Source organism: Apus apus, chromosome 10 (genome assembly GCF_020740795.1).
Source record: "Apus apus isolate bApuApu2 chromosome 10, bApuApu2.pri.cur, whole genome shotgun sequence".
NCBI lineage: Eukaryota > Metazoa > Chordata > Aves > Apodiformes > Apodidae > Apus > Apus apus.
Genome location: NC_067291.1, coordinates 18,394,448 through 18,518,984, shown reverse-complemented (window position 1 = coordinate 18,518,984; position 124,537 = coordinate 18,394,448). Strand labels below are relative to the sequence as shown.

The 124,537-nt window shown below is 44.8% G+C and overlaps 2 protein-coding genes across 2 annotated transcripts; both read right to left on the bottom strand.

Annotated features, from left to right (window-relative positions):
• Positions 1-6,449: 6,449 nt before the first annotated feature.
• On the bottom strand, positions 6,450-85,134 carry LRRK1 (leucine rich repeat kinase 1). Its single transcript, XM_051628611.1, has 34 exons — positions 85,106-85,134; positions 81,482-81,695; positions 64,936-65,099; positions 63,887-64,058; positions 61,368-61,547; positions 60,601-60,749; positions 52,136-52,362; positions 51,480-51,607; positions 51,049-51,212; positions 50,250-50,387; positions 46,492-46,604; positions 45,302-45,378; positions 41,853-41,982; positions 41,210-41,322; positions 40,160-40,374; positions 37,956-38,120; positions 35,726-35,898; positions 33,720-33,840; positions 33,319-33,478; positions 32,390-32,666; positions 29,267-29,438; positions 27,691-27,854; positions 26,268-26,407; positions 24,954-25,203; positions 23,341-23,507; positions 22,083-22,280; positions 21,141-21,418; positions 20,789-20,983; positions 19,885-20,036; positions 18,195-18,312; positions 16,683-16,799; positions 10,400-11,235; positions 9,721-9,822; positions 6,450-7,912 (listed from the first exon to the last, which is right to left on the bottom strand). The coding sequence occupies exons 2-34, from the start codon at positions 81,546-81,548 to the stop codon at positions 7,735-7,737; spliced, it is 6,000 nt and encodes a 1,999-aa protein (XP_051484571.1). The 5' UTR covers positions 81,549-81,695; positions 85,106-85,134; the 3' UTR covers positions 6,450-7,734.
• Positions 85,135-87,347: 2,213 nt separating this feature from the next.
• ALDH1A3 (aldehyde dehydrogenase 1 family member A3) lies at positions 87,348-122,068 on the bottom strand. The gene is made up of 13 exons (XM_051628578.1): positions 121,956-122,068; positions 118,348-118,452; positions 112,417-112,557; positions 110,060-110,189; positions 108,333-108,394; positions 105,493-105,621; positions 102,998-103,111; positions 99,847-99,949; positions 98,622-98,806; positions 95,001-95,165; positions 92,616-92,773; positions 91,408-91,482; positions 87,348-90,090 (listed from the first exon to the last, which is right to left on the bottom strand). Exons 1-13 carry the CDS (start codon positions 122,052-122,054, stop codon positions 90,018-90,020), a joined length of 1,539 nt encoding a protein of 512 aa, XP_051484538.1. The 5' UTR covers positions 122,055-122,068; the 3' UTR covers positions 87,348-90,017.
• Positions 122,069-124,537: the final 2,469 nt, after the last annotated feature.

The window sequence follows — 124,537 nt, the reverse complement described above, 5'->3', positions numbered from 1 at the left end:
CATGAACCCTAAAAAGCTATAGCAAAAGAGAGGGGGATTTGTTAACATCTGTGTATTTATTAACATCTATGATTATGACTTTTTTTTTTAGCCTGGAACAGCTGGTAAAAGCAGAATGTCTGGAATGGAAAAAGCCATTTAATTAAAAGCCCCCATCTGGTATTGGGATGGTTTTGTTTTTTTTTTCCTCAGTTGCTGCAGTTCTGGTGCAGTGACCAAACCTGTCCAAGCTGAATTAAACATGAATTTTACACCAAGCTTGCAGGCAACTCTTGAGACCCCACATCTTAATTGACCATATATTTTTATGGACTTGCAGCTTAAAATTAATCCGTTTTAAAGTTAAATTTTTAATTATAACTGTAAATGATAAAGCCTACCCTTATAAAACCCATTTTATACTAAAGCCCTATTTGCTGCCCAAGTTGTTGAACAGGTGGAAGTCACTGGTTGGCAAGTGCTAACCCAGCCTCTGACAGAGTCCCATCTGGGGCTGCAATGTTTAATTTGCAGTTTGCTCTGGTTGATTGGTTCAGAGGGAAGTTTGCTTCATGCTGAGAAGCCATTTGGTGTTGGAGAACCCAGGAGGGTTTGCCTCCAGTCCAGTAAGAAAAATAATGTATGAGAAACTGAGATGGTGTCGTCCTGGCTTTGTAGAAGAGGATGATCCAGAGTCATTTGCTGAGGTTCACTATATATTGCATTGCTTCTCTTCTTCATTAAAACAATTAAAAATGTGAGACGTACCTTTTCCTGCTTCCAGTGGCTGTAACTCCTGTCAGATGCCATGCTTGTCACTGCAATAGAACTCTCACCCGAGCAGGTGGGAGCTGTGTCCCACAAACCTGGGCAGAGGATGAAGTCACAAGTTAAAGCTCAGAAACACTGCCATTCCCATCTTCTTGGGGCTCACGGTGACAATGACCAGCCACTGGCAGCTGCTCAGCTCTGGGGTGGGTTGTGGCCTGCAGAAGATGGAGGTGATGAACAGGAGGGGCTAAGATGAGCATCGGGGGACCTGCAAAGGAGCCTAAAGCAAACCTTGGTCCTTTCTTCATTGGAGAACCTGGTTGTCCCATGAGCTGTTGGGGTGAACAGCCACAATGTGCTCTGAGCCTTGAGCTGGGGCATCTTGAGGCTGCACTTGGCTCTTTGTTCACGAACGTTCATCAGTCGCTGGAGTTAAATTGCATGTGAAACTTCAGGGAGAGGCAGCAGGGGGAGGGAGGCCTGGATTTATTACCTCTGTTTTCTAAAAACCTCTTCCTTCCCAGCAGCTTGTTTTGTTGCTTAAGGATCAATGACTGTGAAAAGAGGCAAAGGAGACCGTGAAAGTGCTTGTCCAGCAAAGCCGTCGCGGTGCTTGTCGGTGACCGTCACGCTCAGGGCGACTGTGTCCAAGTTAAACATTTATGTGTGACTCTGCAGAGTCACAGTCCATGGAAGGATTTCAAGTTTGGGCCCTTGAGGCACAGTGGGGTTTTACTGCCCTGAAAAAAAAAAAAAAAAATCCGTGCACAGCTCCAGCCTCCACACAGCTCCCCTGGACTTGCCTCTGTGGTCGATTCCTTTCAGCAGAATCAGCAAGAATGTCCCGCTGAGCCCAAAGCTGCTTAGGCCGAGGTTTTGTTGAAGCTCTAACTTTACATTGCAAATTATGAGCCTAAGTCATTTCGCACGAATGCTTGCTAAAAATACTCCCCTCGCACAGGCAGCCTCACTCCAGAGCTTTTTTGGAAAGAAGCATCCTCCAGAAGCATTAAAGCTGGAGCACAGGTGAGCATCTTCCATGGGACAAATGCTCCCAGGTCCCACCTGGGTTCATCCTCTGCTTCACTTCAGGACTCGGTCATTTCTGGGCTGGTGGGACTGCCCACGTATGGACCTGTTGAATCTGATGCCTTTGTGCCCAGAGCTGCAGGGCTGAGTCTCTGCAGAGCAGCGTGCTGGCACCTTGGCTTAACTGCGCTGACTGGAGCAAATACCAGGTTTTTTGGTCCCAGTTTCCATCTCCTTCTAGGGCCATGGGCAGCCCTGGAGACTTTCTAGACTCCCTGACCAAGGCATGTTGAGCTGCAGTGCAGCCACATCCCATGAGGTTTCCTTCCCTGACTCTTTTACGGGAACTCACCTGGCTGCTGCTGCCAGAAGTGCTTTTATTCCTCACATCCAAACTGCTGCCCACACTTTCCTAGGTGCAAGAAACTCATTCACGTTCTTTTCCAAGTTCCAAAGCCCATCTCCCGGCTCTCCTCCAGCCCAGGGATCTCTACCACCTTTTAAATCACATTTATGAGCAGGGTGAAAAAAATGGAATTAACATTAAAAAAAAAAAATAACAGCCGGAATCCTGGGCTGGCTGTGTTTACTTTCACACTTTAATTCAATAAAAATATCGACTTTAATTGACCTGAATCAGCTCCAACATTTCCAGCACTTGGGCCTCAAGTGTCTTGGAAGTCAGGAGGTCCCTACCACAGGGGTGCTGGGAGGACTTTGCCCAGGTCCTGCTATGCCTCTCACCAACAGTTTCTTTAGAAAAGGAAGACACAAAGACACCACCACCTTGGTGCTTTACTGACCTTTCAAGGAGAGGGCTGACGAAAGGGCGCAGTGAAAGTCCTGCCATAAAACAAACTTCCCAGGCAGATGACGGCTCCTGGCTCTGCTGGCAGCATCCGGCCCTGGGGAACCCAAATCCCATCCTGGTGGGGCAGAGCCAAGCCCTGGCCTGCTGCCCACTCCCCAGAATCGCTCTTCTGTGACTCCTGCCCCCAGCAAGCTCAGCCCACTGCACCATCCTTGGCCCCATCTTCATCCTCATCATCACCTCCAACCCCATCCCTGGCCCCCTGAATTTTTTTAAAATTGGCACAATTTTAAAAGCCCTGCTCTCATGGGAACCTGCTCACTGCAGCCATGAGGGGTTGGCCATCAGCATGGTGGAAACCAGACAGAAACACCTCCAGAGGTCAGACCACCATGCCCCCAGAGGATGGTTTATTAGGACCAGAAGATCGTGCTAAAGTGTTTAATAGCATGGAAACTGGCCCAAATCACTGCTGGGGCTATACATGAGATCTCGGGGTGATGGCAAGTGGGGTTGGGACCCCCATCCTGCTCCTGGGGTGGGGTCTCAGCCCTGGAGCTGCAAGCCCAGAGCTGGGATCCATAGCTGGAGCCAGCAGTGCCTGCCAGGAGGAGGCTTCCCACCCAGCAAAACGCCTTCCTCAGACACAGATGTGCTGTGTAAAAGGCTCTATTGTCAAAAAAAAAAACAAAAAAAAACAAAAAAACAAACAAACAAACAAACAAAAAAAAAACAACAAAAAAATTACATACAACCAGGACTATATTGTACAGAGGAGCTTCCAATGTCTAATATTTTTCACAGGGAGCAGGGCCCCACAGCGGGACGTGGCACAGCTTGACCTCACTGCTCATTTCAACCAGCACGTCCTGTGAAGGCCCATGTAGGGCCCTGGGGTGAGCAGGGCTGGTAGGGCTGAGACCTGCAGGTTTTTTGGGGAAGGGCAGCAGTACCAGGTGTCCCTTACCTCGCCACAGAGGGGAAATTAGCAGGGCCTGACACCTCGAAGAGCCTGATGAGGAGCTGCTGAAGCATAAATGCACAAAAAGTGATGGGGCAAAAAATCAGGGAGCGGCTTGCTCAGCATGGGTGTGAAGAAGCATCTTCTAGCACTGGGATGGGAGGGAGAAGGACCAGGTTGTGTAAACCCAGCTGAGCTCTTTGGGAATGGGTCTTTCCCTGGGCTTTTGTGGTTTGTCACAAAGTCCTGACAACATAACAAAGTCCTGACAAGATTTAAAACAAAAGCAAAGAGTAGCTCCCCTGCCCTAGCAGAGCAGCAGGCTGCTCCTACCCATGGTAAAACAAAACTGGGGTCCCAGTGCTGGTTAAGCCACCAGAGCCTCATGCTGCTCCCCATCCCGCCACGCTGGCCCAGGGTGAGCTGAGGACAGGCTGGCAGCTCAAAATAGCCACAATATTTTCTGTCCTTTAAAGTTTCCTTAAAGAAAACTAATTTCCTCTGTCCTTTCAGTAGCAGAATACAAAGCAGCCCAAGCTGCTCCTTTCCCCACATCCCTTAAATTAAAAAAAATCACCTGATTTTGTCCTTATGCTGAAGCAGAGGCCTTGGTGCAGGGGTTGTGTGGATATGCCCACCTGCCCCCATGCTTGTTACTAGGACACAAGTGGTGGGCTTTGCTCTAATAAAAATTTTTTGGGGGGTGGGGTGTTTCTGCATGTTGAATGTAACAGAGAAGGGGAAAAAAAATTAAATTTGAGTCACCCACCTCTTGGAAGAATGAAGCTGAAAATCGCGTTTTTAAGCCTCAAAATCCAGAAGAGCCATCAGGGCTGTCAGGCAGGGTGGTCACGGGGTGTTTTGATGCTCGTGCTGGTCTTTGGTGGCAGCCAAAGAGCAAAGGGAAGCAGGAACCAGGCTGGGCAGCAGCTCCAGCACTTTCATCACTCTGGTGGCACAAGCCCTGTCCGCGCTTCCGGGCGCACCTGCCGGGGCGATGCTGCAGAAGGGCCGACCTGCTCAAGGGATGGGGGAAATGAAGTCCTGCTTCTCATTTCCAATCCTGCCGCAAGGTTATAAAATATGATTGGATTTGTTACCCTTCCTATCCTACCATCTGATGTCCAGCTGCTGCTCCTGATCCCTTGAGCATCCTGGCTCCTGCAGCAGGAGCCTCAGCCGGAGGGATGCGGTGGGGCTGGGACCGGTCAGTGCAACCAGGGCAGCACCTGTTTTCTGGAGAAACTGTTAGTATGGTTAAATTGCCCTTTCCATTGCTTTCTCCTCAGGCAACACCTGGTCTAGCCAGAGGGCTGTACCCAGTGACGATTGTTGTGCTAGGTCCCCAAGATGCCCTGAGAGAGAACCATAACACAGACCCTTGGTGATGGGCCCACATCCCACCTGCACCACCAGAAAAAAAAAGTTCAGTCTGTGCCCTGAGCCCCACTGGGCCCTGGGCACAACACTTGTTCACCATCCCAGGGCCTTACCCTGCATCCTGCGCACAGCCAAAACTGGCACTAGGCATCAGTGGCCAGATGGTAATTAGTTTAATTTCTTTTGAAGCAGGTAAAGAACCGCCGAGGGTCCCAGGGCAGGCTCCAAGGGCGCAGCGTGCGGCTCCCTGCCCGCAGGAGGAGCTGGGCCAGGGGTGGAGCCCGGGAGGTTTGGGCAGGGTGGCTGAGCAGGAGCTGACAGTTCCATTAACCCCGGCGGCGGGTAATTAACGGCCCCAGCACCCGCCACCCCCCGCTGCTGCTGCGGGGGGTTAATCTCATGGCAGAGCATCCGTTTCCCTCCCAGCGCCGAGTCCCTCCCGTGCGCTCCCGCTGCTCCCGGGCGGGCTGGGAGAACCTGGTGTTGGCAAAACACAACTAAGCTGCTTTCTGGTCAGCTGAAGGAATAACCCCACTCCTCCTCCCACTTCCAGGCCCCTGCTTGGGCTTATTTTTGGAAGCCGAAATCAAATAGCAAGGATCATGACACACGCAGCTCTCCAGGGCCAAGCACCAGTAAGGGGGACTTGAATCACCAGTGCCTGGGGCTCAGGCAGCCCCTTGCTCCTGGGCTTTTCTGCCTTTGGCCTTGACCCCCATCCCTTTCCCCAGGGAGGGATGACAGGTTTGGGAGAACCTCTGACTGATCCCCATAGACACTGAGGAGTCTGTGGGGGGCACAGCCCCACACCAACTCTGGACACAGCATGGTGCCCAAGATGCTCTGCTCGAGAGGGATGGTAAGGAACTGCTCTAGCTATTCCAGACAGTATTCTCAAAGAAAATCTGCAAGACTGAATGAAAATACAAGCTCTTTTATAGCCTCAGTTGGGGCTTCAAGGATCATTAAATTATGACATGTGTGTAAAAAGGGTCTGGCACCCAGAGAAGGTGACTGTGAGATGGTAAAGCCCCAGCTCAGATGATGGGGTGCACACAGCAGGCATGTGCCGCCTCAGGGCTATGCAGCAGGACCCAAGGTCGGCAACACAGTTTCAGAGCAAGGCTGTTAATCAGCCCTGACACAGACAGAACTATTTCACAGCTAAGCTTGAGTCAGGGTAAGCTCTTGGGGCAGCTGTGAAAATGCACCAAACCTCAGCAGCAGTGAAGGGCTGAGCCAGCTCTTCCCCATTGCTGAGACAACAGCCAGGAGAGCTTGTCCTGGCAAGGATGAGCGAGCCCAGGCACAGCACCTACACCTCAAGGAGCTGCTGGAGGAGCTGCAGGGGACAGAGACAGGTAAGGCCAGGTAAGGAGGCAGACTGGACTTTTAAATCCCATTCCAGCTAGGTTCATCAGGAGGACACGCACTTGAATCAGATGCTGCAAACCCCAAATGCCCTGCAGCTGATGCAGGCATGGGCTGCCTATAAAAAGTGCCACCAACACGGTGCTGTTGTGGGGAGAAATCCATTTATTATAGGATACACTCGTTTCTGAAGGATGTTTTAGCAGCCTGCAACAGAAACGTGAACCAGAGGGTTAACCTGCCCGTTCGGCCTTGGCCAGCCTTGCCGATGCTCACACAAGTTTCTTGGGATAGAAATTAAAAGGTCCAAAATTCAAACTGTACACCTTTTTACAGGGTGCTTTGCCAGGCTCACTTTGGGATAACCAAGTGGAATGCTATTCAGCGCCAATACATCATCCCAGGCCGCTAATGAAGATAAAATGAAAGCTGCGGTGAGCGGAAGCTGAACAGATACACAGGCAAATTAAGCTTATTGTGTTCCCAATACTCCAGAGTGCATTTACCAAGAGAAAGAGGAGTGGAGCACAGACAGTTTATAAACCATCCTAGTCCCAGGGCTCCATTCCCTTACACCAGGAAGAATCTGTCAAGCCGAGTGGCTTTGCTTTCTATCAGCTCTACTTACAATTGACTTTGCAACAGTGCAATTAAATAGCTTGCTCACTTACTGAGACTGTGCAGTATTATTGGCAGATTATTTCAGGCTCTCTCACAGTAACACTGCATCACAACAGCTTTCAGCAACCAGCAACGCTGTGGCCAGCCAAAGCTTATTGCTGGTTCTTAAACCTGGGTGTCTCCACACAGCAGTCGCAACAGGGGCTACACCTGGAGTAGCCTCTAACAAACCTGTGGGGAAGCAGGTAGCAGCCCCTGAGCGCAGGGCTTCCAGTGGATCCATTCCCCTGAGAAAAGGGTAAAAGAGCCCACAGGGAGCCACAGTGCTGACCAGCAGGCAGTGGGGACTGAAACGTGCTCAGGCCCCCAGGAAAGAGCCTGCTGAGGCTAACGGAGCTCTCCTGACTGACAAAGTACACTATAAAAGCAGCAGCAGCAGCAGCCAGGGCATGCTGAAGGTGAGGAAAGAATTGAAAACGGGGAAGAATAAACTGGAAACAGAGGCATGAGCACAACTGCAGCCACCTCCACGTCCTGCTCTCGACTCCAGCAGGGGAGTGTGTGACAGAGCAAGAGAGCGGAGACCGGCCTCGCTCCCGGCCCTGCCCGGCTCCCAAGGGCTTCTCCAGCCCCGCCGCCCCCAGGGGGCTCCAGCCACAGGAGCCCTGCAGTGCTCATTAGCAGCAAACCAGACGCTCGTCCCATGCACCCCTCATGCCCTGCCTCTCCAGTCTGTGTCTGGGAGTCTGGGAGCACCCGGAGCAGGACGCTGCCGTCTTCTGTCGAGCCTCAGTCCCCAGGACCACAAGCACTACCTTCTCTTTCGCATACAGGTTTCAAGCCTTCCCAGCTCTTCGTAGGCCTGGTAGAAAACGTCAAAGTCTCTGGCACTCCAGCCCCTCCAGACAGCCAGGCACCACTCCATGTTTTCGTTCTCAAAGCAGCACACAACTGTGTCCTTTGCTACGAGAGCAGCATCCACCAGCGTCCTGGGGAAGGAAGAAGAGAGCAGAGAAGGGCATGACAGCGGAGAGCAGCTCTGAGGCAGCACGCTGCCACTCATCTGGCTCACAAGCTTCCCTTTCCAGCTACCCAATCTCTTTTTATAAGCTGCAAATCCTTGAAAAAGGAGAATGTAACATAACAAAGAGAGGGATCAGAAACTCTGTCACAGCAAAAACAAGCGGCTCACTGACATGGGGAAAGATTTGTAAAGGGTTCAGGTGTCTGAACATGCAGGTGGGTGCTTAAGCCTGCATGACATTTTGAAGTGGTGGTTAATCTCCCCATTTGCTAAATCCACTCTCTTTTGCCTGCTGCCAGCTGAGCATTTTCAAAACAGTCTGCATCATGCCACAGCTCACAGGCTGCCCAGAGCCTCTGCAGCCTGACCTGTGGTGTGGGAGTGGGACGGGGCCCAGCTCTTCCAGCTCAGGGTTCCAGCCCCATGTCCAGACCAGCAGGATTGGCTGTAACAGCCCAGGAACCCACTAGGTTCCTGCAGAAGGAGTCCTGAGTGACAGCACTGTGTTGCATGTGCTTTCCTTCATGGTCTCTGGCCCTGCAGACAACCTAGAGGGAGGTGGCCAGACAGATGACACTTCTGTCCTTGCAGGGTTCATGGCAGCCTTGCTGGGCTCTTTCTACCACTCCAACAGCAGACAGAGGAAGACTGGCCCCAAGCTGTTTCCCCAGAAAAGCCCCTTGCTGGGGTGCACTGGCAACAAGGGCTGGTTTTTATCACAAAGTGCCCCTAAGAAGCCACCTCCCCACCCTGCTCTGCACTGGCAGGGGCTGGGAGGAGGCAGGCACTATGGCCTGGTCTTTATCCTGCTGGTAAAATAGGGCAAGTCAATGGCTAGCGTGCCTGAATCAGCCAGGCTGCAAGGCAGCAAAGCAGGACAAGTCTGTGACAGCCCTGTCACCTCTCCTTGACTCCAGACTTAACCTGGGTAAAGGAAAATCAACCTACAAGTGCCTGTGAACAATAAAGAGAACAGCCACTCCCTCCTGACTGATAAAGACACTCAGATAGCAAGCAGAAGTAAAGGCAGGAGCACTTTGATTTCGTGTTTGCCCAGTGGTAATGAATGATCATTTATAATCCTTAGCAGTGCTTAACCTCCATTTGTTTGGACATAAATAGTACAATCCCAGACCGGTATTTAAGTGATCAGCAGGAACACCCCCATCTCTCTAGCAGCTATTTATTTACTTGGACTCTCGTTTGCTGTATGAAACATTTTAAATTAATGTATATAACTGCTCTCCCCTGTGCTCCAGGAGCCTTCCCCCGTCCCGTCACTGCCGACAGCACAAAGCTGCTCATTTAGAGCCAGAACGTCAACCTGACCCACGTGAATGCAGCCACAGACAAGCACTGCACTCTGCATAAATACACCTCTTGTTCTGAAGGCAGGGCTGAGGCTGCCAAGCTCCAGCCATCCTCTGCCAGGTGCCCTCAGAGCACCGGGAGCCAGCACCAGGCAGGATCAGACCGACGTTTATCACATTGTGCGAGACGGTCCTGCCTGTCTCACTGCAGGGGTACTTGGGCTCTGTGGCTTTTGGAGACCAGACCAGATCGTGGTGCTATCCCCTCACCATCTGCCACGCTGTAAGAGCAGGCACACACCCCGGTGTGCAACCAGCAACCACACCTCCAGCTGGGAGCTTCTCAGATGCTGCTGGAAGCCAAGAGGAAGCTCCTGAGAGCCCTGGGACCCTGCAGAGCTGCCCTCTGCCACCCTTGTGTCCCTGGAGACTGGTGTGAGGGGCACTTTCCAGTCAGCCTTACCCATAGGGAGCCAGTTCCCCGGCCTTCAGCACAGCAATCACTCTGCCCCGCTGGGTGCCCGATTCCTTCTCCAGTCCAATGACGATGATATCGCCTCCTCTCCTAGAAAAGAAACAAAGGAGATGTCACTCGTACTCCACAGCGGAGGCTGGTGACAGCTGAGGAAAATCCATGCTGGATATTGCTGCAATCCCTCCTGTAGTTACACAAGCTTCTGCAAGGAAGGGGACACTGCCATGCCACTGAGGGACATCCTGAATCCACTACAGTTAAAGCTCCCATGACAGGTGAAATAGGATTCCCAGTGGCTTCCATCAGCTCAGCAGCAGACAACAGGATTTGCCAGGGTTGTGTCTGAGTGAGGAAGCTGCCTGCTGGTCTTAGTTTCCTCATTAGCTGGAGAAACAGAGCTTCAAGTCTTAGCACCCACACTTCTGTTGAAATCAGACCTGCAAGATCTTGGATGTGGTCATTATACTCAACACTAAATAACTTTAAAAAGGAGTAGAAAAATCCATGTACCATTGCATTGGGGAAGAAAATGTCTTGATTATTATTTTACTTTCTGGGCAGGTGAATCAAACTGGGAATGCAAGAGTTCCTGAATTAGCCTGAGCTTATCTCATGCTCAGTCCAGGTGGGATTTTTATGAAGTTGCTTTGCTAAGTGACCCACTTACCTGGGGATCCATATGAGGTCTTTTACTGGGAGAATCTTGACAGCTTGGAGATGCTGCGTGTTGTCACCCTCAGACATGGCATCATGATCCAGGGAAGGCTTCAGCTCATGAAATTTGTCAGACTCCTCAAAATCTGTAGAGAAAGGTGCACTGGAAGAGCTCATGGGTGAGCTGGGTAGGCTGGAGGGGCAGCGGGTTATCCTGTTAGGAGGTGAGGAGGAGTAGGAAGACACAGAGCAATAATCTGTGAGCGAGTCCTGGTGGTTTAGTATCTGGGTGCCAACCTCTGGGCTGTAGATAATGCTCATGTCCCCCAGTGGATTATTCTCCACGGCTTTGTGGCTGACAGGTGCTGTAGCTGGGATGGCTGCTGAGGGCTGCTGGATGGTGAACATGTCTCTGAGGGGGCTGCAGTCTCCGCAGAAGTAGCGTGCGCAGAGCTGGTAGGTGGTGACATGATACATCACCAGGAAGTTGCTTTTATTGTCCAGACACCACAACACCTCCTCCCCGTGACACTCGGAGTTGCAGGCGATGGATGTGATCACCGAGGGTGGGCTGAAGGGCTCCAGCCTCCTGCTGATCTCCATGGTGGTGCAGTCTATGATGAGGATGCCAGGGCCATTGCTGTACCAGACCTCCGACCCGCTGTTGGTGATCTCCATGGCCTTCACGGGGTATGGGTTCTGCCGGGGGTCGTCGTCAGAGATGTTGAATTTAGACCTGTTTGCTGTGTGGGAGCACAGGTAGGAGCAGTTGTCCCCTGGGATGCCCTGGGACTCTGAAAACACTGCTACAAGTCCATCCGACAAGCCAGCCAGCACCACATATGAATTCTGCAAGAAAGACAGCAGATTCACTGTCCAGATTCTTTACTTCTCTACAGCACAAGAGCTTTCAATCCTACAGGCTCTGGCTGCCTCTCACAGTCCTACCAGTACACTAGTAACTTACCCCAAATCACTCTGTGGTAACAGCAACATAAAAAACAGTCATTACATAGAGGCTGCTGCAGAGCTATACTCCTCTCACCCAGTATTACCTCTCTCTTTATTGGCAAGGGAGGACAGATGGACCTGGCAGTCTGCCCTGAAGGTTAACAAATTCAAGCTGGAGTATGTTCAGAGGCAGCCATCATGATCCTAGCAATCCAGCTGTAGAAGCCCGGATCATTTCCAAATGGAGTAAAGCTATTGCTATCAGTGTAGGAAGGAGAAGAATGGAAGAAAAGCAGTAGAAGCAGAAAGAGGGAGGTGATCCTACAGTGATCCCTCTGCATCTGAATTCTGCTGCTTTGACAGCACTGCTCCTCCCAGGGATGTGCTCTGGGCCTGGGATCCCTGGCAGCTCAGAGACATCCCAGTGAAGGGCACAGAAGCAGCAGCAGTTCAGCAAAGCTGCTGCCATGTGCCATGAACAATTCTGCAGGTAGTTAAAAACCTGCCTCTAAATGCACAGACGTGCTGGCTGCGGGAGCACGGCCGCGTCGAGCTCTGGTGCCGCGCTCCGGGCTCTGCTGCCATGGACACCGTCACGTCCTGTGGGCAGGAGCCCGTGAGAAGACCACGGTTCCCTGGGTCTCCAGCTCATCACAGTGGTGCAAAATGCTGTTAAACAGACTGGGAAATGGGTCTCTTGGGAAGAAAACTCCCCATGACCTTGAGTCTGCACCAGAAACTCCCCCATCTGTGAAGCAGATAAAACAATATCTACCTCAAAGGCCTTTCTATTTCCTCCCTGTGGAGCAATAAATTCTAAAAAAAGACCCTTTGCCCAGGGCTTTTTTTGCTGTTGTTACAATCTGGCCCAACTGAGCAAAGCACAATGAGTAGAACCAGGCAGGGCTGAACCAGCACAACCTCACCCCTTGGCACCCAGCTGTAGAGGAAAGCCTCATCTCCTGGTGTGCCAGGGACACCAGCAATGCTCCCTTGCCCCTGGGAGATGGGACAGGGACTCTGTGTCACCCCTTGCTGCTCATCAATTAAGAGAAAGCCTGTGCCTCTCCAGGGACCTTGGCTCTGCCAGCCCTGAAATAGAGCTCCCAGGCTGCTTCAGCTTGTAGAGGCCACAGTGAATTGCTCCCAGTTAACAAGGGGCAGATATGAGAGGGGTAAGTATGAGGTTAATTGATAGCACTGTTTGCAAGGCTCATTAAAAGTCTTGGACACAAAGACACGATCTGCACACCAAGTATGAGTAAAACCATGAGTGTGCTGAGCCCGTCTGACTAATCCAAATCACGGCAGAATTCTACTGTAATGGGAAAAACTAGGGAAGCAAGTGGAAAGTTGTGAAATGGGACCTGGACTTTAACTCAGTCCAGTCCCAATTCTCTAACCACTAATTGAAATAAAAAAAAACAACAACAAATGGCCTGCAATGTTTGGTGCCATGTCCCTGCTGCCATGTGGATCTGGTGCAGAGGCTCCTGGATATGGGTTTGCCAGGGAGTTGCATCAGTAAGTTATAACATGGCACAATGCTTTGCACCAGCTGGGTGCTGGGTTACTTTTTTTTTTTGGAAAGGAGTTAACTTCTTTAAAACAGAACAAAACAAAGCAGAACAACCCACATTTCTCTAGTGAAAATGGCCCAACTTACTTCAATCCAAACGACCCTGAACAATAGGTATTTCTTACAAAAAATGGAAAGTATTGAAATGGGAACATCTGAAATTAACCATAATGTGGGTATGTCAACCTGAACTGCTCCTAGCATGACAGAGGACACTATAACAGAGATCTCTGTAATTTTGTCTCACTTGATTTAAAAATGCTGACTTGTCCAAGCATCATCTTCATAAAAAATATTTTGATTTCTTTGATTAGCATCAGCTACTGCAAAACAGAATCCAGATTTCCCTTTGGATTCCACAGGCCAAATTTCCCCAGCACTTGGGCAATCAGCACTGTAACAGGACAGAGCTGCGCCAGCGATCCCAACCCAGCTTCACTGGGAATACTGACTCTGCCAAATCCCAGCCTGTCTGGAATACCACAATGGTGGAAGCAAGTCTGGAAGATATTTTGTGTCTTGGGGCACTTACTACTCAAGAGCCTTGGCTATCAGGACCTGTTTCTATCCAGTCACTGTTGCTCTCTCTCCGTTTAGGAAATGAGGAGTAGGAACGCAAATGCTGAGAAAAGGCCCCAACCTGCCATCCTCACCTGACCCAGACAAGGGACTGACCCATTTCTGAGAATCACTGAATGAATCACAGAATGCTTTGGGTTGGAAGGGACCTTAAGGATCATCTGGTCCCAACCCCCTGCATGGGAAGGGACACCTCCCACTAGACCAGGTTGCCCAAAGCCCCATCCAACCTGCCCTTCAACACTTCCAGGGATGGGGCAGCCACAGCTTCTCTGGACAACCTGGGCCAGGGTCTCACCACCCTCACAGCAAAGAATTTCTTTGAATATCTAACCTAATCCTACCCTTTTCCAGTTTAAAGCCATTCCCCCTCATCCTATCACTCCACATCCTTATAAAAAGTCCCTCCCCAGCTTTCCTGGAGCCCCTTCAGGCACTGGAAGGTGCTCTAAGGTCTCCCTGGAGCCTTCTCTTCTCCAGGCTGAACAACCTTAACTCCTTCAGCCTGTCTTCATAGGAGAGGTGCTCCAGCCCTCTGAAGAAGATTTTGGCAAAGGCCACCCCTAGGTGCCACCAACTCACCAGACTATTAGGTGCCAGTGCAGCAGGGCAGGGAGGCAAAACTCTCCAAATCTGGGTATTACAGCAGTGACCAGGCAGGGCAGCAGTCTCCAGAAACCTTAAGTAACTTTCTCAGAATTCATTTTCAACATTTGGGCTCCGCAAAGAGCCAACAAAAACACAGAGCAACAAAACTGCATTTGAAGTCTCCGTCCTGCCAGAAGCCCCACTGTGCCAGGGAGGAAGGGCTCCGCGCGGGGCCGTGACAGTGTGGGATGTGCAGGAGCTGAGCGGGCTCCAGACGTCCTGTCCCCGCGGCTCAGGACAGCGCAGGGCTCGGAGCCACCGGGATGGCTGCTCAGAGCAGGTACAAAAAAAAAAAGTACCCCTCGTTCACGTCCTCCTCTCTGGTGCTGGGCTGGCAGGGACCGGCCCCGCTGGCAGCGCGCGCCGCGGCAGGCTGCAGCCTTCAAATGCAGCTTTTGTTTTCATGCGTTCCAGGTTTTTGCAAGAGGCCAGAGGCTTGCACCCCTTCACATTTCTCTCTCCCTCAACACCTCTTTGCAAGAACGCTGCAAACCAATTCAGAAAGCATCCTGCTTTGCTCTCTTTAACCTGTTTGTTTGCTTGTTTGTCGGTTTTGTTGTTGTGTTTTGTTTTTTTTTTCTGAAAGGAAATTTACAGAAAATGTTATTGTTTGCCAATAACAATGATACTGGTGACACAAAGGATCCAGCAGAAAAGCATAAATTGTACAAGACTTCTCCTTGGCTGGCGAGTTTTGGATTCTGGGCCCCTCTCTGCTGCTTTTAAATTTCCATGATGCTTCCTTTGGATGAGAAACCAAGTTTTGGAAACTATTTCTTTTGGATCAGTCTTCCCAAGGCAGTCATAAAGAATTCCCCTTCCCAGCAACATCCCTCAGCAATTCTCTGACTGCTAGTTACCTCACATCTCATCAGCTAAGGGTTTTCTTCCCAGGGAAATGCAAGCAATTCCCTTCTCCACTGGACACTAGTGACTAATGTGATAACTCAGATACAGCTTGCTGGCCATGCAGAGAGTTTGACAAGTGTAAGCTTTCCACTTAGCTTTGTTGGAAGAACTGGCTGTTTCGAAAACGGTTTTGTTTCTTGCCAACCTGGTCTGCACATCCCTATGGCTGCTGCTCTGGCTATTTCACTGCCAAACTCATTCATAGAAAGGAGAGAGGAAAAAGTAAGTCCAATAAGCTAAGGAGTGTGCCGAAGGGATGTGGATTTCTGGAAGGTTGGGTAGGGTCGAGGGAGGAAGGGAGGTGTCTAGACTCAATATTACTATTGTAGGGCCTGGCATTATTTATGACATTTTCTAGGCAAGCCACAAACTGAAAATAGAAACCAGGAGACATAAAGCCACTCGTAACCCCTGAGGAATGGCTTTGCAAGCTGTAGGACAGTGGAAAAGCTGAAAGTGAAAGACTCGTTCGACTGTCCTGGACAAAACCTTAGGCAGCATGAAAAAGAAATTTGCCCTACCGATCAGAAATGAAACTCCGCAGCAGAGAAACGCTGCAGGTCTGGCAGCCAAAGAAAGCAGACAGATGCAGCCTTCCGGCGGGTGAAATTCATCCCTCTGCCAACTTTCTATCTATGCCCTACTTTAGTCTTCCTTACACCATGTTTGGAAGTGAAGCAGTACACCTTACACTAACCATCTGCCTCGGGCTCAGCTTGCAGCGATGCAGCAGCCCGAGCAAACGAGCCAGAAATGGACAATAACACAGAAGCAGCACGAGGTGTAAAACAGCTCCACTGTCACTCACAGAGCTGCTCCACATTGAGCTTTTAGACACATACCAGTCTGCTGGCATTTGCAAAACAAACCTACACAGCCACCAATAATGTTGGAACGTAATTATATGTTTTTACTTGAGGTGGCTGTAAGCAAACCGGAGGTAATTTAGCCCAAAACCAGTTTTTATACATCTCCCAAGACTTGCCCGCAGTAGGCAGTCATGTCAGATTTCTCTTGCCAGTAACTGGATGTGAGCAATTCCAGAAGTAGACAGGCAGTGTATATCTCCTGCTATTGCCCATAAGAGGCAGTTCTTGGACTGCCTGTGTTATCTATGGGTTTTCATTCAAAGCCAAAAAGAAGTGAGGCTGAGCCTAGATAATATTTAAAGATAATTGTGCACCCAAATGACAGTATGCACACGTGCCAGGAAAAGAGTGGGTACCAGAGCCAGGGATTTACCCCAGTCCTGCATTAGCAGCTAACAAATCTCTGTTCTAATTATTGTTTCTCTTATTTTGCTTGATCAGCCTAAACCCTGTCTTCCAGTGATGTGGAAACTCAGCTGGAAAACATCCTTGCAGAGGAATGTGATCTATTTTGACTATTTTCCCAGCAGGCTTGGAAGTGCCAGCTTGGGTCCCCTGATTCAGGTTCTTGCCCACACCTCTGTCTTCTGGCAGAGGCAAAGGACCTGGAAACCTACTCCTTGCACTGCCAAAATATTCCTGGGCATTGCAAAGTCCTTCAACACCAGCTAGTGACAAACTGGGCAAACTCTGGCAGCTTGGCCTGGCAGCACATGGCTTAGTCTCACTAATCCCCCTTTTTCCTTTAGGTTCCTCCTTACCTTTTTGACAACAGGCATTACTAGAAAGCAGCTCACAGTAGCAGGAGTGTCTAAACCCTTCTGTGGAGTCTTCAGAGGACACATGCCCTGCAACCCATACACAGAAATCTTCTGGTCCTGTGAAAGAGCACAAAAAATTCTATACATTACAATTACCTTCGATGCTTCTTGTTTTTTGATACCTGAACAAGATAAAATTGGTTCCAAACCCAGTTTTAACTTGTCTTTTTTGAAATCCAAAGCCTGGATTTCTGTTTTCCCTGAGTATTTGCTTTTGTTTGTGGGTAGAATGCAGGTACATCCCCAGAATGAGCAGAGGGCAGTATATGAACTATCCAAAAGCCACTAAAATCACCACTCTAGGTGTTTTATCTCCACATCTAAAAATAGCATTTGACAACCCTGACTCTGGGTTTTTTATTAAAATTTTAAAAATTCTTCCAAAGATAAACTCAAGGGACTAGATTCCCCCCCACCCCAATAAATTCTAAACATGTCAGGAGAACTGAAACATGTTATATGTTATTTTGCATTAATCTGCAATTCAAGATAAGCTAGTATTACATTGTGTGGAATTACACCTGCTCTACACCTCATACATCTACTAACCTGGCACAGAGCACCCAGTCTGGGGAATAGCAACATGCTTCAGTTTGATCAAAAAGAATGGATACAAAATGCTTTAAGTTTTCTGAATTGTAATTTTTCTATACTTCTTGTTATGAAAAAATATGAATATTTGAACTTTACCTCAATTTGGGAACAGAAAAAGACTAAATTATCTTGTTCTCCTACAGGTAAAAAAAGATCCATGCTCTCACTCAGTCCTAGCATCCATGCTAGGGAGGAGTGAATTAACCAAGGCAAATTATTTATTCAGCAAACGTGCCCTTTTTTCCTCTCTCTGAAACACTGAACTTCAGGAACATTTCAGTTTGTTTAAGCTATTTTTTGTTTGTCTTGTGTCAAACAATTGTGTCAGAAGTGGCTGAGACTTAACACATCCCTTGTTGATGGGTGGACAGGGGCTCTGAGTAATAAACCAGCCATGCTCTCTCACTCTTTATCTTTTTTAACAGTTTTTTTAGTCAGTTTTCCATGGTGAACACAAAACCTGGGTACCCATTTCCCACCAACTTTAAAATCCCTCAGGCCTCTTTCAAAACCCCACCCTTAAACTCATGGTTTCTTTCACTGCTTCCCTTTATCGCTCACAGATAAGGACATTTCCCAGATGAAGCCCTGGGTACTGATATGCACCAATCCTGAGAGTTTTGCCTCAGAAAGTCGAGGTTCCCACGATCACTTTGAACACAATTTTGATCTAGGTATCAGCTAAGTCACAGGCAGAAACAATGCACCCAGAGACAGTAAAGTCACACTGCTCATCTGAGACACCCATTGTCTCAAACACTCTGAGCTTTATTAATGTAATAGGTTCCTTCTCTTCATTTATGTCTCTTCTAACAAGGCCCCTCTCAAGCAAGGCACCGAAGTGCAGGCAACACTCACCTCTGTGGCAGCCCAGAGAGCATTCTGGAATTTTAGTTGGCAGCATAGCTTCATCCCTGGGCAGCTCATCCTTTCCACTTCTATGACTCCTTTCTCTGGATTCACCACTGTGTAGTTTCTGTGAAAGGAGCAAATAACAATTTATTGTCACCAACATTCAGCCTGCAACCAGTACCCAGCACTTTTGGCCAAGCTGTAACATGACTGTCCAGATGTGGACCACGCTGCCAGGATCTACACCTCCCCAAATAACCATCGCAAAGGAAGAGGGATACAGATGTGCCACAGCTCTTCCTGTGGAGACAGATATGCAATTGCTTCTGTGAAGATTTAAACTCAGCTATCTGACTGTGTGGAAATGATCAGGAGAACTAACATGGTCAGTTACTATAATTCAGCTGTGAGACAAATGGCTCCAGCTGAACAACAGTAATTGATAGCAAGGAGGTCATAGCCCATCTTGCCCATTAGGTTCTTAAGAGAACATGTACTTGTTCTCCAAGTTCAGTGCCTCAGTATCATCTGGCTTCCCTACTTATTCTAGTGGATAAGCAGAAGTGCATGATTCTTCCAAATGAGAGCAAAGATGTGTAAGCTGATAAAATAATTTACAAATAGGACTAATAAATATTTTTCTAACTAAAATGATTTTGTTTGTTTGGGATTTAGGAAAGTTTACTGGGTTTGGCTGTTTGAACAATACTGGATATTCACATCCACATCTGTGAGCCCCAGATGTTTTACCAACTGTGGCACAAGCAATTACACATCCTGAAATCTGTCCCATATAAGCAATTTGTTATTCAGCAGTCTCCAGCAAGTGGATTGTCCAGTCAGGAAGCAGATTCACTGAGATATATTGCTGTGAATATTTGGACAACATCCATGTATTCAAAATACATCTGTGAGTCCCATGTGTTTCACCAGTTTTAGCAGGAATAGTTACACTGTCTGCACTGAAGGACCTGACCAGGCAACCTGAATAGCAAAGCAAATAGTTTCCAAACAAATCACGTACCTCTCCCATTAGGTTAATGCTTACAAATAATGAACACGTTAACATAAATTTCAGATCAGTTTGTGAATGTTTTCCAATAAGACTGAGGCTATAAAAATCAGTAACATCCATAAAAAATAAACCTAACTAGCCAGGGTTCACATGTGGCTGAGCAAAAGAAGATAATCTCAGTCACAATGTAATAACATTTAAAGCACATGCCTATTCAGTATAGCACACATTTTATTGCAAGTGTACACTTGGATGCACACACAGCTTCAGGCATGTGGTTAACTCCTGATGACTTCAATAGGGTTTAAGCATGTACTTAATTGCTTTGCAGAACAGGAATGGAACTGCAGTCTCAATTAGGAAAGGTTTAGTGTTAAATGGCCTCATTAGGAAAGGCAGAACACGTCTGTTCTCATGTGCAAATGCTTCATCCTGCGTGTGTGAATCATTACACTGCCCTAATCTTCTCCTCATATTAACTGAAGCAGAGTTAAGCTCATTAAATATCCTTTATAAAGCAACTACTGTTCCCAATTAAAAGAGTTTGGGAAAACAGTGTACACCGTATCCTTGGCATTGACCCAAATTCACTTTCACCTTCTTTACCTCCCTCCCAGAGGCATAAACAAAGACACTGAAAGATTTTTACTTTAAAAGAATTACTAATATGAGCTGTCTCACCTGCTGTCTTCCTTCCCATCCCAGAACACCACAGTGTACTCCTGTCCCTGGGAGCAGAAAAAGGAAGACTGCTTCCCACAGGATAGCAGGTACATAAATGTTGCAAAGGTAGGATCTTTCATCTGTCCTACCACAGAAATGGCCAGTGGACGCTGTGGGGAAAGGAAAAGAGAAAGACATTTGTCACACAAGACAGTTAAGAGGTCCAGATCTACAAGAAGCAGGTAGGTCTTCTTGAAAAAACACTTCTGCTACATTCTCCAGTCTGCACCTAATTCTCCTTGTAAATCCCACCTCACTGGTTCTTATTATCCTTCATATCTGAGACACTGAAGCCAAAGCTCTTTTGTACTTCCATGGTTTGTTCTCTTACACATTTTAGATTAAATTCTTCAGGTTTACAAATTTTGGGAGCTGACCCCCTGCCATGCAGTGTCTAGCTGTTTGTGAATCCAGCTGACCTTTGTTTGAAGGACAGCAGCTCTGCAACACCAACTTGCAATTAATGAAAAAATGTAATGCAGCATAATCCTTTTCTTTGAACCCCTTTTTGCCTCATACTGGCTTCTATAATCTCAGGGGTTGTGAAGTCTCTGTAGTTACAGTCACAGAATGATACTGCACCTATTTCTAGAAATTATGGGTAATGTCTTGCCCTGGTGAAATCATAACTGCCATTGATGTCAAGGGACCTTCATGTCACCACAGATGCCTAAGGCCACCAATCTGCCATCCTTTCATTAATAAACTCTCCTTTAAGTCAAGAGAAGTTCTGGGCCAAATCAGCAGGAAGGGTAAATGGGCAATCAAGCTGTTCTGCTGTATCAAGAGCAAGCTCAGGTCTCCTCTGGGAAGAGGGCTGCCATATCCCTGTAGCTACAAAGTCAGAAGGGTTCTTTTGTACCTTTTCTGGCTTAGTGTCCCAACACTCCATCATGAGTGCCTGCATCCTATACAGCTGCACCTCTTCCGGCTGCCCAAGAACAGGACGGATCCCTTTGGACAGCTTCTTTGCAATCTGGAGCTGGTGTTGTCCTAGCACAGGCCGCTGACCCGACAGCAGCTCATACAGGACCATCCCATATGAGAACATGTCGACCTGGAGCCAGCAACAGAGGAAAAAAAGAAGGGGAAACCTCCCTTGGTGGGTGGAAAGGAGAGCAAGGAAGACCATGGTGGGAATTCAGCCCCACGCATGAAGCCACCCATCCACAGCTGTCACCCAGGGGATGTCCCCATGGATACATCTCAGTTACCTTCTCATCATAGACTATGCGAGGTCTGATCTCAGGAGCTTGATAGCCTGGAGTGCCTTCCACACCAAGTGCCCCTTCATGGAACGACTGCCGGGAGATTCCGTAGTCAGAGAGTTTGATATTGATGTGCTCTTTGACATCCAGGGACCACACCAAAATGTTGTCTGACTTCAGGTCACAGAAGATGATGTTCTTCTTATGCAGGTAGGCAAGGCCTGTTACAATCTGATAGGCTATTTTGTGTGTCAGCATGTGTCCCAGTGGCACAAAGGAAGACCCTGGTAGAAAGCAACAGCCTGTCTTCAGTTTTTGTCGTTGCAGTAACTACTTCTTTTTTCTCCCTTTCTCTTTCAAACTCCCAAGCAATAACTAACAACCTGTTAAAACATCACTCAGTGCCATGATTTGAAATGACACTGTTTGTGTTACTATACGTGTCTGACAGTTCTATTATATTATTTTTTTAAAACCCTTTCACTTCTAGACCCCTAAATCTTCTGGTGAAAATTAGTGTTTGACTGAAAACTGGCACAATGCCAAGGTGCCGAGAGGGTCAGATGGCCTCCACCTATCTTGGCATTAGTGTCTTTGACAGCAACAGAAATACAGATAATTATGAGAGAAGCTAGAGTGCCAGACACCCATCTGTGGGGGAAGAACACAGCATTACCCATGCAGCACTGAAGTGAGATGCACTTCTCATTAATTTGCAGATAAATTGAAAATCCAGGTCTCCAAAGTAGTTTTGAAAATCCTGAGCATCAATTTATACTAAGTTCCCAAAGGTACAGTTTAAGAGCAATTTGATCTCTTCCACTTCCCCTAGTCTGGAAAAAAAAAATCCTCTTCAGTAAATCAAGCAGTAAATTAAATGTTGTTGACCATTTGTCACTACCATGACTCAGAGAGTGAGCTCTCCCAGGAGGAAGACCCTGTTTTTACCTTTGGAGTTTTCAGACAATACGGTGGTGAGGCTGCCCAGGGGGGCCAGCTCCAGGGCAAAGCAGAGAGGATGGATGCTGATGCCAATGAGGGAGACGATGCAGGGGTGCTGCAGGGAGTGGAGCATGCTGGCCTCCTGCCGGAACTCGGAGAAGTTCTTCATGGCGTCCATGGCTCTCAGGTGTTTCAGCATGGTATCTGGCAAGACACACAACCCCCTTCTCACTCTCCAGCTGAGAAACCTAGTCAGAAACTCCTTGGAAGGTGCTAATCACTGAGTAATAACAGGGGTTACGCCAAGAGCAGGGCTTTAAGTTGCACCCTTGTGTTGGTGCATGAGCTAACAGACATCTTTGGCTATAATCAGGATATATTGGGCTGCCTCAAGAAGCAAGTGCTCCCGTGGTCCTTGGACACCAACCTGGAGCATGTCTGGCACACACTGTTCTCATCTTTCACCTGGATGACTTTGGAAAACTCATGTTCTGCTTTTTTAATGCAGGGACTCCTCTGGGGAAGGAGTCTTCCCTACTCTTTCCTGGCTGCCCTGCCAGAAGAGGGACCCTTCACAGTAATTGTTCTGCCAGTGGACACCACAGGCTGCTCAGGCAGGTCTGGTCTTTCCAAAGGTTGGTTGTCACTGAGACAGCAGCTGGTCTCCTCCACAGCTCAGAGGTTCATGGCATCCTTCCCTGACAAACATGAGAAAAGTAAGACACTTTCCTCTGTCCTTTGCCTATGGACTGAGGCTCTGCTGGAAACTGGTGCTCAACAGCCAGCATGGGCAGTACAAGAGCCCATCCCAGCCTGGAGGAGCTGACAGGCTAAGAGAAATTTCAGATTTGCTTTCTGTAGCTGCTGGCATGGAGAGTGTAGAAGACTTATGCAAAGGTGGAGATCCACAAGTCTTTAGTGCAAACCCATGCAACCCACACTTCTCATTGCTGAACAGCTTGAGAACAGGAGATTAAGTTTTGTCTCTCACCCCAATCAAGGGCTCTGCCCTATGGGTCCACCCACTGACCTGCATGACAGAAGCTTCCTGCAGTGCCAGTTACCTTCATCCCTGTAAGTGCTTTCATGAAGGACTTAAAGATGTGTCCTTCTCCTCCGTGGAAACACATCGATTTTGCTACACATTTCAAAGCTGTATTCAAACAGGTGCTGCCAGCATTTGGGAGAGCTGAGGCTCTTTGGTCTTAGCTTGGGATCACAGGCTGCAAGAGCTGATTCTCAAAACAGATTCCATGTATTGTACCTGCAGCTGAAGTGGGAGAACCTTTGCATTTTTTAATCTGAAATCTCTTCACAGCCACCGGTTTTCCTTGGTATCGTGCCCGATATATAATGGTCCCACTTCCACCCTGGCCAAGAACGTTGTTTTCATTTTCACTGCATTCCAGTTTGCTATTTTCCAGGAACAGTCTGCCAAAAAGAGATTGGGGCTTTTTAATTAACAAAAAAGTTTCAAGGACACTGTAAATCCATGTTTTTAAATGTGATTTCCATTTTCCCAAATCCCTAATAGCTTCTTATCTACTGAGAGGACTGGATCACCTCAACTACCTTGGTCATCTCACCCTGTGCTGGCACACGTACAACAGATTTCTTGCAGAAAGAAGTAACCTGGGCAAATAAGCAAAAAAAAGGGCTTTTTACTGAGGCAATTTATCCTGCAAGAATCAAATAGATCTGGGAAGCATGTAAGCTCCTTCCCTAAGTAGTTAACATAGGTTTTTATATTTGTACCATTTACCTGTATTAACAGGTTTTTTTGCTTCATTTAGCTCCTGTTCTTCTTTTCTCCACTGAGGCAGGACAGGATGTTTATGAACAGCCCCACACGCAGAAATCTGATTATTCAAATCAGCTTACTGTTTCCAGGCTGCAATTCATCATTTTCCCACTCTTCCAGAGACTACTTTTACAGCTGTCCACACTTCAAACATCTCCACTCACCTCGCACCATTCAAATAAATCTCCAGGAGATAGCACTGTGAGGAGGGGAGCTGTGATGGGCCGATGGGTTGTTTGCCCAGAAAACCCTGTAAAATGACCCCAAGAAAGGAACAGGGGCCAGTGGGAGCACAGAAAGCTCCAACAGCTGCCAACAGGACACAGTTTGGTCTAGAGTTCTCATGGCTCTGCATCGGGCAGAAGTCTGAGAGAGCATGAACTGAAAGAGACATTGGTCTCCTGCCCTGCCTGCTGTCAGGAGGTCTCTTGCTCTACACTCCAATAATAAGGGGTATGAGACTGAACCCATCTGGGAATGCAGTTAAGCAGCTTGAAGATTTGGCAGTGCTGCTGCTGTGGGTAGGGGAAGAGCTGTCTCAGCTGCTCAGGACTGCCACAATAGGACAACACAGCAAACAGCCCTCAGCCAGGAGCCCTGACTCAATGGAAATTCTCTAAGGGTGTCTGTAGAAAATCACTCACCTACAGCCTCTTCAAAACTAAAGGCAATTTCAGTGCCAATCTTGTGACACAGCAGAACTTCCTTTTGGTATTGCCAGATTACAGTCTCCTTCCTGGGATCCCAGAAAGATTGCAGCTACAGAAAGTTCTGCCCAGACTACTGGGCAATGCAAGACAGCTGTGGCTTTAAAAAGGGACTTTCACATTGCACCACAGTGACCTCAAAGGACCCCCTGAAGTGACGACTTGGGTCAGCACACAGCAATTGTCCAAGCAAGAGTGTTGACCACAAGGAGTGCAGTTTAGGACGAGCTGTCGGAGCAGGGATTGAGAGCAGATGAATTTGTTTCCTGTGGTCAGTATGTTCCTCTAGCTAGGATAACTTAGTGAAAAACTCCAACCAAATGACATTGGTACACTGAAACTTAACCAAGAGCAATCCAAGAACATTACCTGGCAGGAAAATCGGTCATGAAAAGCTCTGGGACCAGCTCTTGGAGAGAAACAGGGATGTCAGGGTGGTTGGGACAGGTGATGTAGTCCAGCTCGATGGCAGTCAGCACACAGTCCTCCATGTTGAAGTACTGCGCATCCTCCGCCTTCTCGCCACCCTCACTCTCCTCCGGCCGGGAAGCTGCACAGATGTGGCAGGGCACATACTGCTCCATCAGCAACGTGCCATCGCTCTCGGTGGCTGTGAGCGCTTCCAAGCAAGCAAGCAAAGAGGAAACATCACCCACACAAACTGAGAGGGAACAACAGATCCTCACCTATTCAAATGTCTACTGTCCCTACCTGGTCCACTGCCCCTACCTGGTCCACTGCCTGGAAATGGTCACACTCACGAAAGCAGCAGTTTATTTCAGCAGTGGGTTCTACCAAGACTAAACCTTTGGGAGGGTCACACCCCTCCCACTGACTACAGAGGGACTTTGTGGCGACAGGCCCCATCAAATGCCTACAATTAGGCAGGGTGAATAGAGACCATAGCCTTTGAAGTCATGACTCTTCTCAAGCTTCAGTGTATTAACATTATCATTATTTTAATCAAAGGGCAAATAAAATATTCTTTTATCTTCATAACATGCAGAACACGAATATGTGAGAGTGCACAACTGCTTTCTCCAGAAAGGCTCCAATTAAGAGATTTTTGGCACTGCTTTCTAGACCAGTGTGGGACAACAAAGAAAACTTCAGATTTTGTTTTGGTTTTAAACAAAGCGTATTGGGGTTGCAAACAGCCTGCTGGGTAACAGCAGGATCTGTGCTGGTCAGAGGAAAAACAACTGCTGGAGTCAAGGAAGTTACCTTGGCACAGAGTCCTTGGTATCATATTCACTCAGGCCTCGCACATCACAATTTTATAAATTATAGGGTGGGCAAATGCTGATCCCAGCTGATGCCAGAATGAGTTCTCTCATCAAGAGACAGTGCCAAGTTGTTTGGGCCAAACCCTGCCCCTGCTTTGAGCACTGGAAGAATCTCTTGAACTCCTACAGAAGCAGGTCCTGTTTGAACTGTCATGTTTCAGCCTTCTTGCTGTGACTGAGGGACTGAAAGACACCACGTCTAGACCAAGGCGCCCTGGCAAAGAATCTTGATCTGTCTGCAGGTTATCTGCTTTTCTTAAACTGTATTGGCTGGAGACTGTCAGAACCTGAGGGGTCTTCAATGAACACACAATATTGTGCACCTGGAGAGCTCTGTCAAAGAACCCTCTGTTAAAAAGACATAATATTGCACAGAAAATTACAGTAGTTCTCTTACCAGGAAACCACTGGTCTATCAAAGAGTTGACATGATCTGTGATGAATGCCATTGCTGAAAAGTCTCTCACTTCTGACTGGCAAATTATTTTTATTCCACCACTTTTTTTCTTTTTCCAGTTCACATCAGAAGACTCAACACTGTGTAAGAAAGACAACAAACAGACACATGAAGCTTTTGTGAAGTACCAGTGTCAACAAACTCCTTCTCACAGGAAACCTGAGTTACATAATAACACATTGTTCATAAGTAATCAAAATAAAAAGCAATCTAGTTTTGAGGATGATTTTCAATTCAGTCTGTCCTGCAAACGACTTTCAGAAGAGAATTCTTGCACAGAAATGCAGGTTGTTCACCATGGGTAAGTGCTACAGTAGGTCAAATCCAGAGAAAACCCCAGCCAAAGTAAACTGAGTATGATGGAGAGTTTTGACAGAAATGCCACATATAGAATGATGAAGGGTTAGGAGTGTTAAAAGTCAGTAATAAAACTCCAGTGGCATAATAATATTATTAATAATGTTATTAATAAAAATAATAGTATTAATAACATTAAGGATAATAAATATTAAACTTCCAGAAACTGTTTGGAAAAGCTCATGGACATAGGTTTTGTGTAATTCCCACAACAAAAAAAAGAAGCTTTAATACAAAGAGCTGAGTTCTGTAACTCCCTGAAATACATGGGGAGGTAAGAGTATGACCACCACCATGATCCATTATTATGGATTCCAGCCTATGATTTGCAATGTCTGGGTCCAAGTCTCTACCCAGCTGCAGGCTGTCTAGATGAACTCAGGAAAGTCTCTGTGTCCCTCTCTTCTTGTCTCCAACCAGGCAACAGCACCCATGGTTCCACAGACTGGAAGAGCAAATGCATCTGCAGATACTACAAAGATGAAAGTCTGAGTGGCTGCCTACTCTCTGCATTTGTGAAAGAACATGGACAGCAGGTTTTCTCCAGGCTTGTAGCCAGTGGCCACTCTGCCTTGGCCAGCTTAAACCAGTTGTCCACAGTCCCTGTTAACACAGAAGCACCTCCATTGATCTGGATTGCTGCCACACAGTGAAATTTTAGCATTCAGTGGAAAACTCACTGAAGTAAGGAAATCTCTGCATGTGACAATGCATGATTTTATGCTGGCAACAGTTCTGCGCTGAATACAGCTTTCTTGTTTTCAGGCCTCTTTAAAGTTGCACTTGCAATAACCCCTAAGGTTGACATATTCAGAACTGCCAAACGATCAGTAACTCATCATTTTTGTCACCAGTCATTACCAGATGAGTTACGTCTATTAGAAGAGCCTTCTACTGATGAGTGAGCATGTAGCTGAGTCAGGCCCATTCATCTCCATTCAGATGATGTGTTTCATACACTCTATTAGTCCCCTGTCATGCGTGCTGCATTACAAACACAAATTACCTAAGATAGCCTCCATCAAAGGTAACGAACAGACCTTCCTGCCAGTAAACAGTGTGAGTCCTTTTGACTCGGAACGTGCTGCAGCGGTTCCTTTGGGTGCCTGTGAAGCTGTAGATGGTCACCTTTTTGTTTCTTGTCTTGGTGTTCTTCTTGTTTTCAAAAAGCTGAAACAAGCAGAAAAAACATGACCATTAGTTAAGCTTCTCATAAAATGTTGTTTTAACCAAGGAATAAGGTGACTTTTTCTTTGGCCTTCACAGGTGCTATCGTACTAGTTCCACTGAAGAGCCCTTTCTCCTCATAAAGAAAATGGCAATGGAATGAAAATACACACAGTAAAAGCTGGTTTTGCAGCAACTGAAATATTTTTCATGCCACTCAAAAAGGAAGAATTTTCTATCAGCAAACAAAGTTAACTCTAAAACTTTGACATTTGTTACACAAATTCTGCCTTTGCGAATTCTTACAAACCTAAAGAAGAGCTAAATGTTCTAGTGAATGATTAAGTCTGCCCTCAATGTAGAGTTAACTTTTCCACCTGTTTCAGTGGGAGGAAGATGGCTTTTCTCCAAAACACTTCAAGCCAGCACTGAGAGCAAAATGTATTTTTGTTTGAAAACCAAAAACTTAATCTGCAGAACTGCACTGTCCTCATTGCTCCAACCCTTGTCTGCAGATGAGTCTTATCGCTGGGGTCCTTTCCATTCCCTGGATGAGGGCCCTAGCAAAGGTCCTCTAGAGTTACGTAGTGCTCATGAGGATCTAAGGAAGGGGTTGCTGAGGCAGCTCATTAAAACATGTAGAGTTATTACATGGCTTGGAAAGTCTGGAACACAGAGGACCTTAAAAAAACAAGTATCATGTTTTCCATGTTCTGTCCTTCAGTGACAGAACACAGTTTACATGGATAGCTGTTAAGAAGATACCACAGCAGTACTAAAAATATTTTGCAGGTATTTATTACGGTTTCCAGCAGAGCCATGTTTTCAGATATATAAGCTGCTGCAAAAACATGTCTGTAACATCAAAATTCACTTAGCTTTCAGACCCTTAGAAACATGACTTTAATCACATGCACACCACTTGCACTAATAGGTGCCTGCTTGCACTCATTATCCCATTAAGGTAACAGTCCTGTAATTTGCTTCTCATTTAAATTCATATAGATTCAGATAGCTGGCTTTGGTGGAGCAATTCCAGATCTTTTCTGGCAAATGGTGTGAGCAGAGTCTGGCCCAGCGGAGCGGTCACGGACAAGAGCTGCCGGCAGAACTCCAATTACTTGTAATTGGAAGATGCGGGAGGTACAGAGACCTTCCAGGGGATCATGTTATAAAGAGGCCATGGAGAAGGCTGGCTCTCTTCCCCAGTGCCAGTTTGTTGTTCTGAATGACACCTACTGTGAAAACACAATCAGATTTTGATTGCAGAGTCTCATCTCTCCCACTTTACTCAAACAGTGTTATTGAAGTCTGAGGCTGACGCAAGCTGAATGTGAAGAGAAAGCCACTTACACTTATACTGAACAACAATTTCAGGTGTCTTCTTTTGTTTGCAGAGGCATACAGTAACCTACCTGGAGGTCCATCTCTGCCAGGCTGATTAACATTCGGGCTATGAATCTTTGCCAAAAGCCAACTGGCACAAAACTCATCTTGAAGACCCTTTGGACCGTGTTTGTGGTCTGGTGGCAGAGCCCATGGATATCTAATGCTGGCTTGGTAGGAAGCAGATGAGGGAGGAGGTAGCTGAAACACATCAAATTCAACAGCTCAAATTTTAGCTAGAGCTTATAACAGTGAGTACATTGTTACTGGATAATAAGGCAATTCAGTCTCCAAAGAGATTTTTAATGGCACAGCCTACTGCATATAAAAAAGCTTTTAGACTAAAGGCACTGCAGCAATACATGGAGAAACTCATTTACACAAGCAAAGGCAAAACAGACATTACATAATTCAGCCAGGGCTATTGGATAGGGCTAAAACTGATGTAATGAGCAGGACATTTCAGTAATCACAAATTAAACACATTAAAATATAAGAGTTATTAGACCAGCTGTGATGCTGGGACTCATTTTTTGGTATCTTTACTACTCAGCTCTGGTAGTAAGCAGAGAATTACAGCTGTGGTCCTACATGGAACAGAAGATAAATACAAAAATAACCTACAGCAGTTTAGCTGCAGTAAGCCCAGAAGGTGAGGAGAGGAGGTGTTGCTGGAGGTGGCAATGAGGCAGTTACAGGCTGCAGGAACCGGACTGTTCTGGCGCTCATCCCAGTTCCAGAAGGAGAGCATCTCATGGGTCAACATGACAGGGTTTCCTGCTGCACCACACTGCAGCTGATGGACTCCCTTCCACATCCCTGACAAATTCCTAGGGCAAAAGCTCACTTTGCCAGACTGATGCCAGCAGAGGTACCACTTGTCTCACTCAGTCTCCTCAGTTATTAGGTTCTTTGCCCAAGTGTTGAGGAGACTGAGTGCTATGAGAGTCTGACCAGTCAGAAGGAACAGAGCTACGCTGGTGGAGAGGACCCCAAAGTTTACAAACTATTTGCAGTAAGCACAGAGTATTCATCTATCCTGATCTTTTTATTTGGGAAGCTAGAACCTCTTGGAAGACTTGAACTGTTCTGAAATGAATGAGCTTAGGGCTTTCAATGCCTGCCCGTAAATCTCTTGACAGTGACACTCTTCTGTACCAAATACATTCCAAAAATCTTACTTGCTTATAAGTAGGAACACGGCTGTTTTATCAGCAATGAGCCTGAGAAAATGTGTTGGCATCTGGGGCTTATCACTGAGGGGCACAATGACAGCAGTGAGGCAAATGGCCAAGGGATTGACCAAAATAACAGCAGCAGGGACTAGACACACAACTAGAACGAATGCTGGGTCCAAATCCAATGCTTTAAGCCTATCACATTTTCTCTCTAGCAGCTGCAGTATTCTGTAAAACCTGAAATATCAGCTCACAAAAACCAGCCATCACTAGACAACAGCTCTCTCCATATGTCACAGTCCATAACATCTGACAATGTTTTACATGATCAAATTATCTGTTCCATGAAATGTCTTTGGAATGTAAAACTGATAAAAATTTCTCTTCACTTAAATAAGAATGGTCACGCTTTCAGCCCTATTTTAACAAGCAGAAAAAAGCTAAATTCCACGCACCTTAGGCAGAAAAGTAGAGTGCATCAAACTAAAAGTTCCTGCTCTATAAAGGTGGATATATCATATGACAGCAAATACATTTTCCTCAGCATATCCAAGAAAGGGTCTAGGATTATAAGAAGGCCAGTGAGGCCCTTCTGGACCACAACTATCTAGTGGATTATAATACAGATGGTGATTCAATGCTCTTGAACAACAGCCAATGCAAATTCTGAAAATATGTGAAACATGCCCCCATCCACCCTTTCAGAACAGAAATTGGCAGCTGCTTTCTCTACTGACTGCACAGAAACCCTATCTGGCAATCTAGACAATAATTGCAGAAGCACAGTAACAAATAGCTGCTCTGTGTCTGGCTAGTACATTAAATTAATCCAACCTGCTATAGCTACAGTCCATGAGTGGGAAGAATATTCTGCTAATGTGGCTTGGATCACCCTAAAAAAGATTGGGCAGGCCATGAAAAAGCAGTTTCCTTGTTTCCGAAGCACAGACAATGTAATTGCCTTGGAGAAAAATGGCAGATAGTAACAAGGAGTCCAAAAGGCATTTTGGACTAAGCAGAAACATTGCTGCTTTATCTGTGTTAAGCCTGAGAAAATTTGTTGGCATCCGGGTCTGGATAAGTGACAGGCATAATGACAGCCCAGAGAATGCTGCACTTGTGCCGGCATTCAGAGCTCCCCAAAGGCTCAGGGCGGTGCAGCCGTGCTGGCCTGGAAGGGCAAGGAAGTGAAATGCTAATGGCCCATCCAAAGTGCAATGCAACGATGGCTTCGCCCTTAACACAACAACAGGCTGTCACCAGGCAGATGGGAGAGAGAAAAATAGCAGGGAACTCTGCCCAGAGGAAAGGAGATGGGGGGCAGAGGGGAGGAGGACTCATTAACATTTAACGAGCATGAGGTTTCCTAGACCATTTCTAGGAAAACTATTGATCAACACCTAGGGAGGCTACAAATTAAGAAAATCACATTGCTCCTGAAGCTGCACTCGCCTGATTTCACTAGAAAAAAAACCACTACTTTCAGAGCTGACCTAATTATTGATTACCCAAATTTTTCTGCCATACTGTGGAGAGAGGATCTTTCACTGCAAACAGATGACTCCAGCCCATCTGTATTTCAGGCCTGGCAGCCACAAGCCTCACATCCTCTCTCAGCTGCAGCTGTGCCAGCTGAGCACCTACAGCTTCCACCTGCTCATGACCACACCCCTGGCGGTGTCACTGTCCCTCCCTGCTGGTGGCTGAGCCTGTCACCAGCCTCAATGCACCCAAGTGGACAAAGATCTGCTTCGGAAGGTTTTCCAACTAGCTTGTTGGGACCAACGGATCCTCATGCCAGGAAACACAGACCAAATGGATGAGTACCTTTCATTACACTGTTAAACCCACTCAAATATTTTCTCATAGCAAGATCCTTGTCAAGACAACCATTTACAGTGACAAAGCCTGATTATATTTGATGATTAAATGGCTACTTTTCTCCAGCCTGGCTAAGCCTCTCTATCACCATACCTGTTATTGGCCACAGGCAGTGCAATTTCAAACTTGGCCAAGAACTGGAAGTACTGCTCTTCAGTTTGCTCAGTGAAACCTGTCCCAACCAGCAGCATCCTGAGATCCTCTGCTCTGATGACTCCATTTTTAGCTACAGACTTGGAGCTCTTGATGTTGAAAATCCTCTGTAGACACTCCGAGAGCCAGACGGGGTCAAGGAAGTAGAGGTTTCTCAGGCCATGGCTTGTGTCTGGGAAATGCAGTAGTGTACCTGTTTCTATCAGAAAATTAATTGCTGCAAAAAACGAAGAATTATAGATCAGCAACTGAGCAGCATTAGGAAACCACAGTGCAGATGAGTAAGATGATGAGAGAGTCTGTGCAGTATTATGCATACCAGATATAGCCAGCACGTAGCCAAGACAAGAGAATAACCTTTTATCTGAGGAGTGCTGCTATCTGGCACTCTGCTTGTAAAAGCCACATCTCACTGCTTTACAGACAGTGTTTCTGCCCCCATCAAACCTCCCCCTTCTGCCATCCTCAGAGGGAAGGGCTTTCCCTGGCTCTTGCAGAGCCAGGCCTCCACAGATCACAGGAGAGGGGACCTACAGCCTTGAAACTATAGCAACCCACATTCTTCACAGAGCAGAAATAAAATCAGACAAAGCTTGTTTTTTAAAAAAATAAAATAATAAAATTAGTAGACTTAAGACCATCCTAGAAACTTCCCAGCCCTCTTCCCCAGAGCCTCATTACTGATTTTGTATCTTACCAATTTCCAAAGTGACCTTTACAAAGGTGTGGAGAACACTGGTTTTTTGCATAGCAATTATCTGCTGGGCTTTTTTTCCCCTCTGTTTTTATTATTAATTGAATATTTAAATTAGTCACACATATTGACTAATAATAATTGACCAATAAATTACTGGTCTGCTCTGACCTACCAGTTTGCAAGTCTTCATAGTCTTTGATATCATTTCCAGGTGTTTGCTCAATCATCAGTTCTATTTGTCTGTCTGTTAAATACTGCACATCATCATTCTGACTCCTCCTATGCTGTTCTGCAAGAACAGCTTCTTGAAGACTAAGGTAACTTCTTGGTATCTGCAAGCCACATGAGAAAAACAGCAGGATCAATATTAGACAACAATCACTGCTGGAGATGAACTGGCTAGGTCATCTCCCCTTTACTGGGATTTTACAGTACTGTCTTTCCCAAAGCCAGATAGGCATCTTACATACTTCACATCAACAGTAGCTCCTAAAGTTCACTTCCCAGTACAAAACTAAGTCCCTAAAAAGCCCCCTTTTGGTAAGGATCACCACTAGAAAGTACAGTTCTCACCAATCTCCCTGCAAGTTTCTGTGAACAAATTGAGCTGCCGACGTCCTTCATGTTGCAAGTGACGTGAAAAATCAGCTGCCGGAGTCCCTCGAGGCCTTCCAGAGTCTTACATGAGAGCTCACTGCAAAAGTCATGCAAGAGTGAAGATTATCAAACCTTATCAGCACACTGGTTTCCTTTCCAGGCTCACTTTCTCTTATCAGTGACTTTAAATTTCCTGTGTCGGATGCATGGGAGGAAAGCTGTCAGTGAGCATTTTTAGCTTTGGAGAAAAATACAAAGCAGCCTAGAAAAATACATATAAGGTCAACGTCTGCTCTGCCTGCTTCATGCACTGTGCCCTGCTCTTCTGTCCCCTGTTGCACCATGATCTCTGGGGACCCCCCTGGCAGACTGACTAAAGTTATCGCCCCCTTTCCCTTCAGTGCTGCACATGTCCTGGAAGGGACTGCAGGGAGGAGGAAGACACTTGTGCTCCAGCAACCGCTGGAGATGAGTCCAGTTCTCCCCACCTCAGATCAAAGAGGCCGATGATGACTACCAGACACCTTTTCCCACCCTCATTCCGGCCCTTGCTCAGCTGGATCCTGTGATCTGGGAATTGAGGCTTAGATCCTAGAAGCTGGCCTTCATCATCTCTTTAACAGCTAAAAACCTGCTCTCTCTAGCTCCTACTATTTTTAGTCTTTTTGTGGGCTGGATAAGAATGGTTCTCTTCCACTTTCCTCAACAAAGGCTCTTTCTAACTGATCCTACACATGTTCCCATGGTAGACAGAAGATCTTTTCCTAAAGCAGTATGCTTTAATCTTAAACCTCAGCCACCAGTGCTCCCACTGGGATGCTGGAGAACTGTTAAGAGCACCCTGGGGCTCACCCACACAACACACACTCCTCCAGCTGCCCAGGGCACTGCTCAGAAGAGCCCCATCCAGGTGGACAACGGGGGGTGAAGGAGGGGCAGGGGTGGGAGGAGGCAGGAAATCAGGCACAGCTCTGACTGGAAGGAAATGCAGGGGGAAAAGAAGGTGAAGAAGAGGAACACATGGGTTGTGGGGCAGGGGGAAAGAAAATCTCCTTGAGAAAGAATGATTGAGATCATGGTAGGATACTCTGTGGTGATGGGAAAAGAGGCTTGAGGAGACCTGAGCACAAAGCTTTCCCTTTCTCACCAAGAGCCTGTGTCTCTCACACTGGGTCCCTGGTACTCCTAACAGGAAAGAGCCAGCTGGGATGCTTGCATCTGCGGAGCAGAGCGTGGGAGGTCTCCTCATGACTTTGCCAGGCAGCAGATGCGAAGTCCTGGGGACATGGCAGTGCCCTTCTTTACTTGCCAGCCACCACCTGCTCGTGCCCCAGGCACTGCTGATTTCACACTGTTTGGTGCCAACCTGATGCATCCATGCTCCTCCTGTGCTGTGCAGTCCCTTGGCTCACAGACCCACTTATTTCTCAGCTGGAGAAGCCTCCTTTCCCCAAGGGATTTTCCAGACAGCACCTCTGTTATCACACACAGGTTTGGACTGGCAGGAGCTCGGGGGACTGACCCCCTCCTGGCCCTGCCAACACTGCCACGTGAGCTGCCTTCTCACATCAGGTACAAAAGGTTTCCACACAGGCTCCCCTTAACAAAGCCCACAGCTCCCACCTGTAACAGTCATGCTCTTTCTCAAGCTTTGCATAATTAATTACTCAATCTGTACCTTCTCTGCTTGTGACTAATAAACTGTATCACCGTTTTATGGTGAGAAACCTGAGTGGAGCAGGAGCTCTAAAACAGGAAGGCCAAGGTCATGACTTTGGAGCTTTCATCTCTCAGCCCCATGATCAGACCCCTGAGCAACATTGAACTCCTCTCTGATTATGCTACATTATCTCTGTCAAAAATAGATTAAATGCTGATGAGTCCTTAAATCAGTTCCGTTGCCAAGGAGATCAAGGATTATAAAATTGTTTAAAGTGACATAAAATGGAGTGCCTGAGCTTCACAAAGACACAAGTACTTACTGCAGGTGCTTGAACGTGATATCTGGGAAGCCAGTTGCTCTGGAGCCAGAGGGAGACCGACAGAGAGCCAAGACATATGCCCTCAGAGTTGCTATCCTCTCAACACGGAATTTAGTTTCAATTAAATCAAGGTGTGTTCCTACCACTAACACCACTGAATTTGGAGCTTTGGCCTGTAAGAGAAAACACTGACAATGATCTCATCGAGACTGTGTTGTTGCAAATTCAGTAAGGACGTGAACAGTATAATATTTAGAGGGGATAGTCATATACATTGATAAAAAGGAATATATATCTATACAGTAGAGGCAACCTGTTGTGGCAGCCTGTCAACAGCAACAAATGATCTGGGTATTACAGAAGTTCTCTTGCAGAATATGACTTAATCATCTGCTGCTACTGCAGAGCAGGAAACTGTCTGTTTGGGTTTATTACACCAGGGCTTAACATAAAAGGAGATGCCATGTGGTATTAACTTGCTACAAGTAAGCTAAATTATGGGAACTACGTCTGCCCAGACCAAGGAAAAGAAGTTAGCTTAACCTGTAGCTAGAAGATCTATCTTGGATATCCTGAAAAAGTCCAGTTACTCTCCAGAATGGATACTTGGAGAAGTTATACGAACTTTTTCACTGGAGGCATATGGAGCAGTGAGATAAACTGCTAGAAATGTCTGAATCTACTTAATCCTGAATCAGTGCGAAGGAATGGATTAAATGATCTTGTGGTTTCTTCCAGCCCTTCCATGATTCTATCACAGGACTGGCATGTATCCTGATTTCAGGGAACATGCTGCCAAATGCAATGGGTTTGCACAGGCTTCAGCAGGGATCAGCATGCTGATCCAAATGACACAGACCACATAAGAAAATTCAGATGCAGAAATATATGCTTATTTGCAGTCAATTAACTTTTCTCTCATGATGCCCACTGGACTCTCAAACCTGAATGACACCAAACCTGATCTCTGTGCAGACATAGGAGTGTTGGCTGTACCAAGTCAGAACAAAGGCCCCACTTGGCCCAATATTCTGCTTGGAGGCTAATGAAGAAGAGTATAGGCATTTAGAGATTTTCCCTGGTGTGTTCTCCTAGTATCCAGCAAACTGCAGTTTATCAGCTTCCTGAGCATGAGACAGTATCTCTGAGTTAATAGAACTTCATGGATTTTTCTTCTACCTGTCTGTATTTTCAACTTCTGACACCCACAGCACATTGTAGTTCCAATAAACTCTACAGATTAGATCTCTGTTATGTTTAGGATACTTCCTATTGTTTGTTTCAAAGCCACCATCTTATTATTTCATTTGACTTCTCTTAATTCTTCTACTGTAAAAGATCATGAACAAAGACTCCCTTGTGGTTTTCTCCTTATCCCTGGTAAGTCTAGATGCTGCCCTCCTTGTTTGTCTCTTTCCCAAGCTGAAGAGGCCTAATCTATCTAATTGCTGTGCACTCAGAAACCTTTCCATGCATCACATTCATCTTTCTCTCTATCTTTTCTGAAGCTCTTATGTGTTTGCTGGGATGTATTAAGGACATAGGCACATCATACCTTTTTAAAATACCACAATTATGCTTTTGGCTTTATTACCTAGTCTGGGGTTTTGATTGCTGCTGACCATTAAGCTAATATTTTTGTCATGTCAAGATGTTTCTTTTTTGAGAGGCACTAGCAGAGAGCCCATTTTTGTGTGTGTAACATTAAGACAGATATCAAATAATAAACACAAAAATTATGAACGTGGTATTATAAAAAATCAATCAACACCAAAGAATTGACTGCAGCACTGAGTCTCAGCTGAGAGCTGCCTGGTAGATACTCTCCAGTTTACCTGAATCTAAAGTGTTAAAAATATGACCTCAAGACTAATATGTGTCTAACCCACACAAGAAAGAAAATGCTTCCAACCCCCCTTGGAGCACAGTGTGGTCAAACACTAATTCCAAAATAAGTACGTTTAGCCTGACTTAGCAAGGGTTTATAAATCAGCTTTTGTTTCATTCTCTGATGTGTGTGAGGGAGAACAAAGCAAATGATAAATTTAAACCATTAAATATAGCGAGACGCCTACAGCGCAGTGGAAAATGAATTCCAAAAGCTATGCAAAATTCATAGCTTGCTGAGCTTTTAAAAGCAGACCAAAAAGAATCTGTAATATCATGTATCTGTGTGCTGAGCTACTACTTGATAAATAAGACACCCTGAAGTCCACCAGTGACTTCTTACCTCAATGTTCAGCAACCAGAACTGTAAGTTTGCCACAGCTTCTTCCCCCAGTGCCAAGTTCCATACCACCAAGTACAAAGCTTTGTCTGTGAAGAAACACTGATTGACTGTAGACATGCTCGCTGGGCCTCCGATATCCCAGACATTGAACTCCACTGAATCAACCTACTTAGACAAAGAGAAGTGTTCAAATCAAACAGTTGCAGTAAATCACAGGGAGATAATAGCTGAAGTATAAACCTACGCCTGCATAATGTATGAAACAAGGAGGGTTTCAATGTCCTAATTGTGCCTCCAGGAAAGAAAAATCAACAAGCAATTGTTAAGCATGGCTACCACTTCCCCACAGGAAATCAAGACTAATTACTTGCTGCTAAAAAGATAGAGGTGCCCTTGATGCTGGTAAATCTCCAGTTAATGCTGTAGATTCTCCAGGACAAACAAGGGTCTTATTCTGAGCCCTCTATTTCACTGCATCTTGAATAGAAACTGTTTCATCCTTGTCTGTGCCACGCTCGATGGGACTGTTGAAGCGACTTATCAGCCACTGCTAGGGGAACAGGAAACCTCCTGCTGAAATCACTTCCAGTGAGCTCAGCCCTGCCTGAGCCAAACAGAATATAGATGCTCAGGAGATGGGAAACTTCTCAAGCCTTTCATGAACACCTCCTGCACGTTGCTCAGAGGCTTCTGACGTGTGTGTCACACCAGAGATGGACCAGAATTGCAGCTACTGAAAATGAGGCTCACTGATTTTTGGGGGCAAGTGTAAATGGAAGCCTCTCCAGCTCTGGCTCTCTTCCAAGTATCTCAGTATCCACAACAGCACTAAGAGAGAGAAGGAGCATGGATCTCTGCTTACATGGTATTCAGGCTCCCAGTTGCAGCAGGGAGCGCATACATACCTTGGAGGCTCTGTCCCTGAATCACTTGGCACGGGGGAGGCAAGAACCCTATGGCTGAGCAGAAGGCCAAACCCTGCCCCAGCCACCATCCTCAGAACTTCATGGAACACTGAGTGGGCTGTTTACTGGTCCAGATCCAAGTCCTGACCGATCCCACATGATGTTACCCTATGAGATTTCAGCAAGGACCTAAATATCTCAGTAAGGCTCTGATCTCCTAGCATAGTCCCAGTTTGAAGTCTCCCAGAAACAGCTGGAAAAACTTCCATATTGTTTAAACCAAATCCTAACTAGCACCAAGACTGCTTTGTTCATCCAAGACCTTCAGTTGTGGTTGCCTGTATGGAGAGACAGAGACTCAGAGGTAGGGACAAAAGCTGTGCAGCATCTGGATCCCACTCCAGGTCTTTGGTGCTGTCTAGGTTTTTCTTTTATTCAATTTTCAACACAAAATGCACAAATCCCTTCTCCTACCAAGGTCTTCTCTTTAAAGAGTCAGGCTGTGCTTGCTCAGTTTCTGTCTCTGACCTGGCACTCTTCTCTGCAGGATTGCTGAACTCAGTAGACTTCTCCACCCCTTCCAAAAGAGTCTGGTGGTCAGGGCTTTCATCTGGGAAGGGAGATCCATGTGTTTGCACACCCTCAGCTCTGACAAGACCTCAGGATCAATTCTGCATGTTCTAATCCCCGTGTTACTATGCAGGCAGTGGTCAGGGCCATTTACAAGCCTCTAAAATGCTTAAATGAACTAAATGCTGTCCAAAAGAATTCAGTAGGGATTGACACAGTCCCTGAATGAGCTATCTGAGATTTGGGTGTTTAAGGTATGCCTCAGACATCCCTGGATCATACCAGAGGTCAGGCATCCTACCCTCCACCCACCTTCCTCACCTAGGACAACTGTGGTATCGAGGGAATCCAGCTTTAGGTACTGATGTCCCATTTTCTGGCCCCAAATGAAAGGAGAATCTGCTTTAGAGAAGATGATTTAAAACATTCTTTCCAAATCAGTGTTCAAAAACCACTTGAGCTCAGAGAGCCAGAATTTAGGCAGCCTACACATGGCTCGCTCTCTTTAGGATACAAAGTTGTGAGCTCAGGAAAACAGAACTGTCCTCAAGTACCAACTGGAGGTGAAACAGAGGAATTGTGACAGATGTAGACACATGCCACTTGAGAGGTCTGGCTCACAGGTCACGGAAACTGTCCTTTATAAAAGGGCAGGCAATTTCAACTGAAAGAGGAGTCTGCAGGGCTCAACCACCCCACCAGGGCTAAGGATCTTCACTTGTTTCTCACCTTCGCCTTGTGTCCCACTGGCTTGGGGAGCTCCCATTTTGTGGTACGTATGGTGGCATCACTGTGCATCATCTGTGGGACTTTTCCTGTCTGCAGGATCTCAATCAGCGTCGACTTTCCCTGCCGTGGGGGACCGATGACGATCATCTTCATCAGCTTACACTTCTCTGCCTTGCGTAGCTGTGCCCGTAAGTATGCCAGCACTGTTTTAGGGCCTGGGGGGGAGTGGACAGGCTTTATCTGTTGTTAGCACTTAAAAATGTACAGCAGGACTGCACAAAACCTACTGCTGCAGACACATCAGCTGAATTAATATTTTCCCTGCAGTTCCACTGTGGGCTGAGACAACCCAGAGAATAAACAAAGAAACCTCTAGTGGACAAACCTGAGACAGAGACCCCAGAAAAAGGTCACTGCTCTGAGACTCCACAATGGAGCACTGTAAGAAGAAACAAATGCTGTGGCTCGTATGCTTCAGAAGCTCAAAGGAAACATAAAATACTAATTTAGTATTGGAAAATACTCAGTTTTTCCTTCTACTTTTATGTTTCCAGTTAAAATTAGATTTAGACTTCAACAGAAGGAGAAGGAATAATTCCTAATAACTTTGTTCCCACAGGATTTTCTTGTTAATACACACAAAAAAGAAGACAGTATTGTAATAGATCCAAAAACCTAGCAGCTTCAGTGTGACTGTGACTGCTGCTCCTAAACACTTCAGTCTTCAGAAAAGACTGTCTAAACACCCCCAAATGCACACATTCAGGAAGCAAGCCACAGAATTTATCTGGCGTGCATTCTGCAAATGAAATATTGCACTTAAAAGTCATCATTTTACCATGTGATCTATCTTAAATTGATACTATAGCCAGAGCTTAGCACTGATTATCAAATTTGCAAAGATGGGGAGGAGGTTTCCCTGTGCAGTTCCAATTAACCGCAGCAAGGGCTTCGTGCACACCATCCATTCCTGTTCAGGACCATTAAAAGGAAGTGATTTTCATTATATGTTCGGTCAATTTAATAAAGAACACATAGGATCAGCCTTACCCTCTTTTCTGATCTCTGCAGGAACATTACTGATATTTAGTTCCTCGATATCCAGCTGCCAGAGATTAGCCAGCTGTCCAAGTTCTGGAGGAAGCTCTCGGATACCAGGGTTACTGTACAAAAACAAATAAATCTACCAACAACCAGGCTTTGTGTGTAAGTAGCTGCTCTCACACACTCTCAGATTACACTATTCCCTCCTTGCAGAAATCTTCCATTAACATTTTAATAAGACTACTCAGCACTTTAATAGTAATTTCCATCCTAATAGTGATATATAACCTCATTTTATCCTCTGAGGCAGACAAGTGTAATAATCTTTTCTGGATAGTTCAGGAAATAAAGGCAAAAATGATGAGTTATTGACTCTAATGCTATAGAAGCTGACAGCAAAAAGCCAGAATGAACTACAGGCATGTTAGATTCCCAGGCCTGTGTTCAAAACATTAGATCATCTTCCCTAATTCCAAAGGCCAGCCTCCTCCTTATCTAAAGCAAATGACGGGCACAGTTTTAACAAGGGGCTGAGTATTTCCAGCTTTTTGACTTCAAAAGCACTGGACATCTGGGGTGGGGCTCCACAGAAGACTGGTCACTAAAACAACACGGAAATAACACTGCATATCTTTTCCAGGACACTTACTTTCCTAAATAAAGTTCTGTTAAACCTTTCAGAAGGCAAACGGACTGTGGGACAGAGTCCAGCTGATTGTCATTCAGATAAAGGACTTCCAGAGAATCACTCAGAAATGCTGGAAACTCCAAAAAAGGACCTGGAACAAGACAGGAAACAAATTGCACCTTTAAAACATAACAGGCACCAAGGCTCTGAACCAAGAGCCTTCATCTTAACTTTGTAGGCAGGACATGAGGTCATGTTCCTTGGCAGGAACCACCACAAAGCAAAGGCAGAAAAGCAAATGGCCTTTGATGACAATCAAACATCAACGCTCCCATCTCCATTTTTAAAAATCATGGTGATGAGTTGGTTTGAAGGAAACAGCCTCCAGGACTTCTGCAATGCTGAGGGAGGAACTCTGGGCCTGCCAAGACCCAAGACCAAATATGGTATAGGACAAGTTCCATTATATTTCTTTCTGTTGCATGGCCAGTAATACCTTGTGAACCACCCAACAGCTGGCAGTGAAAGGACATGCCAAGGGTACAAGTGGTCCTCACCATATTTATTTCCATGTTGCCTGAGAAAAGCCAGAGGCTCAGGCACCCATGTTGCATTGTGAAGCATTTTCTGGTGGATCAAAGTCAGTAAGAACAGAGAAGAAAACCCAAACTGCAGCTGACAGACTGCCAGCCTCTCAAACACTGCTGGCATTTGCCCCTCTGCTCTGTTTTAGACTGCAAGGTCTCAGGGCACTTCAGAGTTCCTACAAGTCTGAGCAGCAATGAGCATATTTTGGGAGCAACCCAGGCAATAATAGCAAGAGCTGCATGGCTGAGTTGCTGCTGCTGGAGAGGTTTGAACAAAGGGAAATTCAGCCGGTTCCAAGGAGCATCATTTTACGCCACAAATTACTCCTGGGATGGTAGCGTGAAAAACTGCTGTGAATTGTGTTGCTGTCTTAAGAGTGTCACATATATCTACCAAGAAGCATCTGAAGTCAAGGAAAACCAGGCCACACAGGGACAAGGAGATTCTGAGTCTCAGATTAGGAAAGTCCACCCAGCACCATCTGCTGCCTCCATGGTTGGTAAAAGCAACTCCCTGAGATGCGAGACACTCCCTTCCCTCAAGGAAAGGACAGTTGCACTTCCACCAAGATCTTCTTCCCTTACAGACAAGACTTGAGGAACTGTAACTAGACTGAGTTAAAAAAATAAAAGAAAAAAAAAAAAGAAAATGGAAGAGGTTTTCTCAGGAGAAATCCCCCTGTTCTAATATTAACACCATTTCAGGCCTGAGCTATGATCAAAAAAGGAGCAAGATAGAGTCCCACTGTCTGTAGGGGCGTTTCATATACGTGACAGGACTGTCTGGTGTGGGCAGGGTGTCACAGTCTGCCTTTCAGTTTTCAAATAAAAAATCATCTTTGGGATTATTTTAGGAGAACAGCGAGCTTATTCATGGATTCAATTAACTTCCTTTCTGGCTCATCGCTGGACTTAAACTTGTCATTGTTCCTCCTCAGTGTGCACTTAGGCACAGACAGATTTAGTCCCTCTTGGACACGTAGGAGCAAACACCTAAAATAACAGCAATACTCTCAATTCACCAAAGAGTCCCAGGTAGAAAGGAGTGTACTATATTGGAAGCAAGCTTGAGGTGTTTATGAATTGTAATTATTTATTCATGAGGTATTTATGATTTCTCTGGCTTGAGCTCAAATTTTCTTTTAAAGAACTGTAGAAAAATTAAAACAAAACCCATCTTGAAAATGTATTTTTGGATGAGTAAATGCCACCAACACCACATGAGTGTGCAAGAAGTTATTCTGAGATTTATCAGTCACATATAGTGAACATCCATAAATTATTCTCTTTAAATAATCTAGACCTGAGTAAATAGCTTTGTTGGTAAAATCACATGAAAACCTGCCTCCCACCTCACTAGGAGACTTCTGTGGGCAGCTGATATACTCCAGCTTCTCTTTCTTGATGTCCTTTAAATTCTTGGCCACGTGCTCTAGTCTCACCAAGCCATACTTGGCAGGGAAACAAAGAGAAAAAGATGAGTTGGGTTTGCTCTGTCTCTGTGGCCATTCAACCGTGCCACCAGCCAGGTGGGCTACCATGTGCCCTTCTGCAACCTGAGGCAACCTCAGGCAGCTCCAGGCTGCACCAGGGTGTTAGGTGCCAAGGCTTTTCAAGTGGTACTAATGCAGAGTCCATCCTCCCCTCCTTTATGTAGAGGGCTTATGCTGGGTTTGCAGCATGAAGTAATTTCCACAAGGACAACAATTCCCTTTTGTTGCTGGCTTTAGCTGCCTTTGCCCTCTGCTCCTGCCCTCCTCTCCCCACTGGGAAATGCTCCTGTAGCACTTTACAGAGAAGCCCTGAGGATATGTCAGACTCCACAGATTCACAAGATTCAGACTCTTTTTCCAATTCTTCCAATTTCACTGATGTCACAGCATTTCTACTTCCATTTCCTATTTGCAAAACAACACAGACTAATCCTTTCTCCTCCTCAGGGTGCAGATCCAGGATTTGCTGCACAGCAGCCTCTACTTCCAGAGGCAGGAAAATTAGGTAGGATTAGCCTTGCCTGGAGGTCCAGGTAGAGCAGACTCTGCCTCCCAGATGAGCAGCCTGGATGTTAAGACCTCCCGTGCTAACCTACACCTATGGCTGTTCTTAGCGCATTCACCAATTTTACCTATTCACGTTGACCTGAGAACAGGCACAATTTTCAGGGGAACTGAGGAAATCATTTGCTGCAGGAGGGCCTCTCCCTCCCACGAGCAGCTGAGGGCTGCTCGGATCTGCGTCACGAAGACGCCAGCTCTATTCCACTCTGTGATTTGCAAAGAATGCTTTCCAGCAAGCCATTCTTCAGGCAGCTGAGAAGAAGAAAGCTCTCCAAGTGCTTTAAAATAAAACAAACAAACAAAAAGAAATGCAGATGAATCCCACAGAGAGCAGGAAACAGTGGAAATGTCTTTAGATATTCCTTTGTTCTCTCTGGGATTTCACGTGCACTAAACCAGAACATCTCTTCTGCTCTGCCCCAATCTGTGGGTGCAAATCAGAGACAGGGTAAAACATGCAATCAACCAACTGACCAAGACAAACAATGCTTAGACTAATAAGAACAATTATGGGTTAATTTCCCTTCAACATGTCAGTCAGTACTCTGGCTAAAATGGATGACCTTAATGAAAATAATAAAATCTCCGTCCAAGAAACAGGTTTCACTCATGCTTTACCTTTCTATATTGATGGTACCAACCAGCTGCACCATTTCTTTAGGAACATATTACCTAAACATATTTCCTCTTAATTTAAATGCTGCTGCACTTTAAAGGGCACTGATTTCCCTCCAGCCAAACTCCAGAGATTCCTGCTGCTTCACAGCTCACCTGGCACTCATTCTCAGCACTCCCCTCCCCTCACTTGCACTGCTGTGTACCTTACCTGCCTCTGGGCCACCACGCACCCTGTTCTTCGTGGTGAAGAAGGGAATCCGCTTTGTTTTAAATCCCTCATCACTCCTGCAGGCAAAACAGAATGGTGACACTGGACAGAGCAGTGGAGAAGTGTGCTGGAGCTGTGTGCCCAGGACGCTGTGTAGTGCAGAGTCTGGCCCATCTCGAGGCTGTTGGATTCCCAGCACAGATCTTATGGGTTCCTGTCTGCTTTTGAGAGGTGAGATTGAAACCTGCTGTGCAATCACAGAGCCACCAACACTTGTCCAGGCCCAGTGGGTTTCTTCTGGCAAATTAACAGAGCTCCACAAGGCAGCGCTTTCAGCTCCCAGGGTGAGAGCACTTGACCCCCAGCTTTATGGGTGTCAAGGTTAAGTAGCTGTCAAACAGCAAAGGCAATGGGCTCCACCAGAAGCACTGGAGAACCGAGCTGCTGCCATCCCCTGCTCTCACCAGAGAGCCTCTGACAAGATGACCCCATAACGTGAATCTGGAAATGCACTGAGACATTCAAAAAGCTGTAATTTGTCTTTTGCAACCGACACAGCAACTCATAAGGACTCCAGAAAATTTGCTGGACAGGCACCCAAACGAGACATAGTATGACACAGTTCAATGCAGTTGTAGAGAAGATAAAGGACCTTTAGCTCTCTGTGTTAAACCTCCCTATTGTAATTTCTAAATAGAAGAACATCACTCTTTTATTGGATGACCTGACTAACATCAGTCTTCTTTATGAACTTGCAGCTGGTTACACTTCCATTTAAAAAACAAAGACTTTTCATTTTTTCCAAAACAAAACTCCATGCTAACAACAAACCACAGTCCAGCCAGATGGTTTATGGTTAAGATACGCTCCCCAATAACTAGTATTTGTAGCGATGAACCACACACAGGGTTAAAGAAATTCCTACATGCTCTCAAATTAAACTGCCATTATCAGTAATCTATCCACTTAATAAATGATAGAGTGTGCTAAATGCCCAAAGAATCAGTAAAGGATAATTCATCACTGTCACAGACACACAATATACTTAGAGGCATGGTATGTGGATATCAATGCCTTCTGTGCAGGTAATTAATTCACAACTGACACTCTTTGTATTATAGGAGGGATTGCATTTGCTATTATTTCTTCAGCTTTTGTTTTCTCAGACAAAATTTGAAAGAAACACTTACTTCCCAAGTTGATTTTTGGAAAGATCCAGTGACTTAAGTTGTTTGCAATTCCACTTCTCTTGTGGAGGCAATGAAACTAACTGATTTCCCAGAAGCTTCAGGGACACTAAAGCCTAAAAGAGGAATAGCCTAGAGTTAGCAGAGTCCATCAAACACACAGAAAGAGGTTTTTTAGCATGGGTATTAAATAACAGAAACATGAAGAAAGTTCTTCTTATTCATCAGAACATCCTGTCCGTGCTGCCTAGCATGCAAACATTTCCTTCTTGTCTCCAGCAGTATATTTTCTGCACGGAGCAACACCACTATTAGTTCTGGGAGATTATTAGTCTATTTGCTGACAGATGCAACTGGAAACAACCCATATAAGAAGGCATTTTACTTTTAGTGAGGAAACCTTTCCAAATGGAAAAGAACAGCATGATTTACCTACACAGTGTGCCACGTAGGGATGAGAAGTCTTACACATTTGTGCAAGCTAGAGTGGGCTTACACCTGCTGTGCATGCATAAAACTAATTGCAAAATGTGAATGATTTCACACAAGAAAAAATTTTAATTGCTTGGTTATGACATGTCTATTAAAAGGGAAAGGATTTATATTAACTTTCCAAGATTTACACAAGTTACTTCTTTTCTCCTCACACCAGAAATCTTAACAAGAAGTGAAGCTGATCAATGCCAGACAGTTAACAACCATACAGACAGGACTCAACTGCAAATACCACCAATAAGAGTAAACCAAGCTCTCCTTTTAATTTAATTGAAATATAAAAGAAAAAAAGAATGACATTCCCATTCAAGTTTGTAAAGCTTATGCTCTGCCATCTGCCCTTAAAAATAATGACGAGGCTCAAATGATCACTTTCATTGGGTTAAAAATCTAATTTTCCACTGAAAAACAGTCTTCTATGCAGTTTCCCACTAGCTTTATTCTGCAAGTTTCTCCACCCATCATGAAAACTGAGATAAGCAGAATGTCATCTGAATTATCTCATGCCACAAGTATAGCAGTATTAATGAATTACACTCCATGGAATTCATGTTTTACCAGCAGAGACTTCAGCTTCATGTGTGTTAAATGTTTTAAGCACTCCACATAATATAAAAGGTTTATGCCCCTTTTCATCAAGCAGGATTAATAACGTCTCGGGAAGCCAGTCTGCTGGCCTTCCTCCGTGTTTCTCAGATTGGAAAAATATGAGGTATCCATGCGACAGAAGCGATGGACAACGAGCTGTCGCTGGAATGGCAAGTACCGTGCAAACGCTCCCTCTAGTGATAGGCGAGGGGCAGCACTGGGCCTTGGTGGGACTCAGTGATGGTCAAGTAAAATAGAAAACTGCACAGTGAGCCACTAGAGGAGCGGGTTGAAGACCCGTGCAAACTATAAAACCCTCCCTGCCACTCGTGTCTTGACAGCCAAGGCTTTTACCAGCATTAGTCTTCCACTGGCTCAAGCCTCCCGTTGGAAGGAAGCCTTAGTCCCTCCTTGGCGCCTGGTGCGGAGCCCTATCCAAGTCCCAGCATGGGGCTCTTCAATGACAATGCTTCAGACTTCTCCCCCAAAATATCCCTGAGCAGGGGGCAGGAGGAGAGGGAGGCTACATGTTCCAGAATTAGCACAAACTTTGTTCTGTGTGGTCTAGCTGGGGTGCTTCATTTTCAGTCAGCTGTGTCCATGTTACATGTCCCCCACAAACACTGACAAAGGCCACTCTCCAGGAGAGCTCAGAGCCTGGTGAGATTATGTGCAACGCTTATGTGCCTGCTCCACAGGGGGAAAATTAGTGACTTTCAACTGGCTGTGGCTCTTCATGGCTGTAATTCTGAAGATCACCAGTCCTTGTTTTGCAATTGCCTCTTCATTCTCATCTCTAACTTCTCCATTTTTGCTGCCTTCCAGGAAGAGAATGGGTGCCTCCACAAGTGAGACAATGGCAACAGCAACAACCTCCTTCAAGCCTGCTGCTGCAGCGCGAAAAAAGGGCTCTAGTGTGTTAGATTATACCAGAGGGAAGGAACCACAGCATTGAGATCAGGCTGCCTTGGTCAGCTCACAATGTGGAAAAGCTGACCAGAGTCTTAATCTGAATACCTCCAACCAGAGAGGGTCAGGAGCATCTATGGTTGGTTCCTTTAGAAGGCAACAGATGGGAGAAGGCCTCTGCTTCTCTTAACACACTTCTAGTTTATCTATCTTATTAGTGACTGTAAGCTGCACCCAGTCCTAAGAGTCCTCCACAAACCAAGCAAAGGTCCCTGATAAACTACATAACCCACTAACCTTGCTTTCAAGTCACAGGCCTTCCCTGCTTTCAGCTTTTCCCAAGGAGAAGACAGCTCACTGCTCTTCCCACCTTATATGCAGGAGCATGTTGCTGCCCAATTTCTCTCCCTTCCCACATCGACTTCTGGAGTGGGCTGGAGAATGAATACAACCTTATTCACCAACACAAATCCTACAACCAAGGATTATCTCAAGCCAGGGATGATCTAGGCATGGGCTTTCATCTTGTTTCTCACCCCACTGTAGCCCTTGGGGACTGAAAATACCTGCTATTTATTTCTTTTAGGAAAGTAAAGCTGAAGAGAAACAGGTAAGAACTGGCACTATTTAAGGCAGCTTCTGCTTGGTAACTTTGAAGACACACCACCAGCAGAGACTGCACAGAGGTCTTCCCTGAGGCCTTGCACTGGTGCCTTCCTTCACCTCCCTTTGCAGCTTCTAAGCTGAGGCACCCAAAGAAACGTGCCCTTGAAGCACCATCTAGTGTTTAGTATCTGTCATGGTAGCTCCTACCCACCAAGCTTAATTTTAATGAAAATGGGAAAAAAAAAAAGAAAAGAAAAAGAAAAAAGAAACCCAGAGAAAACAAGTTTTGGAGACAATAGTCCATAGGCTTCATTCTATTTCAGGAGAAACACCAATTGAAAACAAATGGTTACCAGAAAGCCAAATTAGCAGTGATCATTAAAAACAACTACTGAGGCAGCAAACAACACTCAGCACTCTTCTCTCAAGCCAGAGCAAAAGGCACCTTGGCAGCAGACTCCTGAAGTGCAAATTGCACATGGATATGAACCATCCAGTGGGGAAAATCATGCAAATTCTGCACAAGAATTTACCTCTGTTTGTATCTGCATGACTGTGAGCTTCACAGTCTGAAAGGGAAGCTTGGAGGAAACCCCCAAGTTCTGCTTGGTTTCATGTCGAAACCATGTGAAGCCACAAATTCTGAAGAATTCTGAAGTAAAACTGTGGATATCTGACGTCTACTAGCAAGAATTATTTAATCTGCACCAGCTCAAAGATAAGAGAGATACCAACTAGTGCTGTTTAGGGCATCCAAACATGCTCTTTTCAGCAAAGAAAGAGTAATCCTTAATTACACAACACTGGTGTGCCAGATGAAGAAAAAACACAACTATTTGTGAGGACACTTGAGAACATCTGTATTTCAATGGTTGGAGCTTGCAGCTACAATGCAGTGGTTGTCTTCTGAACAGCTCTCCTAAAATCTGAAACAGACATCCAAAGAGTTCTCAGAAGACTTGTGTCAAAAGCTAGATGCCCCATCACTGGATGAGTGTCCAAATGTAGTTATTCAGGGGGCTATGGAATGTTCATAGGCTCTCTGTTGTGTTCATCAACTCCAAACAGCAAGTAGTCTCCTACCTTAACCAGATAGCCACCACTATGACTTCAAGCTCTGAACAGGTATTATTATCTGTCAAGTAGGATGAAATGACACTTACTTCAAGCTGGAAGAGTCCTGGTGGAACTTCTCTAAGTGAGTTCTCAGAAAAATCCACTTCTCTGAGATGATTTTTCCAGAAAATAGTCAATGCATCAGGTAGGAATTCCAGTGAGTTTCTAGATGCTTTACAGCACTTCTGGAAAACATGAAAGAAAAATAGTAATAATAATAATAATCTCTTTAAATAATGGGATAGATCAGCTGTCACATGGCTAAGGCATTAATAAATTCATTCTAGGTTATCTCTAGATACTTTGATCTAGATAAATTTTTGGGCATGAAGCCACACAGGATTTGCTGAGGAGATGCACTTGTTTAATTCCTGCAAATTATTTGGTGGGCAAAAAACTATTTTAAAAGTTATTTTGAAAATCATATCTATTTGCTTTCCAACCACAGACACTTTACCTATCCCCGTGACAATGAGGACTAAAGTTGCAGCAAGGGGTGAATATAGCTGTCCTAGTTAGCCATGGGTTTGGGCAGAGATGATTTTGAATGAAGGCTGTGTTCTATAAAATGACCCCAACAACACTTCTGCTCATACAAACTACAGAGAAAACAAATGCATCCTTAAGACATTTTTCTAGAAGTTTTCCACCAATGCTACCAACTTGGTGAGGACAGGGCAGACCCTCAGAAAGACTTGATCTGAGACTCGTAAACCAAACCAGGTAGGGGCACTTTTACAGAAACAGAACAGCTTTCTAGCCTAAGATGTCTGACAGCTTTGTAAAAATCACAGTCTAATTTCTGCATTGTTGCAACAGCTTTTTTTTCAGAGCAGTTTGACTTACCAAGGGGCAGGCCCAGGGATCTGGAAACACTTTCAGCTGATTTCTGGAAACATTCAGTATGTTTAGGGACTTGAAGCAGTAAAGAAAAATGGTTGGAAGTTCCACCAACCTGTTGTCAGAGACGTCAAACTCCTGCAACTTCCTTAAACCAATCCAATTAGTTGCTAGAAAACATGAAATATTGCAGAGCTGGTGTAAGCATGATAGCAGTCTGATCCAGCAAGATACTGCATACTTACTAGGTAAGAGCCAAAGGATATTTCATGAGAGCTAAAAAATCAACCAGGCCTTTTCATTTACTTTGGACAAAGGATTGAGAGATGCTAAGCATCCCTAGCTGATATGATATTTAGGTCATTATTATAAAAGTTTGGGGTTCTCCCTTACAAATCAGGCCTTGACATGGAAGTGTAACACTGGACTGTACATACTGTTTTCCTCGTCAAATAACTTCTCCATATAATTTTTGGATGCAATGAGTTTTTTAAGGCTTTTAAGATGTAAGAATCCAGAAGGGAGAGTAGAGAGCTTGTTGCTGGATACATCGACCTCCAGTAACCTGTGAGTACAGAAGATAATCAGGCATCAATAAAATGCTAACAAAGATCCCTCTTGCCATAGACATCTATTTTAGCAGGACAGCTTTAGATCTAAATGAAAGCAGATGGAATGTGCCCTCACAAGGCAAAACAAAAAACACTATTTAAAAACTAACCCTTCCAGTGAACAGAGAAAAGTGGTCTGCATAGACAGCAGGTCAGATTATTATTACAAGACAGTAAATGTCAATCTGAGTTAACTCAGGGCTTAGTCTTGGAGGAGTGGGACTCACCAGAACAGGAGAAAAGCAGAAGAACATGAGACAAGACAACAATAAAAGTCTCTGCAATTGTCCTGACAATGGGACTAACTTGGAAATACTGAGAATGAAAATGAGCAAATCTGAAGCTAAACCTTGAAGCAGATAGAAAACAAATCAAGAAGCTCCTGCACATGCAGCTCCTGCACTTAGGCAGCTTCACAGAGGCCCAGCTGACTTCTGTGCACCTCCATGCAGTTCCATTTGCTGTAGGCCTCCAGCACACACCTGGTACATATGATTTCGTCAGAGGACTGTATGCTGGGTAACTCTGTCAGCTGATTGTCAGCCAGGCTGAGCTTCCTGAGGTTTATCAGGCCCCATGGGATCACGGATGGAAGGGAGACCAGACAGTTGGCAGAGAGATCAAGCTCAGTTATCTGACAGGAGATATCAATCAGCCAGTCCAGATCCACCCAGGGCAGTTTGAGGTTTGACCAGTTCACACACAAAGCCTGCACATGTCAAAGAAAGGAAAGAGAACCAGATCAGTAAAATCTCAACTGCTCTTGGCCTGTGTTACACTGCTGGGAATCTGGCAGATCAGAGCACAGACCAGCAACATCTTGCTCACTTTGCAATCTGCTTCTAGGAACTAAACTGACTCAGAGATGAAATCATGCCTGGATACCAACGGCCCTCACTGTATCACTGCTCCATGATCTCACGCCAAAGACCATGAGCAAGCACAAGCAGGGGACATGGACTTCCTTGCTAATACATATACCAGCTCCAGTGTGCCCCAGAAAGGGTGAGCAGCCCTTGTTTGACACCAGCACTCTCATCCCAGGGCTGGACAGACTCTAACACTTGGTCCATCCAGCAACATGCAGTGAGTTTCCATGGAGTTGGGCTCCCTGCTCTGCAAGACACATTCAACATGATATGGACAGATCATGGAAACCCAGCTTGAATCCAGACTCTGCAGCTCCAACCCCACTCTGTCTCCTGGACATGGAATGCATGGCTGCTCAGATCTCCACAGGACTCTGAGCACCAAGAGAGGCCAAGCAGGTTCAGAGGAACTCTGGTGGAGCAGTCAGCCTCTGAAATGCCTGTGGACCATTCCTTGTGCACCTGTAGAGAGGACAGGGACAGATCTGCTGAGTGTAATACTTAGTAGAAGGAGCCCTGTTGCTGGAATAATTAATATATGCCCAGGCACTGCTCTTGCAACTTAAACATTCAACAAGCAGCCAAACCATTCCAGGAAGTTTTACAAAGGAAGATCTGGGAAAGGCAAGGAAAAGCAAACACCCTCTTGTAAAGCATTTCTAAACACTAGACATTTGCTCAGTATAATTTAGGAAGATAATTTAGTATCTGAGAGACATGATTTTGGCAGTTGCCTCCTCTCTAGATAACGTTCTGCTGCTCTTGACAGTAAGATGAGGAAGTTGCTTTATCCTCTTTTGGAAAAAAACCCAGAAGTTGTTGTGAAAGGCATAACTACTTATTTCAGACTCCAGCTTAGACAGAAGAAAACATGAACACAAACTGGTCATCAATGCAGACAAAAGATGAAAGTCTTCATTTTCAAGATCACTTCATTATATTCCAGTGAGAACTACGTTCCAAAATACACATTTTTAAAATGTTAATCCCAAAACAGTGTTTTTGCCATAACTCATCCCAGACAACCTCAGTGAAAGGATCGTTAATTCTCCACCAGGAGGCAGCAAGGATCCAACAGCAAATTTAATTTGCTATCCAATTCCCAGAATTTAGCATTTAAAATTTTTAACCCCAAATTAAAAATTAAAAGGAATATATTTTGGTAAGGGGGAGAAATAAAAGGGAAACAAAGGTCTATGTCAAATGCTATTTGAGACTCAGAACTCCAAGTAATGCAGATCACACAGTTCAACTGTGTAGGAGAATGGAATAAAGGGTAAGCACAAATAGTTGCACTTTTTGGAAATTGACAGTAGTTGTATTTAGTGTAGACATAGTGCTTTTCAGGTGTTCACTACTGAAGCCTCAGGACAGCCCTGCAAATACGAATGGAAATATTATGCCTTTTGTATCACTGGGGAAACAAAGGCAGAGAGCAAAAGCTGTTTGTCTAAAGCTACACCCACCATCATGCCACAAGGCATCCATGTAAACCACAGTGGGCCAGTAGCAACAAGAAAGAAAATTAACAGAGTACCCACTGCTTCTGCAAAATATAGAGTACTGACTGGGAGTTACACTGCAAAGCTTTCACACTGGCACTGAACATATTCTGCTTTACTGTGAGATTTTCCAAGCCTGTGTATTTCACAGATTCCTGTTTTAAATCCTCTATGTAGTTCATTGCAATTTTTTCACCTGTAACAGCCCAAGACTGAGCCTGTTTACATCACTGGACAGTAATCAGTTGTGATTTATGGTAATAAAAAATATAAACACAGATCAGATTGCCTTTTTGATCCCTAGCTATCCCACACTTCAGGAGAGATGTAGAGATGAGGCACTGATGCTAAAGAATGGGAAGACCTTCCCAGCATGAGGAAATATCACTGGGGAAGAGCACATTTGTGCTTAGATGATTAACTAGTTTTTCCTGGCTCCTTGAATTGCTCCAAGAGCTCACAACAGGAGGCAGATCCCTAAATCCACATAATGTGGGAAACCAGCTCTATGCTATAAACAAAATGCTCAAGTACTATTGGTATCTGTTTGGCTACTTACAATGCACATTCAGGTACCAGGGTACCACTCTGTCTTACAATATTGTTTGGTTTAATTTCAGATAGAGAATTTTCAGCTAGTTTAGCTTCCACCCTGCACCAAAACCTGACTTACAGTGGTAGAGGAGGGAGGAGTGCATGGCTGGGGAGAGGGAAGGGGCAGCATCATTGTAGCTCCATCCTAGATCAGCTAAAATTGTCCCTGATAAAAGTATAGCTCAATCAGCAAGTAAATTCTCTCACTGATGTAATTTATACCATAGTGTGGGTTACAGTGATGCCAACAGAAGCCTTTCTATGCCAGGACAATTAAACCTCCATCATGACTTCTGCTCATACAGAAAAAAAACCCATCACCCTCCTACCTAACAGTGCTGGATAAAATCACATCTCTGCATTACCAAAAACCAAACAAGCTTGCTTTCCCTTGGCTTAGGAAAGAGTTAAGAAAAGGTCTGATCCCCACCTACATGTGCTTCATGTAGATGTTTAATAAAAAATGGCCTTTTCAGGCTCAAAGAGAAGGGGGTAACAAAGATTCAGCTACTGACAGTATAATTCAAGCCCAGTCTGCCTAGATATCTGAGAAACATTTTAACAGGAAAGTAGGCATTTTAACAACTAACCTTGGCTGGCAATGCATACTCTGTCCTGATAGGTTTTTTCCAGGAATGCCATTTTTTTTCAAAAGCTATGCTGAAACTCAGCCCAAATGGAGGTGGAGGGGATAAACCAGAATGAACAGGGGAAAATCCAAGCTTTTAGGCAGCACTTCCAGACAACATGTCTATGGTCTAAAAAATAACTGCTGCTAAGGAAGGGGCTTCCCACTTCCCCATACAGTTGTCAAGACATGGGGTATGGAAATACTAACTTAGCACTGAGCGTTACAGAAAGATGAGTTTGTCTCAGGCTGCCTACCAGACCCATCAATTATCTCCTGTAACCATCAAAAAGACCTTGCTCAGAGGGAGACTAAACCTCAAAAATGAAGCCATGGAGACCAGCCATGCTCTTTTATCTACTTCCCTTTATAGCTTGCTTTGTGCCAAGAGAAGGGAATTAGCAACACCCTTCATGGATATCTCAAGCAGTGGCTGAAGCAGCTTTTCACTGACCCCATGCTGCTGGAGCAAGGTGGTAGATAAATCTGGAATGAAGAATCTGGGATGAATATCTGTTGTGAGACTAAAGCTCCTTTTCACCCCACAGCATGGAAAACACTGACATTACATTTAAAGGTGGCCTCAGCACTGATATGACAGTTAATTACTACTCCGTATGCATTTTGATCAACAAAGACTGGCACTGCATTGGGCAAGACACATCACAAAGATGCCATCCAGAGGAGATTCACCCTGGAAGTTCAGGACAACCTCCAACAGCACACTGAGATAGAAGTGCTAGCATCCTGGCACTTTCTCATTTGGCAATGGTGTTGCCACAATGGCTGTGGATGCATAGGATCTGCACCATGGCCCAAAAAGAAAACAGGTAAGGAATATTTTCCCTTTTTTTTGTTGGTTTTTTTTTTTAAACATCTCATGCTCTGTGGCATCCTCCCTAAAATAAGCATCCATGGCCAGAATATTGAACCCCACAAACTATTCACATATTGGACATAAACAAACAGAAGAAAGAAAACTGAGTTTTCTAGCAAAAAAAATATCAGCAGATAGTCCTTGCAAAAGGGTACCCACAAGTCTTCCAGTTACACAGAGGATGCATATAATGACAGAGGGCTTTGGAATTCTGGCAGTGATGGGAACAAAGGCCAGGAGAGCTGGCTTACTCATTTGGTTTCCTCCTCACAGGAGAAAGGATGTTCTTGTGGTTGAGAACCTGAATTCAGAGTCCAGAGCCCTAGATTCCTTGTGTGACACCAGTCACTGTCTCAGACTGCCCAGACTCCATTTGCCAGCCCATACAATGGGACAGCAGGGGAGCCAGGAGCAACAGACTCTGACTCCCTCTTTTCTTTTCCTGATTAATTAAAACGCATCCAACAAACTGCAATTAAAAAAAAATCAGAAAAATGAACTGATGGTTCTTATACCCTCCCTCCACTCCTGCTCTGTTTCAAAATGCTCTTTACAGTACAAAGAAGTACTTGTCCTTGAGTACACCAACCAAAGGAGTAATAATAGGATCTACAGCCTGCTTTTAGAGGGTGCAAGCAGGACCATGCATCCCTGCTGCTTCTCATTTCAGACTGATACTCATCTCTATTTTGCATTTAGATTGCTGTGTATCATTTACCTCAAAAATGTTGAGCCGTGGCCTCAGGGTATTTAATGTGATAGAAAGATACCAGCAGAATTCAGATAGTGACTTCTAAAACCACAGACAAGATTGTGAAATCCAAAACCTGCTAGGAGTGCCGCGGGGTAGGTGTCCTCATCTCCTCAGCAGCTTTTTGAATCTCAGCAGTAAGTGCCTGGCTCTCACTGCTCCTCTTCATCCAGAGCCAAGGACTGACAGTGGCTCTTCCACCTGAGTACTGCAAACTGGAGGATCAGCCAAGCCTCTTCATCTGACTTAGGGACAGTGGATCAAAATCACCTGGGTGCTACTAACCTGATGCCAGTGGAGGTATCTTAGGGATTTACTTGCAGTGAAAATGTAATTAAGTGAAAGAAAGCCTGACAGCAAAGCCATGAAGAGAGGGGATTTTCTCCCCAACTCACACTTAAATCCTCTCTGCTATCTTCCCACAAAAACTTCAATGCCAAAGGTCTGTGATGCTGAACTTAGAGAGCCAAGGATCAGCTCAGTCCTTCTCCATTTGGAGAGCTCTGTGCTCAGAGGCTCTTAGGTCCAGGACACAGCCTGACTCTGGGCAGCTTACTGCTCCTCAGAAGGGCAAGGAAAACATCTGTAGACTCCCCTCTCCTGCCAAGGAAAGAATTTCTCAATATGAGTCCTGAAAAATAAATGGAAATCTTCTACTGCAGGGATGTCAGGGGACGCACTGAGGAAGGCAAGAGACTGGAAATTGTGCAGAAGCAAGAAACCCCACTGCTCTTGGGCAAACCATCAACTACAAATGCAAAAATATTTACTTAGATTTGAGACCTTTTGGTAAGGCAATTTTAAAAGGCTGTTGTGCACTTCTGACATGACTTGCCCCAACAGAACCTCCCTCTCACTGTAGACAGGATATTCTGAGCACAGAGATCTAATTCCTCTGTCAATAACGCTCCTGTCAATCTTGAGGGAAACTGCTGCAGATTCCTTTACCAACAGTGATGTGAGAGGATTACATACATACATTTGTATCCTTGTGTATAAAACTATTGGCAAATACTTCCCAGGAAAAAATACAGCAATTTAAGCTCTTTTCTGGTTATTAATGGAAAAAGAAAAGAAAATCTCACACAGCAAACACTGGAAAGTTACGTGTTATCTCCATGCTGATTACACCTATGAAAGCCTGGAATCTGTGCCCAGCCACTCTGCTGCAGGGGGGGCTTTTCACCATTTGTTACCTGTTCCTGTAAAAATTGAGCACTTCCTCTTTTTAGCAAGACAGTGGTTTGCTGTGGGGATAAATTTATGCCAGGAAATTAAAAAAAAAAAAAAAAAAAAAAAGGAGAAACATATCAGAAAAATGAGATGTAACTCCTCTTGCCTCAGAAAGAGCAGCACTATGCACAGCACAGTGGCTGCCTGGAAGGTGTGGCAGCTAAACCCAGTCCTCCAACCACATTTTATGCATAGCTGGTAACATTCACTACTGGGAAATCAACTGGAGGTCAACTGTGCAGGGTTTTCACTTATAGAAAGCACAGATGGGACAAATCCTTTTGAAGTTCTGAGCTCATTCTGAAATGATCAGTGCTCGGTCTGCCCTGTCCAAGAGCAGAGACTTTCTGACATCCAGCTGGCTGCCCTACACAGTCTCTGCACAGCCCTTTTTTGCTTCCTCAGAGTGCAAAAGGCATCACAGCACTTACACAAGACTTACATTTGTGAACTTTAAGAGGTATGAAAAAAGCAACTGAGGCAGCTTGGTTGCAGCTGCTGTGAAGTCGTGTTTTAAAAAATTATCAAGGGGCATGACTATCAGTTCCCAGAGACCCGAGCTCTGCAGCCAAACTAGAACAAATCTTCCTGAATTTGACCCTATCTGCCAAAATGAATTCAAAGAGAAAGCATTAAATAAGCAAACATATTAAAAAGAAACAGCTACTAGAAGAATCAAGGTCAAGTTTCTGGGTCTGTTTTTTTTGTTGTTGTTGTTTTTTTTCTTTAAATCAGGCCCTTCTGGCAATCAGCTGATGTTTTAAGACTGCTCTCTTCTTCACTCAGGGTGTGACAACAGCAAAGCTGAGTCATTTTTACAGCAGCTAAGTTAAATATTGCCAGCAAGTTCACATAGAAAACAGACCTATTGCCTGTAATTCAAACATTTATTCCAAGTCTATTCAAGCTGAACTATCCAGTTATTTGGATTTTTCTTTTCTGCTAAAAGGCATGTATTTTTATCAGCTCTTATACAGAAACATCTAGGATTTAGCTTTTTTTTGCTTATCTGTCAACAAAACTAAGAATCCTACAGGGAGGGCTCTAAATCTGCTGACTGGACCTCATGAAGTCAAGCTCATATAGGTGCAATCCCTAACACTCACAGTATGGTTGGCAACCCAGTGAGATGGGGTTTTGGCAGGAAAAGTGAGAATGGAGAAGTTCATAAAACCATGAAAACCTCTGCTTATTTTCACTTAACACCAAAGCAGAATCAACACCCCTCACTGTTTCTAGCTGAGCAAACCCTCATCTGGCAAAGGGATTCAGGCAGAGCCATGATCAAAAAATCTCCCTTGCAATTTTTCACTACACAATTTTTATGACCTGACACTGGTTAATCTACACACTGAGGGGTAAAAACAAAAAATGCCTGATAACTAAATTGCTGGATAACAGTAGAAGTAATACAAAATACTAAATGCTTCCCTATAAAGCAGTAACTGTTTACTATGAGACATTTTTCAGTTCTGAATAAAGGAGGGTTGAAAAACAGAAATTCAGAGAATGAAGAATATAGCCTAGTTATACAAAGAAATATGATTCTCATGAAATGTAATAATACCCTGCATGAAAACAATGCCAGATCTCAAACCAGCAGCATCATGTATTAAGCCTTCCAACAGCTCTGAGATGTGAGGAGTTTAAATCTCCCCATTTTACAGTAAAAGAAATAGATGCAAACAAATTACCAAAATTGCCAAAAGGTTGTCACTGGCTAAGAGAGGTCTTGCCAACCTAAAAAGGCTCTGATTGCTTTTTGTTGGCCTCTGTGTCCCATCAAAACCTGATGCCTTGTCTGTGGGATAAGGGCAGCTCAACTAATATGATCTGACCACACACAATACTCTCCATGCTGCTCCAGAAAGCCAGATCTGTCCCAAATGAGTGACAGTGAAGGCCACCAGCCAGCTTTTACTACTGAGGATCAGGAGTTGGAGAGATATTTTGAGCAGATGTGAGCTGCTCTACTCATGCTCCATGTGAATCAAAAGCCACATGAGCCTATTTGTAAATGCAGGGGAAAGACAAGTTCACACACTCAGTTCTGGGCCAAGCTGACTCTCCTGGCCAGCATGGAGCTTGTGCCATTACCTTGAAACCAAAATGTACAATAGAATCCTAAAAAAAGAAATAGTCTTGGGATCACAGAGGAACCCTGTGGTAGTCTATTTCTCTGGAAGACTGGGCACCAAGTCACTGTTTCCATAGCATAAGCCTGGTTCACACGTTGATGTTAAATTTGCCAAGTGGATGCTGCCACACACAGTGTCTTCTACAAGGATGCCACTTAAAGGCCTAATGCTTTACACCCTGAAACTCACTACTGGCACAAAAGCCACTTTCACAGCCTGTTCTCTAAGTGGGTAGCAAACCACGAGGCTCTTAGCTGTGAAGAAGAATCATGAGCTACATGATGCACAAACATAAATTATTAACAAGATGCTCCTTTAAAAGAACATTTATTCACACAGATAAATAGCTACTTACTGTTTTTGCTGGAGCACTACCTGGTAGTGGGCTTGTCTCAACGAAATACTTCCTCAGAAGGTGTTTGCTGGATTCAGGACTGTCCATCAGGATGTAGGAACAAAAGAAAGCTCCATTCCGTAATAAAAACACAGCTACATCTTCATTCCCTATAGAGAAAAGACATTATGTGTTCTCTTCTCCTCATGTCAATGAACCAATAATGAGCTGAACAGAAATCCTAGGAAATAACCACTTCTGAAAAAAAACATGAGGGTGTGTGAAAAGGGAACTGAACTGTATAGAGACTGTTTCCTCCAGTGACAGGATTTAGTTTGGTCAGACTGAAACAGCAAAGACACTATGCAAAAGCACTGGCCCAGGCTCCTTTTTTCTCTTATTTGTCCCATCTTATTAAACTATACACACAGCTGTGCTTTGAAGTGTAAATTATTCGGCCTAAATCAGGCATGTGTGCCAGAGTGTCCATAACAATAATGCTTTACTTAGAAGGTTTCTACTTTTGAAGGGTCTTTTCCCTAGGAGTTTAAAGAGGAAGGTTCAGCCTCTCATTATTTACAGTAATCTAACAGAAGAAGGCTCTGACTTAAATTTGGCTAAATCAAAAGGTTCAGAGCCAAATTTACTTTCATTTATCCCACTAGAAATCCAGGACAATTCCAGACAAGCCAGTCCACGCTGATACTATCCTAGATGTGAACAACTCAGCCCATTCTTTAAAAATCATTGCAGAAAGGGGCAAAGTTTTGAAGCATGCAAATACATACCTGCCTTTATAGCAGCGTACAGGGGCAACCGTATAAGAACTGGAAATTCATTCTTCCTGACTGCACAGCTCTCTGGGTCAGCACTGTATGCACGAATTAGGAGTTTAACTATGTCCAAATGTCCCTGCTGGCAGGCTATGGCCAGCATCCAGTTCAGGAGTTGTTGGCAAGTATTAGGACCTACAGAAAAGATGCAGCATTTGATTGAGTTGATGTCACCAGGCTGTGATGTGCAATGGTCCTCCACAAATAATGGCTCTGCAAAAGGCTCAGGCTGAAGCCTCCAAGGACACAGGAGCAGACTGCACTGTAGGAGTTTGTTATAGACGAGCCCTAAGCTGGCCAGGCATAAACTTTTCAGCTTTGCTTTACTGCTTTTCATTTCCTACCCAGTTAATGGGCAAACTTTTTTGACTGCCTGAGCTAATCATGCATAACCTGCTGACAGTGGAAGGTTTCGAGGATGCCTGCTAGACTGACAGCAGAAAATTCAAACATCTAATCCCAAGCAGAGGTGGCAAAGGATGACCAGGACTGTCTTTCCATCTCATTCAACAGACCTTAGATCCAAATATCCAAGCCCACTTCTTCCAAGTTACTTGGAGGGGATACAAAGGAGGAAACACAGCTGACTTCTCATGCTACCAAATGAATTTAAAAAAAATTGAATGCTTCAGAAAACACAAAATAATTGTTGCAGTTTGTTTTCATTACAACCTAAAGTCTCCCCAAAAAATTTCATTTCCCCTTGAAATATTTCATTTTGAGTGAATACCTTACTATCAATTCATAGTAAAATCAGACAAATGTCATTTAGGGCTAAAAACTAGAATACCATGTTCTGATTTTTGCATGAATTTCCTAATGTTTCAGTCATCTTCAAACTGCTGCTATTTTTTTGACAACTGAATGTTTTGACTGTAGAACACTGTCTTCCTCTAGGTGTGCATCATTCTGAGCATGTAACTAAATGCCCATGACAGGATTATTTCTGCTAACAGTAAGTAGACCTCCAATCTTCCCAGATTCACAGTATCACTTCCATTTACTTCACAAATTCACATCCCCTTGGAAACATTTGCAGAAAGGTCCACAAGCCCAAGTTTACACATCAACTGTTTTTTTGCAGTTTCTCCACATGGAAATTACATAGTTCTTTGCATTCTTAACAACTTGACTTAATCACTCACCCTCACGCTGCAAAAAAAGGGCTCCACTTCAGCTGTAAGCCACAAGAAGTTCACTCTGGGCCAGAGAGAATCACTGCAGTGCATTTGCCAAGCTGCAAATTCACGTAATTTATTCCTAAGCCCTGTGACTGGTTTCTATGTAACTTCTCAGGGAAATAAATGGAATGAAAAAAACTTCTGAAAGCTGCTGTTTGTATAGAGCACCTCCCCGGTGCCCTGAAGCAAGGGTTTAAGGGAATTGAGTCAATTCTAAACTGAACTAAGTTTCCAGAAACTACTTAAGTCACTTTTCATTACTAAGAGTATTATATTAATATAATTTAATTATTGCTAGGAGGTTACAAAACCAGTGCTGTCAGCCTCCTTTCTGGCTAAAGGAAATACTACATTTAATTGCATTCCCCAAACTGGAACCTTTCTTTTGCTTATTAGTGCTCTAACAGTTTAAGAACACCAAATAAGCAGGTTTCCCAACAGGTTATTCCTGTTCTCATCAAGTACACTGGCAAGTCTATAGCTCCAGTGAGAAGCTAGAGCTATGTTCAGGTCAAATATTGCAGAGACCTAGCTTAGCTGTTGTGTTACTGCAGTGTCTGAGGTGAAGACAGCAATTCACCCTGTTGTACATGATCACTGGACCAGGAATCCAGAGTGAGAAGCAGCTGTCACACCTGCAGCACACAAAGAGAGGAACAGGGGACCCAAACACAAGTTCCTGGTCCTGACTCAGAATAATGCTCTTTCCCCCCTCCCACAGCTGCCTTTAAAATTGTGCCTGGGTCTAAAAATGTCTCCGTTCTGCTATGAAATAATTTTTAAAATAAAATGTAACTAAAGTGTAATGTTGATTCTAAAGAAGGAATTCCCCTGAAAGTCAAAACAAAACACTGGCCAGAGAGCACAGAGCATGCTGCCAGCTGTGCACCCAAACTATTACTCGCCAGACAGTCATGCCGCACTCTCCCTCCCAGCACCACTGTGTCTGCTGGATCAGCAGAGTGGGATGATGCTGTTTCCTGAAAATCTCTTCATTTCTCTGTGGGGTCTGGGACAGTACCCAGCTGTGAGGGCTGATGGGAATGAATTGTCTAAACGGCATCTTCCTCTACTTCCAATTTGCAAACATGGAATATTTTTATGCATGTGTTTTTCCCCCCATGGGGGAAGTTTTCTTCAAACACAGCAGAGATTAGATCCCTCCACGCACTTTCCCATGACTAAGTCCCTCCCATTTCGAGGGATGTGAAAAAAATTAATAAATGCCTGCTTGAAGCTATAGCACAGAGCTACCCAAAGCTTGAGGAAAGGCAGAGAACACAACAGACTTACCATGCAAGGAATCCAGCAGCTCCTTCACAACATCCTTATGTCCAAAATATGCAGCCACCACAGCTGCATTGTCATCATTAGGTTCTGTTGGTAACACCACTAATGCCTCCTTCAGTAAATATCTCACAGCCTGAAGATCTCCATATGCTGCTGCAATACCTAAAAGCTGGCACTGGTAAAGAAAACACAGCAAAACAAACTCTCTGAAGGGAGTGGGCAGAGAAAGAGAGCATTTCTAGAGCCAGGTATTCATTTGTGCCCACGCAAACATATACCCACTGCCACAGTGGTTAACTGAGAATGTCATAAGCATTAGTAGCCATTATATTAATTGCTGTTGATATAATAATTGTATTATTAATTTGTTGGGGTTTGCTTTATAGGTTTTTTTATGACTTTACTGAAAAAGTGCCCAAGGCACTGACTGGTGAACGTAAAACCATTTTTCATGGACCTAGTAAAAGTATTTGCATGGCTCTGCTACAGGGTGTAGTATTTCCAGGTTTGGAGATGGCCAGTATGCCTGGACTGGCACACAGGTGCTCTCCCAAAATGTTAGATAAGCTCTGTGTAAAGAGCAGGCTCAAAAGGAGAGCTCTGAAGGCAGAGCAGTGCAGAAGCTCATGCAGAGGATTTAGTTCCAAACACAAGCAGCAAAACCTTCCCAGGGGACCACTGACCATCTTTGTATTGAGGGGGGAATAAATTTTTTTGCTAAGTCTATAAACTGCTTTCTTTTTATGAGGAAAATGCCATTTCCCTCTTTTAGTGACCATGGCAACAGGACCCCTCCTCACACAGCCTCCCATTCCTACACATGCTGTTCCTGTCGCCTGCCTTTCTCATCTGTAATTTTAAGGGCAAATACTGTCCCTGAGTATCTGTTCCTGAAGTACCCCACACAACCAGCAATGTCTGGGACCCTGCAGCACCAGCACAGTATATATAACTGACTGGATTTTCTACATGAGAAATGATGGAAGACAGAAACTTGGCATTTAGCTTTCTTTCCCAATAAAATGTGAAAAAGAGTGGTAACCTAACCCTACCTTTTCCACTTGCAGTGCAGTCTCTTCACATGACAACTTAATTAACTCTTGGGCCTTATTGGTGTCTCCAGCTTTGTAAGCATCCTGAATGCTTTCTGTAACAGGTGTCTGAATTACAGAGACTTCACCAACTGTGGACTGTTTGCCACCCATGTCCACAGTTCCTGAAGTAAAGAGAGAAAAGAAGGGTCAGGAAGAATCATAGAATCATAGGGGTTGAAAGGAACCTCTGAAGATCATGAAGTCCAACCCCTCTGCTGCAGCAGGAACACCTAAAGGCACATCACACAGGAACAGATCCAGATGGGTCTTGAAAGCCTCCAGAGAAGGAGACTCCACAACGTCTCTGGGCAGCCTGTTCCAGTGCTCCATCACCCTCACAGTAAAGAAGTTTTTCCTCATGTTGAAGTAGAACTTTCTGTGTTGTAATTTGGTGCTGTTTCCCCTTGTCCTATCACAGGACACCACTGAAAAGACACTGGCCCATTCTTGATATCCACCCTTCAGATACTTATAGACATTAATAAGATCCCCTTTCAGTCTTCTTTTCTCAAGACTAAACAGCCCCAGTTCTCTCAGCCTTTCCTTGTATGACAGATGTTCCAGTCTCTTAATCATCCTCGTAGCTCTAACGAAGTTCATTACTCATGCACAGCTGCAACATCAATGCATTCTGGCAACAAAAAAAAGGGGGTGAACTGTTTTCATTGGAATATTTACTGAACACAATTTAAAAAATAGGAAAACCCCCTAAATACTCAGTTGCCTGATAAAAGAAAGTGCTAATATATTAAAGTACTTTTCAACAGGGACAGGAAACTAAAACGGACAGTGAGTTCCCCAACTGATCCCTGAGGTGGTTTCCAAAGGAGAGTGTGAAAGCTCAGACACACACAGCCACATCTGCTTTGCAGCAGTGTGCTACATGCCACCCCCAGCTGCAGGAATCAGGGAAGAGGAGGACTCGTAGGAGATCAGCACCTGTGGTACTTCTGAAGCAGCAAGGTGCCTGCAGGACCTGCAAAGCAATCCTTGCACTATTAGCCTTGCTTCAGTCACACTTCACCTCCAGACAATAAAACCTCACTGTGTTTCTCCAGCACTTTCAACCAGAGCTTTATACACCTGAACAAACATGAAATAAATGAAATTGGGAATATTTTTACTCTGGGAAAAAAGAGTAAAAGGAGATTATGCAAGATGCCCAGTGTCACCCTGATCAATCCTGGAGAGTCTCCTAGGCTAGACTTTTTTTTTTTTTTTTTAATGTCATTAGGAGCCAGAAGAGTTTTTACATGTCAAAGATTAAAAGCTGCAAACTATTAGAGAAGATGCTTGTGGTGGGTGGCTAATAAAGAGGCAGCCATCAAGTCTCACACCCATCCACCCCCACAACTACCAGAACTGGGAAAGCTGCAGGAAAGTCACTGAATTATTAGTAGGATGTTCAGGTCCACTCCTGAATGACATGCAAGACAGAGAAAAGCACTCTTCCCTTGAAAAGAGACCATTTCATACTCATTTTTTTCCTGCTAAAACCATTATTACTTATTATTGCTTCTTTGCAACTGGTTAAATAAAGCCCTTGAGCCCACAGATTTTCACATTTGTTAACAAAGATGTTCCATTTTTTTTTTTTTTTAAATAGACTCATGTGTCATGCAGGGCCTAGTTTAATGCAACTCAGAAAAATAAGTAAATTTAGACCAATCTATAACTGTCAGTAAATATCTTTGAATAATGCAGTCTGAATCACCAATAGGTTCTGACTAACACTTCTCATCAATTATTTAAACCAAGCCCAAATCACTCAGACATTGGAGACGCCTCCAGAGATTCGAGCCATTCAAAATGTGCCCACATCAATAACCTTTCTCAGATGATGCAGAACGCATGAAGGACAAGCAGCAGAAATCAGGGCAGATGAATGTGGTGCTAAATGACAGCACAATAAACCGCATCTCAGAGCTCATGGTAATAGAAGCAGTGCCTTCATGATTCTGTAGTTTTCAGGGGTACATGGGAAAAGAAATCAATCCAGTGTTTGTTACAGTCTTTCAGAGCAGACTCCCCTCCTGTAAGAGATCTTCATGAATATTGCGTATGATTTAATTTTCTATTTAGTAGACACTAAAGGTAAGAAATGCTAATTATTCTAATTAGGCAAGTAGCTGTTTACGGGGTGATAGAAGAGAGAACTTTAAAGCAAAATAGTTCTCCATTCTAAACAACTCAGAGCTGGGCTAAGTAAAATCAAGAAGACCAGAGCCAAGCAGTTACTGGAACATGCAGCCGCCCTGCACTCGGCATCCTGTGATGAAATCCTGAACCTAGAGAGAAGCACTGGAATTCCCCTTGGAGCTAAAAATGCCTCACATGGGAGACACAAAACAGCTGGAAAGCTGAGCAGGAAGCCCTGCAAGATAGAGCACAGCAACTTTGATGTGGTTGCTAAAAAAATGCTAGCAGGAGGGACCAAATTTTACTTCCTTCCAGCCTCAATCCTGATTTTGGGGACTATCACTCAAGACCCATATCTAGATGTGCATTGGCATCTACAGCCAATGCACAAGTTAAGGCACACACTTTCTGTCAAAGGATTGAGCAGGGCCATCTTTGTGTCTTTTTAAATCACAGCCACGCAAGGTGGAGGTACAAGTATTTCATGGTCAGAGATTAATTTGGAATCTAGGAGATCCCAGTGTCACTACCTCTACTATTAGAGAGTTCTCCAGTCAACTTCTCATGCATTTTGCACACCGGGCTCTCCTACAGGAGAAATTTCCATCTCTCCTACTGGAACTGGCCTGCTGTGCAGGGAGGACTACCAAATCAGTTGGCCAAGGAGCACAAGAAGAACCACAATGTTTTAACCATGGGAAGGAACAACTCCACAAGCTAGACCCTAATCCCAAAACCACTTCTGTGTTTTACCGAATGACTACTCCAAAAAAAAACCAGTTGGCTAATGTATCATACTTTCTCCTATGTTTTTGGCCCCCTCAAAACTCCTTCAGTCCTTTGCAGTGCAATGGCTTAGTTACAACCACTGCCACCATCACAGCTGTTTGGAGAACTTGGGCTGGCCATCAAGCACCACAATCTGCTTGTGTACATTAGGTGTAGACTTCTGGGCACTCCAGGAATGGGAAGGTCACAAAAGGCTCTCTTTGTGGAGTTTCCATGCTCCCAGAGTTAGCTGGCAGCTTAATCAGAGTCTTTGGGATATTAATTTTAGTCACTAAATTCAATTTTAGTTTTGTCTTAAGCAAATAAGGAGTTCTTACTGGTCTAACTGAAACTGCCCATCCACTCCTAAGTTCCCAAAACACACAGAAGCCATCCATGGCAAAGCTAAGGATCTCACCAAACAAATTACCCAATTCACAGAAGACTTCCTGGTGACTTAGTAAATTATATATTGACTTATGAAATATGAATGGAAAATAAGAAGCAGCATGTTTTATAAGCTTAATTTATACTCACCGGTAGGAAAAAAAAAAAGGAGGAAAATTATATTTTACTGACTAAAGGCTGTTTTATTTCTGGAAGATGTATGACTGAACTATCATCAGTACTGGCATTCCTGTAGGCTGGGAATAAAGTTTTGCCAATACATGCATCAGCCATTTTTAGCAAAAATCTGAGCCAAAATCCAAACAAATTCTGCCTACGATTTTAACCCTACAAATCTCATGCTCTTTACCTGAGCTCTTCATGGCTTTCTTAGTAGGGTCAACCTCACGTACATATAGCCTTGAACAACAAGATACAAGAGCAATATCGAGGTTGAATAATATCGAACCTCTCTTTTTTTACTTGATTATGCAATATGCTGAGCAACTAAACTCAGATGTAACAAAGTGCTTTTAATTCTTAGATTGCACGGCTTTAGGAAGGGGCTTCTGCCCTTTGCACAATAAGGTCCACGTTGCTGTTTGCCAAGGCATGCTTCTCTGTGCAAGAAGAGCAAGGTATGGTGTTCTATCAGAACTTCTTGGATATTCCTGTAATAAAAAGCTTCTAGAAACTCCAGAAGCTCTTACAGACCCGTTTTGATTTCTTTTAGTTTTTACATTACTGCACACAGGACAGAGCTCCTGTGTTGACACAGGCTCCTCTGAAACCACTACCCCAAATCTGAGCTTCCAGCAGGAAAGCAGATCAGTGAAGCCTATCTGAACTGGTGTGAGTTCATTTCTCTAACATGTCTGAATGCCAGTGAAAATAAGGTCATGGGGTTTACTCCCTGTTGTTCAGATCATCTCTGCATCCTCTTTATTTAACTTCTCCATAGACTTGTGGCTCTTTTTCTTTGCTTGCTTTTTAATGACTGTGAGCAAACCAAGCACTGTGTGTAAGGGGAAAACGGGAGGCATTTGCTGACATTAAAAATGCATCCACTGCTCACAAACTTAACAGCTTGTATCAAAGCAACTAACTGTGAAAATATTTCTCACTCTCAATTGCAATGTTTTATACTTTGGAAGCAGCCTTTAAGCTTGGCTTTGCAGTAACAGCCTTTTACAAAACCTAAGGGCAAGACTAATGTTATTTTTTAAAATATTCCAATGTAAATACCAGTTATCCACAAAAAAGGCAGTGTTATTTTATTGCCATGCAAAGGTTACAAGAATATCACTTTTAAAGTGCAACACACTGCTGTAGTCCTTCACAGAAACAGACCGAAAATAAATCTTATTTATAATAAAGGGTACAATGACAATTTCAGAGAACTATCTAGTTACACCCTGTCTCAGGCCTTGTTTGTGAGGTTTCACCCCAGCAGCTGAAAATCAACCAACCAACCAAAAAATCCTAAAATTTATATGCTGACACTATTAAATGATCAGCAAACAGGTGAGGGTTTGCAGGTCAATGCTGTGAATCAGCAAAACAAACCAGCACACCATACAGATATTATTTTTATATCCCAAATCACTGCATTCCTGTCTCTGACACATCACTACATCAGCCCCTTTGATAAGGTAGGAGTTATCTAGCAACTAACTGGGCTATTTTTATTTGGCAGAGAAATACATAAATGAGATGCTTCTCACAGGATGAAATAGAGCAGGAAGCTAACTTCCTCCAAAACAGAATTACAATAATAATAAAACTTTAAAACTGCTACTGACCTTGTCATAATGTGTGCAGGTATCTCCAGAGACGGGAGCAAATCAAGATAATGACTTTAACACAGCATCCCATCCACGATGCTCAATTAAGCTATTAATTCCCTGGGCTGTTTAGCCACCCACCTCAGCTTCAGCACAAGCAGCTCTTCCAGCGGCCACTGGCTGGAGTGTCTTTTGGCTTGCTGGCTGCTCCTTTGTCTGAATTAACTACCACACTTGAGCCCTAACAGCTATTTTCATCTCCATGTCCCATTACAGCGAAATCCAAGCCTCTGGTACAGAGACGATCTGGGGTGGGGGTGGGCAGGGAGGCTGCCTCTCCGGGCTGAGCTCAGATATTAATTCCTCAACAGCACCAGATGGCTACAGCTAACCTGCACCAGCTTCACCTTCTGCCATTTTGACTTTTGAGTGCTGCCACAGAGTAAATAAAAATGCAACAGAGAAGAGGTTTAAGATGTGCTGAATATTTAAAGAAAACCCTCCCCAACACTTAGAAACGCACAAGCACTGCCGAACATTTCTAATACTACCCTAGTTAAGTTTGGGGCAGGCTGGCCATGTTATTTCTGAGCCTGTGTAACAGACTCATGTATCTGCTGTTGCTTTGAAAAACATCGGACTAATAAACTGAACAACAGTCAACAGGAAGCCTCCAGTGATTTCACAGGATGGTCGATCTATCCTACATTGTGCTGTCCACTTAGATGGGTAAGAAAATGTTTTCAGTCCTCTGGAAATCTCCAAGATACTGAAAAATAATTCCCATGCTAAACCAGGAAGAAAAGCCAAAACCTTGGGTTATTTATTAAAAAAAAAAACAACAACAAACAAAAAACCCAAAAAAACCCAACAAACAAACAAAACCAAACCAAAACAAAAAAATCCACCCAAACATTGTGTTCCTTGTCTAATTAGCTAACACTTCAAAATGGCTTTCACTTTTTGCTGAAAGAAGTTAAAAGGTTTTGTTCATTCATTTTATTAATTAACTTATTAAAAAATACAGTCAAGGACCAAGGTCTGTTCCCAGGAGGGAAGTTGCTACCCCCATCTAAAGTCAGTCCAATTGGCCCCATGGCCAGGACCTGGCTCAGAACCATGACAGGAGAGTCCTGAGCAGAAACCCTGTGATCTTCTTCACCTTGTTCTCAGATTTAGGCAAAATGCATATGGCTCAACCAGTTCTGCTATAAAACATCCCCAGCAGGATTCAAAAATGATCAGAACCGCTTATAAACCTCCATGTGAGAAGACAAGGTGAGAAAGTTATGGTAAATCCAACTGAGAGGTAATGGGATGGTTTATCTGGGAAATTCAGCATCCCCATGGAGAGACCACACCAGAATTGGGTCATGTACCTCTGACCCTGATTACTATCTCTTCAAAATGAATGAGACATGCCAGCTTCTCAAGACAGAGGGAACTCTCCACAAAATATTTCTGCCTATTTTTTGTGGTTCCATTTTACCCAAACATCCATTATTTCAGCTAATTAGAGGAGTGGCTGTACACCAAGATCTGCCTGCTGAGGCAGTGGAAAACATGATGTATTGACTACAAAAGAAACCCACATCTACAGCATAGCTTACAATCAATGTTCACTGCCCCAAAAGGAAACTTAGAAACCTAGAAAAGACCAGATCTGAAGCACAGAAGAATGCTTCAAAAAACAAAAATCCAGAACCGAAGGGATCTTTTTCTTTATCAGTGCATAATCTGAAATTATTTTTAAATTGTTTACATGCCAGTACCACACACACAAGGTGCTGATCCGCATTCAACATTTTCCAGCAGGAGTACAGGATCTTGTAAAGGGCACACCAACAGTTTTAGGTACAGCAATGCAAAGTGACCAATTATCACCAGAACCGTTGGAAATTTTCTACTGAGAAAGACTCCTAACCTACCAGGAAAAAATAAATAAATGTTGCTAATGCAAACCTGAAAGGAAAATATTAAGGCCTGGACGGAAAAATGCTCTGGACTCCTGCCTTTTTAAGGGGCTCCAGAACTGAATTACAAAAACCAGACGCCTCCAAAGGCTTTAGTTCTACACTTACGCAATCGTTTCTCCATCATCCAGGATAACGGGGGAAGAGGGAAAAGAAAAGCCTCAAATACTATTAATATTGAGGCTCAGCAGGCTTTAGTGGGCAGTATCACAGATGCCTGAAGGACTGTGTGAAGCTGCCTGTCTGTCACAGCCAGCACTAAACTGGGGCTAAAAAGCTCTACTAGATCTGAGCAGCCTCCTGCATTTCTCTGTGTGTGCCTCCCAGATCCCTGGGACTGTGGAAATTATTTGTCCAAGAAGTTCAAATGAAAGCAAGCTGGTTACTGGTGATTTGCTGAAGTACAAAAGAGGCTACACAAAGCCATTACCAGGCAATGAGCATAGAGAGAACAGAGAAATACAGCTTGGAACACGATTGTCAGAGCAAACCCATCATGGCAGCCAGCAAATCACACTGGAAACTGCAAAGTAGCTTTGGGGTCACTAGTGATACCTGCACCCCAGGGATCCACACCCCACCTTTAGTTTCACCCTCTCTGTTTATAAAGCTTCCTTAGCTGTAACAGGTATCACCAAGACAACCTCCATATCCCAAAAGAATGGCAGCAGCCAACAGCAAACACAGGGCTGTTGCCTCTTCCTTCTCCCCTCTCTTTTGACTTTCCACCAAGTGGCTGGGTACCCAAAACAAGCAGGCAGCTCTTGGCTAACCCTCCCACCCCCAGCTTACAGCACGAGCTGGACCACTTCCAGTGACAGTGATGGCTTTGCCCTCTCCTCCAAGTACAGCAGCTTCACATGGACACGGTTCATCCTTTTCAATCTGAAGGAGCACTCAGAGAACGAGTGGCCACAAGTTTCTCAGTGGTCAGATTATCTCGTGGAGGCACCATCATCCTTGGGAGACACATGACTAACCTCTGGGCAGGGAAGGAATGGGATGGGGACAACCTCTGGCAAGCACAGGGCAAAGAACGGCGATGCCCCTCAGCCCTCCCATAATGCCCTCTTTGGGGTGCAAAGGATCAGCAAAGACCACTGAGAACACTGATGGTGTTAATTTCCACTCCCAAGGGAAAGACACTGAGTAAACCAAGAGAGCTCCAAATGACCAGAGAGCCAATTGCTGTATTGAAAATACAAATGACTCAGCTCTAAGTAAAAGTTTCTATTTTTGTCTTTTGGCCTCAGTGATTTGGTTCCAATCCTACAGCTTGAATCATTCAGAAATATGTTTTTGCATGCAAGGCCAGCTATGCCACTCTTGCTTTCCAAATTTTAAATTGGAAGATATACATTAAGCATGCAGAAGTATGACTATGCTTTTGGAGTTCCTTATGTTCATTTCCACACATGGCTGGAAAGGGAGGATTATTAAACGATGAAAGGTGTCTCCAGTGAGACCATTCCTGTCCAACTGAATCAAATATTATAGCCATGAAACCAAACCAAGACTGGATTTAATTTGAAACTTCATAAAATAAAATTTCAGGGCTACCTTTGGTTTCTTTTGGGACTTTTTTTTTTCTCTACTGTTCAAGCCTTCCTCAGAAGGAAAAAAAAATCCATAACTCTATGTTTTCTCTCTTTCAAAGAAATAATTTGCTCAACATCCTTCTAATGAAAAAGTAGGAGCAGATGCTCCTCGATGCCTGTATCTGGGACAGAATAATGCAGAGGGAAGATTACTTGAACAGCTGTGGCTGCAGCAGAAGAAAAAGCCTGATGAAAAGACCTCTGCTGTTGGCCAAGACAATTCTGGTCCTGAATCAGACTGTGTAGTGATCTGCTGCTAAAGCTTTTCTAGGGAGCTACCAAAAAAATAAAAGCTTCCCTCACTTGTGACAAGGCCTACAAGTACCTGCATTTGCAGAGAGGGGAATGGGGAGTTATTTCCCTTTAGACTTCCTGATGTCTGGGAATATAATTTCAGTGGAGGGAGGACAAGGACTCTGCCCAGTTGTGTTCAAATGAAGGTCCATGCACTGAACCTTCTGCAGCCAACAGCATTTTTAGATGGCTGCTCCAAGGCAGAGACAGCAAAATTAGGCCAGGCACATTTCATCCCCTTCCCACCAACCTATGATGAACTATGATCCACTGCATCTGAGAACCTGGTCCAATCCATGAAAATTACTTTAATTTTAGCTTTTATTCCCACCCTGCCACTCTGCAAAAGGTCCAAGGGCTAAAACACAGGAGAAGTGTGGCCATGATTACAAGCCCACTTAAGGACTTGGACTTTTTTTGTTTTTCAAGCTATATTTGAGATATGAAAAGGCAACCTGTCCATTAGTGTTACAAAAAAAAAAAGTTTCTGTTTGATGCAAAAATAAAAGCATTTTCAAAGGCCCTTTGATGTGTAAGACAGAAAGACATGCAGGCAGATTCTGGAGGAGGTCTTCTCTTCAGCAATTACCAGCACACTTTTTGAATCTAACTCCCCAGACAGAATTTTAATGTGAAGTAGATAATCACATTGCAGAGCATACAAGCTCTAAACCTTGTGGCTTTTCAATTAAGCAGCAATAACCTCGAGTCAAAATACTCCTTAACCAAGACGGAAATACAACAAATAGCCCCATAACCAACTAACTGCAGGTGAAGCAGTTCCAAAGACATACATGCTTTTAAAAGATTTCATTTTGAGCTCTTCTGGGGTAGCCATGCCAGTTTTCCAAGCAGTATTCTGATCATTAAAACAAGTAGTGATGTCATTTCCACAGCGACCACAAACATACCAAGAATATTTGAGCTAAATTTATCCAGACTTCTTGTTTGAATCACTGCTTTAGTTCGTTATTTTTCCATGATTTTCAACTATGCACAGAAAAGACATTGTGGACGGCCTGGGACTGAGCTTTTCCCAGCAGTATCCAAAATGCCAGATTTTACACTCAGGGGCCATGTATGGACTATTAGAAATAAAATTAAGCTGCTCTTCCAACTCCCAACCCCAGGTCCATGCTCCTTTCACCCTTTTACTTCCTCCTGCCCTTCCTGTACAGACTGACCCCTTCCCTCACCCTCGGGTGACACAACATGGGGCTCGTCTTTGCGGCCAAGAAGTTCCCAAAGCTCACGACAGATCTGCTGCCCTTCCCAGCCAGAGAGGGAGAGCCAAAAAAGAGAGGACCTGCACCAGACTTCCCACTGCTCTGTGCAGCTTCATAGCAGACCCCAAGTCCTGCCAGACTGTCTGGAACAACACATCCCACCCCCACAAATACCTGTGCCAGGAGAGCTCAAGCTAGGGAAGGCTGTCTAGCCACCTTCACTGGCAGGTACATGTGTCCCTGCAAAAATTAGGTAATCTACAAAGACATCACTGTTTCACACTCTTCCAACATGCACAGGGTGGCTAATTATAGTACTGGGAGGGACTGAGTACTTGCAAAAAACTGCAGTAGAACCCCCTGGATTTTACTGCAACTTTGCTATTGTTCAATGGGAATCTTTTTCAACCATCGTATTGTAACATGGTCTCAATACAGCTTTGCTGACTCCGTTTCAGACTCATGATCCAACTCAGAGTTTGCCTGCATGTAGCTGTACATGTTTTAATGGCAGTTTGCACACTTTCTTGTTGTTGTTGATTTTAAACCAGAAACTGCCAACCCCAAGAGCCCCCCTGACTGCTTGACTGAGCCTATCTTGATGTAAAATCTGAAATAGAACCTGTTAAGGGACAGACTTCACCTATACAGCAGACTTGTGTAAAATCCATTTCCCCAGAAAGAAGGCAAACATTTCCTCCCAGTTAGCTGCCTTCTGCCAAGCAGAGCCCTGGCAGCCTCTTCATCGATCAGAGAAATGAAAAACAAACTAACCACAGACTTAATGCTGTAAGGATCCCTAAAGATCTGATCCCAAGCTTATTATGTCACTGCAAAGACTTTAATGGATATTAGATAAGGCCCCCATAGGCTTTGGAGAAGATAATAAATAAATAAATTCATAGCACTTTCTTTAATGCAAGCATAAAATTGCCTGCAACATAACTGACAAAACAGTAAATCAATTACAGGCCTGGTAAAGACAGGACTCAGTGTGAAAGTTACCAGTTGTTATTCCCACTGAAATGCAGGACAACAGTTCTATGACCACAGTGTCAACCCTCACCTAAGAGCTACCTTATAATCACACATTAATAACAGTTAAGGAGTCTCTGTGTAGAGGTTCCAAGGGCAAAGGATTTTCTTTACTACCTTATCACCTTATCTTTGTTTTTTTGCAGGCTTCTTGATAGAGCTGTCACAAGTTACATTTTAATGTAATACACCACCATTACATTTTAACTGGAAGGTGGAAAAACAAAGCTGTAGAGCAGCAGATAACACCAGCTACAGCTCAGATAAAGAGCTTTCAGGTTGGATTCTCTGGCCAGTCAGCTTCCCAAAGTCCACACCACACTGCTGGCACTCTCCGCAGCTCTGCCCGCCTTGTTACAGACCTCAAACTCAAGAGCAGGCTGGCTCTATTTAGAGGGGAAAAGCTGGTCCTGCCACAACTAACACTTAAGTGCTCCTTTGTATTTCCTTAACTCCTAAGGGCCACAGCATCCACAAGCCAAACTACCACTTTCCACATGCACAAGAACATCTTTTCAAAGACAAACGGTTTCTTTGGATACCTCTGAAAATACAAGGGACATCTTTTAAGGGTATGTCTGAAGACCAGTGCTTAGTATCCAGACTCTGAGAGTCAGTTAAAAGCTTCTTAAATTAGACCCTTAATTGCACATGCCCCAGCATTCATTGTCCTTTTTGGAAATCCAGGCTCAGCTCAGTGAGAGGTGCAACATGAGGTGTTGCTGCAGCTGCCCAGGAGAGCAGGTTAAACCACATGCATTTTCTGTTGCAGACCAGCCTTCCGCCTTAGCTTCTGGCCCAATGTGAGATTGCACCACTTCTGTATGAAGTGTGTATTTAAATATGTTTAAAAATACAAGCCTATTACTGCTTCACTAGTGTACTTCCTACTCCTGCCTACCATTTCCTACTTCTCCTTCTGCAGGGCATTATGCAGTAAGACTAACTCACATAAGATGCTTTCAATTTGCTGTTTGGACTTAAATTAACTCACAGCATAACAAGAAGGAAGAAAACCAGAAAACCTTCAAGGCTCATTTACTCTGATTATACTCTTTGCACTCAGATAACTTCTCCGATGCTCTTCTTGTCCTTAGCACACTGTCTCAGCAGACTCAGGGTAACATTGCTATGTCCAGTGCGTGGATGGAAAAAGCAGGACAGAGGGTATGAGTAGTTTTTCCCTATTATACAGCACCATATGCCACCAACGGGGCTAAGTCAACATGCCCCAAGACCTAGCTGCTGGCCCTAGCCCCGTGCACACAGCTGATATAAAGATTTTAAGGCTTACATGAGGATTTCAAGAGGAACTAAGTGTTATCAGTGGTGCTGCAAACACAATTTTGCTTCCCTCCTCTATTCAGCAGGAAAGATTTTTAAGCAAAGATATTTCTTCTACCAAACGCAAATTCCTGTCTTTCACATTTAAGGTAACAAAATCAGAACTATGAGGAAACAACAGCAGAGATCTCATCTGGAGGCCAGATGTGTGCACACCCAGCACAGGGTGAGTTCTGCCTGCTTTTTTTGTCATAAAGAAGTCAGGTTCTTCCTGTAGACTTTGGGTTTTTTTGTGGATTTCACACTGCCAGATTGACAGCCTGGGAGGCTCAGATTATGCAGTAAGTATAAAACAGAGAGCAAGGGCAGAGTCTATGAAAGTTTCCATCCCTTCACTTTCAGTCCCATCACCTTCTCAAGCTATCTTCCTATGACAAAGGCCTCGGCCACATATGCCATTGTCCTGCCCTCATGCAAACCGGGAAGTGATGCTGGATGCACCAAGTCATGTCCCAGGAGAATAAGCTGTTCCATTTGCTATTAGCTAACCTCAAGTTGTCACCATTCAATCTGTTGTGAAACTTTCCATATAAAACTGCACCATCTTCTGAGCAGTCCCTCTTGTTAAAATGACTCTTTAACTCTTCAGTTCAGCTGCTCTTAGTTGCACTGGAGACTTTCCTATGATTCAGGAAGCAACAGTGCAGGCAGCAGCTTTCCCTCTTAGTCAGTACTGAGCTGAGCCAGATGGGGTTGCAGAGGTCACTACCACTGTGGGTAGCTTCTTTCTGGTAAAACACAAAGCCCTCTGAGTTGCAGGGTCACCATGGCACTTCTTGAGCACAGCTTTAAGTTCTGGTCCACTCTAAATACCAATTCAGTTAATTGTATTCTGGTTATTTCTTTGCTCCTTCATTTTAATACTAAGGTCTTTTCCACACATACTGCACGTGTCTACCTGAGCTTCCCTGGACAGCTCAAAGTCACCACCTTACAACAGATTTGCCTCAAAAGAAGTTGTGAAAATTAACATAGTTAGTATCTGTCAAGCAACTACAAAATATCAAACAACCATCACTGGCACTGTTGTCCCTAATTATGCAATACTATATACATGCCAACATAAAGCCTCTTTTCAACACTCATTTCTAGATTTAGCAGGAGAGAAGAGACACCCTCTGGCATGTTTGAAGGATAATCCACTTTCACCTCCAAGACACACACAAGTGGCATGTGAACGCCCTGCAAATTCAAATAAAATTCTCAATAACAGAGTGATAAGCTCTTCAACAAAAGTACCCTTACATTTCAGGAGACAATTATTGCTTTCTATGTCTTTGCTGAACTGCCTCCTAGAAACTTATACAAGAATTAACTCGTAGCTGTAAAATTCCTTAAGACTGAAAAAAGCCAAACAGCCTGTAGAAAGGAAATTAATCTGTAATCTGTTCTAGGCAGTCATACAGTGGTATCCTTGGGCTTCTATTCTATCTTCTATAAGATTCATATTTGTCACTTCCATTATGTTATGCTCTTGGGTTTAAAAAAAACCCCAAGCCCCGTGCTTCATAAGAAACTGCAGCCGCCCCCGTATCTCTGCTCGCTTTCTTTCTTTTAATTAGAACAAGATGAACAAACCTAGGAGAGGAGAAGCAGTGTTTGAGGAGGCAAGGGAGATGCTGACGGCACCTGAAAAGGAGTGTTACTCTGGACTCCAGGGACAAATCCTCTCTGTGGATCAGCAAGCACTCGGATGGCATTGTCGAGTGCAGCCCAGCACCATCCCTGGAGGGCAGACAGGGTCCAGTTCTGAAACACAGCTCACCTGCTCTCAGGGTAAGTGGGCATCCTGCTGGGATACAGGTAAGATCACTGCTGCAGCCAAGAGAATAGCCAAGGAGACATGAGCAGTAAGGTAAGACCTTGCATCATATGTTACATTTGCTAACTAGAGTCAATGATGCTGTGAACCTATTCTCCACATGGAGACCTAGCCAAATGTAGAGCTGTCAGGGAAAAAAAAAGAAGACTTTAAGGCTTTCAAATGATCAAGGCATCAGGTGCACAACGCCATGCTGATGGAACTGACCTGTCACAGAGCCACAGCACCACTGTGCTGTTCGTTAAACCCCTGTCCTTCCTGCCCCCCACCAAAAATAAAAAAGACTCCCAGCTTTGCAAGAACTAATGAGATCATCAGCATTAAAGTTACTATCTGTGATCTCACTCCACTTCCCAGTGGTTCCCACTGGAAGGAAACAGGAGGCTGCATCTCGATTGTTAATAAAGGCGGGTAAACAATAGGTTCAAATGTGGAGGCTGAATGAGTCACCGTGTTCCTGCCTTCAGGCTGTGTAACAGCAGCCAAATGCAGAACAAGGACCAGCTAACTTAGGGAATGAACCCGCTAGCTAATGACAATTATTCTTGGCAGAACTCAAAGAATCCCAAAATAAAAATTAGCTTAAATACATGGAGTAGTCTTCAAAGGGGCAAATCCACCAGGGCAGTTCTGGACCTTAAGCTTTCCTAGGACGCTATTGCCACTCTTCCAAAACTGCTAATCAAATAAAATACCCTAGCCCTACAAGTATAGAAGAGTTATACCAGTGAGATTTGTATGCATCCAGTTAACTAGTTGAACCGACTATAATTACGTAAGAGAAGCATGCAATAAAGTTATCAGAAGAAAAACTGAACTCACAATGTAGAAAATATACCTTTTTCACTTTTCACTGTATTATTCACTCATAAACTAATTTGTTTATTTACTATATCTTTGAACAGTAAGAAAAACTTGTAAAATCACTATTGCAGAACAAAAATTTAGCAATTCTTAACACTTGAAAATCATTAGTGCAGATTAACATTCTTCTCGTGGTTTATAGCTTAGAATCCAAGTGAAGATAATTTCTTTCAGAGAGAAACACAGAAGACAGTCTCTAAGAATTTTAAGAACATTCAATACCCAAATGCTCCTGATTATTATAGGAAGACACAATGCTAATTAACAAAAGCAAAAGGAAACAGAAAACCAGTATCACAGAATAAGCAGAATACATACAGAGTTCCCAGAGCTCCCTGTGACGCTGGTGAGGAACGTCTTCAAACGAGATAAGGCAGCCTCTGAATAAAGTATCAGGTTCTGCTTCATAGTTGCTGACAAAACCCAAAATAAGGCTGCCAAAACATTAGCTTCTACTGAAGCCTGCTTACTCACTACAAAGCGTCAAACACACCTTCATCCCACACTTGAAACGCAGATGCTGCCTCCTAATGAACTGCTTGTTGCAAGGGGGAACACCGTTATACAATAACCAGAGAGCCATTTCTTGATGCAGAAACATAACTGGGGGTTGACTCAGATAAATTCAGCAGTGCCTAGGGGCTGAGGGTTTCGGTGATAAAAATAATCCTAAAATAATTTGCCTGTTGAGGAAAAAAATGAACAGGAAGCAACTTGAAGCATGTGTCCCTTCTGAAAGGGAAATGTTCATCTATGGATTTATGACATTATATAAACTCAGACCTTTTAATCCAGCCCCACAATAAACCACTGCAAGCCCCCGAATCAAAGCTGACAGTAAAACTGGAGCAAGTTATCTGTTCAGCCTGAGAAACCATGATCTGATTTTAGCAGCTTTCATACCTCAAATACACACTGCATCAGTGCCTGGGAACATATTTGCATTCACACACTGAAAAAGCACAGATCTTGTAAAACATATTTAGGAACTGGCGAGACATGATCCATATATTGACTAATTCTGTAGGCCTTTGGAGAAAACCAGTCTTCAGAGGAATGCTATTCTTATTACCTGAGTAGTTCAAGATTATACTCATTGGAAGTAAAACATGTCGCTCTATACTGTAGATTTTCAGTGACTAGGGCTCAAATCACTGAAAGATCTTTCATATATTTAAATATCCAAACTCAGTGGCAGCTGGCTACTGAGTTCTCTTAAAACCTTTCACTCCCCATCTGAACAGGAAAGAAAATAAACTGTCCTATTTACCATTTTGTAGATCCATGTTGCTCTCTCTGCAAACAGTGGATTCCTCAGTTCCCACACACCAGTACATTCTGGGTCACAGTTGTGAAGATCCAACAGACAAACTTTCTGCAGTACTTAAATAGTGTTGTCAAAGCTGAACGAGCTCCGTCAAGTAGATGCAGGAGCAGAGCAACTGCTAGTAAGCACCATCCCGAAGAAACTTCACTTATTTGCCCTGTTTAAAAATAAACAGCAGAAGAAATTAATAATTTTAGTATAGAAATGGCAAGATGCTTATTGCTTTGCACTCTAACACAGTTGTCCAAATAGTACTTTACAGAAATGCAGTTATCATCCTACAAATACAATTATTTTCCTAATAGCTTTGTTATGAGCATAATGTAAATTAACAAAACAGACTAACAATGTCTCCTCTATAGAAAGATAATGTTCCAAGTTTTTCCCTGCCAAAGCTGCTCAGACTTTGGGCAGAGGGTGGGCAGGGGTCACAGCTGCATTTCCAGATCCTCCACAAGCTAGTGTAAAGGCAGAGCACTGAAACCATGCAGTGCATTTGGAAAAACCCAAAATGCAACCTCAAAACCTTTCCCATCCACAAAGAAGACTGTGGCCCTTGTAAGACTCCACTGTGAGAAACTGAAAAACACCAGTAGTCACTGAGATAATCCTCTACAGAAAACAACAGAGGGCTAAGAGAAATGCACCAGCTCCTTCTCCCTTTGCCTTTTAGAGAACTCTACCACCCTAGAAGCATCAGGCTTCTCCAAACATGTTAAGGAAGGCAAATCAGGCCTTTAGGAGCTCTTAAAGGTTGGCTTCTACTGAGCTGTCTTGCGTAACAGCCAGCAGAAGACTGCACAGCTGTTTCCCAGGGACTTTCTAACTCCTTACCTCTTCAAAGCTGCACACCTGTAATTTTCACTTATTTAATGAATCTTCCACAGAGGTTAAAACAACAAGTGATTTTGCACTGTGTGCCCAACCAGCACCAGAGCTCCTTCATTTTCTGCTTTCAGTTTCAGTCAGTAAATGCCTCTCAGATGTAATATGATGGCCCTCACCTTTGACTCTTAGTAGTTTTTCTCATGTCTGTGCAGGATATTGAACTTCTGATTGAAGGCTCTAATACAGCAAAGCATGCAACCCACCTCCCACTTCAGCCAGCAAGCCCCAGGAACATCCCTAACTCTCCCTGAGCCTCCTCAGTTGGGATCAAAGACCAAGGAGAGTATAAAAATATGCTGATTCATCAGCACCCTCCAGTTAGCTTTCTGCTCCTCTCATTACATAGGGTTTTAACCATCAGCCGATGCTACAAATCACTGTATATTGCATCAGTTGTTTCTAGGCAAATATTTGAGTTTTAGGTGCATTTACAGCTTCTGATGACCCCTGGTTTGTGGTGCCTTGCAGCAGGAACCAAAACCCACACCCAAGTGCTGTGCACACCCCTGAGCCCTGCACTCTGCGTGTTGGGTGCTGCCACAGACTGTGGTTTGGTTCTTCAGTGGTGGGAAAAATTATCTGAGTGCCACATGGCAAACAATGACATGGACTGAGGCCTGGGCCAGGTTACATACAAGGACTTACACCACAGCTAAACGGCTCCTCTGCAGCGGGATGGCTATGTCTCCAGATGGATGCAGGTGCCTGAGCATCCATCCCTCCCTCCCCATGACAGACTGTAGCAGTAGCTCATGTCTCAGGTCTGGCCCTGGCACCTCAACACAGCAACATCTGGGCACATGTAAGAGGCTGAATTTGGCAGCTTTCACCCACACAAGCAGGAGAAGCTGTGGGTTGCTGCAGGAAGCTGAGATAGAGGTGGTTCCTAAACTTAGATCTAGCCCACAAACTGGTCAACTGGGCCATGTTGGTGGAGGATCAGATTCTGCCCTGGAGTGTGTCAAGTTCCCACCAGAGTCAGGTTGACTCCTGGGCCAAGGTCCCTTCAGCCACACTGTCCAGCACAGCTGCTGCACCAGGATCCCAAACCTCGGCTTTGTGTGGCTGCAATGCCCTAGGCAGGGGTGTCAGGAAAGCTCTCACATACCCCCAAAGCTGTCCAGGCTGTTAACTCTGAAAATGTTCATCTGGGGATGTGATGCTTCCAAAAGCTGCATCCCCTGCACCCTCACTATAAATGCACTGAGCAGCTACAGTAAGGATAAATACTTCCCCACTTAAAGAGCAACAGACCAGCTCTTTTTAGCAGATGCTGGTTTCTGAGGCATTTCCTTGCTGTCCCATGAGGGTAAGCCATGTGCACTGACAGCAACCGTTGGAAAAGCACTGAATGGGGGTCAGGAAAGACCACAGAGGCTTGAAAACCACCCCACTCCTGATTTTTAGGTTTCTACTCAGCTTACTCCCCAGGTTAAAACTTTCCTCATTTATAATGAAAAAACCCCACAACTTTCAAGAGAAAGAACGGTGTGGCTTTGACAGTCAGTTCCCTCTATCTGCAAGCAGGGCACTAAATGGCATAGCCCCAAGTGTATTACTTCCACACAGCACCTATGTAAGCAGTAATTCCGTATTTTATGACCTTTATGTCTATAATAAAACCCCCTTACAGTGCTTTCGGGTTAAAGCAAGATGCAACACACGCAAACATCATGTTTTGCTTTGATTTAGGGAGAGGGGCCCTACGGGCTCGACGGAATCTCATTCAGAAGGAGGAGGGCCATGAAGAATATGCCTGAATCCGACTTACAGCCTGCTTCACACATGGCCAGCTCCTGTCCTGAGACTTGCTGCTGCCAGCTCCCGGTGTCTCAGCACACCCGGCTGTGCCCACACTATCCCGGGCATCTCCTCTGTGCCCTGACAGGCCGTTCGGCCTCACCCCGCGCCTCAGGCTGCGAGGTCACCCGAAACACAGCGGTTTGCCCAAAGATCCCGATTCCCGAGAGACCCGCCAAAACTTCAGCTCTTCGCTCCAACCACCTGCTGCTTTTCGGGAAGCCCACCTGGGGCCAGGCCCTGCGGTGACAGACCAGGGGTGTAACGAGCGCCGCGGCGCTGGGCCCGCAGGCCGCTGCACGGGGAAAGGAGAAGCCAGAGCCGGGGATGAAACGGCCTGTCCGGGGCCACCGCAGCGCGGCAGGACGTGCCCCCTCTGACAGGCAGAAAGCGGCAAGCCAGCCCCCTTCTCCCCACACCACAGCCACCGGCTGAGTTTGAAAGAAGGTGTTAGACTCGGATTCGGGGCGTCTCACGACCCTTTCCAGCCGCTTTTCGGTGGCCGCCCCAGCCCCGGCGGGCACTGCTCGCCCCGCGCCCGCTGCAGCCCAGCCCGGCCCGGCCCCGCTTACATAAATCTGACTTTTTTTTCTTTTTCCGCCCCCCCCTCCCTCAGGGCGAGTCTCGAATGTTTCCTCTCCACACCGAACCGGGGCAGCCGGGCCCGGAGCAGCCTCTCTCTCTCTCTCCCTCTCCCCCCTGCCCGGCGGAGGGGAATACCAACACCCGCCGCCCCACCAAGTTCACCCAACTTTTGTTTTTTTAAAAGCTTCTCCCCGCCCCCGCTCCCCTTCTCCACACGAAGAGCCCCTGCCTGCCCCCCCCCCCCGCCGCCTCCCCCCGGGGCGCGGGCAGGTGCCTGCGGGCCGGCCGCGGTACCTGCGGCTGGCGGGGGCTGGCGGGGGCCCTCCGGCCGCCTCCTCCTCCTCCTCCTGCTGCTGCTCCGGCGCCCGCCCGCCTCGCTCTGCGGCTCGGGAGGCGGAGAGAGGGAGGCAGGAAAAGGAGCGGGGCAGCAGCAGCCGCGCGGCGCCTCCTCCGCCCGCGGGCCCGCCCGGCGGAGCGGGCAGCGGCCCGGGCTGAGGGGGGACGCGGGGACACCTTCCCAGCCCGGACACAGCAGCGTCCTCTCCGCCGGCAGTGCCAGCGCGGGCTTTAGGGGGTGTTTAGGAAAAAAAAAAAAACAACCCAGCGAAGGGTCTCTCCGCTGCAGCGGGCGGTCCGGGCGGCTTCCCCGCCAGCACCCGCCGCCCGGCTCCCGCGCATCGCCTCCCCGCGCCGGCCCCGCCTTTACCTGCCGCTGAGTTGCTCCCAGATTCCTTTCTTCCGAAGTCGCTCCTTCCCCAGGTCGCGGCGTGAATTTGCTCTGCGGAAAAGCAAGGCGAGGTTGCCCCCTTCCTTCCGAAGGAGCTGCGGCTGCTGTGCCGAAGGGGCGAGCTGCCTTCCCCGCCGCGCCGTCCTGCGGGCACCAGGGACCTCTCACAAGCTTGGTGCTGCTTTGTTCTCCCCACCCCCTGGACCTACTCAGAGAAGACCATTTCCAAATACCTTTTGCTTTGTTACTCATTACCATTCCATAAATTACATACCCAGATGTTTGTGGGTTTTTTTTTTTTTTTCTTCCCTGGCCTGTACCAAGATGATGATGCCTCAAGGATGGAAAAAGCCACATTCATTCACTGAACGGCTGCTGCAGCCTGAGATTTGACTTGGGTGTTTCCTTGATGTGAGAATAGAGACAGAGAGGACAGGTTTTCACTGGTGCTTTTACCTGTAGCCACAGCAGTGTAATTTGTTTGTAGAACCCTTTCCACCTCCTACCCAGGCTGCAGTCTTTCATGCCTCACAGAGGCTGGTGCTTACCCAGACCTTTCTTACAGCTGTTTTAGAGTAACTCTGAAAACCCCCTAAAATAACTTTTCCCCTTATTTTGATATGGACCTGCCCCAGCAAGAATTTCTCTATGCATTCCAGCTGTATTTTTTTCCTACGTATTTGCCCCAGATCTCATCCCACTCTTCTTGGCTTATGTCTCTATTGATTATGTCACTCACAGCAATTCCTTTGTATCTCCATCCTTCTCCCTTCTAAAGTCTCAAAGCTTCAAGGTGATGCTGTTACCAACTGGAAAATTCAAGGGATTTGGCTTGGCCTGTGTAGGGAGATGACAGGTATTTCTCACACATGTATTGGTATCAGTATGTTCTTGCCCTCTATCTACACTGCAGACAAAGAAAGTAAGACAAGAATGGAAACGTATTTAGCAGAGCCCTACTAGTGATGAATGTATCTCAAAGAGGGTTAGGAAGCACCCAGACACCTGACAGTGTGGTCCATGGTCCCATCAAATTGTCTATTTTGAGGCTCACCTCAGAAGACGAAACAGATCCATCCTCCTCTGAACTGAAAGCAGCTCTGCTCTCCTTCCTCCACTGACTGTAAATGGCACAACTCATGCAAGTGGCTGCTCAACAAGTAAGCAATCAGACACAGGCTCCAGCTTTACCCTGTAGAGCACTGACCACACTTTGGCACTGTACTTTTTAAAAACAGGCTATTCTTCACAAATTGCAGAAGTGAATCCAAGTTCAGATTCCATCACAGCCCCCCCTCCGTGAGACACTGAATCCCCCAATACACACGTGCAAACACCATTCACTGTGCATTTGGTTCTGCCAGGTGGAAAAGGTACCTGGAAACTACCTCATCTCTTGTGAACCCCATGCAAGTTTCTGCCTGGGGACAACTGCTGGGTCACTGAATCAAGGGAACAGACACGATGCTGTCTGGGAAGAGGCCTCTGTATCTAGAGCAATACAAGGCCATTTTGTTCTAAACCATGAAGCTGTAACCCTTCCCAGTGTTCACTTTGATGGACACAATGGGCCAAATTCAGGCTGAAACACAAAACAGGGACAGGAGGATTGAGTTGAGTGGAAGATGCTCGCTGATGGAAAGGGGTCTTAACACATGCATTGCAAGGGCTGGAATTATCTTAGGGGACTAGTAAGTGTAAATAAAAAAAGCATTCTAGTTACTCCTCTAAAATTATTGAAGTCAATAGAAGTTTCTGCTTCCCCACCTTCCTTTATGAGCAATATCAATATGTAGCATTTAGAAACCATTTCACAAAGTTAAACATTTATTAGGAACAAGAACTATTACAAAAAGATACCCATAGTCTAAATATATACATGAGGTTTAAACATAGCATTTTCATGTACCTTTAGCTATAAAAATACATTAGATTAACTGTATCCTAATTTATAAATATAGTTCTTTTTTTAAAAAAAAAGAAAGTAGTATTTAATATGAAAGCCTTACTGTGCAATGAAAGAATATATACCCTCTAAGGGGTTATTTTAAAGTTAGTGACTAGTGTTATATAACTTAGAAAATTCAGTGTGTAGAGTCAAACCCTGATTTATACAGTAAGAGATACATTAACTTTTAAAAAACTTGATAAGGGAAAAGAAAAAAAAAAGAGGTGAAGTATATATCATACATATAAAGCCAGAATACTAGGATTTTAAGAATTTCAGATTATTTCAGATTCAACCACTGCTTATCAAAAATTAATGCAGAGATACATCAAGATAACCAGCCTTTTACTGTTTGCCTCACCTCCCTACTGTCTGACTGCAGCCCTAGAAAATGGTCAAGTAGGCAAAAGTAAAACATTTGTCCGAGAAGGTGTTTGCACCCAAAGGGTTTTACAAAAATAGAGACTTATTTACAGTGTTCCCATTTGGCCTTTCATGGGGTAGGGAGGACATTTTCTTCACCAGATGGAGAGATTTCCCTGTCTTATACACCCAGGGGAGGGCAGGCTCCTAGTTACACACAGCTGTTGGAGGTATGTCATTTCAGAAGGGGTGTTGAAGGGCCATTTCAACATTCACCAACTAATAAGGAAGTTAAGGCTCATGCAAACTTTTTCCTTACTTATCAACACCCACCTTCCTTCCTTCCCCCTCCAAAAAAAGGTCAAGTCATGCAATATAGCACGTGTTCCTGGCTGGGCATATCTCTGAGCAAAGGAAGGTACCAGTTAAATCTTTGCTTGCATCAGAGGACAGAGGTTAGACCTGCATTTCTGCTTCTAGAAAACTCCAGGCAGCAATCCTTACCAGTGCTCCACGGAGATCTGTTGATGTGCCACAAGGAACCTCTATCAGTTTGCTCTCAGAAAACAATGCCAGCAAAATCAGCTAAACTTCCTACCAAGCTGACACCACCAACTCTGCATGCTTCCAGCTCCCATGGACACGGAACTTCCCGTGTGTTTGCCAGTGGTTCTCCAGCACAGAATTGGGAAGAGGAGGGCAAGTAGTGAACCCAGGAACTGAGACAACAGGTGGCTTGTCATTAATCTAATAGTCATGTCTGGGCATGCAAAGAAGTTACTGCAGGAGATACTAAAGCATGAAGTTGGTATGACAGCCACTTCATGCCCATGCAAGGAATTTGATCTAGATGATCTTTAAGGTCCCTTCCAACCCAAACCATTCTATGATTCTATGAAGAGACAACTCAAGGCAGTCCATTCTTCAGTGAAGGATCAGCTCCTCTGTGCTTGCCACAAGTTGACAGCACTCACGAGGACAACTACTGCAGAGCTGCTGACACATTTAAGTCCAGCCATAGCTTATTCCATGGTAACTGGTTTGTACACCTACATCTTTAGCACCTGCCTTTTCATACTGTACTTCCAGAAATTCATTTTAAGCTACATTCATACAGGATAAAGAAGCAGTGAGAAGAGCTTATAACTTTTACTCTCTTAAAAATTGATCTGGCTCAAAAAATGAAGAGATGTTCACACAGCCTGAAAGTTACAGAGAAAGACAGAGCAGGACAGCTTCTTGCAACTCTTCTGCTCCCTCCTCCAGATCAGAAGGACTGGCGTGGGATGTTTTCTGTGGGATATCTACCATGCTACATGTTTCTCATTCAACTCTGCATCATCATGGTAAGTACAGTGCAAAATCCTCTTGAAAAAAGTGCTATAGTGAAGGTTTGAGATACAGTTGTGACTCATTCAGAGCCAGAAGGGTTACCACATCAGTAACTTGCATTTGCAGCTTGTGTAGCGTGTGCACACCAAAACATGGGGTTCAAAGGATACTTTAAAGTCTAGCTCTGTCAGGTGAAATACTAGCCCCAAAGGAGTCCTCTGGGAAACTCCCATAAATCTCATTCAGGGCTAGGATATCACCAACATGGAGAAAGCATGTATCTTTAGAGAGACCAAGATAGCTCTTTCAAAGAGAATTTCTTTACAGATCCTTCCATGAAAGCTTGCAGTCCCACCCCAAACTCCAGCTGCAGTCTTCACACAAACTCCTCCAACTTCAGTCAACTTGTACTAACCCTAGTGCTCAAGTCCATTTATGCCAAGTGAAACCCTTGTGCCTTTGAAGGCGTTGAACAGTCCAGGCTAATGGTACCAGAAGTCTCTCTAACATGCCAGTGATGTCCAGGTCCTTCAGGGGTACAGTTTGAAAGCAGATGTCCTGCAAACACTGCGACCAACCAGCATTCTAGTCACAGGTAGCAGAGAGATGTACAGCCAGGGACTTGTACAGTACAAGTGTGTGCTGTGCTGCCAGTAGGGTCAGTTAAAGCAGTTTTCGAAGAGCCAGTTGACAAAATGGAGTCCAGTGGATTCAGTGTTTCTAGAGGAATAAAGTTAGGTTTTTCCATTTTCCTTCCTACCCCTCCCCTCCCCCTTGCTCTGAACACATGCCCCATATGTCACATTCAGAGTGTCAGCATTTTAGGCCTTCTGTTTTCATGGATTCTTCTGGGAGAGTTTAATGGTGACCGTTTTCACTTCGGTATATTCTGCCAAAGCATATTCACCACTGGAAAAGAAGAGAAAGGAGGGAAAGGGACAAACAATTGTAGCACGTTAATGTGAGCTTCCCTAAGATAACAACTTTCTACACAAGTGCATTTTAGCCTCTGATTGACAGCTGCTGTAGATGAATGATATCAGGCCATTAAAACTAGATCTGAACTAACTGACACCAGCCATCAGCCTGGCCCACCACTTCTAATTGTGGGTAAGTACATGCACTCAAGTACACACAACTGCACCCTGTTGTAAAAGAAACATAGGATGCTTCTGGTCACAGTAACCCACAAGATGACACCTTGTACTCTCTGCCTAGTGAAAATTAAGTATGAAGAAACATCCATGTAAACATAGTCATCAGTGCTTAGACAGTAATTAAGGTTACTTTTTAACTAAAAGTCAGCTTCTGTCTACAAGATACCATATATCAAGAGGGCACAGTTGCTCCAGAAATGCATACTGATGGCAGACCCCACCACTGCATTATACCTCTGTTGGTGGAAACTGGCTCTATTCCCATGCCTTGCCCAGGGGATAACCCCTTACATCCTTTAATTAGCCAGGCAGTCAGGCAAAGTAAACCATAAGGTCTCAATATATGTGTCCCATTGAGGATTCATTCATTTGCTATGCTTAGCAAGTGAGGCATCCAATTGTCTCAGAGCAGCAGATGCACCAGAACAGCTACTGGAAATGCTTCCTGGAAATAAATCTGACTTATTAAATAAAAGATGCATTAGAATTATCTAGATTCAGTCTTCTGAATGGTGTAATAAAACCTGTTTCTCTCCTACACAAGGAGTAAATTAAGATTTAAGTCAGGTTCTCAGCTCTACCTCTAATTACAGGGTGACCTTGGTTGGTGGGATGTGGAATGATCTTGAAGATCATTCCTTCTTGTTCTAGCTCCAGCATTAGAAAGCAAGAGGTTCAAAGAGGTCTCACTATACAGCAGTCAAGGGAGGCACAGATACTGCCAAATAAAAAGGGAAGAGGTTTGGGGTGGATACCAGTGTCCCCAGCCAAGGTGTCAGACTTCTCCCTTGATCTAAAAATCTGACTAATAAGGAAAAAAAATGCTTACAAGTGGAATTGACTGGAGTTATTAAGAGCTGATAAAGCAGATTAAGATACTCCTGAAAGCACCACTCATGTTCTCACATCTGTGCTTTACATCCACATTTTACTTAACAGTAGGAGGCTTAACACCTCCCTATATGCAAGCCTGATAGTTTAAAAAGCAAATTCAACCATATTTTCACTGAGTCGTAATTCTTATTGCATTCACCATCCACATATAAACAAAATCTTGAGCAAAACTTACAGTTCTCTGCCATTGCCTGACATTTTAAAGCCACCAAAAGGAGCCTGTGCATAGAGTGCATTGTAACAGTTGATCCTACAATAAAAACACCAATTGTAAAAAGACAATTCGACACCAAGGAGAAGCAAGATGATAACAACAACAACACAAAAAAAGGCTAAAATCTGTCAGTTTTCTCTTTATACAATTAATTCCCTTGAGAAATCAGATTTTAGCAATAAAACCTTATTTTGCTACAGAAACAGAAAACATTTGAGTAGTCTGACCCACATCTCACTTCAGTCTCTAACGGTCAAGACATTCAGGCACGAGCAGGAATTTCAGCTGTGTTCAGAGCCATGCTTCAAATAAATAGTCCAACCTATTCTCTAATTTAATGAAGCACATTCTGAAATGAACATGTTTACTCTTGAACCTGTCTAAACACATGCAGGCCCCATTATCCACTTCCAGCAACAGAAAAAAGTTGGACTGCATTAGACAGTTGTGTTGCAGTAAAACAAAAGAGTTAACTCCATTTCTGTAGGCACTAGGTAGAAAAAGCTACTGCAGGTGCTTCCTCAGCATCTCAGGAAGATCAAATTACTGAAGAGAGACAGGTATGGCTTGGTGCTGTAGGACTGCACCTTCATGTACATGCAGCACATGTACCCTCCAAAGCCCATCATCCCACCTTTATGAACATATTTACTCAGAGGAAGAATCTTCCAGTGTCAACTCTTTAAATCAATCCTCTGCATGCATCAAATCAGACATCAGATAAAATTCCCATCTCGAGTGGGAAGAAAATCAGGATTCCAACTTTAAAATGATTCTATTATAAAATAAGAAGTTGGAAGCAAAACTAATTACTCAGCCTTCTGACAGTGGTGTGATGCCATCTACTGTCCACACTGAGTTGTGCATGTAAGAGCCTGGCTGACGGTACCGAAAGATCCTAAGAATTGCTTTTTTCGACAAACAGGATTTTGACAGGCATCAGATGTCTGGTGGAAATTCCTACAATCTCTACATTCCCAGCGTTTTTCAGATTAAGAACTACATCGACTGAATGAACAAACAGTCACCAGACTCTCTGGTCCTCGCCACCTGATTCTGATGAATGGACAGAGCAGAACATCAAGAATTAGTAAGATTACTAATACATCTCACCTGCAGCACTTACACATGATTCCAAACAAAGGAAACTCTGTTCCCACAGCACTCACCAGACAGTTCCAGATTGCAATGCAGAAGCTAGTGTTAGTGCCCTGTCCAGGTTCTTTGTGAACACCGCAGCCGTGAGGCCGTACTCTGTGCTGTTGGCTCTTCTTATCACCTCTTCCATGCTCTTGAACTTCATAATTGGCTGAACTGGCCCAAAAATCTGCACATATCGATTAAACATTAGTAAAATCTTTGCTAATCATGGCAATTTTGAAGTAATTACAATCAGATGCTTTGGTTTACTATACTTAAAATGTTATGTCCTGGCCTTCTAGAAGTCACTAATAGAGTCTCTGAAAAACTGCTAATTAAACTGACTTCAAAGGAAGTCCAGGGATTTAACAGTTAATATTCACTATGATCCAACAACACATCATCTGTAACAATCAAAATAAGCAGAGTTAGATATGGACAAGTTTCAAACAACTCATCCTTACTCCATTTACAACTCTCCTTTTGAACTCAGATGTTGAGGATACTCAAGAAGTAATGAATGTATTTCAAGGATTGCAGGTTTTCCTCCTTGGTTTTTAACTCCGATTTTGTCATTGTCCACAGTTGATTTGCATGCAGTGTATTTGCCACAGATGTGTTTAACCACAAACTTGGCTTCCCAGGCTTCCCAGTATAAAGCAGTTGGAATACACAATGCTTCCCAGCTTCTGGGATGGAGTCTTTCATCAAGTACAGGATTAAAGGTGGGGCCCTGTTCTTGCCTGCATGGTCTTGCAGTACAATAAACCCCCATACCAAAGGTGACATATAATCTCACTTGTGCCACCCTGAGGGCCAGGCTGAGCACTTTGCCAGGCCTTTAGGCTCATAAGTGTTTCTGAATTTCTTTGGGGAGAACCAGGTACTTGATCCCAGGCAAAGGATGAATGTGCATTTGCAACAAAGCTGCAAATGAATTAAACTGGGCAAGCTTCATGAATCATGACTTGGGATTTGGAGTCTGTTCATAACAAAAATGACCTGTCATGGGATTCTCAGATCTTATTCCCTCTATTTTTAGAATGTAGCTCATGTCCAGACTGACTGATATCTTTCCCAGGTTCCTTAGAGATTCTGTGGCAGATCTGAGACATCTAAACATTTTGCCAGAAGTGAACAGTAAGCAGCTCCATAAAAAGCACTAGGCTAAACTAAAAAAGGCAAGTGCCAGTTAAACTTTGGCAACTACTTATTTTCCATTGGGGAACATGACAAAAAGTAGATTAACTTCTATTTCAAATGAATATCACAGGATCTAATCACATGCAGCTTGTTCAATTTTTATGCCTATGAATAATGAAAGCCAGAGAATTAGATCTGCACTTTGCTGACTTCAATCATGTTTTCATATAGGAAAAAAGTGGTCAGCCTCAGGAGATTTCACCATGGGAACAGAATCTGGGATTATTTCAGACACTAAGGCTCCTTGAGAAAGGTGCTTCAGTGGCAGGATAGCAGGGCCATTCCTTCCCTCCTCACCAGCTTCAGGTCCCAGAGTTTTTGTCCCACCTTTCTGCAATAAAGCAACTGCTTTTTTACAAAGCAGTGGAGAAGACACATTATACTGTCCTCTGTCACTTTGAGTCAGTGTGTACCACAAGCTGACCAATTTCAAGTCCCCTCAATAGGAGCTACATAAGAACACATCACACACTCAACCATCCATCTGCACAGAGTGGAAAAGCTTAACTCTTTCTTCAGAAAGTCTTCCAACTTCAGGGCAAAGAATATATAGAATTGCTCCAGCCTGCCACAATTTCAGTTATTTTTACTGTTACTTCTATTTAAAAAAAAAAATAAAAAAAAAATAATAAAAAAATCAAGGATTCAGACAGAAACCCCTCCATCACCACTGCTTCTTATTCAGAAGCAGCATTTATAACAGCTGTATCTAGGTAAGGCATGTGCCTGTATTTTGCACTGTACCAAGTCTCCTGAAATGAGACCCAAAAAGCTTTAGGGTATTATTATCTACTATGGTTTTATCTGAACTTGTTAGTGTCCAAAGAGTACACTCATAGGGCCACTTCACTTATGGAAAACCAAACAAAACAGGGGAAACCAGCAAGGCATGAGAAAGAGCTGACAAACAGACACCTATTAATTGCAAAAAAGTTGCTCCTAAATTATTTGGAGGTTTTTTTTCCCTGATCTGCTCTCCCCCTTCTCCTCTCACAATTCACCCCCCATACACATACACTCCAAATCGAAGCTCACCTTGCAGATACATCATTAGTAGCATGCATTTCAGCTTTAGGCAGTTGTTAGGACACCAAAACAAGTGAAATTTCTATTGTCCTCTCAGGTTTTAACTTCAAACCACAGCCATACCTCTCTTCTTTCCCATTTACATTAGCAAATGCATATAAAGGTTCAGGTGGCTTGTACTGTACCTCTTCTTTGGCGATACGCATGTTGTCAGTGACCTCTGAAAACACAGTGGGTTTTATAAACAAGCCTCTGTCTTCAATGGCAAGACCCCCACACTCCAGCTTAGCCCCTTCTTTCTTCCCACTTTCTATCAGCTCCAGGATTTTATCAAACTGTTTTTGATCAATCTGTCAGAAACAAAAAGAAACAAGACAGCTGTGCCTTTATTATTGCTGTTCCAGAGACTGGAGCCATGATATGTGGCCCAGGGGCACATTTGCAGGGCACTGTCAAACTGAGTGAGTTTACATCTCACTCCATGATACAGCAGTCAGGCAACAAGCAAACTGAAAGACAGGACATGGGCACAGCCCTGAGCCACAGGAAACGGAAGGTGAAGCTACAAGTGATAGTTCAATCTGAACTAACTAGTTTACTGCCACATGAATGAGGTCTCCTCACTTTCCCTTCCTCTGCATCCTGGATCTGCACTCCCACGGCTCACCTCACTCCAGCTCTGGGACTTACTGACCTTATCCAGGCACTGTTTTAACTCAGGAGCACCGTGAGAACAGCCTGAAATGTGTTTTGCTGGCCTAGAGAAAAGCCAGTCCAGTTACAGGAGGACACTGAAGTTGCACAGCTGTGCAGCCCTGCACCAGGACTTGGAAGAGACATCATATACTATACCACCATGGGTCACGTGCTGGGAAGAGATGCAGAAGCCCACAGCACTTCTGATCTTTACTGGTCCTTTTTTGTGCTCCTCATGCAGCAATGTACTGCAGGTATCCTCAGGTTCCAAACAAACCAATGTTTGCATAATAACAATTAAGCAATGAAACACCTCATCACATGATGCTACAGATGGTAAACCACTTAGAGACATGTTTACAAAAAGCAAAGCTAACAAAAAAACTCTCCAAACTCATTAAAGTTATTAAATAAAAGACTCCACCTACTGCTTCAAGGTGCCCTGGGAGCCTGGGAGCTTATTCTGAATGCCAGGTATCTCCAGATGCTTGTACTGGTTCAGAATCCTTCCCTAGGCATCTGTTTTTATTTTGGCAGGGCTAGTTGCCAGTTGGGACTGTTTACATGGAGTGTTCCACACTTGACTCCTCCAGATTACGGACTATATCCTGTCCCTATTTAATCCCTGGCCACATACAATCCAAGTTTTCATGCTTTTAGAGAAATATCAAAGCTTCAGGAGGGTGTCCTTAGGGTACTTCTGGTACGCAACAAAAACAGAGAGCAGCACATCTCCTGCCACACAGATGTGTGTATCACACACCCTGTGGACAGCTTGTGCAAAGTGCTCATGTCCTCTCGTGTGTTAAGATGCTACCCAAGCAAATATCTGATACATGCTACTGCACAAGGAAATGTAGGATACAGGGTGTCACACAGTAAGTTTGGCACGTGTCATATTGTCTATTTGTCCGGTTGCTTAGTTGCCAAATGTAAATAATTTGAAAATATCTGCAAGTGCTTTCCATCCTGGCATGTCTGTGATCCAGACCAATCCAGTTCATCCACTTCACATCACAGAAAACAAAACAAGGATATTTATACAGCTGTAACTTGTTGCAAGGCAAACTATAGTTAGATGAAAAGACACTGGGGAAAGAAAACATTTGTAAAAATGACATGCAAGGGTGGAACTGTTTGTCATTGTAACTAGAGCTTGCAAGGCTTGTTTAAATTCTGTCCCCTACTCCACTATTATTTATGGTTCAAGCATTGCCTTCTATTAAAAACACATGATCTGCTAGAGCAAATTCTACTATTTGTCCATCTAATTCAAAAGAGAGGAAGGCTCTAAGGATCACTGCAAAATCTGAGAAACCCCAAATCTTCATTTCTTGTTTCATTTAAGTCAAGACTGCAAGGATCAGTTTTTCCTTTTCCAAACCCATCACTTGTAATTCTACAGAATAACACCACAACTGTGTGCAACTGACTGTTGGACATACAGTCTCTCTGCTTACATATGTTACTTTCATGCTTTAGTACTAAAGTATACAAATGTCTACAGTCTAAGGAAAGTAACAGCTGTCTTAAAATTCAAACAATAGGTTTTATGCTGAAAAACTGCTAGCAAGCACATGCAGCTCTCGTGCTTATGTTCTTCCTGTAGACCAGCTCTTATAGTCCACAAACCCCAGAATTTGAGGTTCTACAGTAACAAAACTAGTCTTGTTCAACTCTGATCCCTGTTCTAGTCCACCAGGATGTTAATCTCATCTAATGGAGTCTGCTCTGCACAATTTTATAATGCCCTGGTTAACCAGTTTGCCATCTGTGCAGATTTACTTTATTACTTCCTATGATACAACTCACAGGAATCTGAAGTTTAAAAATGCTCTTGGTCTGCATTTGGGGTTGGCACTCTACTCAAACAGTCCTGATCACCCCTCAGGTTTCTTGTGGTGTCTTTTGAATTCCAGCCAGCCAACACAGTCAGACACATGTGAGTTTTGGAGAAGTCTCATTAGAAGCATGCCTCATTTCTGCTTAAATTTGACCTATTTTTGAGCACTGCAGTTTGTATCAGCATAAACCAACACTGCAGCTGACAGAGTCTTTTCCCCACAACCATGCCATGAGTATCCATGCCAGTAGATGGTAATCCACATCAGGGAACTGACCTGAACAAAACCTTTCTTCCTCACTTCCAAAAACCCTGGTTTAGACCTGAATCAGCCAGTTCCCCAAGCTAACTCATAAGCAAGGTGCAATTTTTTCCTAATTTTGCTGAGCAGTTTGAAAACTCTTTCTAGGGAAGTTATAGGGATAGATGCAGTCCCAGCATGAACAGGGGATGTAAAACATCTTATTCCCCATGCATAAGGACACACAGTGAGGTTTTGCCATGTGTGGATAGAGTGTAAATGGGCCTACATGCCAATAAGGAGGGTGAGATGTCTCTACAGTCATCTTTTCTCTAAAGGAATCTATATAGCATCAAGGAAGAAAAACTCATAGTTCAGAACTGAGAACAGGAAAAGTAGGCTATAGATTTCTGGCATTCCCCTTTTGGTTTTGGTAGCAAACAGTGGCCCTGTTAAAAGATCTGACCCAATGATCATCTTTCTTCAGAGCTCTCCACCACAGCTCAGACTGCTTTGCAAGGAAAAAAGACAACGAAGGCTCTGGAAGCACTAATGAGGCTGGTTATGACAGTAGCTTGGCATGGCTTTTCCTCCTAATTCAGCTGAAACTTCTCCAAAGGATCACAAAGAGGGCAAAGAAGGAGAGGGAAAGGGGGAACTCAGGAGTCCCTGGGCTCTAACTGCTTGTCATCACCAACACAGCCAAGCAGCTGAATGGCCATTCTGCAGCTGCACTCTTCTGTGCATTGCTATTGCTTGCTGCAACATGCTTTGTATTACTGTACCAGGGAGACAGCCCCTTCCATAGTGAATTAAATACATTTGTTTTAAAAAAATTACAACATAACATTTCAACAGTTGTGATTAATTGGTATTTAAAATAGAGAGAAAAATAAAGCCATGATATATTACTCACCCCTCTGTGCTTCTGCTGGGACCACATTCACAACGATAATATTTACACAAGGAAAAATTAAACAAAAACACAACCAAAACCCAAACAAGAGTTCTCAAGCACACAGTTACCTGAGGCCCTTGCTCAGTTCTGGCATCAAAAGGGTCTCCAACAAGTCTCTTCTTGGCATACTCCACACTGCGCCGGACGAACTCGGGGTAGACCTGCTCCTCCACAAACACTCGTGAGGCAGCCGTGCAGCACTGCCCTTGATTGAAGAACACGCCTTGATGGGCACATTCCACTGCCAAGTCCACTGCAACATGGCCCAGGAGGGAAAAGTGTTACCACATGCACAGTTTCAGCCTTCCAGTGTTTCCAGACTTGTTTTTTCATTTCTCTTTTGAAAGCCTCTAGTAAAAATGCTGACAAGGGTCCACACCCATTGAAGGCACTCACAAGGCCTCATGCTGCCCCCAAACCAAGTCTCTGTTTCCACCCCTCTTCCTGCCTTTTGTCTCAAGGTCTAGTTTGCTGTAGTCCCCAAAACTTTCTTCCAGAAGAGCTCACTGAGGGCAGTAACCAGTTTTTCTTGCTGTGGAAATTGCGATGTGGATTCCCGGATACCGGGCATTGGCTCCTGAAGACTAGTTTCAGCAGTGAGTGGTTGGGAAGCACTGTGCCCTTCTGTTGCACAGCCAGCTCAGACCAGGTCCTTGCAATGCTCACTGTTAGCAGCACATGTACCTCTGGCTTTCAAGCTCTGCTGTGCAGGACAGTGGAGGGTATTCTCCCCAAGCCAAATAGGGTTTTCCAACCACTTTGGTGATCACAGGTTACATGTATCTCCTAGTGCTACTCATTAATTCAACAAAGTCATAACAGAACATGCAAAATAAGTCCTGCAGATCATCATAGAGGTGAAGGCTGGATTAGATGAGGACCTACAAAACTCTCCTGTCACAGGAGTATCTGCAGAGGGGCTGCATTTAAAAAAATACAAACAACAAACCTGCTTTCCCCTCTGCTTGGCTCAGACTCTGCAGTTCTGCCAACCAAAAAGAAGGCACCACAACAGCAGAAATGCACAAAAGCAAGATTTATCTGCAACTGAAGCTATCCCCAGGGTAAGTAACAGTGTAGTGGTCTGCTCATTTTCCATGGGAATGGTCCCTGTGCTAGGCAAGAGCTTCAGTGAAACAGAAACCCCTGTTCTTGGACAGGGGTTTATTCCAACTGTTGGGGTGGATGCAGTGGCAAACACCAGCCCTGCTGGCTGCCAAAGGCAGCAGAGGCACAGGGAAGGACCACACTTGTAGCATCCTACAGTAAATAAACACAGCAGCCAGTACTTACAGTCTGCATCTGCACACACAATGCAGGGGTTCTTCCCTCCAAGCTCTAATGTCACCCTTTTGAGGTTGCTTTTAGAAGCAGCTTCCTTGATCAGTTTTCCAACCTGTGGCATTGAGACACAAAGAGGACATGAGCTGTTGGGGGTAGCCCCCTAATATCGGCTCGCGACACCCGTGAAAGCTTTAACTCAGCATGTCAAGTGTGATGCTAACACAGGTAGAAGGGCCTGGTTGGTGGCTGAAGCAGGCAGAAGTCAGGGATAACATTCTTAAATGGTTTGAGTTTCCTTCTGCTGTCACATGCTGGGTCAAAACCAGCTCCAGAATTAATGTCTGATTTAGGCAGATCTGAAAGGGTGGGCTGTGTGGGAGATCTACAGGAAGGAAGTGTATCCTGAAGGTTATCTGCTACCCAGACCTGCAGAACAAGTGAGCAACACTGGCAATCAAGGTTTAGGAGTTTTACCATTAAAAAGTGAGAATTCAACTTCTCAGAGTAGAGCTTGCCAACGCAATGATAAGAACTCACTGTTCCTGTCTGTTACCACTCCCATGCCAGAAAGCCATGTACAGATTTTGACGTTTAGGAGAAAATTACTTCTTTCTTGACAGTTTAGGCTGAGCTGCTCCACACACAAGGGTAGCTGAGACATGTTTCTTCCAAGGCAATACCTGAGGATGTCAACAGACAAACTCTGTCTAGCTCTGCTGTGGCACTTTCTGCCCAGGAACCTGCTCTGACCATCTGGTAGAATTTCTCAGGCCACCCTCTCCTGAAATAAAGGCTTTACTCTGCTACCAGAACTTAAACAAAATAATGTCAAATTAAGGCTTTTTTCCTCCATAGACAAGTGGTTTAATATAAAAGGTTTTCCCTACATTGTGACTGACTGTGCCATTTCTTTTTGATACTGGTAACACCAAAACAGCAATTTCTGTTTTAAAAAGTGGAATTCTTCACAAGAGCATAAATCAAGCATAAGAATAATGTATTAATCTAATTTTGTTGAAATAGTATGAGTTTAAATTATTTGGGAGCTTCAATTGTTAAAGCAGTTGTTGTTTTTTAATGTGACCCTATATTTTAATTTCATCCTTTTGTAACTGGTTTTCTTATACTTTACCTTTGCACATGGCAATCTTCACTTCACTTCACTAGAAATACTGTTGCCCTGGAGTGGAGCTGTGAGCAAGGAAAGCATGAGGCAGCTGGCTGGCAGTGACAGATCTGCATTTCTCATGGCTTGCCTTTGTAACTTGTGCAAGACTCCTGAACATCTCTAGCTACTCAGCAGCCAAGACCTAGAGGCAGCAGCAGTGAGAGATGTACCTGCTTGCAGGTACACAACTTTGCAAGGGGCATAGCTAGCTGGCCAAGAGAAGCAACTTAATAAACTAAGGGAAACCAAGAAATCTAGATAAGAAAATGCTCATGGAGTTTAAGATCAGTATTTTCAGGCTGGCACTGAGCCTAAGCTGAGGCTTAAAAACTCAGTCAAAATGTCTTTTGAATTGGCTTCACTTCCTGGCTCAGAAACAGTAGCATTATGCTGCAAATACTGCAGAGATGCAGCTGAACTCACAGATGGGTGGAGGGGGAAGAAAACACTTCTAAATTACACATGCATTAGCAAAGAATCTGTCTCCCTTGGTGTTTCCTGCACACCCATGGATTAAGAAGACAAGCACAGTGCCTATAGGAGTTCCTTGCCTACAGGCTCCAGCAGCTGAGATTTTCCTTCTTCCACTAATCCACTGGATACTGCTTTTTCATTAAAAACCCAAACAGACCCATGTGAGCTGGGTGAGTCTATAAGCTCTATTGTTTTCACACAGCCAGCATCTAATCTGGGCTACAAATTTTTGATCTAGGATTTGGAGAGAAGCTCGTATCTGGGTAAACTCCTCGATTAGCCCAACTATCAAGAGAGTAAAAGTTCATGGTGAACTTTTACTTTATTGCATTCGTGTTTGTTCCCATGATCCCTATACAGAAACAGAGGCTTAACACACCACTCCCTATGGGGTAAGCAAAGCAGTTCGCATGTACACAAAGCCACTAGATGGTACTGTTGTTAAATGCAGCAGCTTTGGAGTGTTTAGTGAGTTACCTTTACCGACCAAGAATACCATTCAAGGTAATTTGTCATCGTTATGCAATTAGATTACACTCTGCAATTGAGAAGATACAGATAAGAATGGATTCATTCTGCAAATGCTCAGTGAGAATAACGTTATTCAGGGAAATAAAGGAGACTATATTTGCCCCAGCTGTACCCACTGGAGTCAGCATTTCCATTCTTTGGACACAGCCTCTCTTGCATATATATTGCAAGCAAAGCCTAGAGCAGTGAGTGGAAAAACATTCACATTTCTAAGAAAGCTTTTGTTGGAGAGTTTGCAGCAGTGATTACTGGAGACAAATATGTTTGTGTGCCACAGCTGTGCTCCCTTCCATGGACAAGGCCAAGCGACGTGCTCCTTTCCCCCCACAAAGGTACAGAAGAGAATGGCTGTAGGTGTCTGATAGTGTAGGGGTCTTGCTTCCACCCCTCTCCTAAGCAAGGCAGCTGTAGCTATCAACAGGAAAAAAAACTGAATAGAAGGTGATTTAACTGTGCAGGTCTCAAAAGAAGCTCAAACGTTAATCCCATCCACGTCAGCAGAGGAAGCCTTGGGCACAGGGCCATGTTTTATTTAAGTCCGAGTTCCTCAGAGGTAACTAAAGCTGAGGAAGAATTGTTCAGGGCTGACTGACATGTTTTCCAGTTGCACTCACTGGCAGGGCAGGACTGGCAGGCAAACTTGCCCAGAAGCTCCTTCAGGTCAATGACATGTTAAGTTACTGCCAGCCTCTCCTGTAGACTCTCTTACCTTAAGTGAGAGTATCTATTACTTCCAGTTGTTAAAGAAATGTGGTGGTTTGGCAAAACCCAGTATAAAGAGATGTGAGATGATCACAAACACAAGGACCTGAATTAGACAAATTCCAAACACTTCTGAGAAATCCCGTCACATGGAATGTGATGGAAAATGATGTTGGCAATACAGAAATCACTGACATTTCTTTGGTCCAGTCTTACACAGATGGCAGTTTTAGAAGAGAATGCAAAGAGGAAGAGCAGGTGTTGAACAAGAAATCCATCACCCACCTTTGTTGATCCAGTAAAAGCAATTTTATCAATGCTGTGATGGGTTGAAATCGCAGCCCCGGCTGTGGGGCCGTAGCCTGGCACAATGTTCACCACACCTGGAGGGAAACCCACCTAAAACAGAGGTTAAATACAACTCAGTAAAAAGAGATGTTGAGCATTCTGGAACTGATCTGCACTTCTGAGAGCTGCACTTCAAGTTCTTGGGAAGCTTGCCTTAGTTGCACTATACTCCTTGCAATTAAAAATTGCAAGCTGCAGACAAGGAGCCCACCCCAGGCACACCACTGCTTCCCAGCCTTCCCAGTAACACAGCTACCAGCTGGAGTAGACGTGGGTGAAAACAACAGCCGTGCTTAGGAAATGCCAAGTTTCAGTAAGAATTCCTGGAGGAGTCCCAGCTTCAAGTCAAAAGAGAGTGAGTCTTTTGGCCAGGTTTGGCCCCCAGCTACTGCTGTGCAGCTGGAGCCAAGGGGTAACTGAATGAAAGTTTGTTTTGAACAAAGGTTGACATTTGTGGTTCTTCAGGGGCCAGAGGGATTAAGAAGTCAGTAAAACCTCACTAGATGATGGGGCTAATAAAACAGGAATACAAGAGCAGATGGTAAAAGACTTATGCCAGTTTCCACCACATTTACAACCTAGATTAGCCAACCAGTAATTTTGCCAGAAGAGACAAATGGCAAAACTTTAGGTGAAATTCTAGTGTGAGGAGAAGTGTGGGACTGACTGGTCTGTTTTTACTTCCTGAAACAAGAGTTTCAAGGATTATGCTCTTCTAGGCCAATCCTCCCCTACTACTGATTACACAAGGTTGTTTCCCCCACATTTTGTAACAATGGAATTGCAGGATATTAACCACTCACTTAATTTCTTGTGGTTTTTTAATGTACAATCTCAATAAATGCAGTTGTTCCTTCCTAATAAAGAAAAAAAATGGAAGTAATTGCTCATGTACTGCCTTGCAAAAAAAAAATAATCTTTTTTTTAATTTCTTCACAAATCAGAAGGGCAATCTGATTTCTTCTATGGTTATGACAATGATTAAAGTGAGTTTAATAGAGTTGGTATCTTGGCAAATGAATTTTCAAGAAAATACTGCATGTCAAACTATGCAAGTAATGGTGTTTGGAGTCAGCAGCAAAGCCACAAGGAATTAAGAAGTGGTTCAGGTCACCCTGAGCCAAAAACCACTGTTTTTTTGTTGTTTTTCAGCAAAAATGGAAGAAAAAAATATTTTGGTTGGCCCAAAATTATTTCATTGAACCTAACACAGAGCTTTGCTTGTGTTTTAACATCTTCTGCATCCTTTTGAAGATGAAAAAAAAAGTGTAACTTATTCTTCTGAAAAACTGCAAAGAATTTTGCTAATTTTGGGTGGAGAAAGGAGCATCTTCAAATAAAGTTATTCTGCTGTAATTACACTGGTGCCTTGAAGGGCAACTATGAGAAACAGGCAGCTTAGAATTTCAGCTACAAAAACGAATTTAATCGGAATTGAATGGCTTTTTGGGGGAATGCTAAGCCTGTGTTTGGGGAGCTGTATGTCAGAGTGAAAAAAGCAGTGGGGTGGTAGGGCTAGCTAGAAGTCATGAAAACTGCACCCTATGCTCACTTGTCTTGTACAATCTGATTAAGTCCATTAACTGCAGGAGATACTTAACTGCTAGTATTTTTGGAGTGCCTTCCCAGATGGAGGAGCCCTAAGTGTCAATTATTTAAGCATCTTTCTTTTTTCTTCCAGGCTAAGCCAAGAACAGATACAATCATCATTATCATTAGACTGAGCTTAACAAATGACTTTTCCAGTTGAGAGGTAAAAGCGTATCTGCAACCCTTTTAGTTTGCCTCACATCAGCCACATACTTAGACATAGGAAGGTGACATACTGACCAGTCCTGTGCACCTCCCACCATCTCTCTATGATTAATAGATCTGAGGGCACCCAAGATCCTACCTGACAAGCCCTTAACCAACACTTTGAAATCTCAAACTATGATCTTCCCTTTAGGTCAGTATCAAGTTGGCTTTAAAGGCCAGACATATCTCAGTTGTTCTACAAACCACAGACATTCTGAATGATGGTTTCCCATGGCACTTGGTCTTGGTTGGATTATCCCACTTAAAAATGGTACAAACTCAACACTGCTGTCTAATCACACTCTTTTTTGTCCCATTATCTAATAAAGCTGAGCTGTAGTCTTTCCCTCATTTGGGAGAGGGGAAGACAAGGCAGAAGAATAACAGCACCATTTTTTTTTCTCCCTCTGCAGCTTCCTGAGAAAGAAGAAAAACATACAGGTTTTGTGATCTTTGCTACCTCTCAGTCATGAAGGCCTTTGTAAGAAAAGGCTGTAGAGAGAGGCTGTTCTCACCTTCCTCTGTGAGGCTTTAAGATCTTTACAACCTAAAAACCTACACAGCCAATTCAAAATGCACTCTTGCTTATGACCTTGAAAGAAGAGTACCTAGACATGACCTTCAGATTTCCTTACCTCCTTGATCAATGAGCCAATGTAGAGTGACGTGAGAGGAGTTTGCTCAGCTGGCTTAATAACCAAAGTGTTTCCACAGCACAGTGCTGGTGCCATCTTCCAAACCAGCATCAGCAACGGGAAGTTCCACTGCAAGAACATGAGGCAGGTCAGATCAGCCCAGCCCAGTCACCTACTCACTGCTATGCAGCATTTTCCCCACCTTCACACAGCTCAGGGAGAAAGAAGCAACTGGGAGGAGAGCCACAGAGAGGAGCAGCTGCCTACAATTGCTTGGACTACAGAGTATAACTTCCTTCATTCCCCCGGAGATCCCAAATGTTGCTGGCTGTCCTCAAGCTAATCCTGTAAGTTGGACAAACCTGTGTGATGTGATCTCGTCCTTTACAGCAGTTTGATCACACTGTGTGTAGGGTTTGGGCTGTTTACAGAAGTTGTGTTGGAGGCAGGGTCCTGGTGCATCACTTCTGTACAGCATGTGGGAATTACAGGGTGCAACTACACATTGAAAAAAACCTCATTTTTCTGTGCTAGGTATTGGCTGAGTAGTTTGGAGTTATACAGTGTCCTTCAATTCCAGGGTTATAACTAGGAAACTGCAGTGGTTTGTTCAGTCATGGAAATCCAAGGGAGGTTTTATACTCCCTTCAAGTCATAAAATGCTCCTTTCCAATTAGTTTTCTTATTTGGGATTAGGAACCAGTCCACATCAGTTTCCTCTCTGCTAATCTCTTTCATGGTTATGTGTATTTGTAGATCTTGGAGCCTAAGCAAGAAGTGGAAAATGTAGCTCACGCTGAATCTTAGAAAGGTCATTTGGCAACAGAAAGGATTTCTTCATTAAAAATAATTAATGCTGCTTTAGGGATGATGGAAGCAGGCCAACAGTAAAGGGACTTCTTGTCAAGACTCAAGCCAAGGTCCTTCAGCTATTAAAAAAGAAGCCAAATACATTAGGAATCCACAAATTCACACTTACAAATAAAACAGCAGTGTAGCTTTTAAGAGATGAGTTCTGTTCTAGCCCAGCAGCTCTGAGACAAGCAGAATTTAGTCTAGTGTGCTATTCTTCAACCTGACTCTCCCACCTTCCCAGACCTGCTTCATGTCAGTGATCTTTTCCAATGAAAACATCCCATGATTTTCCCATTTGTCTTTTTCTCCTAAGCCCTCTTGAAGGCCTGACTTTGCAGCTGGAGCTATCCACACCTATACTACTTTTCTACACTTTCAGAGCATGACTTAAGTCCAATAGGAGCTTTCCATTGAAGACTGGCTGGTGAAAGTAACAGTGAAGGACTCCAGGGCTTCCTCATGGCCTTGCAATAAAGCTCAGCCAAATGCTGCACTTTAATAACTTTGTCTTGCTAAGAATGTTGTTTTAAATCTAGTCAAGCCATAGGAAAAAGGGAAGGGTTGTTATTTTGTCTAGAAAGATATATGCAGAAGAGTGACAATCTCTTTAAATCAAGTAGGAATATACAAACTCTCAGACTGTTGTCAGAGATCAAACTGGAAAAAAAATTGAAAGGGATTTGTTCTAAGTAAACCAAAGACAGATGTGGTTTTGTTGACCCCAATCATCCTTTTCACAAACACAGCATTGAACTTGAGTCAAATTTGGTTCTGTACTTTCTATTTTATTTATTGTTGATGTAGGGTCAACCTGAAATATTAGAAGTACTACTAAGTCCCCTTATAGTGGCCCTCCAAAACATCCTACGTTTAGGCTTTAAAGAGACTGTTTCCAAAAGCATTGCTGAGTGCCAAAGGTGGCTGAAGTGTGAGCAGCAGATACCTTTTAATTGGTGATCAATGTGAGGACCTGATGTTTTGATCTCAAGTCACAAATTCCAGTTGCTCACAAGCAGTCATGTTGCTTGTTCGGCCAGAAAAGCTGTGCAGAAGTTATCAAGCCAAAGGTCTGATAACCAGTCCTGACCATCTCCCACTTTGCCTCATCCTGACATTGCTAAACAGACCATATCATCTTGTCACTGGGGATATAAGCTCAGTCCTGCTGGAGGAAAAATTCCCCCAGACATCTTTGGGAAGTGGGCTGGACCTGGTATTCTCAGGGTCCAGCAAATCCAACACCCCACATGCATTTCTTTCAGGCCTCTCTCCTACAACCTTATCCCAGAGATTAACATATTCCATAGACTTCTTGGATCCAAGTATCCAAACAGAGAATCTTGGCACATCACCATTTGCCTCATGGCCTGTAGAATACCATGTTCAAAGTGTTTTACGACCAGACAGGAACAAACTATGTCTCCCATGTAGCTGTAAAGTCTTCCAGGCTGCCTGTTTAAACAGAGCAAGCAACACACACTAAAACTGGAGTTCTTCCAAAAACTATCCACACTGTCCCTGCAGCAGAGAATGAGATCTCAAGGAAAAAAAAAACTATTCCATGAGATTTAATCACAGAAAGCTCAAAGAACAGCCAGGGGTTATTAATAATGGATATGACTTAAAACTCAAAACAATGCATCAGCACTAGGCAGCAAAAAGCAAGCACATGTAATGACAAAATGGTCGTCCCAGCAGTGCAAGAGTCAGAGAGCTCTGACTGGTCTCTGGTGACTGGTGTCAGCCTTAGAGAGGAGCAGAGCATCTGATTAGAGACCCACCCTTCCATCGCAGAGGACTTTGTGTTGCCAAGAGCAATTGGCATGGGGGTAAAACAAGAAACTGCATCAGGCAACAGAGATGGGAGTTCCCTACAGAACAGCTGTACTTAACTAGGAAGCAAATGGCTGTGGTCTAAGATGGGGAGTGCACGTGTTGTTCTTCCAGTTCTAAGGGAGATGCAGGGCACTGCCACTGCTACTTACTGGAGTTATAGCTCCACAGACACCCATCGGCTCATGCCTGGTGAAACAGACAACATTTTCATCTGTAAGACAAAAGAAAAAAGGAAGACAGAGGAGTCAGAATCCCAGCTTCTACAGAAGGAGTGTAAGACTGCACACTAACAGGTTGAGGACATAACTAAAACCATATTAGACAAAGAACCTTACATTTGTTCATCTTAACTCACACTTCTAGGACATCCCAGGCAGATGAGGGTCTGTTTGAGAACAGGTCTTGTGTTAGCTCAAAAGCAAACACTGCTCGTGTTCATAGTGGAGCCTTTTAAAACCAGGAGTGCAATTCCTTCTACAATCTCCCTGTGTTGGGGCTAAGGTGGAGAATAACTCCCCACCACACTGCAGAGCAAGCACAAATTCCATTCAGATTGTGTTTCACTCAAAGAAGCAAAGCCCTTGTTTCCCTAAGGGGAAGTGTTTTTAAACCCGTTTTGTACAGAAGTTATATTCAGTGTAACAGGAATTGCACTTCTGGTAAGAAGTGACAAAAAGATCAAACCCTGTGAGCAAAGTAATACTGTTCATATAAAATACTCCCACTACTTTTCAAAGAGAAAGCAGGAGTTTCATTTGAAAGAACTGACAAAAAACATGAAGGCTTCTAATTACAGTTTTTGGAAATCAGGAGCAGTGTCCAGGCAAGCAAAGCTTCATGTTACTCTGAAGGAGGGTGACAGATCTCAGTTTATATGACTGGCATTGCTCCCTTTGCTGCCTGCACAGATTGAACTAGTTCAGCCCTTCAGAGCCCTTCCTTTGGTGACTAATTTTTGTCTGCAGTGCCTGTCCTTCAAACAGCCTCAGTGATCACCCGCATGCAGGGACAAAACAGGCTGATTTTGAAAATACACCATATTAATCATTGTGCCCCCTGGACATCCATTGTCTTAACTTGTTCTCCCCAAAGCCATATTTGAACTTATAGCTGAGCCAAATTGTTTTCTCTGTCCCTGTCACCACAGTGCAGTGTGATTGCTCTGGCTCTGCAGCCTAGAAAACTTCTGAAAAACCTCTTTCAAGTGTCAGAAAACTTGACAGAGTCCCTCAAAGAGGACAATGCTTTGGCTCTGGAGAAGAGTCAACATCTCAGAACATGTCCTTAAAAAAGGTAAGAAAAAGCACTACGTGATCTCTCTAAACATCTGGGAGCCAGCCAGAGATGCAGGAACATCAGTGAGGTGAGAGGCACTAGTAGATTCCACATCAACCCTCTGTCACATCCTGCGGCTTCTAGGACAGCACAAACTCTGCTGCCTTCATACAGTTCTCCCTACAAACCTCTGCCCTTCCACTGTCTGGCATCTTAATTCATTTCAGCAATACCTAATAAATACATTTCCCTATAACACCCAGGTTTTTTTCTTTAAGAATTAGTCTGAATTTTAAATAAAAAAGGCTTATCTGTTTAAAAAAAGCAGACAAAAAAACCACACACACACAAAACCCCAAAAACACCAAAAACAAGAATGACAAACCAACAACAAAAGAGCCCACTCATTTTCCAGAGAACTATCCAGGCCTTCACATTGTTCTCCCATGAGTTTAAATCTTAAAACACATCTACTTCAAATGCATCCTGAGATAGAAAAGAAATGCAAAGCTATTTTTGCAGGTTTTCAGAAGCCAGCCTTTCCATGCATTTCCTTCCCTGACCCCATCCCAGCTCTGGAACTGGGTCTGAAAGAACTTACCTACTGGGATAGTTCTGCCCTGAATTTTATCAGCCCATCCAGCGTAGTATCGGAGTGTTTTGATACAACCTTCCAGGTCAATGAAATAAGCCTGGAGAAAAGGTTTTCCTGTGTCCATTGTTTCCAGAGTCTGAAAAGACAAATTGCATGCACTGTCAAGACAAGCCAATGCTTTTTTCTTCAAAATAGCTTTTAGAGAAACTCCTCAATTTTATTTCGCCTTTTGCTGCAGACACGGGGGTTTTCCTGCCCTCAACCTTACGTTTAAGGAGTGACCTTGTTAATACAAATAAGGTGTGAGACTAGACCAAATAATCCTGGTGTGTACACAAGTTGCTTTGCTCAGTGATTGCAATGAAAGCACGTCTTCCAGAAGCCCCCAGAAGGTGGCTGTGGGTGGGATACAGGGCTGCAGTCTGGGGCACTGGTCAGAAATTATCTGAGTGTCATGACTTCACCGGAACAAACCCTCAGACACAGATGTTCTGGATTCCAGATGGTGTCACTGAAATCAGTCAGACCCACTTTTATTTGGAATTTTTTTTTCCCCTACTCCATAGCCCTTAAACCAACCTTTGAAAAGCCTTTTGTCCACAGGATGATAGAAAACACATTTTTTTTTACTGAGTTCTGGGAAAGCAACCTTTGGGCTGAGAGCTGTGCTGAGACTCAGGGAAGGGAGAAGTTGCTTCACTAAAGCTGCACTGCTGCTGAGCAGCTCTAAATGAAGTTCACTCTCAGCCTGTGTCCTTCTCCCTGTTCTGGACATTAGCTCAGTGAATGCTTTGTTCTCCGCTCAGGTCATTAAATGGGATATTGGTGCAAATGGCCAGCACATCCATAAAGGAAGCACTATCCCTTGGTAGACTGAAACATCTTTGTTTACATATGAAGTCATACTCTGTCATCTTCCACAGACATTATGGTGCAAACAGCACTCAAACAGACATTCCCCTTGGAATGACTAGGATTGTTATCCACTCTGAATGTCTGCTAAAACAACTGATTTTTCTAAGTCATTACTTAGCATGCAGCCAAGGCAGCTATGGCTGGTTTTCTGCAGTGAAAACAACAATGCCAACACGTCCTCCCAGATCAGAAGGACAGCAGAAAGCCTGAAATGAGTGTCCCAGTTATGGAAAATGTAGGGTCCTCTGAAGTCACATCAAAAAGTGAGCAGAAAATGAATAGGTCATGTTTACAGACAGATATTTTTTTCCCCTTTCATTTGCAGGACATAACTGCTTTCAGACCTGGATTTTTTTGGTTTTATCCTGCTGAAACTGGAAGCTGTCATGTGGTTAAGAAACTCAGCTCAAAATAGTCATGCAAGTACCGGCTCCTAAGCTCAGCCCACGTGTGTCAATTCTTACTGCCCTCAGTGGGACATCAGCTCAGGAACTTGCACATCTAACAGCACTACATGTCATAGACTCCATTCCCCCAAAGCTAAGCAGAGCCAAAGTGCAGCATTGAACTGCTGAGTGTTCAGGTCCAAGATCTTCAGTATGGACTGACAGCAGCTTTAACCAAGAGCTGCTAGGACCTGTGGGTGTGATTTGGAAAGATGTCCAAGGCCCATAGAGTCTAAAGGCTTCTACCAACTGCAGCACATTTTGTCAGGTCCTACTTCATTCTGCACCAGGATTCCTTCAGAACAGGATGGGGAACCATTAGCAATAGTTCTTCAGTGCAGAAGTCCAAGTTAACACAGCTTCACAGTTATAAAGAATTTTCCTGAGCCAGTACATTCAGTAGGGAAAGAAACAGTTCCCACTTACACACATTTTTAAACTTTGGATGACATCCAGCAAGAGAAAGATTTTCTTTTCAGCCCCCCACTTTAGGGGAAGCAATTTGCTAAGAAGTCAAACTGGCCTTGCATATTTGCAATAAAGGAGGACTGAGTCAGTTGAGGTGGTTTCCAGGGTTTTTTGTTTGTTTGTTTTGTTGTTTGTTTTGGGTTTATTTATTTTAGGGGGTTTGTTTAGTTTCTTTTTAAGATGAGAGCTGGGAGACAGCTATGAACACTGATGACTGTTAAACTAAGAAAGAATGTTTATTACTTGGAAAATCTAAGTGCTAATATCTGTAATCACTTCAATAACTAGCTAGAATTTTGAAGAAGTAGTCAACTACATAGGAGAACTACCAGCCTTCTTTCTAAGGCTCCTAAAATCATCCTGCAGAAAGAGGAAGATAAGCCATGACTCCTGCATAGACTCTTTTGTGCTTCATAAAGGGAGAGAAAAGAAAAACATTAGGTAGACATGGATGCAGCAAAATCAGAGAGATGGAGCAGAGTTACCAGCCAACAGTTGCTGGTTGATCACTGCTCACTGAGTCCCAGTACTTACTGCCAGGATGACTCTGTCACGCTCAAGAAGATCAGCCAGCTTGTGCAGGAGTCGTCCTCTGCTTAGGGCATCCATCTGTCTCCATGGAGCTCCCCTCTGGAATGCTGCCTTTGCTGCTTCTACTGCATTATCCACATCAGGCTAGAGCAGCCACACACAAGAAAACCTCAGGTTACAAGGAAGGTCCTGGACAATGATACAGAAAACCCATCGGGCTGCTTCCACCACCTACTGTGGTGGCTAAAACCAAGTTGTCTGACAAAACCACTTCCATTTTACTCCTGGATTTGGACCCAAGCCTGCAATAAGTTTTGAGTTTGGCCTGGACTGATAAACAACCTTGGGCAGAGTACCAATAGGGTCTTTCAAGCGTAATTTTATGCAACTGGTTTGTTTATACAATAATACAGAATAATGTTCTTGCCCTTACAGGATGTAAGTGGCACTGGGGGAGGACAGAGAAACAAGATCCCAATTCTGTTCCCATTAGAGCTTCCCTGAGCATGACAGGCCATTGGCCTGCATGAATCATTCTCCTCTGAGTAAGTGTGGGAAGGAAAGTCCCCCATGAGAGAGATGGTTTTATCCAGGGGAACAATCACAGCTGAGAACCCACCATTCAGTCCCACTGGAACACATGCCAGTAACAGTTAACACACTAAGGAAGCTCCCTTCAATCCTAGATCACACTTCTAGAACGTTTCTACCAGACAGGAAGGGTTTTGTTGACAAAGGCTTTTCACCTAAACAATCTGTTTACCCAAGTTACTACTCAGGTGGGCAGCACATTCCCCCTCTTCCCACACCACCACCCCCAGAGAAGATTCATGCCTTTGCTCTGATCAGAGTATGCCCTGGGGACCCCTCCCTTCTTCCCACATACATTGATTAAAAAAGTGAAGCCAAAGGCAACCTCCAGACCCAATAAAGCTAATGGGAACCCTGCCATCAACATCCACGAGGCCAAGACTGTACCCCAAGCATACATAACACATACTTCACCCTGGCTTTGGACAGAATCCAGCTCTCCATCAGGTCTGGCATAGCCCAAGGCTCACTTCAGCTGATGGAGAACTTGAACCTCAGCGCAATGTGGCTCAAGGGGGTAGGTAAGGAGGAAGGGTTTCAGGCCTTGACCATTCCGCATAGCACTTCACCAGTTGCTCTCATTTATATCAAGTCTTGCCTTGATACATTTACAAGCTCAGCCTCTGCACTGATCCAACAAAGTCTGGCCATTCAGCCCTCAGGGGAAATGTGTGGTGCACAATTAAGGGGAGACATGTTGCCTTCTTACAGAAAAAGCTCATGGAGAAACAGGCAAGTCTTCACCCACTGAAATGGCACCTTACGCTAAATTCAGCTCCTTTGCTTTACAAGAAAATTACACAGCTTTAAAACAGTCTGACCTACACTGTCAGGAAAAGAACCCCATCCTTTTGGAAAGGTACTGATGGGGAAACTATTGGAGAAAACTTGTGTTGTTGTGGGGGGTTAGATTGGCAGTGGTCAAGTGCAGGTGCTGGTGAGGCAGAGGTAGGGGCAGCCACCATGGGCAGGCAGGTCCTGCCTGGGACCTGTCGCCCACAGGCAGAATGGGCCTTCAGAATGGCTCATGTCAGGTGAGTTGATCTGGATTCAAACTGGCACATCACAAAAGCCAGAAGGCACCATCAGCCACAGCACATTTGCGTGCTCCCCACCCTGCCTGCTAGAATGAAGACTCAAGCTGAAAGAAGGCAGTATTTGATGTGACATAGAAGACAAAGAAACACAAGAAATGTGTCAGGTATAAACAAGTCTCCCCTTAGCAGTGATTAATTAACTTCTGTGACCAGGCTGGGAGCACCAATGTGCAGAGCACTGGGTCTGCAGTGGCACAGGCCACAACACAGAAGGCTTTGGTACTGAGAGGCTTTCCACCACCCTGGCACTCACAGGAACAGGGATGATGATGGGTGTGCAGGCAGAGTACTTGAGTGCATGCCCAGATCTTCCCCATCCACTAAACACAGGAATACCTGAGCCCTGCTTCAGCTCCTCTAAATACAAGTCATCTTCATTCTTGTGCCTTTTCTCAGACATGCTGGGTACACATAGTGGCTTGGAGACTGCAGTCACTATCACACAAGCAAAAATGCTTTCCCAAAACATCCTTAGGGGTAGCACCTCCAAGTGAGATCTTGTGAGCCAGCACAGCCTCAATAGGCCTGAGAGACCAGTAAAAACAAGGAAATTCTTCAGGAAGGCTGAAATGCCATTCTTAATCCACCTTGTTATGACTAGGCATTAGGGGAGTCTGAATGGCATGTTCATCGCAAGCATGTTGCAATAGGTAGGCACAATACGTGACAAAGACTCGCAACTGTCAAGGTGCCAGGGACACACTGTGGTGCACAAAACCACAAGGAGGTCCATGCATCCTGGTGCTCAGTTCTGATCTATACAGATTTACCAAGTATTACATAAAAAGCTCCAGTAAGAGAATATTAAGATTGCAAAGTCAAGCTCTGCAGCATTGGGAAATGCCTGCAAACCTTCATACCCACCCTGGATGTTTGCATTATGATACAACCCCCAGTTACACAACCACATACCATCTTCCCCTGAACAAACTCACACTGTTCTTTGTTCTACGTCCTCCACCTTCCTCCTCTATCTCAAGTCTTGCTCATCTCTGCTCCATTTCTGTCTTGCCCCTTTTTCCTCTCTCCTGCCTCCGCAGCAGGCTGCAGAGCACAGTGGAGACAATCACCCCACTGGCTCTGTGCATAGGGAAAAACACCTGCAGAAAAAGCCTTGCTCTGCTCAAGGCTCAGTGCACAACTCTGCTCAAGGCTCAGTGCACAACTCTGCTCAAGGCTTGGCAGGTAAGGAGACAAGTAGGGATGGAATACACTCGGTGGAGATTGTCTTTCTTGACTTCATTTACTGCCTTCTTTGGAAAGGCAGGAACATGCCACAGTTTTGCAATTAGAAGAGTTTCAGAACTTAGCAGCTCCCCTGCAAACCCTCTGCAAACAGTCTCTGCACTGCACTGCTCCAACTTGTGAGCCCAAGTTCAAGGCAGCTACAAAAAGCACCTGAACAGCCCAAAGTGTCCAAAACCATTATTGAGAGCTTTGCAAGTCTCCTGTAGGGAATAACATTCCTGCACCCTCTCATCTCAGTCTGCCACTGCAATCTGACATGGGCAAGATGACTATGCACAGAACCTTCTTAAAACCCTTCAGAGATCAACGTGAGAGTGAACTGCTAAGAAATTATCATGACAAATGCTCCACAGCTTTGAGTCTGCTCAACAGTCACAGCTGTGGAACTGCTATCCACGTTCTGTGGCAGCCAGCTGAGCTGGGCACTCCTTTGATGAAGACACACCTTTCCCTCTGCCCTTGATGGATGTTAGCAAGCTGCTAGAAGAAAAAAAAGCCAGTCTTCAAGTGTTATCAACAGCACCAGAGAAATTAAGATGGTGCAAGTATTTTCTCCTTCACACAGTAACACCAAGACAGGTGGAAGTCTTGGGGCTGAACTACTCCCTGGGAGCAGAAGACTGATGAAGAAAGTTACTGTTTCTCCATTATCAACCTGGCAAGCACTTGGACACTGAGCTATTATCTGGGAGGCAAAAAAGCCTCCAGTGGAAGATATTGCCATTTTATTTTCAGTGCTTCTTTTTCCATACAAGACTTCTGTTTATCCCCCAACTATCATATCAATGGCAATTCCATCTTAATTTCTGTAACTGAAGAACAAACAACAAAACTTTTGCTCCTAGCCTTCTAAAGCATTGGCCAAGTTTCAGCACCAGACTAAACTGTCATCACTGAGATACAGGCTGCCAAATTCCCACCCCTCACGTGCAGGCTAAGCAAAACACTGTGCACAGCCAGGGAGGGGCAAACCTGGCACAGCACAGCTGAAGCCAGAGCCAGTACCAAGAACTGCCACTCCTGTGGTGGTACTGACCAGCACAGCCAAGTGTGGTGGTATAGGGGGACAAGACACTGAAAAGCACCACCAGGCACAGCTCACCATTTTCTGCAGTAACTCCAACAGCCTGGAATTGCAGTCCTAGCAGGGAATGTTCAACCAAAGGAAACCTTAGGGGACTCAGTTTGCTGGAGGACAGTGGGACATGGTCAAGTGTCACCAGTAGCCAAACAGCTGGTTTGGGAGGCTTCTCACCCATGACTCTGCCTTCTAACTAATCCAGATCCAGGTCTAACCCCACTCAGTCCCTTACAAAACCCACTTTTAAAAAAAAAAATCTGTGATGTCAAGGGGTGGAAGAAGAGGCTTTCAGCACCCAAGGTGCAGCTAACTTACATTCTTGCCTGCACTTATTCTATGCCTCAAGGAGCCAGCAGCCTCTGCTGAGCATCCACAGGAAGAGGGCCCCAAGGAAAGGCTTACAGTGACTCTCTTGCAAGTTGAAAGCTGAAAGTTTTCCTTCAACTCAGGCAGGGACAAGTCTCAAGGAGGCAAGCTACAAAACTGGCCTCTTAGTTCTGCATAACAGTTTTCTTCAACCAAGTCATTAAGAAGCAGGCTTGAAATACTCATGTAATGCTCTGTAACTGCTTGAGGAGACACTTAGCTCAGGGAACAATAACAATGTCATGGTTTCTGCCTAGCAAAATACAGTTGCTCCAGAGTCAGCTTCAACTTCACTGTTTACATGCCACTGCAATTGAACACAGTTGTGTCCTACCCAATTAGTATAAAGAAATTACACACAACGTTTGGTTCTGCCTCAGTCTGCAAGTGCCCCAAGGATGGCAATAGCTCTTGAAGGCTGCTTTAGTGCTCTCCAAAAAAAGCAGTTACTTTACACACTATTTTCATGCAGGCTGGAGACTTGTATTGCCAATAAGTTTGCTCTCATCTCCAAAAGGGTCAGTCTCTGTAGTCCACACAGCAAAATACCACAAAGCACACTGCCCCTGCTTAGCTAGTATCACTCCTACTAGGAAAGGATCCCCAGGGCAACTACCTGGCTGGAGGCACTGGGCCTCACAAGTGTTGGACAAGTTCAGATACCAAGAAAAAGATAGCACAGGACAGGCAGGAATGCCCACACTGCCTCTCACATACTGCCCACAATAAGCAGCCAAAGCCCTGGTACAGCAGAGAAGCTGTGAATCACCTTCCTGTGACATACTGCAAAAAGCCAGCTCTTGGGCCTGCTCTTTCCCACAGATCAGGACAGTTAGCCTATATGTGTGTCAAGCTGTTTTGGAAAAAAAGTGTCACATTTATGGTTGCTCCTCACCTTAGACTGTTACCAAACCCAACCAGTTATATCCCAGGCTAATCTACAGTGCAGCAGGGCCAGGGACTACAAATGCTCTTGACATACTGGTTTGATTTTAACTGAGAGTAGCCACATTTGTGCAGGAAGCCAGGACACCAGCTGGAAAAGCAGCACCACAACTCTAGCAGTAAACGGGCAGTGTTTGCATGACTGAGCTTAAATTCCCCAGAGCACTCAGGTTATTTGTTGATTGTACTTTAAAAAAGGGCAAGTTTCAGTTCAGCGTGTCCATCAGGCTGACATGAGGCTCATGTATGAGCCATTCCCAACACAAGGCCCAAGTTCTGTCAGATGTGCAAACACCATCATTGCTGTTTCCTCAGCCTGGCTGCTTCCCTCCAGTCTGTAACACAAGAAGGATGCTGAATCTGATTCCTCTGACAGCATTCAGCAGGCAGCTCTTACCAGAGAAAATGACCCTGCAGACTTGGACAGGATTGATCACACCCACCCCGTGTAATTCTTGAGCAGGACATCTAGTGTCCCAGACCTCCAGCTCACAGTCTGGCCAGACGTATGTTGTTGTGAAGAGTCAGCTTTTCCTCTACGTGCTTCCCTATGGGAGGAATTCCCTTGGAAACTCTCCTTTGCACTGACTTTCCAGCAACACTTACCTTGTCTCCTTCCTCAACGTCACAGATTTTCTCCAATGTTGAAGGGTTGTAGGTTGGGAACTTCTTTCCACTTGTAGATTCATGCCATTCATTGTTAATAAATATCTGAAGAGAGAGGAAGGGGAGTGGGATGGGGAAAGAAAGAAAAAACCTGGTGTAGACAATGCAAAAAACCACAACTACCCCTCAAAGGTCCTGAGGGTCTTCAATTTCCATTGATGGCAGAGTCAAGTGCTCTCAGCTTCTCTCCCAGGGATACTGCTTGTGATACAAACAACATTTATCCAAACTAGAACCTGAGCCAGAGAACAGATGCAACAGCCTTCATGCACCCAGTTGGCTTTGAGCAAGAGGGAGACAGAGGATGGTGCCCACACAGTATCACACCATGATTTGGCAGTGAGAAACAGACAGTTTTTGGAATACATCTCCATGGGAACAGCAAGCAGACACCAAAAGAAACCCCTACGGTTCAGGCAAAAGGAGCCCCTTGTTATATGCTACAAAAAAGTCAGCTTACAATGTTACTTGGTAGTTTGCATCCTGCCCTGGGCTACTGCCACCACTTGCCCATCCCACCAAGCAGTGTCCAGTGGAAGGCAAGTACTGGGTCCCCACATGCCTTGTCACAGGCTAGACCAAGCCTCTTGCGTCATTTGGAGTAATTTGTGACAAGATTTAAGTATTTCAAAATATTGCATTTCCAGAGCAAGAACAAACAGTCCCAGCGTTGCGTAACTGAAAGCGCATTAAATACAAGAGTGTCGTTACTCACTGTAAACAGAACACAAATACCTATATACAAGTAATTGATTCAACATGCATCTTATCCACACTGTGATCTAACTTGGCAGTGTTAGATTTTATAAATATACTTGAAGTAAGATTAGATGAAGTAATCTTTATTAGTAGCCTGTTAGCAGCTGTAAGCTAGTACTTTTACTTGGAAGTCTTCCACATTTGCAATCTTGCTTATGAGTCTCTACACACCACCAGGAGATTAATGGTGCATCCCTCACATTTGGAATTCCCACTGCTTTGGGTTATAGTTTTCTTTCCTTGGGCAGCTTTTTTTCCTGAAGGGAGTTTCTCCCTACTATTGCAGCAAAAAAAGCATCCAAGATGTAACTGGTGTAGAAGCTGCACTTTTGGACCCAGCTATTTCAGACAGGCTGAGAGAAAGAACGTTTTGGCAAAGAAGTTGTCAAGTGCAGTCACAAGAAAACATACAATGTTAAAAATATGAATTAACTTGACACTGATGTTCCCAAACTATCTATTATCCAACTGCTGCATTTTAACATTCATACGTTTTAACTTCAGTTTTCCTTTGTTTCACTAAGGAATCAAGTCACATTTTGTGGGAGATAGGACAGGAACTGTACAATTACAGCATCAAGTTTACGTACAAACTAAGGGGAAAGCTACTGTTTTTCCTCCACATTCAACGTTAATTCTGTGTGAAAGGGTTGGGATGGGAAAGTGATGTTCCTATAAGAAGCAGGAAAACACAAGAGTGATGGGATCAGGCTGTTTCAAATGTAACATATCTGCTGGCATCATTCTGGGAACCACAGCACATAGCCAGAGTCCTCGGTGCCAGGAATTGAAATCAAACAGAACAGTGGATCAGCCATTCACACTTCATACCCAGGATTTAGGACACAGAACTGTGGACAGATAACTTCCATCACACACCCATGACAAGCATTAAACTGCCGTATAAGTAAGATCTTTGTTGAAAATTTCTCCTCTCCCCCAACCCCGTAACTGGCAGAACTGAAAATAAAAGTCTCTGCTAAGAAAAGTGCGCCGTCAGCTGTAAACATCTGGTGAGACTCAGAGCTTGAGGAAAACGTCTCACAGTTTTATGAAAACTGACTGCAGCTCATTATTTTCTCAGATGCACCAGGAGCATCAGACCAAACGTCAAATTCACACTTTTAACTAACATTGGTTTCCACTTTTCAGTGCACACCTTGATACTTTTAGTGCACAGAGTCTGTGGCAAAACTCTGGAGAATAAAACATATTTTAAGCGTACATGGATGCAGGATCCCAGAGGAGTATTTAAAAGTGTTCACAATAATAAAAATAACAAAACCCAGAATATTTGGATGTTTGAGACGGACTCTGATGGTCGTGTCCATTTTGGACACAGAAAAGAGCTGTTTGTGCAGCGCTACGCCATTCTGCAATCAACAGCTGCAGATTCAGTTTGCTCCTAGATGGCAAGTTTATCTTACAAAGAAAATGTAGATAGATTTGGGATGTTAAAAATTAATCTAGTCCAGTGATTACCACCAATTGCTAATCTATTTCAGTACTTCAGATGCATAATATAAATCAGCACCTCACTGGATAAGCTATCACTGTTTGCTCATTCTCACTGCAAGAGAATTAACTTCAAGTGCTGCGTTTTTTTTTTTGTTTTTTTTTTTTTAATACTTAATATAGAAAGCGTAACAGTAATTAATACACTCATTTAGCCCCTCCAGCTCTTTTATATGGCTCAAATTATGGCAGTCAAGGCTGCCTAGCAGCGTAACCAGCCGGGATACTTTCCCCACTGCGCAGGACAGCGGGTCAGGCTGTTGTGGAACAAAAAGCAACTTGGCTATCGCAGAGCCACAGCTGCTCTGGGGAGCAGGGATTTCTGTGCCACGCTCAGCTCCACACCGACACCAGCCTCACTTCTCAGGGACAGAGTTATCAAGCTTAGGAGCCTTCAGTTAAATCTGAAAGGTCAGGAGAAACCATTTCAAGGCCATTTAGAGAGAGGATCGGCAGAAAGCAGAGGTACAGGTTTGTGTGGACGTGCTGCCCGACTCCACATCCCACAGGGAGGCCTTGGAGGAGACCCGTTGGGATGGCGAGTCACCAACAAGATGCGGGTGAACACAACTCCTCTTTGAGAGCTGCAGGGCAGCACCAGCCCCATCACAAAGCCCAGTCCTGCAGCACACCAGCTCCCCAGGACCCTAAACCAACGCCCTCCCACCACAGGGAAGCTTCACACGGGGTCAAGGACAGCCGAACAAAAGCCAGGCAAGCAGCCTCCTCGTGGATGAGTCCTGTCTCACCTCCACTCGGGCTCTCCACAACCAAATCCAGTTTCGCTGAGCACTGACGTGATGCTACCAGCGTTTCCCGGGCAGGTCTGTGGGCACCGCAGAGGGCACCGGGGAAGAGGGGAGGGGACAGACACCACAGCCTGCACAGCACCTGCCCAAGGGCAGCACCAGGCCTGTCGTGTACTCAGGCAGACACGCCCTTGGGCACCTGCGGCAGCATCACAAGTGGTTTTACTTCTTTTTTCCCCCCTCAAAAAGAGTTGGTTTCCTGGGCTGCAGGGGTTGGGGTGAATGCAGCTCCTCTGTAAACGCCACAGACCCCCGGTTGCCCCACTCACTCAACCACCCTTACAACCCCGTGCGCCTGCCGTCTAGGACGGCACAGGGAAGAACGCCACTATAAAAAATAAAAATGACAGCGAGGAAAACAATTTTATTTAAAAACATGATAAAAGACTAACGAGCACTTCCCCACCGGCCTCACGCCGCCGCGCACCGGCGAAGCCGACCGCCCAGCGCCCCTCGCCGGCTCACCTTGGTGTACTTCACCTCCAGGCTCCGCAGGGGCCGCGGCAGCGGCGGCACTTTCCTGTCAGGCTGCCCGTTCTCCACCGCGCCGTTGAGGGCGGCCATGGCGGCGCCGTCAAGCCCGCGCCGCCCTCTGCCCCGGCCGCCCCGCCGCACCGCCTTAAATGCGGCGCGCGCCGGGCGCCCCGCCCCGCGCCCCGCCCCGCCCCGCCGCGCGGCCCGCAGGTAACGGGCGGCGCCGCCCCAGCGAGGCACCGCGCCCCGCACCGCCCCGCCCCGCCCCGCGCGGCGGCTGGCGGGGCTCCCCGGGGCTCCCGCACCGCGCCCCGCATGGCTGGTGGCGGGACTCCCCGCACCGCTCCCGCACGGCGGCTGGCGGGGCTCCCCGCACCGCTCCCGCACGGCGGCTGGCGGGGCTCCCGCACCGCGCCCCGCATGGCTGGTGGCGGGACTCCCCGCACCGCTCCCGCACGGCGGCTGGCGGGGCTCCCCGGGGCTCCCGCACCGCGCCTGCACGGCGGCTGGCGGGGCTCCCGCACCGCTCCCCGCACGGCTGCTGGCGGGGCTCCCCACAGGGCTGCCCGCAGCGACTCCCTCAGCCATTCCTGCAGCATTCCCCACAGGTCCCCCCGCACAGCTCCCCTCAGGTCCCCCCGCACAGCTCCCTCAGGGACCCCGCAGGGCTGCGATGGCGGGAGGCCCGCAGGGCTGCGGGTCTCTCCGCTGTGGAGGAGGCTGTCAGGGAGGCTGTCAGTCAGTCAGTCAGTCGTCAGTCAGTCCGTCCGTCAGTCAGGGCTTCGCTCTCGGCGAGGGCAGCGAAGGACGGGTCCCTGTTCCCACCCGCCGGGATTCAGGGAGCAGGGCAGCAAGCACCCTGGGTTCTTCCCGGCTGGGAGGACATGCCCCCCACTGCCTTCTGCCTCCGTGTCCCACTGAAACCTGCCCAGAGGTCTGTCACAAGAGGGTGCTCGCATGAATCCCCATGGGAATAATCCCCTTCTTCCCCAGGCGGGAAGAGGAGCAGACTGTCTGGAAGGCTCCCCCCTCACTTGTTATGTTACACTCTACTGATGGTTACAAGGTCCTTTCTGTGGTACTTCTGGTGCCCTGATTTCCTTACCCCAACCTGCTACACCCCATCCGTCACTCGGTGCCTCTGCAGAGCTTACCAGGAATGATCAAGGAGGAAAGGAGGAAGCATAACCCCAAACGTCAGACAGCAGCTCCTCCACATCCTATGAGCACACATGAGCCTGGGACCAGTTTGACCACCTCAGTTTGACTCTCCCAGTCAAAGCACTTCAGCCTACTGGGATAGGACCAGACTCTTCAACTGAAACTTCCTACAATGTAACCAACATGCTTGTGTCCCACACAGTCAACATCCAGCACGGTGTTCATAGTAGCATACTCTGAACACAGAGAAAGATGCAGTCTTTCAAGAAGTCCTGAAGAGTATGGAACATGTCTAAAGTGACAGCTCCAGGCTCTGCGCCTGAGCAAGTTCATTATGTGTTGCTTAACTTCATTCTGAATAAAATATGTGTAAGTCTTCGCAGGCCAGAGGCCAGGACACCCTTACACCCACACACACATGGAAGATAATACAACATATTTTCCATATAACAAGTGGCAAGGTGCCAGAAGTTATCTTCCAAAATGTTTCACAGGATCTGTAATCCCCAGCAATAGTCAGCACTTTGCTGTCAGAATGCTTAAAAATAGTCAGTGCTTCCAGAGGCAGATTGCCTGTGATATCACAGCAGCGAACGAGTTTGTGCTGACTCAGAAGGGAAAGTACCACTGATGAATCAAACCTCACTTCCTGCAGCTTGCAGGATATTCTTGGAGGTCCCCTGCCCAGGCGAAAACCTACCTGATGGTGCTTGGTTCCTGAGAGCTGCCAATAACACAGAGGAAGATTTCCTCTATGTAACTTCACCAGACAAATCACCAAACTGATTCCTACTGACCTGTCAGTACTGAAGGACTCATCCTGCTGAGCAGGAACAAGATGAAATCTTCTCTTCAGGTGGGAAGGTGCTTCAGTTACAAATAATTTGTGGGAATATCCTTGTATGCAGTGGCAGAATCCATTGAGCATTCTCAGCAAATAGATACATTTCAGCAGCATAAATGTTCATTTCTAAGCTGTCCATTTTTAACTGCCCAGTTGCTATTTCCCACAAAAGCATCAAAACTAGAAGAATTTCTTAACCAAATCCTGACATATTCCTAATCCCAGTAAAGAGGAGTTTGTATCCAGGCTCTCCTTAGATGTCATGAATGAAACTACAAGGGGACTGACTGGATACAGCAACTATGTATTGCTGGAGATGGAAGACATTTCTGTCTGTTCTCTCTGGAAAAGTCATGGCTCCTGATCCACCCTAGGGCCAATGGCATGGTCTGGCAACAGAGCTTTATTTGGCCTCTTATAATTTGCCATTTTTCTTTTACCATAACGTATCACAACACTATGGGCAATAACTTGGTAGCTCAAATATCAGGGAGTGAGGAAGAAATTGCTACAGAGGTCAGAATGGTAGAATTTCTCCATTTCTGTCTGTATTTTGCCCACAGAAACC

What these genes read in the sequence shown, in the direction of transcription:
- LRRK1 (XM_051628611.1), bottom strand. Translation starts at nt 81,548, where the DNA reads ATGTACTGGTGTGTGGGAACTGAGGAATCCACTGTTTGCAGAGAGAGC. An exon ending in GTACGCTGCTATAAAGGCAG is followed by an intron (nt 60,750 to 61,367) that starts GTATGTATTTGC and finishes TTTTCTCTATAG; the next exon opens with GGAATGAAGATGTAGCTGTG. An exon ending in CTATGAAGACTTGCAAACTG is followed by an intron (nt 32,667 to 33,318) that starts GTAGGTCAGAGC and finishes CGTTTTTTGCAG; the next exon opens with CAATTAATTTTCTGATAGAA.
- ALDH1A3 (XM_051628578.1), bottom strand. Translation starts at nt 122,054, where the DNA reads ATGGCCGCCCTCAACGGCGCGGTGGAGAACGGGCAGCCTGACAGGAAA. An exon ending in TCTGTGGAGCTATAACTCCA is followed by an intron (nt 105,622 to 108,332) that starts GTAAGTAGCAGT and finishes ATGTTCTTGCAG; the next exon opens with TGGAACTTCCCGTTGCTGAT. An exon ending in TCAGGCAATGGCAGAGAACT is followed by an intron (nt 90,091 to 91,407) that starts GTAAGTTTTGCT and finishes CTTCTTTTCCAG; the next exon opens with TGGTGAATATGCTTTGGCAG.